Raw genomic sequence first — 110,220 nt, 5'->3', positions numbered from 1 at the left:
CAGAAACACGCCACTGCCCAGGGCAAGGTCAGACTGCCTACCATCCTGCTGCATTAAAGCTTCATCTCTCCTCCTAATAGAGGGAGGGGGCGCAGGGGTGACCACTGGTTATTTTTCATCAACCCCTCAGACAATATATTCCATCTCATCATACAGTTAAAAACGAAGGTGGAGCATGTGGAAGTAATCTGGAGCGGACGCCTGGCTCTGCTCTTACTGACCTGAAACTCACATCAGAGCAGAATTTGAGGCTTTCAAATTGTTCAGGTTACGATCCATGTCATCTACAAAAAAAAGGGGGACCAAGAGTCCATCCATTTCACTTCAAAGTGAAAGCCGTGATGGAGACCAATCAACCGAAATTCCTCTCGTCCTCCGAGACGTTTCTTTGGAGCTATCCGTGAAAGTGGTTTATATTTGATAAATAGTTGTTCATGGCTCGTTGCACTTCCGATCTGCAGAAGGAAGAGAGAAGCAGAAAGAAAATACCTCCGTGATTCACTGAAAGCTTTCTGCCCGAGAGTGTAATGGTTAAAATCGATGAGACGGGTCTGAGACAGCGATTGGCTGTCTTTAATGTATGAGTAACTATGACAACATGAATTTCAAGTATGCAAAATTTCTGGCTGAATGTGAAAGGACGAAAGAACAATCGATACAATGGAAGGAACCAAGGTCTTAGGAATGCTGGATGCCTGGCAACATGCTGGGGACTGCTGCAGCCAACAGCAAGAAGGTTTGAATGAAACTTGTTGGAGAAATGAACCTGTTTATTTGTGCTGATTCTGGCTTGTTTTCCACTGTGTGACTGCCCAGATTGATTAAGAGAAACTGTATACACAAGATGTGGCGACTCATTTTCGTTCATGTCTACAAAGATGATGTAGCTGTTTGTCATGAATAAAAATGCACTACCGTATTCATGGATGGGTATTTTTTGGTATTTTTCCGAAAAGTGGTGCTGAACCAGTACTTCTGAGCAGTGTTTTAAACAGTTGGGCTGAACTTGGACTCACACGCTCAATAAGCGCTACGCAAAACATCTATTCATATCGAGTGTGGAGTAGAGGTTGACGTGCGGCATTAATCTCAAACGCAAGATTGTTATTGCTTTTAAAGAGACATTTCCTCACAAAAACTTTAACACAGTTTAGATATGTTTCTTTTTAGTGCAACGACTTTCTTGGTGTTACAAAAGTCTTCTCTTCAGGGTTTTTGTTGTTGTTGCATAGCCTGACTTAATTTCTGTGTCAAATTTAATTCAACGTCTGCTAATAGTGTTTGTGTAGGAACTGACATTATGGACACTTTTATAACTTGTTTCCTACATGAACGATCCTGTTTACAGCAGTGTGGTAAAAATAGGATTGAATCCTATTTATGCGGCACCGATCTCACGGGAAATCAGTCTCCCTGCTCTTTGTATGATTCATCTTATAAGTTGCATTATTTTCTTTTATCCATTTATGATGAACCTAGGGGTCTGTAGCTCAAAAGGTAGACCTTTAAATCCAAAGTAAACAATGTTGTGACCAAAATAGAGTCATTCACATAAAACCTACCTGTCCTGTGACTTGTGGTCTCAGTGGATAGTAGAGTATCCTTTTATATTTCACTTAATGTCTCGAATCAATTAGATAGTCTAATAAGGAGTGTTGTCCAAGGTGGTAACATGTTTGTGAGTGGAAGAATCTTCTCCACGAGGCGGCTGCAGGCCCATGTTTGGGTTTCTCCTCCTCGCTCCCCTCACAGCCTTCAGTCAGCTGCGGTTGGCCACTTACTTCTCAGCGATCTTGTTTATGTACAGTTCTATTATGTCGCAGCAGATTAGCTCCTCTCGGGCTTCGGCACGATAATCCCTCTTTCTTTCCAGGAGAAGGCCAGTGGCCCCCTCTCTTCTGCGCTAGCCGGGCCAACCTCCTGTCACGGCGAAATCTTCACACACTACAGATTGTTCAGCTCTCAAGTGTGAACACCCCAAACAAAAGCTCCTCCAGCCTCTTTTTTGAGAAGTGTTGCTGGTCGTCCAAGTCTCCGAGGATGTGAGGGACAGGAGAACGACCAAATAATTAATCTAAAAAAATTGATTCATGACAAGACGGACACTTTTTAAATGTTTACAGACTGGACGATCTTATTTTTTAAATCTTTTTTCATATCAAGGGATAGACTGATGAGAGATGTCAGCTGCATGTTGAGGTTTAAAAGAAAAACTTGATAACCACAAAGAACATCCTGCTGCTTTTCTATGCGAGCTCGGATTTGATTTAATTTGTCGTTCCTCATGTTGAATGACAAGTTGGTCTGATGATGAACTACATCTCAACTCTTGGAACCCACAAAAATAGTTGCTAATCTTTGTAACAATCTTTTCAATACTTGAATGTTGCATAGAGGCCACATTGTCCTTTGCAGAGACGATACTGTGTAAAATAGTTTTTAACTTTGTATGAACTACTTTTCAAACCAGCAGACTTACCTGAGAGATGAAAGGAAGTTATTTTGTTGTTGTAACCCAACGACCATTTGAGTGAAAGTAGTGCAACAGTTTTCTCTAAATCGGCTTTGTGTGAACGCAACCTTAACAGTGAAACTCCTCAAGATACTCAGAGTAGAACGTCTTCTCCTCCATAGTTGAGGCAACTTAGGCATCTTCTAGTTAACTGGACCTCTTTATTTCAGCTGCTGCTCTTTCAGAGGAAAGTATTTTTTTGGAAATTTTCAGGCTGATCTTTTGGGAAACAAATATACAAACGGATAAATATTCTTTGCTAAGAAGAGAGGAGCTCGCATCCTGACCCGACTGTCAGTTCTGGCACCATGTGAGCACTTTCTTTTTACGATGGTGAAAGCTGCTCCGAGGGATTTAATGCAGCGAGGACCAGTAATGTTTGGAGTCTGCAGACCTCAGTGCTGGTAAATTCACAGAGCTAGTTGACCTGTTTATTTGGACTCTCATGTCCTGGACCCGTCAGCGAGGACGCTGTGCAGGGAGTCTTATGTGTTTCACAGCCAAAACAAGCAAAAGAAACTGCCAAGTATCAGAGCCGCAGCAGTTTACTGCTCACACACACTCCCATCACACAAACAGCAACAGTCTGGTTAAGGTTGTTTTATTACTTTAGCAGTTTGTACACTTTCTACCATGGAAAAATAACATGTAACATAAGACTGTATTTACAATTCCATTTTTACAAAACGTCTTTACAAGAATCTTTTATCGCTTCAGAAGAAAAACAAGACTAAAACACATCCACACACATTCAAACTGTAGTACACACATAAATAAATATAGACATTCACTGACTGTTGTACGACAAATATTTCTACAGCCAAGAGCATGTACAATTTTCACGCGTTATAATTTCATTAATACACAATTACATATGACTCCCAGTAGAGTTTTTGTTAATCTGTTAAGGAGCTAACATACCCAGAGGAGATCATGCCAACAGAATGCTAACGGCAGTCATGCAAAAACCATTACAGGCTCTCAATTTGAAGCACTTGTATTCATGTACATGTTTTAAAAAAAGGATCAAATGGACTACATGCAACATACTATGTGAAGAATTGGGGGGGGGGGTTAAGCGTCAATGAGGGTACGATCCGCGAGCCTCTTTAATAAATAGTTTTGATTCCCAACATCATCTCTGGCTTGGATTTATGGGAGAATTGTGTACTAACGATGGCAGAAAAAGAGCGGTAAAAAGTCAACTGTACAGGTCAGTCATGGTTGACGAGCAGGAGGAGGTCAGTTCATGGTGCAGAGACCGGAGGAGCAAAGTCGCTGGAGCGTCTCCGTGTGCATCAGTGTCTCTCTACAGACGGTTTCTGGTGATGAGACTGGTGCTGCCGGAGTCTGGGCCCTGGACACACAACAAAAGGTGTCATCACAACACTGACAAATTACATACAAACACTACATTCACTTTCTTGTGTTGATACAATAATGGCACCGGTTCTGACCTACAATAGTGACCAGAAGAAAGATGGATGTCAGTGCTTCATTTTGTTTTAATACTTACGATAAAAATTAACTTTTAAAAAAAGAGACATTCAACATCGATCTGAAAATAAATTCATATCAGATTCAGTGGTTCACAGCATCTGCTACAAAAAAAAAGTTTAAAAAAAATTGCATGAACTAAAATTAAATGCGTCTCGCAAGAGCTCTGGACCGGGTTACAACAAGATGTTTGTGTATTTGCATTCTCGTGCGTTTGATTATATGCTAATGATGGTGTTCTGTACTGTTACTGTAGCTTTTAGAGAGTATGAGCCAGTATGTGTGAGCGTGTTTTGTTTTAGAAACATAATTATGAAAACAGGAGTCTCCATCAAAATGTTGTCTGTGTTTCACTCATTTTCACTAGTTAACAGGTTTATTTTTTGAGTAAAAAAGTGTGTTAATGTGTTAAGAGTCACATGATAATGTTAAAATCGTGTCCTCTTTTTAAAATAAAACATTTCAGACAGTAATAATCAAGACAGAATTGATTTTGTTCCATCTGTGCTGCTGATGATCAAATGCCTCACTGACCGATATTGTTATAAATGATTGATCTGAACTGAAACTAAACAAATTCTCTTTCCCTGAGACTCAAACATGTGAAACCACACTAAACAAATAGTCTTCTAATTCAAATCTTTCAACTCAAAACACTCTACAACTCACTCCACACTCTCTTTGTCTCTCAGTCAACTCATCACTGCGTCTTAGCAAGTTGGGCAGAATTTTCCCTTATCAACATATAACAATCGATCCTAAAATCTTTTTCAATCTGACAAATCATACAGCAGTTATTATACTTAAAAGACTGTGTAACTCTGCTGGTCTTTCGATAGTTCTCCAACAGAAACACTACCGTAATGACTGGTTTATGAACACAAATCTGATTCAGTGCTTTCAGATGATGATGAAGATTCTAGATATAATGAACCAATGAGGATTTACAGTTATATAAGTATCAAATACTATCAATAAAAAGTTCCTGGGACTCTATACCAGCTGCTTAAACTGAAGGATTTGAACCAGCAGACTTTGTTGTTTAGCTGCAGCACTGATGTTAAGAACTAGAACCTGGTTTTGAACATGGTTTTTGGAAGTCTAAAAGTCGTACAATTTTGTGATGAACTTCATTTAGGTCTGAGACATTCAGACTAAACAAATCGGAGTCTTGAACACTCTCTAACATCACATGGTGATCTTGTTTGTAAATTAGCACCGATGTTTGTTTCCAAGCGATGCTCTTGAATCCAACAATGTGTCGGCGTGTTCGCCAAACTCCGGTGTTGATCCATTTAAAATTCCATTTTTTTTTGGGTGGCGTCTAAAAGACGAGCTGATGAGAGCCGAGACTGAACCGTATCAATACTTGGTCAAAGTCACGAGCCAACAAATGAATGATCAGCTGTCACATCTGCAGAACAGACTACTCTACACACGCACCGACTAAACTCTGTCTGCACAACTTCACATGTGTTTTTTCACTTAAATTAGTACTACATAAATGGATTTTGTGGTTTTGTGTTCTCATTGTGCACAAGACAACTTTTAGCATGTCTTAGGTGACAAGGGACATCTCGGAGAGGTGCTGAAACGTCAGGCAAGCATGTGACCAGAGGCTGGTTTTCTTTAGGAAACCATAGCTAGACATTATTTAGTCAATCTGAGTGGCTCAATATGACAACAGTGAGCACATAGTCACAGAATTCATTGTTGAGAATAATTCACTGGGAGAAAATCAAGAGAAAGTCAACTAAACAAAAACACTATTACAATATTTATTTACAGTAACGAAGTGGTAATGAGTTTATTTATTGTTAATATGTTCTTATAGAACAAAAAGGTTGAATTCACGATTTGATGATGTTGAATCTTTAAGTGTACTTTCTGCTTAAAGCAGCATTATTTCCTATTTGAACCCATTTTATCTATAGTTTTTGGGATATAAGTTACATTTTGAACAGTCAAAGCTTACATGATACAACTCTTTACTTCAGAACTTTGCCTTAATAACCTGACCAGTCACCCATTGACCACCAAACTGCTTTATGGCAGTGGGTCGAAGAATGCTGTTGCTTTTGGTAGCATTAATTTCATTCAGGACTAAAGTGACTAAACTTTCTAATGCTTCTGGGGAAAAAAACAATCTTGTGTAGTGCTGCTTTAAGGGCCTCAAATAAATCATTGGCTGCAAGACATTGAATTAAGAGCCATCACTGCAAACATCACTGCTTTACATGGTCAACACACATCTAGAACGGTACTTACGATGTTGAACGACTGGTAATGTGTTGGGGGTTTGGAAGGTCTTGACGGTGGCGGGACCCTCTCCTCCAGTCGTGATGACTTGAACCTCCAGTCTGTAGTAGGTGAGAGGCCGCAGGTTGGACACGACCAGTGAGTTATGATCCTGCAGCAGAGGAGAGTGGAGATACATCAGAGGACATGAGAAGGTGTTGAGGAGACACCTCGCACGCACACAAAGTCTGTATTCAGTGTCGATCATAAAGCAGCTCGCGATGTTATTTATAGTGGAGCTCCAGAGGCTGGGAGGTGCAGATCAGCCGAACGTGTTGTTGATGGAGCAGATTAGCTCAAAGAGCAGTCGCTGCAGAGCTCTCACCAAAGATGAAAGAGGAAGATGAGGAGATAAGGAGAACTTTCGACAGGCCCGCATGTCTGTCTGCACAGCAGAACTTATCGCAAGATGCATGACAAGAGGCCACAGCAGTGTTATTCACAAATCACCTGGACCGCCGAGACAGCTTAGCAGTCCTGAGATCATCATCTCATGTCACAGAAGGGAAACAAAAGCAGCTCCACAAACAAAATACTGGAGGAAACCATCGACCAGAGAAAATATAGATGTGAAGATGATCAAAGGGTGGAAGGAAATGGAACCAAATGGTCCAAAAATTTAAAAAAAACTTAACATAGGATGAATATAAAATACATTGTTATGTTTACATTCTACAAAACATTTGTGAAATAAAACATGATGGATAAAAATGGATGAATATGTCTTAAAAACAAAACTAAAAGAAAACACAATGAGGTGAATATGTAAAAATAAATATTAATGATCTTTTTTAGAATAATGTAGTTAATTATAGTGTTTCAAAAGGAAATAACAAGAATGAAAATGTGGAATAAAAATAATTAGAATATAAGAAGGCAGTTAACATTGGAGGTCAGTGATTTAGATTTAAAAAACAAATAAAGTAGGATTGGATTTTAAACAATTTTACATATTTCATTATTGAAATATTTGAAATATCATTTAAGCTTGCAAATGTGGGCAGGTTAACTAAGTATACAGTCATGGATGGTACAATAACAATAAAATAACACATTTATCAATAAAAATATGTATGTATAAGTTTAGGATATAAGATATTAAAAGATATCTAACGATGCAATTATGAAAAAATATTCACGTGGGAATTGGTCTTTAAGAAATATTTAATTGAAAACATTTAATATTTTTTATAGGTATAGACATTTTTAATTATTATAATAATAAATATAATAAGTATAATATTAAAACCTTAAAAGTACAAAAATATAAATATAATATAAACACAATCCAGTATAACTGACAGATATAAAGGTGGAGAAGAGAGTGCAGACAGGGCGGAGCAACTGTGACCTCAGAGAGTGAAAGACAGGAGTCACTGAACAGTCATGGTCACTGATGTAGGATCTGAGTCAGATTTGAAGATCCTGAGGTCATCGGTGACCAATACTGACAAGATAAGAAGTGGGTCTATCAGAGGAGAAGTCAGGGAGGAGATGTGACGACAGGTGAGGAGGACAACAATGAGAGTGACGGATGTGGTGACAGGACACTCACAGGTGGGAGGATCTGCGACTGAGAGATGATGCTGTTGGGTAAACTGTTCTGCCGGCTCTCTGTGGTGATTTCAGCCCATGTGACCTGGAAGCCCGTGATTCGCTGATGCGGAGCCACTCTTGACACTCGCCACAGGAAGCTGCCGGTGATGTTGCCCTCGCTGCTGGAGAAGGCGGCCGTCAGGTTCTCGGGTTTGGCCAGGACTTTTGGAAGGGCTGCAGCTGCGAAGAGAGAGGTGTTCTCAGTCAGGAGGGATGTGCAGGAGCAGGCTGACATTTGGCTGGAAAAAGTGGCGAGAAGCAGTTGAATGTCTTCTTCTGTTTCCAGCCTGTTTGCACACTTCTTCAGGGGTTTGCTCTTCGCCCCGCGGTCGTAACTTCACTGAACACACTCTCAGAGATAATGCGGAGAAATCCTGACCTGGAAAATGTTCTATTACACAAGAATGAAGAACCTTCTCCTGCATTTGCTACAATCAACAATCATCATGGAGTAGAGAACTTACATGACGATAAACCAGTACACCAACACCTGCTGCTAAACACATTGACCTGGTTATTGATTTAACCAACCAAACAACTTTTTGGTCTTCTTTAAATTGATCTTAAAATGAGTTGCATCTGCTTGGGGGTTTCAAAAGTGGAGAGTTAAATTGGTGGGTCAGAGAGTCTGAATTGTATTAGTGTGAAAAAGTTATTGGGCCATAACGTGCATCTAGACGGGGTACCCAGACATCTTAAAAAATAATAATAGGAACTATTGCATCAGGAGCTAACGTTTAAAAAGATGACATGAAAAAGTCTAATATTCACAATATTAACTTTTAAAAGCTATTGTTTAAGAAATGAACGTTAATGAAGCTAATGTAAAAGAAGATAAAATGAAAGGAGCTAACTTTCAAAATCTTACAACCTAAGATATTAACTTGAAAGAAGATATTGTTTAAAAAAAATAACGTTAAAGAAGATTACGTGAAAGCAGTTAGCGTGAAAGAAGCCAACATGCATGATATTGCTGGTAAAAAGCTATTCTATAGGGAGCTAACGTGTATAAAACTAATGTGTACAAAGTTAACGTGTAATAAACCTACCACTCTGCATACATCATCGTAACATCTATGCTCTGATTGGTGAACACATTGTGACTTGTTGCCTAATATCAGAATTGTAGACCTTGAGTGGTTGATACTACAGATGTCTCTGAAACCTGTACCTAAATACACATATAGCAGTTTGCAATTGAACCTAAACATTGAGTTAACATATAGATCATCGCGCTCTTGTAGCGTCATCATCACAGCCACACCACGATGACGCGTCAACTCTACTTTGAAAGTCGACCAATCGAACCTTCCAGAACTTCTAACGCTCACAAGTTCACACATCACGTCTGAGTAATCTTTACGAAAGAACACAAAGAGCCATTGTGGATTTTTTTATGACGTGCCAGAACATTTCTTGGCCGAGCCAAGGAACTTCCTCCAGTTGTCGGTGATGACGACCTGCAGAGACGCCAGCAGCGAACTGGTGCCCAGACATGAAACAGCGAGACGCGGAACTGGACGAGGAGCTGAACATGCAGTGTTTCCCTCTACATATTTGGAAGGAGGATTAAACAAACACGACGCACGGGAATAAAAGACCAGTTATCTTAGGACTTCACAAAGAAAATTTTCTTTGAAATGTTTCCAATAAATTTAATCTAGAGACTGAGAAACAACCGACTTTACTCTCTAATCTCCGCTGGTACCATTTCTTCTTCCAACCCACACCTTCCAGCACAGTTTGAGATCATGTTATTAGGTTCATCTTTTTGTCCTTTTTAATAAAACAAAAACAAGTTTAGTCCTTAAATGTGTTTTGTTTGTTCAATACACAAAGTAATTTATTTTAATTTTATTCATATCTTATTTATGATCACTTTTATTCAGTATAGTGTGATTCCTCTTGTTTATACCGAGCAGTCTTTTAAGGGCAATTTGATAAAAAGAGGGAAACAAAAAAATGTTTTATTAAAAAATAAATCTTATTGATCATTGATCTGTGTTGGTACTTTGTTTGCAATTTGTTCTTCGGTCGGCTGCAACCCTGATTTCTCAAAGGAATTTTCCAAAGAGATCAATAGAGTTTTTTATCAATTTAGAAGATCACAAAGAGGTTGTGAACTCTCACCTCCTTCTCCAGGACACGGGATGTGTTTGTGCGTCTTGCTCCGGATGGTTGCGCAGGACGGGGTGAGGAAGGTGACGCTCTCGTCTTTGGACCGTCTCTTGGACTTGAGCATGTGAACCGTGACTTTGTACTTGCAGGAGAACAGCAGGCCCGGGAGGTTGATGTAGTTCTCCTAAGCCAGGAAAAGAAAACAAAAACATACATTTCAGTCCTGATGACTTTGAGGTGTCGCCCAGGTCAGGTCCCGCAGAGCCGCGGAGATAATTAAATACACAGCAGCCGAGCGCATCGCAATCTTTTTCAGGGCCTCAGGAACATGGTCGCTTCGAAGAACCAATTTAAAGTTCACACAGAGGCTTGGAATCAATCAGATCATGTGGAGCTCCTGCCACAGCTCAGTGTTTACTACATAAAACTCCATCAATAAAAACATATTTTCTCATTTAAGACCCCTGAAAAACACTTTCTGCGCAAAGTAAACTTTCCAGATCATTCTACTGTACAGGGCACGTGACGGAAGGACCAAAAGCCAATCGGCATCGAGCAGCTCTCTGAATGGCTGAACCTTAGCATCAACTTGATGAGACACTGCAATGAGAAACTAACAACGTTAAAACTGAGCTAACGTCGATATTCCAGCATGGAAATTAATGTAGGTTGTGCAACAAATTATTTTGTGCGCTCAGTTGTGTAATGGTGCTTGAAATGTGTTTTCAAAGATTGATCTTTTTTAGCAACAACCCCATAACATTTGTCTCATCTCTGTTCTAGGCAAACAAGTGCTGACTCTGAGAATCACATCCTGAAAAAGCTTGTTGTCAACCCTTGGGTGTGTGTGTGTGTGCCAGTGTGTGTGATATGAACCTTGATTGAAAGTGGATGCGCTAACATGAAAGGCTGGATGGTTCCACTCATGTATGGAAATAGGATGTATATTTCCCAGCAACCGGAGTCCAGTCGCCCCAAGAATGTGCTGGAGTGCCAGGCCTCTGCTGTACTGTGTTGGCCAAACTATTAACCCCCTGTGCCCCCCTCACCCGGGCGTCTACACAAAAACCCCTGATGCACCACTCTCAAACAACGCCGTGCTGCTGGAGGTCTGTGATTCTCCGTTCCGGGAAACGTTGTTTCAACAAAAGCGCTATATTGTACGCCCCCGCCTTTGAGTCATAATACTCCAAACAACTGCCAGCGATCTGCCGAGTTCAAACCCGACACAACAGGACTTCAGGTTCACTCAAGCGCTTTTTCTAGAACCGTCCTCCCGGACAAAAGGCGAGCACGTGCTCTGCATAGCAGCGAGCCGCCTCCACGCACCGGACTGACTGATGGGATGTGAAACCGCTGCCGGGCACAAACCTGTGTGACGGATTTCTCGGGCCCTCGGGTCTCGTTGTGGCTGCAGTACTCTGGCATCCATTGGACATGGTAGCGAGTCACTCCGGGGTCTGAATCAGAGAAGAGGAGTTGATGGGTTAAGCAACATATGCATGTTTTTGGTTGGTTGGTTTTAATAACCGGAAAAGGAGGTTTTCTGGTTCATTTGATTTCTGTGAAACATTAAGACACACCGATGATAAAATGAAAGATTCTTATCAAATCAACATTAGCACCACATGAACTTTAGATGATGTCATCAGTTCTGGATTCACTGACCACAGTTCGACGCCATTATTTTAGTACAGAAATCCAGGATTTTACTAATATGAAAACAATCTTATGACCTGTTATTCAATCTTAATTCTATCCTGCTATCCGGGCCCTTACCTAAGATTTAGCAACACTTCCACAATCTTCCAGATCCTCTTAACCTCACTACCAGATATGGACATTTTATTCTTCACTGATCCCTGGCGACAGACCTTGTCTTCTGTCCCTAACAATGAGTCTCCTGCTGGTGGAGTTGTTTTCCTGAACCCCCGTCCATCTTCCTGTTTCCACGATCATGTTACTTAAGCCTGAACTGCAGTGAGCACATCATAATCCTCCAGTTCAACCCGCACCTCGCCCATTTTTATCGGTTAAATTCCGTGAGCGCAGACTTTCCCATCAGATTGTCTCCTGTCGTTTTGTGTTTTATTGATATGTTTTGTAATTGCTGAAAGTTAAAACTGAGGCTCACGAGAAGAAAAAGGTTAAAGGTTTAACTACTGTTTTCTGGCACCATAAAGACAGCGGAACAGTTTCAAAAGTACCAATTTGGGTTCAACACTCATCCCTAGTGTTAGCTGAACACACTGTACAGACAGCAAATCTAACGACGCGGGCAGACACTGGTGCGAGTGCACAATAGAGCTGTCACAACCAGAATGTACAAGTCAAAAGGCCCAAATCAAGCATAAATCTTCTTACGGTGTCCAGACTTTCTTGTTCTTTAGGCTTGCCGCCCAACAAAAACAAGATTCATGCGCTACTTTTTTGTTCAGCTGTCTGGCTGCTTCTTTACAGTTTCTGTTCTCTCCTGCTCAATTTAATGTGATGGCTTTACAGAAAAAGCCCTTAAATCCAGCCGTACGCTGGCTGCTCAACATCAAGCCAGGAAGGACCGGACTTTCTCCGGGGAACTCATATCGTGAGCAAAATTAACCACCAGAAAAGAAAAAGCTGACCGAACCAAGAGAATGAAAGGTTTTAGTGAATTGTGATACGACGTTGACCAGATTCCATATATATATAACCTCTTTGGGGTTCTTTTTCAGAATGTAATACATTTGAATTTTGCATTGCTATTTTTTTTTATCATTTTCTGCAGATTTTAAATTCAAAAGATAAAAGAAAATCAGAGAGTATCGAACCTTGTTTTGTCTAAATTAATAAATATTATCTCAAACTAAGTTCCTAACAGTCCAGCAAAAATGTTATACATTTTCTTTATATTTATTATTAGTTTTGCAAAAATCAAAACATTAAACGTCTCCTTATCATAAATGGTCTGATGTGGATATATTTTTATATACATTTCAATAAATATTTTGTGTTGAAAGTTTCAGGGGATTGTTCATTATTCACAGGTTCATTGAAACGTATCTGTCTGTCTGTAAATGAAAGGATAAAACTGGATTTTCTATGACACATACTTTTTTTTGCTCTGTTCTAAAGTGAAAATATGTGAAAGCCTGGTGAAGAAATTGTCCTTGTATTGTCCCTTTTAACACACACAACCCTGATGATGAGACTGGTATCCCTCTCAGTGTGATAGACCTAATACTCCGGCCCTCTGCGAGGACCTGCATGGTGGTGAAGATAAAAGGGTCTTTTACGCGTCATGGAGCTCTCTGGAGTTCAGAGGAGAAACAAACAAGATTCGTGTTGCGGAGGTTAGAGAGGAGAAGGAATGGGACGTGGAAATCAGGTGCTGATAAATCACGGCGCAGCTCAGAAGTGCTGCTGCCAGACCGCTGGCTTTCATCCCGGGAGCAGCTGCACAGAGAAAGATTATCTGTGTTGCTGTACACTGAGGTTCCGTTCTACTGGAGAGAACCCAGAGGGCCCGGCTGCTTTGGATCACACGGACAATGAAGCAGAGTTCAATCATTGTTCAGTTAACCCGGTGCTCTGTCCCACCAGACGTTCACATGGTTGTGTGTAAATAGTTTTAAATACACACACATATTAACATTTAGAATTCAGCCCCTGCTGTATATCTTGATTTTGGCAATCACAGTAATTAACGGAAGGACATTTTTTAAAGCAGAATGAAATGCAGTTTGTGTGTCAAGTTCTACAAGATGTGATTTACGAGGTGTACAAACTTTTTCATGATTCTTTCATTTTTTTAATACTTGCACCTGTTGTGCTTAACAGTCACTAGTGATGCATGATACAGTGTAATGATGATTGTTTAAAACTGGTGAGGTTTCACGAAGAAGCTTATAAAATTGAATTATACAGTGTCATGATGGAAATATATAGTTTAAAGCCTGGAACCAGTAATGATGGGTCATGAATATCATAAAGGTGTTAGACACTTCTTCCATTTCTCATTCTACCAGATGATGTGCCTTTGAACATACTCAAAAATCAACTATAAAGGAAAAGTGTTTTTTAGCACCTTTTTTTGTACTTTCACAGAAGATTTGATGTTTCGAGGTCATTAATCTAATGTAAAGCTGCAACAAAATCCATCATATATTGAATCACAGTAATCCGAAAAGTACTTGCAAAATCAGCACTGAAGTGATAACTTTCTGTTTTAAAAACTACATTTTTAAATCATGACGATATAAGTTTATTAGTTGTATCCTTCCTAAAGCAAAGGGAACTAATGGTCAGAATGTATTGGTGTTGTACTGTGGCCAAGACAGTACTTTCAAAATAATAATCTATGCATAATTATGCTTTGAATGTACAGTACATTGAATTTAACATACTTTGTCTGTTTTCTGTCAGTATCATTTTGGGGCTAAATTGTGGAGATCTTGCTGATTTGTAGATCAATATTTTTATTTAGAACCTGAAGACAAAATGAAGAACGGAAATCTGTGTTGCGTTTGGGTCCGGCTACCATTTTCCATCTATGGTACCAGCACATCATCCCTGGTTGAAGGTAATCTATCACTCAACACAGTCACCATCCTTCATCTTCCTGTATTGTTAAACTCTTGTTAATGCACACTTGTGTAACTGAAACTAACGTCGTTCCCCGCTCGTGCGTGATCGCTCTCTCTTTACACAACTCTGGTCTCCGGCCAACAGTCGCCCGGGCCAACCCTGTCTCCAACTGATCCAGTTGGTGTCTCACCAGGTCTTGTTTGCAGCCTTCGTTTCTGACTCCAAGACGAGGAGTCTGGCGTGGATGATGACATATATTAGCAGCGCAACATGGCGCAGTCAATGCGTCCTGACAGGTTGCCCTGAGAGTGTTGCTTTCAAGGTCCCATACTTTCCACTCTAACAGAAAGGAACCGGCGCTCTTTAACTCTTTGTGCTGCCTGACCACTTCTGCTCCACATGACATCAGATCTAGTAAAACCCAAATCCTTCAGAGTCCAGGATCTATTAAACACAGCTGTCAATAAAACCACACGGCCGTTCCAGCACTGTGTTTATTGTTCTTTACCAAACAGTGGCTGGACTTCACCAGCCTGCGTGCACAACTTTCCCCTCACGACCAACGGTCCGCTCGGATCATAAAGCAAATCTCCCATTGTTTTCGGGAACTGGGATCCAACCCTAACAGTTAATTACGGAGCACATGAGTCACCGTGATTGATGGGGTGCTAATTCAATTCCAGCTTGAAAAAGGGGTTTGCAGTTACCTCCTCGCTTCTTCCAGTAGACGCGGACCTGGAGCTGGCTGTCCTGGTAGAAGGGCGTGCCCACCTCCAGAGGTCCGGAGGGTCGTTTGTGCAGAGTCGAACCCAGAGGGGGGATCTCGTCCTTCTTGGGTTTAAGTGCGGGTTTAGCTGGGAAAAGAGAAGAAGAAACGTTTGCCGCTTGCAAACCGAGGAAGAGAAACAGTCGACTCTTTGTGGAGCCGCGGTCTTCACAGCGTGTTCTTTATGGATAAATGCATTCGACTCGCAACACAGCCAAGGTTGGAGGTTCAATTCCCTGGAGACATACTTAAATATACACTGCACTGAGCTGAGGCTCGACATGACGTGGACACTGCTGCTCAAAGAGCATGTATGATCGAAGAATCACTCATTTTATTTCTTACGTCAACAAAATACTCAATAATCCCAGATTGTATATCATTCTACATGTAGGGTAAAAACAATACCGGCTCTGTACATTATTATTATTCTGGATGTGTTATAAAGTTCTCTTTTTAAAGTTGACTTGGCATTTAAAATCTTGATCACGTCAAGTACATTTTGGCAAGCTTTTTGAATAATATTATTAATGATTTTGTGACTACAATTATCTACAGATCTTTTTTTTGTTTAAATTAAGAATTTTTTTAATGTACAATGATTGATTGGCTTAAAAACAATAAGGTACAATTTAAATATTCACAGGCTGACTGTGTACTTACTATTTGATAATATTATTAAATCATATTATTAATTTAATAATTATTAACTATTTAATTATATAAAACATGACTTTATATAACTATATAACATCCAAACACGGATGAATAATTCAATAAGGTTGATCAGTTTGATCTATTTGTCGGATTAACAATCAGAAACTTTTAACTCCTGGAAAAATGTTACATGGAAACATCCCTGAACTGAAAGTAAACTAATATTTATTCATGATGGTTTTGAGTTGGACTTAAAACATGTGAAACAAAACTGAACAAGTAATTCTTCCAACTTACTTTTTAAAACTTTATAACTCAATAAATACTCTACAACTCAATCCACACTTTGTGTCACGCCCTATCAGTGAACTCAATACACAGTTTATTGTATTTTTACTATAGTGCATCATTAATGGGAACCTCTTATTGCCAGCTAAGAGAAACATTATTCTTATTTACAGTATCAATATTTCGTTCAAGAGATACCTGTATGTATGAGAAGCAACTCTTTACTCAAGTGCAGGTGAAATCTGGTCTGTGTTTGGGTGGTTCTACTCTTGATATGCTGGATGCTAATGTAGTAACTTCTAAATGAGCACAAAGTTTGAGTATTCTGCTTCATTTGAAGGTATAAAACTTAGAACTATGGAATGTCAAATCCTGTCTTTAGCAACACAATCGTTAATTTTCCCTTTTTTACTTCTGAAAATCCTCTGATCCTCTCAAGTGTGTTTGTCTTTAAAGTTCAAAAAGTTTAAGCCCATGTGTTTTTGTGAACCCTGACTCTTACCTGGTCCATTATCCTTGCCCGTAAAGAAGTGGATGGTGGCCTTGGTGCTCTTCAGTCGCACCTGCCCCCAGTAAGTAACCGCCTGCACCTCCACGCTGTAGCTGCTGTTGGCCTGCAGACCCTCCAGGTCCACCCAGCTCTGAGCCTAAAGAGAACAAACTTTGTTAAAACTTCTTCTCAGAGCTGGCTGGGAGCTCGCCATCCGGGCTGGCGGGGATGTCCGGTTTATTAAGAGCACATGTGGAGCCGGAGCAAGGCGTCCTGGTGTGGATATGGCCTTCAGGGTCTTTTAAGAGAGCGTGTTATCAGAGCCTCCCGGGGCTTCCTCACTCTCTGCGCATTCCGACTCAGTGTTGATGAGTTCTTGTGATTGACAGAGCATGTTTTGACATTCTCGCGGCAGCAGGGAGCTTTCCAAAGCCCCCGAGGTGCCGAACTCATGTCTGTAGGTGTCTCTTTGTGTCACATCTGCTCCACGGTTCTAAAACTAACTCAGCGGAGGTGTCTAGACACTCCTGCTCATCTCTGATCAACTGATCGTTCCACACACACACCTACACACTCAGACACACACATCCCTGGAGATGTTCTCTAAATAAATGATTGAGACGGACATTTAATGATTGAATAGCAGCCTTGAACCGAGTGATATTTTTCACTTCTGCGAGTAAATCAATCGGAGATACATTTCACTTAATCTGGTCTTTTCCATGACCTTTCAAGGTTTTCTGACAGTAGAAAGTTAACTTATTATAAAGTCGTCAAATCTTTTCACATTAAGTTTCTACAATTTTCACCTGTGGGGGTTTCATTTATATTCAAATGTTGAATATTTCGGCTAAATTACGCAACACTATTTTTAAGTAGTACTGATGGAAAAGTAAAACCCATTTTCATGTCTTTAAAACACATCTGTTCTGTGGCTGGCTCTTGACGCTTAAGTATTGTGTCTGACTGTTGACGCTTTTGTTTTGTGGCTTGCTACTGATGCTTTGGTTCTCTAGCTGTATATGACGCTTTGGTTTTGTGGCTGGAAAATTACGATCTAGTACCGTTGTTTTCTATTGTGGTTTGGTTCTGTTGCTGGCTTTTAACACTCTGGTTCAGTTGCTGGTTATCAATGCTCTCGTTCTACAGCTGGCGGTGACACTCTGGTTCTGTGGCTGGTAATTGATACTTTTGTCTTGTTGGTGGTTAATGATGTTCTAGTTCTGTGGCTGGCTACTGACCATTTGGTTCTATGACCTGCTACTGGCTCTTTGGTTCTGTGGCTGGCAACTGATACTTTTGTCTTGTGGCTGGCTAATGACGTTCTGGTTCTGTCGCTGGCTACCGACGCTTTGGTTCTATGGCCTGCTACTGGCTCTCTGGTTATGTGGCTGGCAACTGATACTTTTGTCTTGTGGCTGGCTACTGAAGCTTTGGTTCTATGACCTGCTACTGCCGCTCTGGTTCCGTGGTTGGCTACTGACGCTCTGGTTCTGTGGCTGGCTACTGGCGCCCTGGTTCTGATGCTGGCTACTGACACACTGGTTCTGTGTCTGGCTACAGACGCACTGTTAACCGTGGTTGGTTACTGACGCTTTATTACCGTGGCTGGCTACTGACGGGCTGGTTCTGTGGCCAATGGTTGACGCTTTGGTTCTGTGGTTGTCTACTGAAACAGGTTCTGGGGCATGTTGCTTGCAATTTGACTCTAAGGGTTTCATTTACAACATGCTTTTGGAAAAATTAATCTTGCGCCGGGGTGGTCATTCAGCTGACGTTTTGACTGACAAATTGTGAAAGTGGACTTTAATAATCTGGTTTTAGTGAATCGACTTTTGTGTAGCAACAGTATGAGAGAAAAACACAACAAACGCTGACATGTGTTTTCAGAGTCTACAGATGAACTGGACTGTCGTTCGGAACTGTGTGTCGTATAAAAGTGTTTCAGTGGGCGACTACAATGTGTTCTGACACACACAAAGTGAACACAAAATCTACAAGGGACTCAGTTCAAACACAATCGAATATGAAGGTCTCTGTGACTCACTGATGAATCATTCTGCGGTCCTTGAGATGGTACTTTATTAAAACTTTGATTGACGCATGTCCGGCCTTGTTGTGGAGACCAACCGATTTTTTTTCCATGTCTGATGCGACGAGAAACGAGTCCAGATGGACAGAGAGCAAAGGTTTCAGAGAGCGAGTGGATTACCCCGTTGGTGGTCTTTCTTCTTTTCTTCTTGGACGGAACCAGAGACTTGCTGGGCACGGTCCAGCTCCAGAACACTTTGTAATGATGGATCGGGATGTCGGGTTCCTCTTGCAGAGTCCAGTTGAGACGGGCCGTCACCAGCGCGTCCTCTCCCTGCGTCATGTTGGTGACTCGCAGACCGACAGGGGTCGGAGGGGCGGCCGGATCTAAGGACCAGCAATCCACACTTAGTACACAAATAGACAGAAGAAGGAAGGACTCGGACCCGAGCAATCCCTCAAACTACTTTTCACCACCTGTGGATCAGAACCGAGGGGACCCGGTGTGACGTTGTGTAGAGTCATTAGTCCTGCATTGACAATCTGCCACGAGATGTTATGACAGGTGTCATGTCACCACAGAGTTGGACCCAAAAGTGGAGGTCAGAGGTCAACAAACACATGCTGCTCATTCGGGTGCCCCGACTAATGCGTGTGCCGCGACCCAGCCGGCTCCTGGTGTCAGCCCAACCCGGGCCACATGCCAGACCCCAGACCGCAGGGAATATTCCGTAATGAGAAAATGATTCACGCCACAAACCCAGTTGGCTCTCCCGCCCGACCCGCTCGCACCTGAAACACTTTCAAACTGGAGCAACAACACCACCGGACACATCGGATCCGTCCAGCGCCAACGAAAGATAAACAAGCAGTTGCTTCTGACAAATTGCTGCTTTGCAAAGAAAAGTCGGGTGAAATTGCAGTCAGATGATAAAAGAACACTGAGTCAATAAAGACGGTACCATCGGAACCATGACAGCTCCCGTCAAGCTATCAGCAGTCTGGTTCGGATTGGCCTGATTGGGGATCATTTTACTCCCTGCAGCAGAATCCTCTCCACCTATTGCCTCGTTCAAGTGGAGGGACATGAGCAAAACTCTGGGGTGGGATGACGACGGATTGACAGGTCAAGTACTTCTCAAAGTTTGGCAGGTAAATAAAACCTCTCGAAAACTTTGAGCTAGTTGACATTATCTATGAAAAACACATTTATTTATAAACATATTGGGATGTATTTCCATGTACCTTTCATAACTGCGTGAGACGTTTTTGCACATCACAAAAAAATCATTTGTTTATTTTCTTACTATTCGAGTTCTTGTTAAGCTAGATTGACAACGTTTTCCGTCACCGCATAGTATCGAAGTTTTAAATGTACTGGTATTGACAGAATATAATGTACCAAAGTTAAAAATTCCAGGTTTTACAAGACCAAGACGAGTGAATTGCTAGCACACTAGCTGCTTTTTTAAAACCAAATTGCTAATGTCGCTATTTATCAAAATCTTTTACTCAAAATGAAAAAATCTTTTTAACCTCTTCAATTAAATTTGTCATACTTGAGTATAAAAAATGGTTTCAAATGTAAAACTATGATGTGTAGAACATGACACAGTTGTAAATGCTAAATGCTAACCCATTTGATTAGTTATATTATGAGCTTAGCATTTTTTTCCCCCCAAAATTGTCTTGAGCAATAATAAAACCTTTTCTCTTTTTTTTTATCTGAATAACGTTTTTGGAATCTTATGATTGTTTTACTGACTGTGGTTTTGTGTTTGGTATTCATGCAATAGTTTTACAAAGCTCTTCTTTTTTTTCAATGCTACATTTTAGTTATTTACTAGCTCTGTTGAATGAAGTGTGCTCGCTGCACTGATGTGAATGGACTGAGAGTGAAACTACATCATTCATCAAATAAATAAGTCCTGAATGTAGTTTACAGTGAAAACTGTGGCTCCACCGCGTAAGTTAGCTAATCTGAAACAAAGATCTGAGACGTGTCAGCATGACATCACTCCCTCGACTGGCCCGACAACACAGGCATTCATTTGAAATCTGTTCTGACTAATTTCGACACATTACTCTGTTCGCGGCCGCTCAGTGGGGATGCCCCGGCTTTGAAGGTGCAACTTAATATCTGGTTACAGCCCAGAGAAGTGATGTTATGTTCACTCACTCACTTCTCATTAGTGGAAGTGACTCCGCCGTGAGTTTGCTTTAGGTTTGACAAGTTTGCTTTAGGAAAGAAAGTTAACATATTAATTAAAGGATTTGTGTGTTTTTGTCGTGATTAATGTGGATCATGATTTCATCGTTGTATACTTGATCGCACAGTTTTTTAGTTAATGTGTAAATTTGCTCTTCCTATAAGTTTATTTAGTGTTGAGTCATCAACAATCATTACAATTTAATTAATTAAGATGAACTATTTTATTTTCATTTTTTGAGTAATATCATGTTTCAATATACAAAATTAATTAATTAAGATTGACAAACACATGTGAATAGTAAATTACTAAAAATAAGAAGGCAAAATATATGTAGATTTAAAAAAAATCAGATATAATCTAAAAAAAAGATGATTTACTTTGATGAAAAACAAAGTAGTAAATAACATAAAACATTTTTGGATAAACATTAAATTGAGAGATGATAAATCATTTGAAAAAGGCCATATTATTAAATTTACAAAATGTTTTATAAAGCAATAAATTAATTAAATTAATATGTAATTGAAAGGAAAGAAATAAGTTTCAAAGGGAAACGGTTTCTTAAAATGGCTTTAAATCTGTATAATGTAAAGCAGTTGAACAAGAGGATGAAATATTTCTACTCAGTTTAACTTTGATTTCATGAAACTTTAGTCCAGGTATAGTTAGTATGAGCTCATAATGTTACAGTTATAGAGTTTTTAATAAGGTTTCTTAAGCATCAGAAAAAAGACAAATGTTGATTCAGCCTCAAACTACTTTCCAGAAACTCCACCTGCTTTAGTCCTGTACCAAATGGAGAAGGTGTGAAACAGGATTTAACACAGTGAGAGACCACACATGCACACACCCCCACACACACACACCCACACACACACACACACACACACACACACACACACCCCCACACACACACACACACACACACACACACACACACACATATAGACAGACCTCTGGAGGAGCGGAAGTGTTTGCTGGGTGCAGTGAAGCCGCGGGTCCCGTGCACGTTGACTGCAGCCACTCTGAACTGGTACCATCTGCTCGCTCTGATGTCGACCAGTTGGATCCGTTCCTCTGCGGTCTGACGGACAGATGGGAAGAGAGCAAACCATAGGGGTCAGGGGTCACGAGAGGTCAGGGCGGCGTGCGAGCTCACAGTCACATCAGTCATCCGTGTGTTTCTCTTCACTACGGTTTTAAATACACTGTGACAGCGAGGAATCCACGGGCGAGCTTTGGCGTGCCGCCCGTCCGACATATGGAACTCAAGTCTGACTATCCCAGCGGTCCCATCAAACCACTCAAGGAACAAAAAGCTGGCAGGATTTAAAAGCAGTCGCCTTGAAGACTCCCACCTGAGCCACAGTCTCCCAGTCGGTGGCGTCGTCCTCGCTCGGGTGGATGCCGTAGTTCCAGCGACGCTGCACCACGTACAGGACCGGCTCCACCGAGATGTTGAACTTGGACGACCAGCGGATCTCCAGCTGCCCGGACGACTGCTCCAAGAACACCAGCTCCTTCCTCGGCTTCAGAGGCACTCCTGGAGGAGACAGAAAAATGAGCAAATCTTAATCATAACAATTACTTCAGCAACAGATCTTTTATATCGGGGGTAAAATATCCAAAAGTTGCGTTTGGAACAGTTTTCCAGAGCAAAGGTCACAACTGTTCGCTTAACTCTTGTGCTACCTCAGGGTCAAGGTGACCCGAAGGCTCAAAAAACAATTGTATTTGTGGTATCCCTTGTGTTATCTCAGGGTCAAGGAGAGCGACCTACCTGGTTTCTATCAATACATATGTAGTTTAGTATGTAGTGAGACAACAAAAGTGTCAAACAACCTTTCAAATATTGAAAATTCCCTTTTAACAGGACAACAAAACACAGACACATCTAAACCCTTATAGTGAGTCAATTTAATTCACACCTTTTAAAAAAAATACTGTATTTTTTGGACTATAATGCACACTTTTAAAACCTTTAATTCTCAAAAATTGAGAGTGCGGCTTATATATTAATTCGAAACGACAGTAAAAATCTTAAAAATGTTTTGGTAGGACTTTGCTACGAGGCAACACCGCAATGCTCTGTAGTATTACTCTGTGAGGCTCCGCCACAATGCGAGGGTTTTCAAATAATACGTAGTATTAATAAGTTTCAACATCATATTATGATGTCTTGTGTTTAAAGACCCCAAGATTGCACCTGTTAAAGACATGCTTTTGACGTGATGTTTTAGACTCATGGCAGTAGAACAAAATGCGTCTAATACTTTGAGGCCATTAGCCCAAAAAATGTTGTTATTTAAATATCAAGTTGACTGCATGCTGAGGCATGCTAGTTCAGTGGATACATTTGGTTGAACAATAGAAAAAATGTTTAAAGATCTGGTCCTTCCATTCACTTAAACACGTTTTTCTGGGTCGACTGCCATGCTGGACACACCAGCGTGAATAAAGGAATATTTGTTTATCATTATGAATCATACAAATCTACCGTAATGACCATTGTTGCGCACAAAGTTACAGTGACAGCAAGCTACCAGAGAATCAAATTGGCGGCGTGATCTTCTATAGTTTTCTATACTTGAGTGAGGTTTCTATTTGGGATTAATCATGATAAATCACGGCCCAATGATTTTCAAATTGTGATTAATTTAATAAATAAATTGACAGCATTATATCATAAACTATTAGACAAACTGTCTTGCAAACACAGCTGGAAACTTGTGTTTTGATTTGTAGAGTTGGACAGACGCTGGCTCAACATTTGCATGTACTCTCTCTGTTCGGAGGGTCACTCGAGAAGATAAACGACCCCCTCAGAGTTGACCTCAGCGGGAGGGATCGAACAAACTGCATAGGTCAACAGCATCATCTTTCTCCTCCGACACGTTCTGATATTCCCCGGCCGCAGTCGCGTGCTGAAGTTCTCGCTAATGGCTCACACCACTTACAGTATTTGCATCCAGACAAAAGTTGATGCGTCAACTATATGTGCATTAACTGGAGATCTATGAAGTGCGGTTGGCCCCGCGGCAGATTTATGGTGGCGAGCGCTTGATTGAGTGCCGCCGCGGTGATAATGAGATGGAGATTGGAAAAGCAAGTTTGGACGTACAAGAGGAGGTTGAATACATCCAACGGCGGGCGATAAATCAAACAGCACTTCAGACCATTACGCGAGACCTCTGTCACTGCCGCGCTGCATTTCTAAACAGCCGAGAGAATAAACACAGTCAAGGCCGCCGCCGAGCGCGTCGGTTTTCAAGTCTCTAATTCCTCAACAGTAAAGGAAAAACATTTGATTGATTCATTCGAGTGCCGCGAGGCAGCGGAGAAGCCTTGAGACGCCTGCTTATGGAGTTTTGTCGCTTGATAACAGCTCTCTGCATCCCAGCTGGGGGTCACCGTCATGTGGTTTCACAGCTCCATCCGTCAGGCCGTGTGTGAACCAACGTGTCACGTTTCCTGCCTGATAATGCACGCCAGGATGACCGCAGCATTCCTCCTCTGTCTTAGCTCATCTTCCCACAAAGTCGCAGAAAACCGCACTCGCTAAAAGCACACAGTCGATTTCTTCCGCAACACGTTTATGGTAGGGGGGGGTATATCGCTTACTTTTTACTATACTCCATCCAAAGATAACTTCAGGTGTCAGGTTTCCTCCAGAGCTCAGCCACACAGTTTCTTCCTACGATGCCAGGACTGTGATGTAACGTGGAGGAGAGCGAAGCATCCAACAACTACACTGCATCAATAACATTTTAGAGACTCGTAAGAACTGCAGGGAATCTTCTCGTACCACAAGAATGCATCAGGTTGAGTGATGATCATCCGCTAAACAGCTCTTATCTCACGTGCCACTTTCCTTCCAAGAGAGTTCTGCAAAATACTGACGATGTAACCACCGTTTTTTAACTGCTGCTGAGGTCACCACCGAAGAAGCTGAATACCATCAGAGGATATAATCAGTTGTGATTTATTTTGAGGCTAAAAACACCAAATACGAATACTCCACTTTGTGAGGCGACAATCTCAATTATCCTTCTCATTAAGCACCGCAGAAGATTCCTGTTGACGCTTGAATATTTTCAGTGTGGGAGTACAAAAGTTCCACCAAAGAAATTGAACAAGCAGACACAAGCACTTGAATCTATGTTAACTAGGTAGTCTAAAACATAAATTCTTAAAGCAGCTAAATGATTAGTTTGTAAAATGTACATCAGGACATGCAATACATTTGTGACAACGAGTACCTTGTAAAAAAAAAAGGGAGGATGCATGAAATAGTCTTGCGAAATTACTTGACTAGAAACGCCAGACACGATGGAAATGGAACGTGGTTAACGAGAAAGTACAATATTTGTCTTGACCAACTAAGAGATCTGAAAAAACCATCGGAAAAAAAGACTTAATATGAAGTCAAGTTCATAAGTCTCAAGTTCCTAAGAGGTTTAAGAAAGAAAAAAAACAGGACGTCTTACATAAACAAGAAAAACCCAAGTGAAATAGGAAGTCAAATTAGGTCTTTGTGACATAATAATTTAGTTTAAATTAATCATTATTGACAAGGTCTACTTGAGTACACAATGACAAGGTCAGTAGAATGAGTAAAATAACAATTTGAACGTCTGAGAAAAACTTGCATTTTAATGGAACCAGAAAAGGGCTCGCTGAACTAATATAACACAAATATTAACTTGAACTACCATATCTGTCATTGACTCGCTGCACCGAGAATTTCACTGTAACACTGTAATCTTCTCAAAGCAGGACTAAACTTGGTGATCTCATAATAAAAATAACTAGGATCAAAACTAATAGAGAAAGTGTTAAGAAGACAATACATATACTAAAGAATCCCTGATGAAGAAGGAATTTAAAAGAAGAATCTGAAACGGTACTTTGTAAAATATGTGCTAGTCTTTGTTAATTAAAAAGCGGTCAAAGTCAAGTTAAGACGTGTATTCAGACAAGACTAAACTTGTTCTACTATGAATTAAATCTGGTCAATTCTGAAGGTCTTCTTATAAGTCAGATGTAAAAGGGTCAGTAGTCGCTCAAGAAAGTAGGACGTCTCGAGAAGGGATAGAATCTGATAAAAGACTTCACTTTCATGATCCATAAGAAAAGAAAAAAGTAAACAAGTTGCAGAGGATTTTGCTGAATGGGCTCCAGTCACGATCAGATTGATTGCTTCAACATGATCAAGCAACAAATGAGTTTGGGGTGCATCAGCGGGGGCATGAAGACACGCCGCGGCTACATCGAATAGTTTCTCTTCCACTAATTAACTCCCACAATGCACGCATTTCAACTCTGAGTGTTCACAACAAGAGCCTGAAGCCGCAGAGCCACGCCCACTTCCTGTTGCCAGCAGACCCGCCCTCCACGGGCTCAGGCACAGGTGATAATGTGACACATTTACCCCCAGATGTGTTGGTCCAGACGTCAGCTCCAAGGCCTCATCTGGACGGCGACAGTTTTATTTGTATGTGGCGAGACGGAGCGCGAGGATAAACACATGTCTACAAACACCTGCTCTGTCTGAAGCCGCCTACACCTGTGTTGCAAATGAACCCGTTTGATGTGGACGTTTGGGTGGAGGTCCATGTTCCGACACTCCTCCGCACAAACTTTTTTTTTTCCCTCTCAGTTAAGTTGAGCGGCGGCTCTACACAACATCTGATAGTGATCTCTGAGGGGGGAAATGCTCTATTTCACTTTGCTTGTGTTTGCTAATGGCTTCCAGCAACTCAGATCTCACATACACGCACACACACTCACAACTAACTAATTAAGACATGTATGATGAGCTCTTATGTTTTTTTGCTTTTACTACTGATTAGTTTTATGTTTAATACTGTCCTATCTGTTTACTACGATAGGGAGCCATGTTTTCTCTAAAGGTTAACGTGACCTTATCCTGTGGGTCTTAGTGGCTTTTAAATTGATACTTCGGAACATTGCAGTATGTTTTTTCACAACACTCTTACTTGTTTGTTAACTGCATTAAAATGCAGACAGATATCCAGAGAGTATGCAGCAGATGTGAGATGAGTGAAAATGTCTAAATGGTGTTAAAATAATGTTAAAAATAATTCATAGAGGCCCTTATTTTTCTTGTTCAACACTGTAGAAAACTGACCAGAAACTGTTTCCTTCAACTGAGAAAAATCTCTAAACTTGTGTTCTTGGAACATGATCTGGAGCTTGTAATCCATGTGTTTGTTTCTTCTCGTCTGGACTACTGCAACAGTTTATTTTCATGTCTTAACAAGAAGGAGCTGTCTCGCCTGCAGTTGATTCAGAACTCTGCAGCGAGAATTCTGACCCGCTCAAGTAGAAGAACTCACATTTCTCTGATCCTTAAAACTCTTCACTGGCTTCCAGGTTCTTTCAGGATTAACTTTTAAATTCTGGTTCTTACTTTCAGAGCTATTCATGGTCAGGCTCCTCCTTACATCACTGATCTGATCCAGCCTTACATCCCAGCTCGGGCTCTGACGTCTGTGGATCAGAATCTACTGATGGTTCCACGCACACGGTTCAGGACCAGAGGAGAGAAATCCTTCCAGGCTGTTGCTCCTAAGCTTTGGAACAATCTTCCTCTCTCTTTACGCTTGATGGATCTACTGACTCTTTTAAGAAAAATCTTAAGACGTTTTTATTTGTTCAGGCTTTTCCTTGATTTTCTGGAACTCCTGTGTTGTTCTGAGTGTTATCTTGACCTTTAAAGTATATACTTTATTGAGTATTGTTTTGATTGTTTAAGCGCTTTGTGACCCTGGTCTGGAAAAGCGCTATACAAATAAAAATTACTTACTTACTTACTTATCTCGTCTCTTTATACTTGCAGGGTATAAGCACTGTGGTTACGGTGTTTGTCTAAAAAAAGCTGCTCTTACGAAACAAATTCATGGTTTTCATTGACTGTTGGCAAATTTTTCGAGGCTGTGCAGCCATTCATCCCTTCAAATTAACATGCTGTTCACCTCTGGAGCGTGACATCCACCGTGAAGTCCCCGAGGAGATCCACCAAATCAAGTGCAGCGCCAGCGTCCGCCCGGCTGCCGTGGGGACCGAGCACTCGTGCGGCTGGTGACTCCGACACAAGCCGTTACAGCTGCGGTTCAAAGTTGATTTAGACTCATCCTCCGTCGTTTCCATTCCTCCATAACTTTGTTTTGGCCCCGGGCCGTGCCACTCTGAGCTGAGAGTGTTTTAATGTCGCTCCAGCAGCACACAACATTAGGCAGAGGATCGCTGGAGCTGGAGATACTGCTGGCGTTACCCATGTGGCTTCGAAAAATATCGCCTATAACGGCTATTGCTGACAAAACTCGGTTGAGGTTGATGCTTAGGTCGGCGACAATCCACTATGAGCTGAGTTTAAAACAGCGTGTGCGCGGAACCATCGGCAGGACAATAGACAACAAGATATTTTCATTCATGTTAATCATTTTCACAATGACGAGAAATACACCCAGTCAATGTGGTGAGTTCACTGAGAGGGAGTGAGACAAAGAATGTCTATTAGTTGATTATTTAAGTTTGTTGATTATTTATTTCATTTTGTTGGTAATTTATTTGTATTTATTTTCCTGAATGTTTTAATTAATGTCTGTTTAAGTCTTTAACTGTTAAGTCTTTCATTCTTTAATGTTTTGCATCGTGGGTCAGAGAGGACCACAATTTCATTTATGCTGTATGTCTCAATACATGCATATTTGACAACTTGACTTGACTGATTATGGAGTGTTTATTGAATTAGAAAGTGAGTGTGTAATGTATTTATTTTTAGTTAGAAAACTAGTTATCTAGTGTTGTTTCACATGTTTATGTGTCATAAATATAATAATAAAAAATAGAAAAGATGTCATAATCATATGTCATCATATGATTCAAAACCATCATAAATACATATTAGTTTAGTTTCAGGTCAGTTAAAGTTCTACCACAGCAGTTAAAAACAACTGGATGGACAATGACTTGCCAACAAGTGAATAATAAAAAGTCTAGGAGTGATAATGTGTTATTGTACATATGTCAAAAAGTTCTAACCGATCAACTCACCATGATTAATCATGTCTTAGATTTTTATTCATTCAGTTTTTTTTTGTTTTTAAAAAAAACTGTGCGCTCCACCATTATATCCAATGAAACACACCTGCATACACTGGTCGTAGTAAAAGGGTTATCCTTCTCCGCAATACTTTATTGGTTTTGCCCCTCAGCAGGTTGAAGAGCCAAAACCACAAATCATTTCAGTAACTTCTTACTTTCCTTCGGGAGGAACCAGCTGGCAGCAGCATTCCTCTTATTGAAGTGTGATGGTGGTGGATTGATAATTTGGTATGTAAAAACGTCTCCCGTGTGGATGTGGATTTGTTATTGGATTTCATTCTACAGAGGTTTCCAGGAAGAGCCAAAGGCAGTAGGATTCCTGACATAATGGCGCAGGTGTACCTTTGTAGAGGTTTTTGGGCAGCTGACAGGTGTGGCCGCAACCGTTGGAGCAGCACTTCTTGACAGTGGAACACTCGGCGTCCTCCTCGCAGCTCTCCACGCAGGCGGCGGCGAACCCGCTGGCCTTCTCCGGAGCGGGACAGTCGCCTTGCTTCACTCCTTCCACCGACTTCAGGAACTCGCAGCTCGTCAGACACTCGTAGTGCTTCTTCGGAAAGAGAGGCTGGAGGAGGGGAAAAAAAAACACATCAGGGTTCTTCTCATCCAAAACGCCTGGCAGCAAACAGCCGGCTCTCTCGGCTAACAAGGATTGTTCTGTTTACATTCTGGGCCACTACGTGGGCCCGGCGGATGAAACGACTCCAGTCCAAAGTGTCGTGAGTGTGCGAGTTATTTCACACTCCCCTCAAACTTTTCCTCTGATTGAATTTTACCACCAAGAATGCAAATAGTCTGTGGTAGTGACATACCTCGCATAAATCCTGGCATTGGTTTTCCTTCAGGTTCCAGGATTCCTTGCAAGGCTCCAGGCACTGTGGAAACAGAGAAGGGTGTCAGTGCTTCAAAGAGTCAGCCACATCAAACGCTCCAGAGATGCTTCTATGCTGGCTCCCTGTCAGGTACCTCACTCAGCCACTTCCCTTCGCCATCACAATAAGCGGGGCACACCCCTTTTTTGTTGCAGATGTCTCGCATACCTTCAAAGGAACGGCGAGGAAAAACAGGCACGGGCCAACAAGTTTGCCCATTAGCAGCAGACAGGCACGCCTCGCTCCCAGTCATCTGCCAACGCTTGGATTGCACCTGATGGGACAGATTTCCTCTTTGTGTCTTTATTGGACTCCTCTGTCGACGCCTACCGCTGGCGTACGTGTCTAGGCCTGAGCAGCCTTCGACCTCGTTGATAGAAAAGACTAATGAAGACACTCATGGTTTGATGTTTTTGGGAGCCCCGTTGTTTGAACACGTGCAACACATTTTAGGAAGGGTTTTGGCGTCTACGACGGGTAAAAGTGAAACCCTCAGTTAACCAATGGCACACTGGACTACAATGAAGGTTTGCCCAATCCAAACATGGCGGAACACACCAGATCCACGCGTGTCCAGCAGACGAACATGTGACGGGACAGAAGAAAAAGCCGAGGTCTCGTGTGTAACAGAAGATCCAGCTTAAGTCAAACACCCCGACCGCGGCCAGGCTGCTTCTGTGCGAGGCTTGGGTTCGCCCCAAAACCACACCGACCAGAGACCTGCCAGAGTCACTCATTCAGCCGGAGCTGGGGCTGCAACGCCACCTACAGCTGCACAACCAGGAAGAGTGGTACATTTGCAACACATCCACAGACATTCTTCAACTCTGACAGGCCAATACGTCGGTTAATGGTGGAAATATGAGGCTGGATATGTCAAGATGCCATCGACGGAGGAGCAGCAGCGAGGCTTCGTAGCCAGGGAATGTGTTTAAAAGAAACCTTCGACAAGGACAAAGCTGGAGTCTTTTGCTCCTGAACACGTTTGAAAGAAGATTAAACGTATATCCAGAAGCAGTTCGGTCTTCAAACATATCAGGACTGGAGTCAGCTGAGGTCGAAGTGCTGAATTTAAGCATAGATCAAAGCCAGATTAACCTTGATTGAAACTGGACAAACTGAATTTATACCTTAAAATATTCACCTATTCCAAATGCATTGTGGGACTTTTTAAAGCAGCTGCATAGAAGACATTCTGAATGAATTCCAAATCCAAATCAACTTGCTTTTCTTGGAGCTGCAGTGGTTTTACTTTGAGTCTCTCTCAGATAAGGGTTACTTATTTAACAACTTCCCGCTCATTTTCAAAAAAAGTTCTCTAAAAAGCAGATCTGGCAACACACTTTATTCATAATTTTGTTAAATTCTTGTTTTTCTTTTTGTGAGAACGTAATGATGACATCACAAGAACAAAGGGTGATTGCCAAGTGTTTGAGGAACCTTCAAATAATTACTTAAGTGTATATTGTACTGTATGGGCGCATGTGTTGAGTTTCTGGACTTTTTTATTCGACGTATAGTTTTTTATGTTGTTCAGTGTTTTCTGTTCATTATATTGAAATAATAGTCTACGTTTTTTCATTGTTATGCTGAGTTGTTATGCAAAACATTCAGGGAGACATAAATTATGTGGGCTATGGCATCATATGTGGGTTCATGGTCTCTGGTCATAATATTTAATTATATGAACCATTTTTCCACACAAAAATGTATCTGAAATTTTCTACATTTTGACACACTTATGTATTATAAGTCCTGATGGAAACAAATATTTTGGACATTTTGGAGTTTTTTTTTTGCTTTTTGCTTTTCCAGTGCTGCTGAGAGTTGAAATGAACCTGTAATTGTGGGTCTTTCTCTTTTCATTCCTCCAGACCAAAGATCCATCCTACCCCAGGATTCCATGACACTTGAGTCCTCACCTCGGTGAAGGATCTCATCAACACCAAACTGAGGACCATTTGGAGGAGCTGATCCTCATCCCAGCATCAGAAAGCAACAAAATCCACTTGTAGGTTTTTCACGAAGTTCGTTCTGTATGGCAGCCGATTCAAAAGTGCAGCGGTTGAAACTTTCACAAAACCGTAACATGATGTCATGGTTTTTTCTGTGGGCTGCGAACTTCAAAGCGGGTAAATACGTCCACCCTTACATGACGAACATCACCCTTGAAAGTTGGAGACGTGAAGGAGCTCTCTACAGAGACATCAGTCATCACGCTGGAGAAAAGTGTGAACTCATTGAAACGCTGGTTGACGCCGATGGGAAGAATATGTCATGTTATGTAAGCCGCCGTCCACTGTTTTAAACACAGGAGCCTCCTCGAAAAAATATAAAAATATTGACGTCACGAATTTTCAAATCTCACTCAGGGGCCAAAGCAGAATTTACGACTCTTTAATTAGCTCATTAGCGAGCGCCGTTGTTATTATGCCATTGCCAGCGAGAAGTTTTATTTGCTTTTTATGAAGTGCGGTGGACGGGTGCGTGATGAAACATAAACCTGCTTCTGGAGGCTGCAATCAGGGCCACGCGTCCGCCTGCCAGCGAGCTAATACACTCAACTCCTGTGTCAGCGGCGCGCAGCTCAAGGACCCGCGGACGCCGTCGCTCCGCAGCTGCTTCTTCCATACTGCCATGCTGGGAGAGGGTTGGGAACTTCTTTGGAGAACAGATAAGGTATCCCTTCTGTAATTACATGGAATAAAAAAAATGCCAGACGAGCACGAAGGAGAACGTTTGCCCAGAAAGGAAGAGCTCCAAAAGAAACTCTAGCGGTTTTTCTGTGGAGCTGATCAGGTGAAACCACTGCACTAAAACAAAAATTCAACTTTTAAGATGCCACATTGTGCGCACAGTGAGTCTTTTATTACAGTCCAAGGAGTCAATTGAGCTCTGTCCTTTAATAACACGGTGACCTCATATCATTAAGTCACTTCGAATGAACCCTCTAGGAGTCGAGCACACACAAACTCCGGCGTCCCCTGCGTTGCACAATCATGGACCAAGGTCTGTGTCGAGGCAGCAATGTTGTCTAAAGGACATTCTGCCAGACACACACGGTAATGCCTCCAAATCCCTTCTACAAATCACTGAACATACACTCGTAAGCCTCAGGATCAGGCTCGTTTTACTCATTGAAAGATCTCGTGTGCTCCGGACTGAATGCATTCCAGCGGCTTCTTTTTTTTAAGATGAATCTTTTACGGTTCAGTGCAATCACAGATACACCAAACAGAGTCACCGTTACCCCGGGATGGTCAGGCTCGCGTGCAAAGCAGTGTAACTCACACTGCTGCACACTTTCAATGATTTCATGGAGATAGCTTAATTTCTTAAAGCACTTTTGATTAAATAAGTTGAGTTTCTGTTGGGTTGGGATGGATTCTACATCATTCAAAATAGGTTAAAAACGTAGCCCATCATTTATAATCTTAATCAACGTTGAAATTTCGAAATACTCAATTCAATTATAATTGCCCGCCAATGGATAAAGATTAAGTCCTTGTCATTTAAGGATTAAGCAAAATTAGTTGGGTTAATTGTTTTGGACTAATGGATGTAATGGTCAACTAATTCGTTTTTTTGAGTTAGCGTATGTCTTATGTATTATTTTCAGTCACACCATAACTAAAAGTTTTTTCTTTGTGGTAGTCTCTAAGTAAATTTTACTTTCAAGTCATTAAGTCTACGAAGACCTTTCTTTTACACTGGTAAAGATGAGGCCCAACATGTTCCAAACTCAAGGCCGGCCAACTCATTTTATGCGGCCAGCAAGAACTTAAAATGATTTTTAAGTTTGCTAGCATTATAAAATATACTGTAGACACTGATTGAACATGTTACCAGTTTTATAGAAAGTAAAATAACGAATGTTAAAAAATGAATATGGAAAGTTCCGAACAATATGAAATATTTTAATATAAGAGTCAGTTGTGAACCTCATAGATGTTAGAATAATTATACTATTAATGGTACAATAAACCTGAAAAATGTTAAAAGGTCGACTTACAATTATAACTTATTTACTTACTTACTTATTAGGCCAGTTATAGAGGCAACAAATATACAGTACATTTTGTTTGGCCCCGGATGCAAATTGTCTCAAACATTTTGGCCCCCAGTGCCATCAAGTTTGACACCCCTGCGGTTGTCTTTTTAGACTTTCATAGACTAAATAATTGCCATATTACATGTGCACATTAATCTTTTATGGTAGATTTAACTTTTTCTGACCACTTTTTAAACCAAGTTCACTAAACGAGAGGAAAATGTGGTCAACAAATATTGCAAGACTGACCTGAATGTATGCCAGGTTACTGAAATTGTGGTTTGTCATGGCAGTTATCAATTCTTGGAGTCAAACATCCTGGTGTTTTGTGTGGAAATGAGTGGATACATGGAGATGAGCCCTCAGAAGAGGCTCCCGGCAGGTGTGCTGCGGACTGACAATCTGTCAGCGGATCTCTGCAAACACACCCTCAACTTGACATTCAAGCCGGCGAGGGGAGGATTGACGACAGATGCCTTGCCAAAGCAAACACAACAGCTGTATATAATTACAAAGGAGCGCTCATCAAACCAGAATCTTATTTACACGCCTTTGCGGCTTGATTTTTGGCGAAAGACGCCAACATGTTTTTCCACCTATAGAAAATGTCAAACTAAAACTACCTGCAAGTGACGAGTGTATGATTTAAGCATCATGCCGGAGTTCATTTATTTGCGTGTATTTGAGTGTATTTTAGGGAGAAACTGATGAAGCAGATCCACCAACTGTAATGAAGTCTTAACATAGGTTAAGTCAATGTCAAGATTCAATTACGCCATGTTAACCAATCAGATTGTTCCCTGATGAATGGAGAAAGAAATGTATTCAAGAACAAGCAGAATTGTTGGAGCCTCTTAATTATTTTTTTGGACTCAGACACTCCTTAATCTTTTACTGTTAAACATAAGTTAAAAGTTCAATTCTAAATCGCTTGATTCACCATTTTGACTCTCCAATAATTTTAAACCTTGCTGCAAATTGACCTACTTTTTAATGTAACTTGATGGATGAAGCAAAGTGTTTTTTTTCCAATAGAAACCAAAAATGCTGCAGAGAAAACATCTGATTTCATTCAGAAATTCAATGATCAAACAAGGGCTTAGTCCTCTGGCTCCGCTCTTCTTTTAATATGAGTCCTCGTGACTAAAAAGACATCCTTATTTAATTGTTATTATTATTTAAACTTTGAAGATACTGATCATTAATGCCAACATGGGACAATAAATTGGCATTTTTTCATTTAAAAATGTTAGGAGTCTAAGATCTCTTTCTTGTTCTTTCATGTTTTTACAGTACTTGTAGTCAAAATAAAAATGGACAGAATTTATGAATCTATTTTGGCTCAATAGCCGATTTCCCAACAAACATGAAACAGCCACGTCGCAGTGATGACATCATAGCAGCATGTAGTCATGACACTTTTCATCTTCATACAAACGCTTCTTTGACAGCCAAGGCCGATTCAAGCTGAGTTTACAGTTACCACGGTGACTTGTGGGACATTACACAAGACTTGGAAGCGTAAGTGTCTTTAAATTTGAGTAAAACTGACTTTATTTACACCATATGGACGTGACTGACCCGACATCTTTACAGGCAACTCATTTGAAAACACAACTCTCCTGACTCACTCACATGTTTCAAATGTGGAAGTCTTTCTACCAAGATGCAGTAAGTCTCTCATCATGACCATGTTTTGAAGTTATTACTAAGTTCTACGGGATTGATGATGCACAGTGACAAACATTAATGCTTCGCCAATGACAGCAGAGTGAGTGTGGTTATGGTAAACAAGATTTAATCTCCAGGGAAACTAAGTGTTTTCAGTGGGAAGAATTTTTCTAATGTAAATATTTCAATTAAAAGATAGTTTTTTACAAACAGATATTTTATTATTATTATTCAAATTGTAGATTTAAATATTGAACAGCCTTTTCTGACATGTTTGATCTGAGAATACAAACATGATTCAACAATCGCAAAGGGACAAGAGTAGCAAGCCATTTGGGCTTCAAGATCTCAAGAAGATGATAGTGACCAATTGTTAAAAAAAAAGAACAATTCTGCTTCACCGATCAGGCATTTTGACTTTCAAATAACATTAGACCTGCCTGCAGAAGACCTATTTTTTTTACACCAGAGACTTGTGCCAGAAGCCAATAATTACAATGGTGCCAGTATCACCAAACTGTGTATTTTGAGAAGGTGGAAAACTCTGCTGTTGCACTGCATTAGGAGAACCCCCGGGGCAAACCCAAGACACTCTGGTCTTTTGGAAAGAGGAACATCTGAGCCTCTTTGCTTGGTTGCTGCCTCATAAATCAACATAGAAATAGAAAGAATTGAAGGCTGGATGGAAGAAACACATTTCTAATAAGTAAGATGTTTGACTCCACAATACTCTTGACTGACAATTTAAAAGTATCAAAACTACGTCACTGGTTCCATAAAGGTTCCAGAAGCTGTTCGCATTGATTTGTACATCGGTTTGAGAATCCTGTGACGGCAGCAAGAGCCACATTATTAATAGTATTTTAACTTGTCACATGACTGTGAGAGAAGTGTTATATTTCTCAGGAAAAGTGTAAAAACTAAAACTGGACGTCCACCAACAGGACTATGTTTGGGTGCCAAACTCTGGATTCCCTTAAAGCAAATCTCAGTCTGGCAACAAAACAAGCGTCTGTTTGAATCGCCCAAGGAATGCATCTGATTATCCCCATTGATGTTAACATATTTCTGAACAAATTCCAGCTCAAAAGACACAAATTGTTTTGATTTGAGATCTAAATGAGAACTTTCCACGGACTTGCAGAGTTTTTTTTTCCCTGACAAAAGCAGTTTCGGAGCATCTGATTTCCCCTTTGTCCCCTTATCTCCCCACGCAACAGTGACACATCGTGCATGGTTAAGCAGGAACATCCATAGCGGCCTTTCACTCCCCATTTCACGCTGTAATAAAACGCAGTGGTTGTTACTCTGGGGGACCCTTAAAGGCATTCTGTGGGGCCGATGAGAGAGCCGGGCTGAAAGGCAGCCAATGCCCCGGCCCATCTTCACTTTGTCAGTGCTGGAACGAGGCAGCGAAGGGAGGCGAGGGTGAGAGCGGAGGGGGAGATTTGCTTGCTTTTATTCCTTGATGAAGGACCCTGGTTATCTCCACCCATCGTAAAAATAAATGTTCGACGGCCTGAGTGACTGCTACAACTTGAGCTATGAAAACATCCGCTTACAAAATGCCGTGTGAGTGTTTTGAGTAATGAGGCATGAAAGTCTGCGATACATCGCGTTGACAACATAAAACACGTCCGTAATTCATGCTGATGATGCACATGACATTTTCCCAGGATGTGAGACGTTCCTGAGATGAATATCATCCTGCTGCCTTTGTCTATTTGTGGAATCAATCTGTTGTCATGCTGAGACTGGCTACTAACAACCTAGAAAAACATCTTCAAATTAATGAACTTTGGTAAAGTTTTTGTACAAAAATCATTTGTTGTGAAAAATAATGTAGGCAGATGATAAAAGGAAGGTATTTTAAGACCTGTTTTTCCCCTGAAACATTTTTCAGCTTCAAGATATTCAAAATGCTCTTGGCTGTGAATTCGAGTCCTTCCTACCAGTGGGGCACAAAAATAACACCTCTAAAAGTGCACAAAAGGACCTCAATTGGTCTCTCTTGATGCAGATGCTACTAACGTTTTCAGGAAGAAGTCAAAGTAGAAATCTGACAGTCTTTGCTCAGCTTTTTCTTCACTGTGCTATACAGAGTCTTCAGGACTGATACATGCAAACCCTATCAGAAAAACATCTGCACACTGCAAGGTTGTTAGTTTCCTAAAGCAAAACAACTTCCCACCATCTCTTAGGTCTAAGAATGAATCTGCAAGAGGGTCTTAAGTTAGTGTAAAGGGAAAGATATTTAAAAGTGTACCTCAATCGAATGTGAAACCTAAATGCAATCATCAGATCTTTTCCATGATCAATCAACAAATGTATTAGGCTCCTTGGCAGAGGTAATTAATGTTTTGCTCTTAGCACACATTTAACCTATAAAGCTACCAATTAATCCTTTAATATATGTGCAGTTAAATAGCTTTACTGGGAGCAGCAACCTGATTAATTGAACAACCGTTGCTTGCCAGCAAACAGTAAACACTGAAAACATAATTTACTGATGAAAATAATAAATCATTTCCGTACTTCTGAACCATCCGCAAAGTGTGACTTTAAATCGAAAGTATTGAAGCAGGACGAACAAGAGAGAAAATGTGGGGAGTATGTAAAGACGTAAGCAGCTGCATTTGTCATCACATTGAAATTATATTTCAATTTAATGGGACCAACAATGAGAAATGACACAATAACAAGTTTAAACATGAGTAATGAGCGTGCTGATGGTTTCAAAAATGTGTCCCAGTGACAGACTTGGAGTTCTGTGTTGGGAAATACTTTAAAGTCGACTTGACAAATGCGGGCCCGGGGTAGGAGAGGTCGAGTGGGCAGCGGACCAGAACAAGATGAAGCAACAGAATATTGGTTCCTTAAGACGCTTTGAAGATGTCACGCTGTCTGTTCCTGCAATCCTATGATGTCAGAGACTTCGTCATCGATCGTCGACCTGACGGGTTGTCAGGGCTTTGCGGGTTTCGGAGTGACCCTGACTTCTCTGTGAGCTTCGCCTGGGTGTCGAACTACACAGCCTGTAAATCTAACCTCTAATCTCATTGAGTTAGCGCTTCTTTCTGCTGCCCGTGCGCTTTTCACACTTCCCGACACCGGACATAATTATTCCAGCAGGTCTCCGCTCATATCTATCGACCCATCCTGAAGCGTGTCTCCCAGCTTTCCCCTTCTTTTGATAGAAACCAGCGACGACAGCACACGCTCCCTCCACTCATTTCACTTTTATTTTTCTGTCGCCTCTCCTCAGCTTCCGTCCCACTTCCCTTAATTCGTTTTCACCCTCAATCTCAGATTCATTTAAAAACTCATATAGTTTTTGATTCTTCCCCCGGACGTTCCGCCGTCGGGCTCGCATATTGATGTTTTTTTTCAACGGTAGATTCATTTGACACGGCTGGGCTTACGTTGCATTGTCGGCGAAATGAGCTTTTTTATTACGTGATATATCTGTCCAAACCCTGGTAGAGTTACAGGAGCGTCTTTCTGTGGGCCGTAACCCTGAATGTATCGACTTGCTCTGATATGAGGAGGTTGGACAAGGGCTGTGAAGAACTAAGTACTTTTATATATCTAGTCTGTGTTTGAGGTAAAAGGTGTCCAGAACACATTGGACAGACTGCACCTACTGAAAACTTGAAGAAGTTTCTGGAAAGTCTGGACCTTTTCTTCCCCCTTTTATATCCCTGATACAAATTCAGATAATCTTCGAAAAATGTGTGGAAGATTAAAACGGTTCTGGACTACTTTTGCAAATGTTTTCTCTGAAAATAAAATTTGGTGTCCATCATTTCCATTTCAGATCCTCTTCTATTTTTCCATTTCCATGAGTCCTTTTATACATTTTCTGCATGCAATTGGGTCACAGACATGTCAACAGTCCAAGTCTCCAATTAACAGTCAGCCAAGTCTCCTTCCACAGACAATAAGTAATCTCTTCTAACTAGAATACCATTTCAGGCTCCCTTTAAGAAAAATAATGATATCAAAATCCAAGGTTTACATTTCAGGATCATTTTGTTTACCAATAGTATGATGTTAGATGTTTGTTCTCAAATGTAAGCAGATGTTTTCATAACTCAAGTTGAAGCAGTCACTCAGGCCGGCGAACATTTATTTTACGATGGGTGGAGATAACCAGGGTCCTTGACCCAGAGACAACACAAGGGATACCACAAACACTTTTGTTTTCGGCCCTTCGGATCTCCTTAACTCTAAGACAACACAAGGGTTAAAAATTTAAATTTTCCCATGGTTCCCTTTATGAAGTCAGAGATGTCAAATAGAACAGAAAATAATGAAGAGAATAACAAGTGTATGCCTCTGCATACTTGAAACAACAGATACCATTTAAACTTAACTATATATTTTTTTAAAGTTGTAAATTCTGTGACATTGTTTTACTCTAATTGGTCTGAAAATGTGTGCAATCCTTCCCTCTGATTGTTGGTTTCCTCCTCCCCAATAAATCACGACGGCGGCTCCACAGAAGTCAGTTATCTACTTTTTAAGTCAAGAAATAATTCGATAAATCAAACCTTTATAGCCGCCTCCGGGCCGATGTCCTTGGAGACCCTCATTAACCCGCCTGAAGCATATTTCATCGAGCATTTTCAGGTATGATCCCAGCGAGCGTAAAATGCTAGCAGGTCTTGAGGTACGCCTCAGAGGACTGTAAGAAAATAGCCTGTAAATCAGGGGGAAGATATCTCTGCTCCGACCCGCTCTGCAGTCTAGACGCACGACTTCCTCAGCCTTACGTGACCTTAAGTCTGTGAGATATCGCATATTCAATTTCAACAGCGCTGTAAATCAGCAGACAGAGGGGTGGATCAGGTGGATCAGAAGAAGATTAACAGTCTGTGACTTGCAACTGAACACTCAGCAAGCGCATGACGGAGGAAAAACAGATCTTCCAATGAGACGACTCCAATATATTCAGAAGAATGGACCAAAAATTAATTTAGGAAAAAAAGATATAGTCCGGTTTAACCCAAGAAGCAGCAGAAGAATGTTACAATTCAGGAACCAACGTTGGTGAAGATGTCCTTTGAAACAAACTTTACTGTTGAGATCATCCTAAACTAAACTTCTGTGCATCAGGATACATCACAGCCAAGAAAAACATTAGGATAAATGTGTTTAACAGTACGCTAGTGCTTAGAAAAATGCTATTATCCACAGGAATCCCTCACCAGATTGTGGCTAATGACATGTGTCCCCACTGCACCGCAGATATTTCCGAAGATTTTTGCTCTTTTGTTATTTTTTTTCTATTGCAATTTGTTTTCTCAGCTAAAGATAAAGAGAATGTAATTAGAATGTGGGTTGAAAGAAATGCTTTCACTTAAGCACCTGAAGGAAAAAAAAAAGAAGTTTTTCTGTTGTTGTCAGGTCTAAACAAATAGGTCTGGTTAAAAAATAGGAAATGAAATGTTGGTGTGTAGACAACTGTCTAGAGTTGTGTAAAATAAAGGTTTTATTACATTTAAAAAAGAGAACCCAACCTTTTTTCACAACTTTTTTTGATTAACTGGGCATCCCTAGAAATGTCTGACCTCATAATAGAATTCATAAATACATGATACATCAACGTTTTTACACTGTTATCCATCTTTGGCGGATCTCTGACATAACCGATGCAGCTCAAAAACTCCAGTGAAGTCCCAGACACGAGAAGTGGAAAATGCCTCTGGTGTTCGGTGTCTACGTGAATTTGCTCCCAGCAGTCTCACAGAGATTTGAATTCTTCTTTTACAAGTAGCAACATATTTTCCTAATTGCTCTATATTTTACATCCCACGCTGTGAACTCTGCCAGTGTCATAATTCCTTAATGCCAACAAGCAGCGACTCCAGCTCTGGTGGGGGAGACAGTTTTAAGACTTTCAATTTGGTGTTAAACTACCCGCCAGACTCGGCGAGCGGGCAGGTGGTGTTGTGGACTTCCTTGAAGCATCTTTAAATTATTGATCTAGACGGCGCAGACAACAAAGAGCCGAAGAAGAAGAGCTTAAGAGAAAGTGAGAAGAAAGAGAGGAGGTTCGGGGGGCAGCGCATGAATTATACATCAAGTCACCAATCTGCTTTATTTATGAGGAAAAAGACCACACAGCTCAGCGGCGATTGTGAAGAGCTGTTCACTTAATACTTAATGACTCTCAAGTTTTGAGACGAAAACCCCTCAACCCTTCTCTTCAGGATTTTGGCGTTAAGAGTAACCGGAGCCTCCGTTATCACCTGCCTCTGCTCTCAGTTTACATTTCAGGGCAATTCAACAGGATGTTTCCATCACGAGGGGTCAGATAAAGAGGCCAGAGGGATGACGCGGCACAGGAAAGTGAGACCCCCACCCCAAAAAAAAGTGGTTCATGCCCCTTCAGCGTATCAGCTCCAGACTTGCTATCATGTGTTCGATGATGAACATTCCACATGGAAGATGTCGTCATGGCAACGTCAGTCACCACAGATTGAGCGGATAGTAAACAAGGTGTAGGATTACAGCCCCCCAACACACACCCTCTTTTGACAGAGACCACTCGCGCCGTTAGAATCCCCTCCTCATCTCTGAAGTATGAATGCGGGATAATAACATGGAAAGCATGTTGTTGCAGCGCGAGTCATCCTAATCCCAGACAACCATCACACTGCAGCTCCGACTCTTGATCCAAAACACTTTTGATTCACAGATCCTGCATGTCAAGAGTCTGGAAATCACATTTTAAAGTCGATTCAGGTCTTTGGTCGAGGGGACAGATTGTGTCTTATAGACATGTTTGTTTTTGTATCGTGTACTTTTTTATATATAGAACTACTCCATCTTCAGTGTACGATGTATATATTTAAAAATAAGCTTCAACCTAGTCGTGTGTTTGCATTAAAAGGCTTTTCACGCTAATCACTAAGAACGATGTAGTACACATGTCAGACCTGTGAGTGGAGCTGTGATGCTCTAGCAAAAAAAAGAAAAACATCTAACGCAAGCACCAAAAAAGCGTGACCAAGAGGAAATTTGTGGCCCTTAAGCAGATTTCATCCCGTCCGCAGTCTTTATAATAATATTTTATTATTTGACCATAGAATGTTAAAGATTTTTAATCCTAAAATATCTATTTTTAAATGTTGCACAGTCTGTTATATGAGAATATCAAAGGGAAACGCCGCAAAATAAAGCTGATAAGTGTCAATGCAGATCCTTAACATTGCAAAAAAAAGGTTCTTCTCTGTGTGGACGAAGGTATAGAAGCTTTTATTTTGAATTTCTGAATAAGAAATCTCTTGGTTACTCCCTCTTCATTTGGCCCTCGCTTGTTGTCACATTGATTATGAAAGACTGGACACCTCTGATCTACAGACTCCTAAAAGTTCTGTAATCTGTCATTGAGTAGATCAGTGGGGCTCACAGTTTTCAGCATGAAAGCATATTACAAAAATGTAAAACAATATATTTAGAATTCTTAATATGTACAATATATGCTGCAATGCAATTTCACCTTGTATAAGCGCATGAGCCAATATTTTGCAACAAAATATGTACCTTAGTACATGTTTTATCATTACCTCACTTTGCTTTGGTGACTTTTACTGAATACAATCAGAGCTGCATCACAATGGACGGACCTTATGACAAAGAAAGCGGTCCATTGGTTCTATTTGTCTTCAAACACATCCTTTTCGGGAGCTGTGTTGTATCAAGATAGTTGTAAATGTACTTGTACTGTGACAGAAATGCAATATTTAGCAAGGATAAGGCGGTCGAGTGAACTGATCATGTGTGCAGCCTTTTCACTATTTGGTTTGCTTTGGGCATCAGTCAAGGGTTAGAAAAAGTAAGATGACATCTGTACATCAATTAAATGACGATTGTTACCAACACTACCTTTGCAATTGACTGGTATATTGGGAATCCTTATGTAAGGAAAGTAAAGTCTTCCAATAAGAATATAATGTTGCTACGGACACCAACTTATTTTATATGTTTGTTTTATTTTATTTAATTAATAGCAAACTATACGTAGGTAGGGATAAGGAGAGAGCTGACAAGTATTTATTGTTTTGTAATATTAAATATAGCACACTTAATTTACACACCAGATTAAGGACAATTGCATACTTTAGCATGTTGGTGTTATTGTGCTGTGGCCCCCCCAGGAGCCACTTTAGGGACCACTGACATAAAGTTTAAAAAATATATCAGGGTTAAAAGCGAAACTAAAAATGGTCTTCAGCTAACAACAGTATTGTTTGGTGGTGAGGGGGCGGAGTCCGTCCCAGCTGTTCCAGGGCGAGAGGTCTCACGACGGACATCCAATCGAACCTCGTCAACAACTTTTTCCCTGGTTGACACACATTCTCCGAGCAGCTGACACCCTCACAAACACAATCGCAGCAGGACGCAGCAGCTTTGGGATTAATCGATAAACCCTCATCTGCGAAGATTAAAGAATTAATAGCATTCTGATCTAGCTTTTCCTCGGCGCGACTCACAAACCCAGCATTAGTGTTTTAGTGCTTTAAACAGCGTGTGAGGTGTTGATGAGGTCCAGCCAGCTGCGGAGTAAACAAGCGGCGCAGACCGTCTCAGCGGTCTTTAGGAGGATTGTACAGCAGCTTTGATTACGATAATCCTTCAGCTGAAAATCCCCGGCGACACGGAGAACATTAGAAACGTGTCAGAGGTTGATCATCTCGAGGAAACGTCCGACCATTATGAGTTTAGGAGGACTAATAAAAACAACAAGTGCTATTTCAGACCTTCAGGACTTCATCTCTTTTCACCTCCTTTTCTCTTGTGTCTTGCCGTGGGGGGTTTTCGTTCCCCGCCACCCACCATGTGAATAATGAGCTCCACAGATAGCAGGCAATGAAGCGACCCCCCCTTTAACCAATGAAACTTAACAACCATGTCCAGATCAGGTCCTTCCTGCTGGGACTGACCGGCCCTGCTTCACACTCACCCGCCACCCACTCACAATCACACATCCCGACCCAAAAACTCCAAATGTCTCCTTACACAGGAGCAGCTCGACGTTCTCTGGCAGCTTCTCTGTTTGCCGGTCCAGGTCTGCTTTCAGGTGTCACCGCTAATGTGGGCAACACCGGGAGGTGAGACTGCTGTCTGGACTCAGCAAAAGGAGCTTTGAAGTCAGTAAGAAAAGCAGTAACCTTCCAGGCAGCACTCCCTTCATCAGATCTTTTCAGCCGGCCTCAGGATATACTGCCGAAGGAACGATGACCACACAAAAAGTCCCGTAAAACAAACCAGCACGCTCTTTTATCAGCGTGGAAACTGACCGCGACGCCTTTTTTTCCATCAAGATTTATGTTAATTGAACAATGCTTTTCGCTCCCTCACTTTTACTTCAACCTATTTAATTCGCCGTGAGAAAAAAACGTGGGGGTCGTCCCTGAAAGACGCCCCTGAATGAGACACAGTGACATTCCAGGGATTGTTGTTGTTCAGGCGAAGCGCTCCAAAGACATGTGAAAGCACATGTAACCTCAGAGTAAACATTTCGCCTTCCCGGGCTGGTATGTGCAGCTGAGGCTGTGAATGAAAGATGAAAAAAAAAAAAGGTGCTCAAAAAAGACACCTGGAAGATGTGAGGGTCCATGACGGTTGCGGAACATCACAGCTGCCGAATAAAAAGTTTGGAATCCTGCGGTTTGCACCTTTTTTAGTGCTGAATGGAACTTTTGAACAATACAGATGTTTTAGCAATTTTATTCTTGGTAGGACGATCAACCAATCTTATGCTCCTAGCCTAGACGCTTACTGAAGTTTCCTCAAAAAATAAACCTGTAAACTTGTGAAAATAAGTCAAAACTAACTCTTTATTATTCATTTTTAATGGATATATTCCCCAAAAAGTGTATCACTTTTAATTTTCAAACTCGTTGTGCATCATAGATGGTGTTTTTATAGACGACAAAAAGATCTAACAATGTAACAATGACATCAGAGGCTACTTCCTGTTTGTGTGACACTATGCTACTTCCTGTCCAGGAGATATTTGGTCATTTCTGGTTCAGGTATATTCGGTAATTGTCTGTCCAGGTGATATGCAGCTACTTCTTTTTCGCATGGGTGATTTAGCCAATAAGAGGAAATAGCAAAGCACAGCAGAAAGTCATCAACAAGTATTTATACATATAATATTCTGTACTTTTTTACTGCACAGCTATTCACCTTTTCTTATTCCAAATGTTATCATTTTTTATCCTTCAACATCTTGTACCTTTTACCAATGTCCACTGATTTATTTTCATAAACTGGCAGAATATTGGCGAGAAAAGAATGTCTTTGTCTATTTAATGACGAGAACATGCTATTCTCTATGTGACAGTCCAGGGCCGACCACTTAAACGATCAGCCTTCACCTTCTTATCAAAAAGTTTTTAAATGTCTTCTTGCTCTTACAAACTATTTCAAAGACTGTATTATAACCCACTTCTGACACCATTTGTCAGTAATAACAGGTCAACACCTCCTCCAGTCTGGTCCAGATAGAATATAAGCATAAAATATAATTGAGATCATCATGGCACTTTTTACCGGTGCCACCGCCTTCTAACGATGCAGCTTCTTTCTTTTTTTTAACCATGTGGGCGTTTTACTTGTGCGGAGGCTCGCACTGACCCAGAATGCATAATGGACACATTAAAGCAAGTGTATTCCTGGAGCACGGACCAGCCATCATCGTTGTCAGAGTTCCAGTCTGAATAACAAGCGAGATTCCTCTGATGTGAGCGTCACGTGTTTCGGATTTTGTTCCACTGACTTTTTGCCTTCTGGTGTGTGTAATGGTCGTCAGAGCTGCATGGAATCCTTTCGAGGGGTGAAGAATACGAGGAAATGTTTCGCACACAAGCCACTTTCCAGAAGCTTACACGGGTCCAACAGACCTGTGTGTTACGTTCAGAAAGCCAGGCTGGCGGCGGTGTGAGTAACGAAACAGTGTTGAGCAGCAGAGTGAAGCTGCCGTGAGCCAGTGTTTCATTCTGTACTCGTGGGTGATGCTTGTGTAAGAATGTGAAAAAGAAAAACAAAAAAAAAACCTCTTGGCTGTTATCGCACTTTCTCCCATGCACGGTTCCATTTTCTGTTAAGGAAACTTGTCGAGGGAACAGTCGTCGGAGCAGAGAAAGACAAAAGCCTGTTGTGTCTCTGCTGAATGCAGTTTGTCCCCGGCTCTGGTGTTACGGCATGATAATGACTCCACAAATGCCACCTCTCCGAGGTTAATTAGCATGACAAAGAGGACACGGAATGCCGGGTTGACTCCGGCCACCGCATGTGAGATGACCAGGGTGACTTTCTCATCCCAGCGGGCTTTGATCTTCCAAAAGAGGTGGACAGATGGACGGAGTCAGAGCATCTTTGTCTGAATTATTAGGCGGACCTTCCTCCCATTTTCTCTACAGGCCTCCTGACCTGACCGGAGCGGCGGGGGGCCGCCGTCCTTTTGTCTGGGCGTTTGACAGCGCTGCGTTCATGAAGTGAAGAGACTAATCAGGGGCTGTAGAGCTATTGACTGTACAGCATGGGACCTTTTAGCGCGATTGTTCCAGAGGCCACAATGTTTTGACACACGGACTGTCAGTGTGTGCGCAAGTTATTTACGCCCCCATGTGAAGAGCGACCAAAACATTGACTCCTGGCACTGAATCAAACTTCAGCACTCTGGGAAACCTTTTGTGAGTCACGAGCTCTAGAAAATGTATTTAAAAGGACAAAAACTGTTCACTGAGTATCAAGGTCATTTTAAATAAAATAAGTGTTATTTTTACAAGAAAGTCTTATGTAGAATCATCTGCTTTTCATTAAAATGAATCTTTTTTTAAAAACTATGTTTTCATAATTTTGTGATGTGTGTTTTTTTTAAGTAAAATATACTTTTTTCATATTAAAATAATGATTTATATACATACCATTTTATGTTATAAAGAGTTTTTAAGTAAGTGATATCACACAGGCCCCTGCAGGAGCCAAGGTCTCAAGCAAACAGTAATTATTGTTATTTTGAGTAGTTAGATCCTGGTTAACTTAAATGTGTTTTTTTGAGTTTCTCTAAAATTGATCATATTCATCAGTATGTGTCTGTTTGTTCAAAACTCTATTTTTAATTTAAATATTTACATTAGAAAATGCGCCCCTGCCATCACCTAACCTAACCTAATCCTGGAAGTCTCCACCTCCAAGGACTCGTTGTATAAACAAAGCAGGCGTGATTACAGCTGGCTGGAGGAAGACCTAAGACCATTATTACATAATAATGGACATTTTAAACTGAATAATATACTTGCTAGGTTAGCTGAAAGCTAACCGTGCTGGTGGTTAAGAATGTCAATCTACAGTGAAATAACAAAATATAGTTTTATAATATTAAAGCTCTGACATTTTAAGTTTATGTCTCAACTAGAGTCATTCTTGTTGCTTTATAAAGATGAATTTGACACAAGGTCACAGTAGAAAAATGTCTGAGGTGGAGAAACTGTTTTTCAGGTCAAATGTTCCTGAATTAGAAATTGAAAACAACACCAGTTTCAAAGAATGACCCCGAAAGAACCCAGGTGTCAACATTAATCAAACATGTGGCCAAAACATTAAACACAGTCTACAAGACTTACTGGCTAAATAGCGCGTTAGCGAAGTGCTAACATGCCTGTCAGGAGAGACAGAAAATAAATAAATTACAACTCCGTTTCAGTGATTTTAGTGGCTTGATTATGAAAACAGGGTTCCATGTTTGGACTCGCAGCCAACAAAAAAGCCCCTTCACACATAAAAACCACCGAGGGAATTGTGGCGAGTGCCAGGAGCCAAGGTTGGCCATCGGAGTGGAAAGGAGAGGAACGAGCTGCATAGCACAAAGGAGGTCTGCCTTCTTTTAAAGCCTTTACGTTAACATTAAACACGAGTGCCGGTCACAGCCGATTGAACGCTGAAAATGTACACATGTAGTCACAGCTCGAGTTTCAACCGGTGTTAAATCTTTAGGCACTCCATAATGTGACTTATTAAAAGTAATAGACTTTCACGCGGCTCTTTACACCATCGAGAAACCATAGTGTGTCACATTCAGGAGAAATGTTGAAACCTCTTTAGGAAAACTTGCTGGTGCACAGAGTAAACTGAATTATGGCGTATCCTTCCTGCTAAATCTTCAGTAAGCAGCTACTTTTAACACCATTAAAGAAACTTTACACAAGCAATTATAACCTTTGACTTTTAATAGCAAGTGACTAAGCTGTATTTCAGTTTGCATTTATGAGCTGTGCACTTTTTTCAACTTGTACTACAACCACCTTATGTTAGCACTCTGTTGGTACCTTTATGTTAGCAATCTGTTGGTATCTTGTCAAACAAGGTGAATCAAATGAAAAAAAAACAACAGCCATTATCATAGTTTAGAATACGATTAGAAAACCGCTATTATTATTCATTTAGCCTTTGACATCTAATCGTTATAGAGGCAAAAGTTAGACCCTTTATAAAGGTTTATAGGAGATTAAAATCATTCAAAACTGTGAATTGTGTTTCCTGACTGTTTCCTAACCATAGCTGGCAAGGGGTGAAATAAATAATTATCTGGATAATTTACTTTAAACAGCTAAACCCACGGGTGGAACTGGACTATATGGCAGGTTTGAATTGGTTTGGCTCTTGCTAGTCAACCGAAAGGGAAATTTTAAAGGTTATTTTTGATTATAATAAAAAAAAAAAAAAGTTTTTTTTTATCACTTTTGGAAATATGGAGCACAAAAATGCTAAGTAGTTACTTTTTAGAGTGCCTTTGATACATTGTTGTGATTCAGGAAAGTTTTATTTTGAGCTCTTTCAAAGTTTTTCTGACATTTAGTGTTTTCCTTTCATCAGTTAGATTGGTTTGTGATTATGTAGATTAGGTTTATTGCGACAATTTCCGATTACAACACAGCCAGTCAGGGTTTAGTTTGTAAACGTATTGAAAACAAGACCGACAGTCTGCAGTCCTGACTCCACCACCTAATTGGGAAAGAGAGACAAAGCCCCTGAATCTGGTGTCTTGACAACGACTTCATGAATTTTCTCTATTATTTAAAAAGTAAGTCAATCGGCTCGAGAAAAAAACATAAGAAATGTGGGCGTCGCTAGTCCTTCAAGGATCTATTGTTTGCTTCTTGATTTCTCTCTCTACATACATCAACATGAATGAACAATAATGAAAAAATATGATTAGTAAACACAAACAAAAAGTTCAGATTCTTTCATCTTTGATAGATGTCGCAGAAACCAGTAAACGATGTGACCTTTTTGTCCTGATTGCACCGCTTATCCAACCGTAATACTCTACCAAATTGTTACAAAAGCAATCATCATGCAAGACTTTTGATTCCAGATTCCGATAGTGACGAATGAAAACACCAACCCTGAGCCTCCTTACGAGCACATTTTTAATACACCATTTCTCACCAAATTTCTAATTACAACGACAGTATAAAACTCTCTGGCTGCAGTCCTGTGTGAGAAAAGCCTGTAAATATACTCCAGGATTAAAGGATCGTTTGTTCCTGCCAGCATTTTTGAATTCAGACGCGCTATTAGCCTGTGCTGCCGAGGTGTTGCTCACATCTTAATTTAGTTCCTTGAGGAACAAGCAGCATTGAATCCAGATTTAGCGGTCTGAGCGTGTTGACCACTCGCACCGAGAGCGTATCGCTGCTTTATTTCAGCTCAACAGTGGGCTCTTTCTCTGTCTGCAGTCTGCTGCACATCCCTGAGGGTCTTGTCAACAGGTCCGAGAGGGTTTGACGGAACACGTCAACGCAATCTTTTCAGATGAGCTGTCAACGCCGGCTCTGTAACGACCGTCTTCGGGAACGAAAAAAATACGAGACAAAACAGCATCCAGGAGAAATTAACGAAACTCAAAAGCAATCACGTTGTCTACTGCGATCAACCAGGATTAAGCATTTTCTTCTTATCTCATCAGAACTATTGAAGCGGGTCCAGGGAAGACAAGAAGAGAAATAGTTTGCATCTGAGATTGTCAGTGTCAACAAGTCTGAAGCTCCAGGCATGACACAACGAGCCCTGTCGTGACTCGTGCACTTTATGTAGCATTATCCTCCGATAATGAGGCGTGCATGTGTGGCATGCGTGTCATTCATGGTAGAAGTGAAACCACATTACCTTGGAGCACTGCTTGTGATTCTGGCACCAGACCAGCGATCCGTTGTTCTGCGAAGGATAAGAACAGACCCGATCAGTCAACAATCACCTTCAACCAGGACACTTGAAAACACAATTATAAACCCAATTGGAGGTAATTTGCTGATATCAGCGCGAAGGTGTGTTTGATGATAAGATCCGGAATGGTTTCGTTACCACGGCAACCGCTGAATTCCTGGTTCGACACCGACTCTCGCTGGAAGGCTCTCGTGAGAACATTGTGTTTGTGTTAAGCTGCCATGTCACGCAGAAACAACACAAACTGTTTTGTAAATAAAGCCGTGTCACTTCTGGATGTCTGAGGTGAGCACAGGGGAGCGTGTGGTCATGACTGACAGCTTGTTTCATCAGTCGAAATATTTTATCAAGACAGTTTGCAAAGCTGGACATGCTACTATTGCAAAAGAAAGTCTTTTAGTGTCAGCGCTGCATTTGAGTCGAGACAAGGATCAACCTGATGTTTTTTTAAAACACCAGTAAAAGTCTTAATAAAAAAACATTAACCAACCAATATTCTGTTGCTTAGTGAGCAAACTATAATTTATGGTTCAATATAAGTTAGAAAAAAAGGAAATTAAGATCATGATATTTGCCATTAAATTGGTAGTCCTGTTTGCTGCTAAAACAATTTAAAATCTCTGTTTACTACATGAAAAAATTCTTGTTTTTTTTTCATTTCCATAATTTCAAAAGAAAAAATCCAGTGAATAAAATATTAGTGCAAACATTTGTTTACAGATAATACATTGTACATGGTTAAATGTTTCATAAACATTAAATAAAGTATCTTAGTTTTATTGATGTCCACTCGCTAACGTCCAGCTAACTTGGCTCCCGGCATCTCACAAGTATTGCTAGCACTTGGATATTGTACTGGGTTGGATCGTTTATTTTCGGGCCTTTTTTAGCAGTTGGAACGTCCTTTCAAGGGTAACTACCTATGCATTTTTTTCCAGTAAAGTCACTAAATAAATGTTATGTAAAATGGCCCCTTAGAACCTACAAGTCCAATCTAATACCAGGATTCTGATAGGAGAAAGATTGATAAAAACAATCTCAGCAACATGTGTAAGCAACCATTAGAGCTCTTCTAGTAAAATCACACAACCATTCGAGCAGCGAGGGGCTTGACTGAGTGCAGCTCGGGGGCCATACTGGTCAGCTCCAGCCAGCACGGTGACCTCAGCTCTTCTGAAGACCTGTTTGATCTTGCAACAGACGTCCCCGAGGTCACCGAGGCGGGAACTGATGTCAGCACTTCTCTGAGGAGCGCCTGTACCTCCAATTTCCTCTAATTGCCGTGGAAGTGGCACCTCCCGCACCGCAACAAGGCAAACATTTGGTCCTAATAGTGCCCGTATTTATACAAAAACACGGTCCGTGGAGGGGGGGTGGGCTTCGTACAAGTGGTCATTTCCTGAATTCTATCAGGGAGACGAAGTACGTCGTCTTCCTCTGTGCATGTAATTGGGCTGAGAGAACAGCTGACTCGTCTATGTGCACCGGAAAAACGACTTTTTAAGCTGAATTCTCTCGACAGCCTTTTATATTTTATAAATCTCCCCGGCAGGAGCTGGAGGTGTTCAGTGTTGTGCAGAAGCAGAGAACGTTCTCGCTGGATTTAATTAATCCTTCGTTGATACCGAGGCGTGTACAATGGATATAATTAGTCGAGGTGTTTTGTTTTAATTATTTCCAACGGTGAGACTCGTGGTCGCTTACGTTCACATACCTTCTGTGCTTATTAACACAGTTTAAGGGTTGAATAATTTTCTGTAGGTAATTGGAAGCTGTTTTCATCTGACACGCTTTCTATGATAAACACTGATGAGACTTTCAGCTCTTTAATCAAACTGAATCTTTTTCTTCTCAAATCTTTGGGAAATCATCTTACATTGGAAAGGAATGTTGTACTTTTATTGAAAATTAATTTGATACGGATTTATATAAAGTCTTTACGGCATGATTAAAATGTTATATAAATATTTGTTGGTTGATTCAATTCTTTAAAAGCTCATAGACTGGACTTGGTTATTCTGGTAACAAATGTCCATACGATCCAAAAAGTAATGTTAGTCTCTTTGTTGTTTGTGGAGCTTGATAATAAGGTCTTTTAATTTTTACTTCCATTTTTTAAATCACTGCTCAAAAAAATTTAAAATATATAAATAGACATTACAATGCATACATTATGTAAAATAACCCGAAAACGTGTCACTATAATTGAATTTGGTCTTAAATTAACAACAAAAAGAAGGAAAGGGAAGTTCAATAATTCGAAAAGCACTCGGGGTGCAGAAGTCTGCAAAGCAGCTCACGTCCACCCACACCATTTTGCCCTACATTTACTTTATCCATTTAATTCTACATCTTCTTTAGCATTTGTCAGAAGTTGAAAGTAAAGTTCTGGAACTAAACAGCATGCAATCTTGCAGCTTTCGTGACTAACTCAAGTAAAGAACAATCTTGGATATCATCAAGAATCGAAGTCGAACGACGCCCCAGTACAATATATCCGGGATTCCTGTCTGGTGAGGTGTATAATTGGTAGTAGTCCTAGTTTTCTCTCGCTCTCATAGAAAGATGGATGAAAGGAAGGATCTACATTTTTCACTCTACAATCTTATTTCTAGATTAAACTTGTATCCTCTGAGGAATAAAAGTTACTCTCTCTTATTGAAAAAGTGAATTTTGTGTTTTCATGAACATTTTGTTTTATCTAAACCATGAAGGCAATAAAAAGAGCGGCAAACATGCTGCGATAGAAGACATGATGGGAACTTTGATTCGCCCTCTTTTCTCTGTATTTGCACCTTTGAGTTATTGGCTCATAAAAAAATCAAATGAAAAATTCCCAGTCAAAGCTGTGAGTAACATTAATGGAATTCATTATCCTCAATATCCTGGATCTGAGCTGGACTCTTTGGATCTTCTGAAGGTTTTGAAGCCAAACTTTAGGGGTCTGTAGGCGCGGAAAAGTCTGTTTAAGTTCAATGTCAAGTTCAAAGCCTTTTCCCACAATGTAATCCAGAAAAAATTTCCCACGAGACCTTTGTGGAGAACTTATCATTAAAGGGTTTAATTTGACATCCAGTACCAGCGAGTGCTGCGCTTTTAGTGTCAAGGATAATGGCCAAGTGCCTTCAAAGGAGCTCATGATCGTTTGGTCATGTCTGCAGAGACTCTTGAACCGAGGAGTGATAAGGATGATAAATACGCCGGCTCATTGTTTCATTTTTCCTACCAAAGAAAGTGAATTGAGCTCGTCAGTAGCCAGCAGGGAGTTTATCTTTTTGTGTGAAGTTTTAAATGCATCATAAAGAAGCTTAATTAACGTCACTGTGAGTGTGTAAGAATTCTCCCTCTGACGTCGTCTCGAAAAGGTCCTCTACACTCTTAAACTAGACACAGCTGATGTTGGTGCTTTCACCTCTAGTCAACCTTTTAACTAATAAATTAATCTGTAGATTATTTGATCATCTGCATAAAAAAAACATTGATTTCAAATCTCATTTGGGGAATGGCTGACATCTCATGCATAATAAATAAATGTACATTCTTAGTTAGATTCCCCGCTTTGTGTGACAAAATAGTCTTTGAGAAATCATTTACTTCAGGTCCAGTGTGTCAAACTCAATCACACAAGGGTTCAAAAATGTTTTGCACTTTTGTTTACGTGACAAAATGTTTTTGTACTTTTACAAACTGAACAAACAGGGAGAATGAGGCTGACTGTAAAACTATCTATTCATTTTCCCATCAAATTGATTTACTGGAACTCACTATATGATTGTTGACATTTATTATCTTTCTTATTTTAACTGACATCTTTATAGGTCACCATATCAACATAACCATTAATCTACTTTTGAGCCAAACACCCAGCAGGCCACATAAAACGACTTGGCACAGAAGTCTTCATCATTCTGAGCAGTTTCTAAAGTTCTCGCTTGATCACGCAGGAATTGTGCTGCAGGTGTGAACGTGAGGAAGCAGCCAAGTAGAGTCTCAGCCAGATCATGAGTATCATTAAACATCAGATGTTTTAAAACATCCTGAAACATTTTTTTTTAAAGCTTGTTAGCTGAAAACTTTTAAGACATTGAAAATGCCTCCCAAAAAACGATGTAGTACACATGAGCGGCCTGTATGTGGTGTAACAACATTCTAACTTCAACAGAAGCACACGGTTACATGACTGTTACATGACCTCAGATACGTTTGATTGAAATATAAATTATTGAGCACGAGCGCATCATTTGACTCCCTGATTGAATCCAGAGGTCACCGACTCGTACTCACGACAACGACCCGGCATCAACACCTGCTGAATGAAACCTTGACATGTACACCGCTGACCAGCCTCTGGATAGTTTACACACACCGTCGCGTCTCTAGACCGAAAACATCAATCCTGTTCTGACGCCGCTCCACGCCGTCCATCAAGGTCGACGGACCTACAAAGGAGCTAATTTTGTTTGGTGACAGCATCCCTGTGGCAGAGACGCTCAGCAGGATGTTGCCCCAGCTGTCCAGGCCTGACCCCTCCATGTCAGTGGAATAATTATAGGTCAGGACTTCATCCCTCTGACATTCCTCTGCCGTCTGAACACTGCGCTGCCATGTCAAGGACTTTGGTGTCTGAATGCTTCCAGAAATCCTCCTGTGTGAGGGCGGCGGAGAGGTAAGGAGGGGCGGCGGTCACCTGCACCCACACATTCATCACAACATGTCAGCTGAGGAAGAGGAGCAGGTGGGCAGCGAAGGAGACGGAATCAAAGCTTTCATCTTCACCTGGCCTGGATTAAACAAATCCAGCTCAACAAATCTGAAGACACACGTCTTCACTTGGTCGTGAACAGGAAGTAGGACTTCAAAAGAAGCCATTGTCCCGCGTGACGCTCAGCAGACGACCTCGAGCGGTACCAAAATAACCGGACCCGCAGGGCACAAATGCTGACTTAAAATAAAGAGTCTTGAAGTGTGCGTGAAGGGTCAACGTGATGATTTACCGTCACTGATTCACAAGATCCATGTTTAATTCCAGCTTTAGGCAACTCTTGGAATTATTATTATGGACCTGGTCTGCCATCCTGCTTCAATAGTTAATTTTTCTAATAACATAAGTCTTTTGTATTTCAAGCAGACCCTCTATTTTTTCTCCAAATGTACTGTATACAATTGGTGTTTTTTAAAACAAAGTATTTTACCGCATCAGTTTTTTTACTTTTCAAGTTCTTCAAGTATTTTCTAGTTCACCAAATGTAGCACTTTATAGTCAACAAAAACTTTTTGAACGCCTTAGGGTACCGAGCTACTTTCAGACGCGTCTAGTTTACAGAGTCCATTTCCTGTATGTAGTAGGCCCTAGTTTATCATGACATATTTCGGACTCTTTTGATGTTTAACTTATCTTTTTCAACTAGTCTATTTATGATACCTAGTTGACCAGGTAAATCTTTGGATTTAAAGATTATCCAGACTATTCAAATTATGAAAGATGGAAGAATTTGGATTGGAGCTGATCCAGATAACCTCTTTTTCTTTAGCAATTTTTTTGGTACCAAGTATATTTTTTTTCATAGTTTACCTTTAACATATTCGTGCATTTCAAGATTACCAAGTAAACTTTGAATGTGCTGGTTTATTTTGTTCCAATTTCTAGTCTATGAAGTCAGACATCGAGTTATGGTTCATAGTTTACCATGTCATATTTCAGACTCATCTTGTTTACCAAGTGGACTTTGGATTGAATCAACAAGTCTATTTCCAATTACTATTTGACCAGCTAGGTCTTAATGAATTTACTGAGACTATTCAACGGTTACAGATCAATAGATTTGGAGTAGAGCCATCAAGAGAACCTAACATTCTATTCAAACTATTTATCATTATTAACAAAGTTGGAACCCGTCGAAGAGCATATGACGAACTTAAGACCTTGGTCTACTTACGATACTTAAATATGAAACATAGTACAAATTCAATTTTTGTCGGATAACCAAACTTGTTGGTTACTACTACTACTATTCATTATTCGAGTTAAAAATTGTGGATCAGAGATTCAGTATTGTAATGTTATATGAATGTCTCCTCTGGTCTGAGCGAAATTCTTCTTAAAATTCTCGATTCATTTTCTATCATCATAAAATATGGTGAGATTGCTGTGTTTGGAAAACATGCCACAACATGAAGCTTAAGTTTCAGTTTTTAATCTTGAGTGTTTGATATGACAGCTGTCGGCTAACACCTTTTTCCACACAAATTAAAATGATTCCATCAAATAACTCGTATATTTTCGGATTTCTACTTTCAAACTCTTTATGAATGGAAACAGCCTTGGATCACTGTCTTTCTGATTTTTGATTTTTTAATAGAAGATATTTAAATCTACTTTTGTGTTTGAGCATCTTCTTCAATGGTGCTCTCTGCTGACACCTGCAGGCACCTTCACACACTGCCAGGTGTTCTTAGAAACCTTAAAACACTATTTGGACTCTTCCAGTTGAAGCAAGAGAACCGGATCACCGTTCACACAGTTGCAACACAAGGATGAGCTCTGGAAAATGATCGCTCAGAGATGGAAGCCTGACGTCTTACGCAGCTCCTGGACCGTCAATGATTACACAACGGCAGATAAACAATGACGCAGTTCAGTATTCCCTTCTGATTGCCGCACAAACAAACAAGTGGCATCAGCTGTGACACGTTTATTTGCTCCTATTTTAAATATTTGGATCAATTTCACTCTTTCCATGCTCAGATGTACACTAAGAATACGTTGATGAATAGTTCTTTATTGGGTTACTGGAATTACGTTACGCTCTAATCACTGTGAACTCTGCTGCTGGTTGTGTATAAAGTCAGTGTCACTACACTGGCACACAGACTCAACAAAACTGGAAAAGTAAGAAGTGCATTTGTGTTGCAGTGTTGCTTTAAAGAGGAGATGATAGACAGAAGAGTTGGGCTGAATGAAAAGATAAATGTTTGTGACCACTAAATTATATTTATTTTGTCTATTTGAATTCAAATTTACCAAGTCAGCTTTTACCCAGTGTTCCAATCTCATTTGTCATTTCTTTGTGTACCGGGTTTATTTTAGATTCCTCGAATTTACTATGTCTATTTTTAATTCTGAGTTTACCGTGTCATTTTCATACTTGACTAGAGCATCAACTCAACTTTGAACTAATCTGATAAACCATGTATATTTCAGAGTGCTAGTATTTTAGCAACTTATCAAGTCAGTTTTGAATTTCTTGGTGTACCAAGTCAACTCTCCACTCACTAATGTACCAAGTCTAGTCATAGTTTACCAAGTAAGTTTGGGCTTATCTAGATCTAGACCTGAGTCAACTTTGAATTTCCTGGTTTACCAAGTGAGTTCTGGACTCATTTACCAACTCTATATCTGATTTTTAGTTAACCAAGTCATTTTTTGACTCATCGAATAATAAAAGTTGATTTCAAATTCCTAGTTTACCAAGTCATTTTCATACCTATCTAGATTACCAAGTCAACTTTTAACTTCCTGGTTTACCAAGACGGTTTTGGACTTATTTAGCAATTCTATTTCCGATTTTCTTTTTAGTTCACAAACTAATTTTCTTACATATCTTGATTACCCATTATGTACCGTGTGTATTACTTGATTACCAACAAGCCATTTTTAAAACTCCTGGTTTGGTTTCATCTAATTTACCAATACTTATGAAGTTTGCCAAGTTATCTTCTCACTGCTCTATCCACCTCCGCACTGTTGCAACAAACACAAAGACATAGAGAGCAGACTTAACACTTGTTAACATCAAGTCATTTCCAAGACCTGTCCCTTCTAGCTGAATAAAAACACCACGAACCAAACGCTTTCTGTCGTTTTGTGTCTGTCATTGCTGCACCTCCGACTCGCATCGATCTCACAACACGATTCATCTTTTTAGATCAAAGAAGGCTGCAGTTAGGACTTCTCTCAATTTGAACTTCATTTCAACCTTTGGCTCCTGAACTGAATCTATTTTGCTCGGCTGCCCACGCCAGCATGAAAAGGTGTTGGAGGAAAATCGAAACAAGTCATATCCAGCGGAAAACGGAGGCTCTTTGTTTGCAGCAGCAGAGATTTACCGACACAACTGTCATGCTTTAGAAGCATTTTCAGAGAGGTGAGGTCGCGCTACAGAGACCCCTATTCATGCGCTGTCCTCGCTAATGAAAAAGTCCACACATGAGACGAGCGCTGGCTGAGCTCTGATTCCAACTCTTTCGTTTCAAAGGCACAAAAAAACGAGACGCGGAAAAACTGCTGCGATGTTTTTTCTTCCCCAGAAACACAAATCTCCCGGCGAGATGCTCCGGGCTTTACTGCCCGACACGTATAGAGATGAACGAGCGAGTTTAAAATGTTTTTTATTGCCGCGAGTGTAATAACAAGACGGCGTGGACACACCTTGTTTTTGGCTTCACGGGTCTCCACATAAATAATCCACTACAAGGCCGATGTTTTCGGAGCACGTTATTGCACAGGGCTCCCAGTGCACTCTTAATATTTTAGAGTGTCCGGGGCTGATATTTACGGTTGGGTGTTCCCCTCTCTGTCCATTGTGCCGGGGTGACAAGTTCCCGAAATGAAGAGAAAAATGTCAATAAAAGTGTATTTGGAAATTCTATTAGGACTATAAATCTTCAGCTGCTGTAAACCTGACAGCCTGCAGTTGATCTCAGGGGCTGTTTCTGTTTCACGCCGCTGCAACAATTAAATCAAGTATGCTGATTTGTCCTACTTCGGAGAGGAAAGACACCATCACCCGCTTGTTTGGCTCATAGAGGGAGAAACCTACAGCTGTAAAACATGTCACAATGACAGATTGTTTCTTTAACCGCCGCCAAAATAAGTAGCAGACCTTATAGATTACGAGATATTGAGATGAAATATTAATGAAAAGCAGCCAAAAGTTACCACTTCACACACACACCGGGTTTTTAATTTCAAATTAAATGGAAAGTGTCGGTTCTGCTGTTGGGTATTAAATGACCCCTGAAGGATGCAGCGTTGAATTAAGAGGTCTGCGGTCTCAATCATCGCAGAGCAGCTCCGAGCCTGTCAGGCCCGGCGCTGTAATAAGATCTGGCAGAGGAAGCAGATCCACCTGTAGGTGCTGCTGACTGAGCATGCTCCGCTGTTGTGGCGACGCCACATTAGAGCTTATCACGTTTAGCGCCGGCGTTTAGCAGGAAGGTGACCTTGGTTCGCGAGAAGCGTCGGCGTGTACCCTTCAAGTCCCCCCTCGACTGTGAGACCGCAGAGAATTTGTTTACTCGGGCTCTTCGGACGAAGTCTCGGGTAAAGTTTTCTGTGATTAAACGTGATTCAGTTTCAGCCTCATGATGTCGTCAAGACGATAGAAGTGTATTTGAACATGACACATGTGCCGATGTCAGCACCGCAGGGGGCAGGGGTCGGTACTGGGGCTGAATAAATCTAGACATTTGATATAATCAACATGTGAAAAATTCTTCTCTGTTACCCATATTTTGATTAAATGGTAGAAGTGATCCTTAAATAATCTTTGTTTAACAATTAAAATAGTCAAATTAAAGACCTTAAATCCCGACTATCGGCTTCAAGGATCAGTCCAGGTATGAAAAATAAAGTCTTTTACAGGAATCTCACAGATTAGTACAGCAATATAAAGTACATCTGTGGATTGCAGGATAATTTTGCAGGGACGTTCAAACACGACTGTCAGGGATGTCAGCTGGTAATCTTGACTCATGGTGGTTGTCGTTGCTATGTTAGCGAAGCAGCGTCAGGACGATGCCTTACTCAACACCGCATCTCCAAATTAGGTCCAAGATATGTTTTTCTTTGGCACCAAAGACGGTAATGTGTGTCTTCCCTTTGGTTCTGCCGAAACCACTTCCAACGGCGTCCACAACCAGAAAAAAAACATTGCTAAAACTGAAGTTCTCCTTCACGCCCACCCAGCGTGTTCTTTTTTAGTTGGCGCGTTGCAATCGTGACTTTTAGTGGAACATACCACCATCTTCTCTACTGTCAGCGTTTCGTTTTTATCTTTTTATTAAATCGCAGCTATTGCAACAGTCATGCCCCACTCTTAGGTAGTGTCAGAAGTGGGATAGCCATACAAACGAGTTTGATTCGCTTCTGTATTATGAAGATGTGTGCAAAGGAGTTTATTTGTGTTATTTTTTCTTCTTTGATGGCAATAACTGCTGTTAAACCAGGGTGAATTCAACAGTAAAAAAAAATGAGTCAGCAGGGTTGTACATGCCTCTAAAAATAAGGGAATTATCATTTATATAATAATACTTTCCGATAAATTTATGTTTTTTTTGTGGAGAACAATTTTGCTTAGATTTTACTACTGACTTCTACGAATTATATTTGATCTTTACATTAAAATTAGGAGTTAGGCCTGGTCTTCTGCATCTCCCTAACAAAACCTTTTTATATCACCTGCTTTACACCTCAAAAGCAGGTAATGTCGTTCCAAAGAGTAAGAGTAAAACCAGTGGGAGGATATCCTACGACACTTGTGCCACCGTTAATTTTTACCCCTAAAATTCGGAAAAGTTCTAACTTAAATCTGGGTACAGTTGACACAGACTAGCCGACGTGGGTTCTCCACATGAGGTGTTGTGCTGGCATTTATTGGCAGGGCCTGGGGGGGGTCGAGGGCGAAGGGGCAGGAGCCATGTGTTGTTGCAGCTGACCAGACCCCCCAATTTCACATGAAAGCAGCTCCGCGAGCATTAGACAGTCCTTGCTGATTATCAACAATTGCCTTCTATTCCTGGACGTGGCAGCTTTCAGACCTCGCTTATCTCCGACCACAAAAATGCTCCTCTCTTTAAGCAAACACCTCTCACTCTTTTTTTTTTTTCTCCCTCTCTGGGGCCCGACCTGGCTCCAGCTCCCGACTCCAGGGGCCTGCACTTAATTATATAGACTATTAGTTGATCATTAAGAGTGATACTTCATAAGTTATGTGACTTTTTTGGTCGGCGAGTGGCAGATTTAACACACTCCTGCATGCTCGCTTGCCAAGTTTCACTTTAATAACTGTTTCCATTCGGTGTAATTGAACTCTTTTTTGGTGACATGCAGAGTGCTAATTTAGCATTGCTGCTGAGAGGTGACTACAAGCTGCCGTGGCAATCCCAGAATCCAGTGCACGGGTTGACTCGCTCGATAACGCTCAGGGCCACTGGAGTATTAGTTAACGCGCTGAGAGAGGGAAGTCTTGGAAATGCAAATGGTAGTAGGGAGATGAAGGATCGGAGATCTCCGCGGAGCCCGGGAGAGAACAGTGCGATCGGTGGAGGGTGAAAAACAACCTCTGACACCACAGATCCTGCAGCTCATTTCCAACAAACACTGCACCCCGGCATGCACAGTGGGGGCGCGCTGAGGAACTAAACAGCCGGAGAAAAGTTTCTGATTAAACCCCTTTAACATTCACTTGAATAGACTTTTGTTTTGGTAGGACTACCCTCGGTCTCCGCACCATCACTCATGCATACAGTGCTCGGACCTAACATGTCTTGGTAGTAAATTATAGTATCAACCCGATACCACGAGAACCACAAGGATTGTGAAGATCTTTGAACTTTAGGGTCATTAAAATGGTTCACTCTGTACCTTACTTAAATAAATTAACAAATAAAGTGTTGTGAACTAGACAGGCATTGATGGTGAAATACCTCTGTGAAACACAGCGTCAAAAAACATTTAAAAACTATATCCATTGTTTAAACATTGACATTGTAAAGGTAAATACTGTGATCAAGAAGTGATTAAGGGACTCTTTAGAACTATTTTAGCTAGTGCACCAGTACCATTAGCATGGCAGCATTCCCGAATCCAGCAATGTAGGAAACCTAAAACAATGTCAAGTACAGAATCTTTCCTACTCTTTGGTCGTATGCTTTGTCTAAGGAAAGTCACTTTTCACTTTCATTTCTTGCTTTTTGTTAGCAGCAGCAGTTAGAAACCTACATAAATCTAAATGCAGAACAGCATCAACTGTCACTCATCATAAACATTTTTCAGAAATGTACATCCATGCACAACTTTTTGAATTATTTTCAGATCGATAGGCGCCACAGAATGGCTGCCTTGATGCTTGGTTCTGTTTTTCTATTGCTAATTCTGTGTTTTTTATCTTATTTTATTATTACTGCCACTACAAAAAAATCCAATGTTAGCCATGAAAAGTTTCCAATTCTGATCTGAGAAAACCTTATTGTCGGAGGTCATGAATCTCTTGAAACTGCATTTATGAGAGCAGGAAAGAAGACTACTTTATCTTTTATGAGGTTGGCTGGAAAGTGCAGATGTTTTTGTATAACAAAATGGGGGTCTCCATTTTTTTTTTTTTTTAAATATGCAGCTTTTAAATGTTTAAAAAACATGTGGTTTTTCCACAGATATATACTTATGTCCCGCAGTTAAAGTGGTTCCAAACATGACATGGGAATGATGTGCTGGACTTTCTGTAACATTAGACCAAACATCAATCTCATCGCGCCACTATCAAACCCGATACTTCACTTCAAATCCCATTGATATTTGGGGTCGATCTGAAGACGCTCCAGGGGGATGGAGCTGAAGACCTTTGTGTCAAGTGCTCTCTCTCCCTCCATGACGACAAGTGTAGTTACATAGTCACAACTTAAACATGAGCAGATCTGCTGAGATGTCTTCAGCACCATGAGTGGTCTCGCCTAACGAGAGAGGAACAGGTTGGACCTCTGAGAGCAGATGGTCTCTGAAGCTCACATGCAGGATAGTGGAGGACGCACGGATGGAGAAGTTGTACCTGCGAGTGCTTGAAGAAGGCGGAGATGCGCGTGATGTGCAGACTCAGGCATCTGGAGGCGCATCTCGCTCGGTAAACGCTGCCGGTGGAGAAGGACTCGTCCTGCTTCCTCGCGCGCACGCTTCCCGAGCTCAGCAGCGCCGTAATCCACAAGCACACGCCCGCGCACGCCATCAGCCTCCTGGAGAACATGTTGTGTGTGTAAATCCCAGCACGGTTCGGACGACACTGAGCGCCGGAGAAACTACAGAAGTTCAATTATACGGAGGGGCGGGGCCAGGGAGGAGAGAGCGCCCTGATTGGACAAGCGGGAGGTGAGTGGCAGGCGAGGGGAGTGGTCAGCAGGTAGAGACTGGCGCAGTGACACTCACTCACAGGTGGAAAACGTACATGAGATTTAAGCCTTTTCTGCCCAAATCTCTTGAAAAATGTATAGTCTAACCGAAGTTTCCAAACACCAACGATCTCAAATCCATTAGCTACTTAAAATAATAATAATAATAATATTACATAATAGTATCTGAAAATGTTTGAAACCACAATTAGAAATATTTATTTCCAGTTTGTGTTTGTAAACACAACGTAGGATTTTTTTTTTGTGGTGTCAGTACATAATAAAAGAATGAAATAAGATACACAACAAGCAATAGAAAAAACAAAATTATTATGTTTAGAATAGAAGAGAATCATTTTAATAACGATTATTATTTTTATATGATTAATTTTTTCTTTAAAAAGAAAGCATGTGTTCACTGGTAATTCAATGTTGGTCTTTCTTGTCTTAATTGTCGATTTTGTTGTGAAAATGACAAAAAATAATAATTCTATTTTCCAATAAAATTATAATTTTTAAGTCAAACTTGATTTTTTATTTCATCAACACTGTTTTGATCATATTAGATACATTTTGAAACATTTTTATATTTTTGGAAACCTCTCACTCTAACGTACTCAGTGGCCCTGACCAGCGGTGGTGTCAGACTACAGACTGGGACTTTCAAGGCTGTGTGGGCTGGTCTGGCTTGCAATGTGTGGACCTGCACATACTGATGTTGCTCAGCAGAGACCAGACTTGATGATAGTGAACCAGATTTTAAATGATTAAAATATTTAAAAATAATAATGGTTTGTAAATACAAGCTTCGTGGACTTCTAGCTGATGTTAACACCTGCAACACAGCATACAGAAGCTGAACTGCTGGAGGGTTTAGATCCTGAGGGTAAACAAACTTGCATCATCATTGAGTGAAATTTCAGCACTTACTGGATCTTTATTTGAAGTGTCTAAATTAGAGCGTGTTGAAAAAAAAATCATTGTCTTAAAGGCCATAAACAATTTACTGTGAAGGTTCTGGGGAGCCAAATGAAAGACAGGGCTTCATTGAATAACAAATGTTTGAAATCTTTTCTTGACACATAAGAAATACACAGAAAAACAAAGAAAATACAACCGTTACGGTGATTTCACAAATGTTAGTTCAGAAACTTTATTCACAACTTGGTATTGTTTATTATTAAGTTTTCTTTTTTCTTATTATAAGCACATCCTGTCAGCCATCACTTCATTTCCTGTGTCCCTCTCTTTTGCCAAAGTTCAACCAATTTTCTGAACATGAAAATGTTTATGTGTCATCTCCTATCTTCACTGATAGCTCCTATTTTAAGTTAACAAGTTAAATTAATTCATTTGTGTTTTTACCTCCTTTAAGATTAGGCTTAGATTCTTCCACCATTTTGCCTTACCACGACTTCTGACTCCCCCAAAAGATTGAGTTTCTGTTTAAATTAATTTCTGAGATGACAGAAAGTTGCTTTGTCGCCAGGAACCAACAACCAAATCACATTTGGTGTGAAGTTATTAACAATATAATCTTTGAGGGACGTAATATTGTGATGTGGTTAAGTATTTATAGATTCAATTTTATTTGAAGTTAATGCTGTAATAAAGCTCACGAGGACCACATGAAATAACACAGATGGCGGGATTTGGCCCCTGAGCCTTGAGTTTGGCAATTGTGATTTATATCATTTGCTGGGCCAAATGAAAAAACCTGAAACAGAACCCCCTGTTGAGGAGCTCTGCTATAAAGTTCCTTGAAGACTCCTGAATGAACTGAAACACACCAGTAGGTGTCACTGTATCTTTTCTAAAAGAGCAGCTTACGATTATCGTCATAGACCAACGATTTAACTCATTATCCACAACTTTGTTCCTATTAGATGAGAGGAAGTGTCCACACACACACCTGCTGGTTTAATATCGTTTCCATCCCATACTCCCCAGTAATACCCAGCCGCGGCAGCGTGCCGGCACATATGTCCTCGGAGGAGCCTGCCAACATCCAGGGAAGCCCTCCGCTCTCTTTAACAGTAGCTGGAAAAACAATCCTACATGGAAAACTATTAAAACAATCTCGAGTAAATTCCTCAAGAAGGACTTCTGGCAGCGGTTCCTCGCCGGAGGCATGGAGAGAAGATGACATATAGGAAACACTGGAAATCCGAAAGTGTTTATTTAGAAAGTTCCCTAAAGTGTTTACAAGACAATCCCAGTTCCTGGAGAACTTCCCTGAACCCCATTACAGCAGCAGCCTCATCAACTTTTATAGGTGTTGCTTTTAAATTGTACACAGAGCGGGAGTAAAGCAGACTCCTTCATTAGATCTGGCTGCAGCTCGCTGTGAGTCATTAATGCAGCTAAACACTTTGACCCCTGACTCTCCGGTGGCATCGCTGCGTAGCGGCTGAGTCGCGATAAATCCATGAAAACCATTCATAAAAAAAGTCTCGGGAAGGAGCCGGGAGAGGAATCCTGTCGTTTCCCTGGTGGTCTCAGACACTCATGGAACTCGGTGGAGAGCTCCCCTGCCACTCTTAAAAGGTTTAAACACGGATGTCTGTGTACCTTAAAAACACTGTAATGGCTTAATTTGTTGGCTTATTACAGCCGCGTGTGGTGAGGACTTTTATGGCGAAGGTCTGTGTGCGGTCCTGAGGTCTCCTGCAGCCTGTGGGACGCGTTGGAGTCGAGAACCAGGGAAAAGCTCGACCGGTGACTGAACAAACATGTTTTATATGTGTTAACTTGCTCGACAGTATGTCGTCTAAAAATAACAGCCCAGATAAGCCAGTGACAGTAAATCATTCGAGGATGTAAAAGTTTATTTTTAGGCTGCACAGGAGGGTCTTACAAAGCTTCTTGACAACATGAATCTATCACTGAAGTTCTTTCTCTAAAAGAGATGTGGTTGAATCTTTTATCTAAAATGATCCGTACCTGGAAGAAACATGAGACGTTACTGAGATCATCCACTAACAGAAAAATTCAGCTGAATTGAAACAGTTTTTAACCAAACAATCAGTGTTAAAGTTAATTATTGTAAATTTAAATTGTTACTAACATCCAAGACACCTGTATTAAATGTGAGGAAGGTTCTTTCTATGATTGTCAAGATACTGGGGGAGATGAAAATCTTCATACTGGAGATCTACCAAAATGACTTTCCCCAGGAAATCCATGAAAATAGATTTTGGACTCTTAAAGACCAGGTGGTTGATCGGCATATACTGGAAAAACTGGATGTACCTTCAATAAATCTAAAGATACATAAAATGATAAGATGTGTTGGGAAAAATGTTATCAGAGAGAGGTCAGAAGGGTTTAAATAACTGTTGAAACTAAAACCACTCATACTGCACATGTACAAAATACTTTCTTAACACCCACATACTTATATAAAAACACAAATATACCATTATTTTGTCAGATAAACGAATGTGCTACATGGTAAATTAAATGGATAAATAAATTAGATTAAACACACATATGAAATGCACTTGTCATTTAAGAATAAATAAATATACATAACTTAAAAGGAACATAATGGATACCCACAAATACATGTAAAAAAGGCGAAAACTACATTCATATTACACAAAAGTTCAATTTTTACAAAAGATATACACATGAAATGCAACAATGTGATAATGTACACATAACTTAAAATGTCAAATTGGAAGTAATTTGTATTAGAACTCAATTCACACATTCAAAACCAAATACTTATTTATGAAAAAACACCAAGTATGTTTATGTAAAAAGAGAAATGCATTATGTCTACCATTAACAAAAATATATCAATAAAAAAGAGGAACTTAAATAAAAATTAAAACACACAAGACACGCAGTAGCGGCCTCCCACCACTAGAGTGCATTGTTGCTAGCTCCTATTTTTTGTCAAGAAAGTAGAGCTTGAGTAAATATATAGAGAAGAGATTTGCATTTTAATAAAAACATTTTGAGTGGAGGTGAAGTAGCAGCCGCTACATGTTCTAAAACCAAACCCCGCTAAAATTAGCCTCCAAGAATCAAAAACTTCTGTTTCAATATGTCAAGCGTCTAAATTCATAGTTCCTTGTACTCCGTGTGAGTGAGTTGTCTTGTGGCCTCACTGATGTTCGTCAAGTGTGGGACTTTGTCACATGATAGTCTTCTTGATGAATACACGGCGGCATCAGCTTTCCGTCACCGCGCTCCGAGGCGATCAAACGCTGGAGCGTCTCTTGAACCTCGACGAGGAGCTTGGAGTTCACAGGTTTGACGAGGAGCCTCTCAGGTGTGTGTGTTCAAGGCAAACACAGCTAAATCCACCTCTGGGAAGTTTTGATGTTGAAGTAGGTGATCTAGAAAGGATGTTCTACTTGCTTTGGCTAAGGAGATGAATCGAGCGACACTTTTTGTTATTGCTTGTGACTGAATATGTGTTTGGTTTCTGGCTGAAAAAAGTCTAAAGAATGAGGATGATTTGTCATTTCTGTCAGTACATGATCTACACTAGACATTGGCAGTGTGGCCAGGGGGCCACATGCAGCCCTTTGTCTTTATTTATGTGGTAATGGGTTCAAAAATCACGTAGAAACTACTAATTGTACCTTGTTTTAATTTGTATTAACATTACTAGTCTTTAAATATTACTGTAAGGTTTTTGTTTTAGAACTTTTGGAATTTTCGTGAGTATATATTGCTCCTCAAAAAGATTAAGGGAATATATATATATATTTGGAATAAAAAGTGCTTTTATAAGGTTTAAAAAGATATAATATATACAAAAATTCCATATTTATCTTGGTTTTGTACTTTACCTCCTTATATTTTGGCCTGTTGGCCCCTCACAACAGTCTCTGTATCAAATGTGGCCCCATGAGCCCCTGATCGACCCCTGAGCAACAATGCAAAAGCAATCAATTCATGATACATTGATCTCCTAAACATGGTCAAATTAAAACTAGTACATCTCGATCTACTACCAACTAATGATAAAACATAACAGAATCAACCTCTTTATTGCATGTTCATCCATCTCTTCACATCCAGTACCCATGCTGACTTTAACCAGGACTTTTAATAAATAATATTTTACAGTAAAATACAATGCAGATGTCTAGGTATGTACATTAAACTTATTAAACTTAGATATAGTGAAATAAAATCATTATTTTGAATCCACTGTGTTTGTTTTATAGTTGCATAGCTTTTCAATGAATTTAAATTAAAAATAACAGGTTAATAATGTATATTTTGTACATCATCAATGTGCTAATTTAGTAAATGACAAATAGATTTAATGAATCAATTCATTTAAAACTTACAGATAGCCAAAGGCCCCACTTGGAACCTATTCTCTGTCCAACGAAACATTAATTTGAGATTAATCATGATGTCTTTTTATGTTTAAAGTCACCGTTACTGATTTCTTTGAGTTTTTCCTTCTTCTTTTTATATGGACATGCAGCATTCCTTCCATATGACCAGACCAGAAAGTGTACGCTGTCCATGTTGTGTGTGACAGGGTCTAAAGTGAGTGGAGAGTCACAATGGCCGGAGTCAGAATTGTACTTCTATGTAACATGAAAGGAAGAAAAACTTTTCTTGTTGTAAGTAAGTAAGTAATTTTTATTTGTATAGCGCTTTTCCAGACCAGGGTCACAAAGCGCTTAAACAATCAAAACAATATTCAATAAAGTTGTAAATCAGTCGCGTTCCTCACGTTTGGAGCATAGATGTAGAGTGTAGTACCATCCTGTCCAGTAGAGGGCAGACCCGGCCTAACCTGTGACCATCCAAGCGCCCGTTTGTGAGCACAAGATGGACGGATCTAAAGCGTTCTATCTTCTCCAGATATCTTTGCTGGCAACGAGGGCGAAGTGGAAAAGAAAGCGCTGCCAACAGCAGCTCGTATTGCACAGGTTGGTTCATGGGAGGAAATTAGAGTTGTCGGAGGAAACCCAAAGAGCCATATAATCTACCCTGTGCTAATCTCCTTCTGTAGTTCTGAACCCGACAACATCTGAGGTGAAAATGACTGACTTGACTCGGTTCCAAACACGAAACTCGACCAACAAACTCTCCAACGTCAGTAACCAGAAAGAAAAATAATGGCTCCGTCGCTCACAGTGTTTGATCCGCTGACACCAGCCATTAATAACACGACAGCTCATGTATAAGCGGCACGTCTCCCTTCCAGTGTTTCCACCCTCCAGACATTATCGCTGTTAAATCTGCTCCCGCCATCGCTCCAAAATAAATCACCCACCAAAAAAAAAAAAACGCTCCGGGCTTGAAGAGAAGAGCAGCCAACTTTAAATTAAAATCATGAGGCCTCCATATCTGAGGGGTCGGTGACATCATGGCGGAGATAAGATCTACAGTGCGCTCGAGATTGGACAGCTTTCGTCACACGTCTAGCGGAGAACAGGCCATATTTGATCAACCAATGATCATGTTTGAGGTGATGCATGTCTGTGGTGCTTTCATCACGTGTGAAAGAACTGGAGCAAGTTTATCATCTGCGTTCGGAGAGCGTTAATAATTCCTTTAGAAATCAGAATAGCTGCCACGGGGACGTGTGATGGTGAGCAGAACCTGCAGATAAAAGAGTTTTTTCCGAATCAATTCAGTCTCAGGATTCACGATACCTTTTCCTCTGGGACTGTCGACACCTTCACGTGTTAGGTCCACGAGTCTGAAACTAGTCTTGAAGATTTCTGTTCTCACGGTAGTTCTATATCCTCTGAGACAGTTGTTCTCAACCCCTGGTCCAAGAGGCATGTGGTCCTGGTTAATTTCATCTCTTTTGTATTGATTATTACTTGTTTTGTTTTTTTCAAAAATATCATATTTTCTCCTGTGACTCTTGTCACCGTCGCCCCTAGTTTCAGTCAAGTTTACTCACAAAATAAACCTGTAAACGAGGGGGTGACATAGCCGATTGGTAAAGTCAACATTATTCTCGTCAACAAGCAGTAAAATAAAGTGTGACGAGTGTTTACGATCAACTTTTCCCTGATTTCTTCTGCACTTGGTGTGTGCGCAAGAATTCCCCCGTAAAAATATTTGTCTTTTTTATGAGACTGGTGGGAAATTCCTCTTAAAATAGACGCTTGAAATATTTTTCCCAGAACAATGTCGTTTTTATTGAATAGCTGGGATTACAATAAATTCTACGGAGAGAATGTTTGGACACACGGGCCAACGACGCCTGGAAGGGAAGCAGCGATGGAGACGTTAAAGATAAGCAATGCTCTTGACTGTTAAGACTTCGGCTGTTAGTCTTGGACCGTGTTTCAAGGCACGAGGGCCAAATACATCTTGCACACTAGTGATGGGATGATGAAGCTTCATGAAGCAGTGTCATGTAGTTTAGAGGTCAGTAGGTGGCGCCTAAGTTGAAATATATGAGGTTTCATTAGAACAGTTGTTCAAAACAAAGGAAAGTAGTGCAGAGACCGCCCTCTAGTGGACTCTAAAAACAATGAATAATTTTGTTTGCCTTTTTTGTATTTCAATGATAAATAGATCTAAAAGAGTAGACTATTTATGTAAATATGAACAATATTTTATTTGTAACAAACATTCTTAAGTCTATTTTTGTTTTTAATTTGTTAAAAAATCTTTAAAATTATTTCATTATTGTGCATCACTCACAATCAAATACTTGTATTTTAGTACTTTGGGGGGTTTTAATGATCATAAATAGGACATTTAAGTGTCAAATAGATGTCATTGTATTCGTTTGTTTTCAGATTTTGAATTAAACATCCAGCTATAAGATGAAATATATCAAATCCCATCAAGAGTTCTCCGGGAGGATGTGGATAGGGAAATTTTGAATTATTTAATTAAAAACTAGACGTCATTTATTGAATTAATGGAATGAAAGTACATTTTATATCAGGCACATGATATACTGTGTCCATAACTTCACCTCCACAATATGTTTTTATAGTCAACATTTGTTCTGTTACAATGCCTGGATTTTGTTTAACAAACTGCAGTTCAGAGTTACAACACCAGGTAGCAGCATTGCCTTCAAACCTGCAGACATCTTCATCTGTCTCTTACAAACTATTGACTATTAACCGTCAAGTTTATAACGCGACCACGTGACTGCTTCTTTGCTGGGGTGGAGGGGGTCCCATATCATCTGTCCCGAATTCAAGTCAATTCCTGAGGAAGGACTGACATCGACAACAGCACCTCTCTGTTTATAATGATGTAACACGATCAAGTCTCTCATTTGAAATGTTGAAACCATCCAACATGTGTCGTTACACAACTGGGCCACATGCGCGCCCCCTCTCGGTGAGCTCAGCTCCGAGCTGGAGTGACGGCTGTGGACGGAGAGAGTGATGGAGGACGGCGGGTGTGTGTGTGTGTGTGTGTGAGTGTGTGTGTGTGTCTGGCGGCCCGCAGGCCCATTACACAGCATTATGTTGCCATGACAAAGCATGAGGCTGAAATGAGGCTTCACTGCAGACAGGCCCATCCCCCACCAGCACCCCCCACCCTCACCCGCACCCTCACACACCTCCCCCCGGCCATAAATCATACAGTTAGAAATGCTGTTCAGACAGCGAGCAGAGAATTACACAACACAATGAGGAGACTAACGTCTATTAAATAAAGGTATAAATAGGTAACATGACATTATTTTCTCTTAACATATATAATATATATATACCTCTATAGATACACACATATATAGATATATAGATATATATAGATACATATATATCCTCTAAATCAGACAATGCATGTAAATAACTTTAATTGGTACATTCACTGAAATATAAAATACAAAATAATAACATATTTTAATGTAGAGGTGTGGTATTAAATCACAAATCATATTTTTTTCTTTATGCATAGACATATTTGGCAGCTGAGAAAATCTAAAATGTAATTGACGTTAATAACAAAAACAATATTAAACGAAAACAATAATAATAATGTGTCAAAATACTGGATAGGAAAAAAATACACAAATGTGAATAACTAATCATAACTTTAAACATAAACATACATCTTATTAATAAACTAATATGGAATTAAAGTGCTCGGTCGAAAACAATCTGCTATTCAGAATCTTTTAGAAATGTTTGAATGAAAACCTGATTAATAAAACATAAAATCCAATTTAAGTCGTGTGAAAATATGCATGAGAAAATGTATATATTGTGTTGGAAATTGTGACTGACCCACAAAGACAATTATTTATTTATTATTTTTACTTCTAATATTATTATTGTGAAAAATAACTAGCATATTGCATTTATTATATCTAGCATGTGTTTTTCATTTTTTGTAAATACATTTAATTAAGTTTAAGTCATTGATTATCTCTCATGTTTACAGGTCTCAGGTCCAACACATAAAGACATAAAGCCAATACTCGATTAACCTTGTCATCTATGGTTTTATGGGAGGAAACCGGAGTGCCAAGAGGAGAGTCACGCAAATCAAACAGGAACCATATTAAATTGACCAAAGTGTGTGTTTGATTTGCACATCTTCTGGGTCCACGGGAAAAAAAGAAATAGGACAAACTGATTTAGTTTCAGGTTCCCATGGAAACAGCATTTGAGTCATGAACTGCCCAGAAATGATGATCAAACTCGCTGCGTCTGTTACTCTCACTTCCATATTTGAGAAAGTGTCGACATGTTGAGAAATAGATGGTGACGGTCGGCGCGATAATGACCGGGATTTAACGGAGTGTTCTTGAAAGCCCGGGCTGGCGTGTGGTTCTGGTGACAACATGTGGAAAGACTTCTCCGCTCCTCGGAAGCTTCACGCCAGAGTGAAGACGACACTGGAAGATGAACACGTCGTGAAGAAGTGACGTGGAACTCTCGGAGGGGGGGGGGAGTGGACGGGCAGGTCGCCGACCCTTGACCCCCGTCCTCGACCCTTGAGTCTCTGACATCTGCCGGCGTTTTCCCGCCTTCCCCTCCCCCTCCACTGTCGGTCAGGAATTCGATTATAGCAGAGGAAGGAATGTTGCTCCCTGAGCTCAGCAGAGGAGCAACACTGAGCTCCTCCTCGGCTGCTGGGTTTCATTGCTTTTCCTTCGCCGTTTGTTTTGGCACAACTGGTTAATTGTGAATTTTTAGATGTTATTAGTACACGTCTGACTATGTGTACATTATGAATTAATCTATCTATCCATCAATCTATCTATCTACCCAACTGTTCATCCATCCATCTTGATCTTTTTTCAATCATTTAATCAGTGGCTCTGGTTCTCTTGAGGATTCTGCCACCATAGCTAAGTATTTATTGACATTGACATACATGTGAAACATTTTCTCATCATTCAAGATTCAAAGATTCAAAACGTTTATTGTCATAGGTACTACCTACCATGAAATTCTTACTTTGTACCCCCAACAAAAGTGCACTGTAAAAATAAACATATATATATATCTATATATATACATACATATATAAATAACTATATATACATTTGAAAGAATAAAAATCTAAAAAAAAAACGTCAAAACATTATGTTAAATAAGAAATAAGTATTTGAAATGGTTACAATTGGGTACTGTTTTAATATCATAGAAATTAAAATTTTGAATTTATTGAATTTTGTATTTGGACTTGACAAACCTTTCTGTCTCTAAAATCCAATCTAGTTTGTTTGGATTATTAAATGACACTGTATGATTAGCTATCAACAATAATCTGGTGTTGAATATCACTTTCAATTTCTACATTTCAGTCACTGAACTGAGTCATTTTCAAAAAATGTCACCTTTTTCACCTGAAAAGTCGTTGCGTACCGACAACCCGAACATAGTTTGAATTTTGTCTCGCTACCTTATAGTCGCTGAGTTTACACGCACAACCTTCTTTATCTTTGCGATAAGATTACAGCATGTACAGGGCTAGCATGTGTGCTACGTTTTAAGTTTACGGACTAAAAGCTCAAAGCTGAGAGTACGTTTCTACTTCTATTAACCAGGAATCGCAGTGGTCTCGACAGCACCATCGGAGCAGGAATATTCTTAAGCTTCGCCCTCGGAGACATTTGCGGTTAAACGGCAGTTACAACTGCTAACTTGCTTTAGGATTGCGGTCTGTCGTGTTCCAGACTCGCGCGATGGGATCCAACTAGACGACTAGTTTCCTGCGAGCGGCAGAAGCTGGGCTTTGTCTGCTCACTGTGTCTGTAGGCTATGACATAACCACCTCAGACCGTTCCACATGTCTCGCCAGTGTTGCATGGCTGCAGAGGGGGAGGGGAAGCGTTGCATGGCGAGCACACAAAGCTCGCTCTTCCTCTCACATGCTTGGATTTTCTACACAAGCGAAGCCTCGTCTCTCAGGCCCCCCCTGTGCTCTCATTACACTTTAAATAAAGCAGCGGGGCTTATGGGAGTTGAAGCGACGGACGCCGCCGTACAAAGAGGCACAGGTTGGACGAGGGTTTGGTCCTCGACTACCCGCGCTTTTTCCGGGCCCCGATATCCACCCGACGCCATATACGAGTCGAGTCGCCCTTCCCCCACGCCGGCATATTACCATCGCCGCTCAGTGCTGTCTAGAGAGGTCATGTGACCCTCATCAGCTTCCCCGGCGTGGGGGGAAGGGAGGCACATTGAACCTGTTCTTTGTTAAGGGGTCAGCCCGAATCTCCATGGCAGGAAGTGCTGCTACCATAGGACACGCAATAGACGTGCAGGAGCAGGGGCCCGAAATTTGTTGGAAGGAAATGAGAAACCACAAGGTGTGTGACGAAACGCTTTATCCAATTTTACAACAAGCCTTCTGATGTGCTGTAAGTAGGTCAAGTTAACTGGTGTTGTGCAAACCCCGGGTTCGAGTCAAACCCTCGATACAAATAAAACAAGTCATTTGTTGGATGAATGAAATGAGCAAGAATACATACATTTAACCATCGGTGGGTTACCAAAAAACAGGAAACAATAGTAACGCAAACCATGTGCTCACAATGAGCTAATTGCTTACATTTTATTTAATTTCCAAATTGTATATTTGGTCAAAAAGTGTTCTACCTTTGCTGGAAAAAAAGTGATATTTTTGAAAATTGGTCTATACTTCTATAACTGCAGGACATTTTCAGGGAACAGCTCATTTAAAACCTTTCCAAAATAATTGTGTTCCTGCCATTTGGTGCGTTAGTCATGCTGCAGTTCCTGGAATGACTTATAATCTTAAGTCCCTCAATTGTTCTGGTTGCTACGAGTGAGTTTTGTTTGTGGAAAAATATTCCTCACATGAATGCCATTCTTTCTGGTCTGCAGATGGAGGATAAAGTAGTGAAGTATTGGGGGGGGGGGGGGGGGGGGGTGATGGAGGTTTTGTGATCATTTATCTGCCTTGTAATCAAGTCAAGTTATTTTATGGTCAAATATGCATGTATCAAGACATACAGCATAAATGAAATAATGAAAGAAATCTCAAAAACATGTACATACTGTAATCTAATGGATGTGTCAATAATTGAACAAGAAACCTGAGGTTACATTTGGGTGGTTTATGGATTACTATGTTGATCACCGAACACCTAACTATAATGGGGATTAGGGGGATAAAGGTAGAATAAACCTCTTATAAAATCAAGCAAAACATGGCCAAATACTTTTATTGTATTATATTTTTAAAAATAAACCTTTTCTCATAACTACACACACATGAAAAAAAGGCCTTAAATAAAAAACATTTTATATTAAGAGTTGAACAAGTAATAAAAGAAACAAATTCAAAATATATGTATTTTCTACATGATCGCTCTGATGAGATTTCCTCTGACCTAATGGGGGCCACATAAATACAGTAAAAGGGCCACGTATGGCCCCCGAGCCGAAGAATATCATATATAATTTTAACTGATCCATATACTAGTTCGACCTCAATGCATGTCCATGTCATGACCTGCAGAATATACAGAATATAAACTGGCATTTACAAATAAAATAATAAAACACTGAAAAACTGATGTAGTTTCTTTGTTTATAGGAAACGTGTTACTGTTTATTCCAATGTGTTTGGTGGTAGCAAGTAGCTGGGAAGACACTGCGGTAGATAACCGCAGGAGAAACGAGATCTCACGGAGGAACACATTCTTTTGTCTTTGTAAACAGCCATGTCAGGGACGAATCATCCGTGCGCGCGTAGTGCAACACTTACGGTAACGAGAGGACTGTGTCACGGCCGTAATGATGTCAACTTGTTTACTCTCCAAATGTGAATGACTGAGCAAGGCGCAAGGAGAATTCATCAGCCGCGGTTGACCAGGCAGGCGAAAAAGAGAGCGGCAGTGGGGGAGGGGACGAGCTCAGACAGTCATCTCCACACTGTCGCCTTTAAAACTCCACAAAACTGATCATATTGTTGTCATCAAACGTCAGAGTTTCGCACCCACGACCGATTTTTTGTTTTTTAATGCTTTTTGACAACATGCTAACGGGTGAGCTAGCAGGGCAGCCTGGCGAGGAGCGTCCGTAAATACACGAGTTTAAACTGGTGTCTTTAACATCCAGGTTTAAGGTCAGTCAGCATCCGCCGCCCCCAGCTTTCTCTCTCTCTCTCCCCCATTCTTGCGAGCCTCCTCCCGCCGCCGTCACTCCTCGGTTCGCGGTGAAAAAAAAACAAAAACTCCCGCGAGCAGCGACTCCCAACTCGGGTCCCCGTCGTGTGGTGCGCCGGTGCTCCCGTCAGCGAACAGCCGCGCGGCGCTCGGAACTTGGAAAACGGCGGAACATGGGAGGAAAGTGTTCGCACTGAAGTTGGAAAAAAAAGGAAGAAGGTGGCGGCGGACACTTCGCTCTCGCAGGCAAAGGTAAGAACACTTTAGAGGGTTTTATTCTGGCTTATTTTTTGTCATTCTCAAGACGCGGAAACGCGTCGTTAGTGTTGCCGGCTTCGGTCTCGGTGACTCCACACGTGTGTCCTCTCCAGCGTTCCAATGTCTTCAGGACTTTGCCTGGAGTTTAATTCAATATGAGACAAGTTTTGGAGGTTAAAGGTGGGCTATAGTGCATAATTAACACTTTATTTATTCTCAATAATGGTCGTACATCTTAAATGTTCCACTTAAGGCCACTTTATTGGGACTTTTTGTCTCGGGTGAAGCAATATAATGCATATTTATATTGCCATGCAGACTTGGGGAAGCACATGAGTGGGGGAGGGGAGTACATTCAACTGTACTATACATTATTCTCTTTGATTCTAAAAACACTGAGGTTTCTGTTGTGTTTTCAACACATAATGTTTTAACAAGTGAAGCACAAATACAGCTGTTAAAACACCACTCTCATTTGACTTCTCACACCAATTGTTTCATGGCTACCTCCATTGTGAGTTTATATGTGAACTGTTTTCTCTCAGGGTCATTCAAAATAAAAGCCATTCTCTCCCAAGCTTTAAAGAAACCATGTCTCCATTATTATACAACATATATTCGGTTTCCTCTCCCACTATTGTTCCAAATTGATCCACTTATATAATTGCATCAATATAACGAAATCTAGGCTAATGCATTGAATTAATTCACACATCTGTTGTTCTTCATACTCAATGTATGCTTTTGTGTGCTACAACAGGATCAGTGGCGATTGAAGTCCATGAGCCCCAAAATTGGATTGACAGAACTAATGGCTACTTTTACTTTAGAACACATGTCTCAAACAGAAGGCCAGGGAGCCAAATCAGTCCCATAAATACATTTTATTTGGACTGCAGTAGCTTCATATACTTATTTAAAGCCCACACAGAGCTTACTCACTGGTGCCCACGATGGCCTGGGCTGTTTTCTAGGAAGCAGAGGTTATTACTCTCGTAATTTATTTGGAAAATATCCAGAAAAATAAACATTGTCGAGGAGTATTGTCTATGACACACATAACATGGCGATTAGGTGAAATGTGTACTGAAATGAGTCTTGAATACATATTGCTTATTGCCTTAATAGGCAGACTTATTTTTATGCTTTTATTTCCCTTTTGAATCAATCCAACTAACGTAGGTGTGGGGCCAAGTGAGTAAATATTAGCACTTTGTACTGCGAAACATCTGTTGTACCATTGGTCTGGTACACCGGGGCGAAATATTAAACACAGTCCAAGAACACATTTTTGTTTATTGGGTAATCTAACTGGCACTTTGACAAGAAATGAGAAGTATTTTCGTTTTTTCATTTTGGAGCAAAATTAGTCACATTTCCTGCAATTTGCATTGATTTAATTTTATTTTTTTCAGAAGAAATTTAGGGATTCTTTCCTGACATTATTTAAGTCTTACTTCTATCACTGATCATCACACTGATGGCGCTTAAATCAATGTTAGTGTTTTTTGTTCTATTTAACGTTACCACCTTTAGGTGTTATATTGGCCACATCCAAGTACTTGGCGGACCGTTTTAGCCCCCCGGTCTTGACTTGGAAAAAATGGAATCTTGTATTTTATTTTTCGCTGAATTGTGTTCATGTTTCCGCTCTTTCTTAGCTTCCTTGCGAAACACTCGTGTTAAAGTGTGCTATTGGCGTCTTCTTTTGGACACTTCTAATCATTTTTATGCACAAGCTTGATATGTTAGACTGCTAAGGGCACCAGGTGAAAGGGAATTTGAATATTTTCCCTCCTCTGAAATTTACATTTCAAAACTTGAACTCGAGCTTTGATCCTGTCGTCATTCTCAAAATCCCAGAAAAGCCTTGCATAACCAGGCTGTTGACATCAACTAGAAGCGAGTATTTGCTGTGACCTTTAATTACAGTCATTAGATGGATGACTTTAGTGCCACCTATTAGTGCAACAATGGAACTTGATTATGTCCTAATAGCCAGTTTCGGGCCACTTTAGCTTTACTGTTTATTGATCTCTAAAAATGTTTGTGTCTTAAGTGGTTTCCAAAATGAGGACCATTAACTATGGTCTCTATACGCTTCAAATTCCGAGAGGACATTTTAAGGAGTTTTAGTTGGCATTTCATTAGCAGTATTTGAACTGCGTCATTAGAGCTATACTGAGGATCAAGGCTGTTGTCACGTGCTTCCTTTAAATTCAACTTGAATTCCTGCCGTAGTGAGGAAATCATTACCCGTTCAACTGATGGCCTTGCAATCAGTTTTCATTTCGCTTGTAATTGATTTTAGGTAAGCCATTGAAAGCTCACTGTGAGCTCTGAAAGCAAGGGCGAAGAAGAAACAAGAACAAATCTACGATACATTTTCAAGGACTTTCCGTTCACAAGGATGTTTCAGCTTGTAAGTAGCGCATGGAGGTCCTTGAGAAAGCCCGCGATGGCCTTCATCCACTGCTGTAAAGCTCTGCATCGAGCTGTCCAAATATTTCTATAGCACTATTTATTTATGATAGTCCATGGGGGAGGTGCAGGTTCTCCCCTTCTAGCAGAGCGGAGAGGCGTGCATTGGAAATTCGCCAACTGTGGCGGGTGAGTCGTTACTCTGAAATGTTTTCTGTAAGAGTACTTGGTAGCTCGCCGCTATCGATATTTATTTGGAGTGACTAATTTTAAGGGTGGTCTCGCTTATCAATGCAAGCGGTCGACTGTGGAGCCTGTGTGTGTTTTAAGATGAAGCCATTTAGCTATACAGGCATGTATAACTAGTAAGAAGTTGAACCTGTTGACCTTTGGTTCGTTTGCCTCCCCCAACAATGTACCTCATCACATTGGTAATATTTAACAAGCTTTATGTAACGTGGAGGGTGTTGTGATAGTGGGAAATACATATTGTTATATTCGAGCCTCAGGGGCCAAATCAGGCTCGCCAACTTGTTTTTTTTATGAGTTGTTAATGGATCAAAATTAAATGTGACACTAATTCAAAGTGATCCATATTCTAGATCGACCTCAATGCATTTCCGTGTGATGACCTGAAGAGAACAGTGCTCTTTGTATCTTTGATGATACAGTTTGTGTTTATAAAAAAAATACCCATATGAAAGAATTATGCTAATCTTCATTGCCATACCTTAAGTTTTTTTTTTATGCCTGTGTCTGTTTGCCTCATTGCATAATTGAGTTTCATACCCTTAAGGAGACAAATTAAATGATTCCCTGATGGCTATCAATATATATTTTTTCGTAATTTAGCCTAAACCTTTTGCAAATTGACGCAGGAAGGAAGCGTTTCCACCGTTGTGTCCATTAAAGTAGCTTTTGAACAGCCAGTGTTGCGTGTCATGCATCCATTCCACCGTTGATTTGTTGCTCATTGTCATCTCATAAAGGCGACACCTATTGTTATATGCTACACATGTTTTTGCATTTTAAACATTTTATTTTGGCAACCAAAATGTAATGATCCTAAAACGATGTACCTGGCTTTGAAACCATCTGCCCCATCTCCGCTGTGTGTTGAACCTCTGTTGTCATAGTGATGTTCCTGCTTATGATGTGAAGGCTTAAATCCGTCTGTGTGATTGCGTTTTGGATCTTTGTCAGTTTTTTTTTTTTCTCAAATTGTCCAAATGGGAAGCAATACATCAGTACAAAAAAAACAAAAAACAACCTAAACTAATCAACCTTCTATCCTAGTTTGTGTTTTAATTTTTTTTAAAATTATTATTATATAATTCATAAATTATCTGCTGTAAATTCATTCAAGCACATGTTGATCTAGCTGCGTATCATCCCTAATCAAAGTCCCGCTTGTAATTATACTGTGATGTGTATTTATTCTTCTATTCATTATGATTTACTACCACTCTGACAGATCATTAGAATTAGAGAGTTCCTGCATTTTTTTCTTTTGGCATTTTTACTGCAAGAGAGGGCACAGCACGAGAGATCAGTGGGGAGCTTAAGCATTCTTATCTGTAGCATGGTGGCCGCTTGTTCCTTTTTGCTGCAATGTGATTGATTTGGAACTTATTTAAGTGCTTCTTGAAAACACAGTTGTGAAATCCATCAGTTCGATTGTAGAATCTTCATTTATTGGTGACTTTTTCGTTCATAAAGAACATCAATGATTGTTATTGCTACTTTTCTTTTTACTCTGTCCTTTATAACATTGAAATCTGTTCTGTTATTTAGAGCCAAAAATGTTATGCCTCAAACATAAGTGCATCAAATTAGAGTTGCATCCTTATGTTCATGGTCCTGCCCATACAAATGTATCATTCGGCTGCTGGAGTTGACCTGTGTTGATGCCTTACTGTTTTATTTGGATGCACCGACCAAACCCAAATATCAGAATTATGACACGCTGTTATTCATGTCTCTTGTATGTTGACAAAAATATATTGAAATGAAAAACGGCGAACACAATTGGAAAATAGTCAATCATTGTTTTGGTTGGCAGTATTTCTTGTGGCCAATCCCGTCATACAAGTTGTAGCCTTTTATAGCATCATACTTTGAAGACCTTGATGGTCACCAACACGTCCATGTTCTTCCGTGGAATGTCTGGAATCGTGCCTCAAACAACCTTTAATGGTAACATGGTCGTTTTAAAATTCAGACCAAGAACGGTTTCATTGGTCATCTTTACAACGTAATAAGACGTTTAACCTTTCTACAGTGTTAAAACTAGCTTGTCTGTGTATTTACTGGAAACAAATTTTACATGTACTAAAAGCCTCAATCCGGGTAAGCGGTGTTGACGGAAGGAATACTAATTCCTGCTTAAACATGTGTTTGTGAAAAAATTCTTCAGATGTAAAATGATCTTTTAGCTGAAAATAATTCTTAATAGCTATTTAAATGTCTCCCATGACAATGGACTCAGGTATTCAAGGATTTGAATTAATTGTCCTGTTTAAAAACGTCACCTTCAGCTTCTAGGCGTGAAGGCTTCAGGGAGCACAAAAGGTTAAAACAGTAAAGGGTTAATGAGAATGGAAATCAGTATTTGGGCTCAATTGTTTGTTTGACCCTCAAGTCAGATGGAAGGAAAGCTTGAGGAGTGTGGGGGCTGTTAAGGGTGGCATGAGCAGCTGTTGACAGAGTACTGAGATCTTCTGGTCACCATGGCAACAATTACTGCCCACACTGGTGTGTTGCTGTGGCTTATTTGTGCAATCCTCATGATGCTGAGAAATTGCTTGGCTGAAGCTTTTGACTATTAAAATCTCGAGGACACTGTTTTTTTTCTGCTAGAATATAAACATGCTTTGATGTAATTATTTAAGCTATTTTTTTCTGAAAGTTATATCTGATTGAACCAAATGGAATTATCCAACGACGACCTGGATTAGAGACCATTTATCAATGTAGCTGCACATCTTCCTCTGAGATCCAGGTTGGAATTGCAATTGTATGGAAGCCCATTAGGGCTTTTTCTCGCCTGGCACTGGTTCAAGACTGTATTTCTCCAGCTGCTTCTGCGGCTTTGTTCGCCAGCTAGGAGCAGCAGATTATATAGTGAATGTATGTGAGCTGCACTCTGAATCATCCATGGCCCACAATCCACGCGGTATTCTTGCCACCCACCCCCACATAATCACATGCGCACGCAACGCCCTACAGCGTCTGAGTTCTTTGTTTGCCTGCATCTATATCATAACATCCATGTCAGGGTGTTATGTGAAGCACGATTCAAGCGGGCTATAGTAAGACATGCACCAGTTTAGACTGCTCGTTGTCTCTCTTTTTTTTAAAATACAGGCACATAAAAGCCCAATTTCTATTAATACAGCCCTGCAATGATTAATGGGTGTTATGCAGGTACTTGACATTCTAAAAAAAAAATGCTGGTACCACTACTAAATACTCTGACTACAGTATAAATCTATATAATTGCAGCTATTGTCTCTTCCGACACCCAATTTGCGGTGGCAAACATTCTAGAGTGATATCTATCTCATGCCAGATTACTTGCTGCAGGGTATATTCCTCAGTTGTATTTTCTTGTTTGGTTCTTCTCAAAATATGAATATGAAAATTACATTGCAGACTTTTTTATTCTATATGTTGACCTATTTACCTATAGAATGTGTTGCTTGATGTTGTTGGTTAGCTCAGACACTGGGGCCAGTTATTGTTTCATCCAAAGTGAGGGCCAGGGGCTGTATGGAGCAATATGAATCAATGTATTGTTGTCTGCATACTCGTCCATTTAATGTGAAATCTCCGTCTCTTCGGGCTTGTCAATTAGAGTGTGAAAAATAAAACTTGTAAAAATTCCAATTCTTAATAAATTGTTGAAACGTCATGTTTTTGACAATATTTCGCTACTCAAACGAAAATACCATAAACTTGTGATACAAAGGTGAAACGATGATGGCAAAATACTGAAACCTGTTACTGTGTTTCAAGAGTCTGCCATCTTGTGTTGAAGAACCTGTTTAGTCATTCCTGTTTGTTCACACAAACTTTCAGCTATGATTCTATGTGATCATGTCCGCTTGATACTCTGAACCCCTCAATCATACATCCATAGTAAATTCTGGTCTATCAAATGTTTCTCTTATTGTAGCTTGTGGGTTGTGAAGTGGTTGAAGCAGGTCAACTGTGTGGCAATATCCTGTTGAACCATTATTAATTCAGTAAAGAATTAATTCAAGCGTAGCGTGCTGATGGGTCATGTCTCACATTTATGACCCACAACTGTGAGACATGACCCATGACTTGCTTTCCTAACCTGCTCTGACCGATGGGTCTAAGGTGTTCTTTAGCCAGTCTACAGATGTGAATCTATAGGTGTAAAAGATTAGATACTATTGTTAGTACACGGCTTGCGATTATCTCAACATTTGCTCCTCCAAAGATAAAATGCATTTGTTTTTAAGAAAGCATTCTTGTTGACTACACTCCTATGATGTTTTTTCAGCGATTAATCTTCATAATTATCAATTGATTACTAAAATAATTGGTTTGACAGTGGATATTGCCCAAATATGGGGAATCCCCCTGAACCTGTTAACAAACACTGCTCCTCCGCCCGATAAAATCGAAACCACCAAGAGTTTCTGCAATGAACTGAAGTAGACCTGAGTTTTCTTTCTTTGTCTTGAAATGTCCTTCTTTAAATGCAATCCATTGATAGCACTTGACAAATCGGCAATGCCGCATTCACACAGAGGACTGTTTCTTTATCTTTCTAAGAGGATCTGTAATCCAGAATTCTTGGAATGACACATGCTTTGTGTTAACTTTATGATGCCATCTTCTCTTGTGTAGTCTGGTTCAGTGCTTTGTGAACTTAGAAGAACTCTAAATGACTTCTTTTTTTGGCAAGCGACTGTCAAATGAGTGCTTCTTTATACTCTTGCTTGTTTATCTGTTTTTACAGCAGAAGAAAACATTTCCCGTAATGCTAGTAATTCAAGCTTTGTGCTTAAGTTTATAACCATTCCTATGTAATTTTAACATTTTAGTGGTTTTTTTGGTACTGCTCAAGCTATTCTTCACAATTTAATGTTGTCACCACCATGTGTTTTCAAATGTGCCACAGATTGTGTAAAACGGTTATACAACAACGCTGCACATGGACAAAAACAAACCTCTTCATTTTCCAGGAGGACGGATTGCTTTCACAAGTGTAGCCATGGTAACGACAATAATATGATACGACCTGCAACCTCAAGCTGCTGACAAAAGGTTCGCTATATGCGTCCAAATGTAAAGTTTCACGCATCATTGAATCATTACATAAAGAAGCTGTCGTGCAAGCGTCTGATATGTTCTTTCTATTTTTAGTTTAGCTCTGCTCGCACACCAAAGGCTGGAGTTATGACCATTACTGCTGCTATGCACCCTGGTAATTCCTCGTCTTTATATTAAACTGATGCTGACTTCTAAATGACTCTTGCAGGTCAGCTGATGAACAATAGATACAGCAAACATCTGGGCGGGGTAGACATAAATCCGGGGTGAATAAAGAAGTGGTTACATCTGTATTTGATGTTTAAAATGAGCAGATAAGTGATGCTCATGGTTGGTGATCAATCTGTTGTTCCTTCTCTCTGCACACAAGGAAACCTTTATTTTTTTTAACAAAAGCGTGACATGATCTTAGACCGATCTATGACTAGCAAGGGGGTGTTTTCATTTTTATTTGATGTTAATAGGTTCAGTGTGTGGGTAGATCTTTGGCCGAGAGGGTGCAGAGTAGACGCTTTCATGATGAATCCTTTAGTGCTCCCGTCTGTCTGTCACCACCCCCTGTTTATTCCCCACAGAACATAAAACCCTTCCATTTTCTTGGGCTTCCGCAGCCATGTATTAACTGGAGAAAAAAATGTATGTCGACGCTATTCTAGAAGTGAGAATAGCGCCTTGTTTACCCGAGTAGAAAACAGACTCTGAAAAAGATTTCTGAAAACCTGTTGTATAAACTCTGCAAGGGGAAGTCAAGGTGGACAAAACTGCATTGTGCTTCTAATGGAATAATGATTTGATGCGGATTAGTCATGATGTGATTTATTAAACAAAATTATTGTGTTGGTTCTTCACTGTCCATGTTTGTTTGTTTTTTGGTGGGGGGAGGGGTAGTTTACAATCCTCCTATCACAACTCTCTAAAACAGGGGTGCCTTTGATTCTGACTTTGCCTCTGACCTAACATCCGTTTTTGTGCTCATTGATAGTATTTTTGTCAGTTCCGATGCTCCTTCACGTAAAAATTTCTAAGAAGATTATTTCCATCTACCACTACGAAAACCATTGTCGTCATATAGCAACAGGCTTTAAAGAAATGGACAAACCTTTTTTTCTTCAAACTAAGGTGATTGCAACTTCCTTTTAGTATTATTTTTAGTTGTATATAATATCTGGAATACACTTGGCTTTTAAGTTTAGTAAAATTTGTCCTCTGCTGAGTCATTGTATGTGGACTTTTAAATACCTACAGGTGGTTCTTATCTAATTTAAAATGCACCACCATTTCAAATAAGCTGATGTATAGAAAGCTACATTTTTAGGATTTATAATGACTGTAGTTTAAACCCTATTTTTTTAGACGCAATGTGCCAACATGGGGTTTAATGGGAGATGGCAGCAATGGGAATGGCAAATTATAAAAATAATGCATAATTTGGTTTAAAATTGACAGTGTTTTGAGAAGAGACCCTTGTATACTGATGTTGAACTTGTTTATGTACGTGTTCAAATCATATACATGGTTAATACTGAATCCTACGCATAGTTCATACTTGAAAGTTTGTTGCTACAAGCTGCTGTTTGACTAGGTGTTGCAGTCAAGTGCAGAGTGGTTTGTTGTACTGCTGTAGGCATTAGAGGTTGTTTTGGTTTCAGTGATGTTTGAGTCTCTCTCTGAGGTCGAGTGAACAAACTACGATGAGTGTTTACGTTGTTGCTGTGCGGTCGGCGAAGAAACGGGGCGGAAGTGAGAGGTGAATAATCAACGTCAGGGTGAATAACGTGATGATGGCTGAATCCAGTGGCTTCACCTCAGTGACCCGGTGGCGTGAGTGATTCACCGGCTCCACTGTCACACCGGAACAAGAACACGGCGCTCATTAGCCTTTTCTTCTTCTGCTCCCTCCGACCAGATCCAGTCAAAATGTCTGCTGTGAGGGTCTGCGACGCATGAATGGTTGCTGTGATTACCTGGCTGAGGAATCTTTATTTATCACCCCCGCTCTTCTTCTCCCATCCCCCACTCCGCTCCCATCCCCCACTCTCCCGCTCCCCTCCCCCACTCAAGACTGCAGCCCAACCAGAAGCTTCAAAGGCGGGTTTTACTCAGCAGAGCAGTTCAAGAGAAAATGGCTGCTGTTTCCAGGTCTTGTTTGCACATCTGTCAGGCGCTGACTGTGCAGGAGAAAAAGAGCTCGCTGGTATGCTGATTCTCAACAGCATTCTTTCTTACGACACTGTGCCTGCGCCTCTTATAGCACCATTGGGTTTTCGCAATTTCATTTTGTGTAACTTCCTGTACTGCGGTTTTAACAGTGTTTCATCACGAGTAACCAAAAGGTAAATAAATCAAGCTGGTGCTTGTTGAAATATAGAGAAGGAATGGAAACTTTATCTGAGCAGCCGTCCGGATGTGTTGATGGATGAGATAAGAGTAATGGGGGGGGGGGAAACAAATGAGATGCAGGACCACGATGGAGTGACATTTTCTTTGACCTACATTCAGGAGTCGACCGTCAGTCAACCAGCATTCTGTTGTCATGAGACTTCTGGATGTGTTGACCACATGTTTTCCAACAACTGGTAACCATAGTTGGCAGAAATGGTTGAAACACTTTGTTTATTTATTCCTACAGTTATAAAAAGGTAAAATTTGTGAACAGTAGAAATGTTACACTTGCCTTTACAAGGGCTGTAATGGGTTTTCAGTTTAGCAGATTAGCTTGATCATTGAGAATACTTGGCTCCTATGCTTAAGTTACAGTTGTTTAATTTTGATCCCACTATACGTACTAGCTTGGCAGGCCGGATATGGTCCCTGAGCCATGAGTTTAATACACGTGTATGTGTGGGAAGGGATGGACTGATGAGGCCTCATGATTTGGCATTAGTTGTATCATGATCCAGTATTTTTTTTCAATACTCTACTTTCAATACTGATGGCACTCTCTGCTTTATGATCATGGTCTCTGATCCATTCATTCAATTAAACCTGGAATAATTTTCACTAATTATGAAGAAGTCTGTTCATCCACAGCCTACCTCTACCCCGAGAATGAGATTACTGCTTCAAGAACATTATGACCCTTTAAACAAAATACTAGACAACAACAAAAGCTTCTCTGAATTAAAATAAGTTCAGGATGTCCTCCTTGGACGGGTGTTTTATTTTTTAATTACAGTAATTTCATTAATAAATCACAGATGTCTCTCCCTGAAAGCTTTAAAATGTACTTAGTGATGTGAATTATTGAAACTATATTTACACAACCACTACTGTAAAGCAGACGGATGGTGGCCGTTTGGATTTTAAAGTGAAGAGCACATTATTATGACATGAGAACCATAAGCTGAGTCATGACTGTTGAAAAGGGAAACAGTCGATGCAGGAAAATTAAAAATAAATAAATATATCAATAGTTCATAAAGTGCTGCTTTAACTGGATGTTTTTATGCAAAGATGATGCACTTTCACTTTAGCCAATTGCATTTCCTCTGTATATACCTTTTTATTCTTGGCCAGGCTTGAGGAAATACCGCAAGACATCATCCGTTATTAGTCTTGACTCCTAAATATTACCTAGATTAGAAATGGGAACAAACCCTCAGGCCAACAACTCTGAATGGATGTCAGAGTGGCTATATTTAATTGTTTTGTGACAGGAGGATTTTGTCCTGCAGCTGCTGAAGCGAGTGTCATATACTTCCTCTTAGTACATTGTCAGTAATTATTGCAGCAGATGTCTCTGTTACCCTTCAGCCCAAGTATTGTTGATCACACTTTTTGTAAAGGTTAGAAAGACATGGAATGCGCTCAGACCTGTGAATGCCACGCTTCACTTCACCTCATTCATTTACGAGAAGGATTGATCTTCTCCCGGATGTTCACGCCTGCTGAAATATAAGTTGTAAAACAGATGTACAACTGTAGTTTCGACCGACTCCCAATAAGGTTCTGTCTCAGAAATGTAGTTCAAAGAAAGTTTGCTACTCAAAGGTCAGTAATTGAACAGCTTGAAGGAGTTTTTATGATTGCATTAATGTAATCTAAACTTGTAAAACACAAAGACTCTACATACCTCCATGACATTTTAAGACCTCATAAAAACACTGCATGAACTTGAATCAATAAAAAGATCTGGATTGTGTTCTCACAGTAAAACTGTATCTATAATGAACCACTACCAACTGTTGATGGTGGCTCCTTTGCGTTCCTGTGTTTTAGAAGCTCTCATCTGTCAACCTTAAATCAATGTTGAATGAAAAATATTGCATTATGGTTATCGCTGATTTTTAGAATGAGGTAATTTTGCGAGCTAAATTAATTCATCTGGATCAACATTTCTTGTGCGACTTTCATTGTGATTTGTTAAATCCTTTGGATTTATTTTGCTGGCTAAAGGATAAGATGTCCAATGTCTTTATTTTTTTTATTCTTTATTCATCCACATTAGTCTCATTGAGATTTAAAATCTCTTTTATAAGCAACGGATTGATCACCAACCAACTGCTCATTTCAAACATCAATAAAGATGTAACCACTTCTTTATTCACTCTGGATTTATGTCTACCCTGCCAGATGTTTGCTGTATCTATTGTTCATCAGCTGCCCTACAAGAGACCTGGCCAGTCTTGTTTGGACCAGTAAACCACATGTATTTTGGTAACATGGAATGGTTTGAGGTTTCTTGTTGAGAACTTGGTGAGCAGCTGTTAGCCTTCAGGTCGCTCACAGTTCACTTCACACATTAAGTATGTAACACAGCAAGTGTATGGTTGCAGACTACGTCAAAAGGGTGCAGTGCTTGAACTGTGATCTTGAGACGGTCACCTTTGTAGCGCATAGTTGATCTGCACAGATGTCTGGTCTAGGTTTTGTTTTAAAAGAAACCTTGGAACTGTATTTTATATATATTTTTAGGCCACCTGGTTGCGTAATAAATGGCTGCATCACACGCCCTTCTGATAAAGCGATTACTGCCGCGGCCTGTCCCCAGTGGGACTTGAGCCCCTCCAGGCTGCTTGTCAATTATGCTTTCTGTTGTTTGCTTCATAGTCAGGATCAGCGGCCTCTTGCGCTAATGTGGCTCGCTTCTTCAAGTCCTATTTGTAAGCTAATTTGCTTGAGAAGCGTGGCGGTGGTCAAATTAGGGAGGGTGTGCTTAAGGACTGTTGACTTTTCAGATTGTAAATTTTTTCTTTTTTTTTTTTTTACTGATTATGGGAATACTTTGATCAGAATTAAACTTAAAGTTTAGTCATGTCATTCAGATCTTCATTTTAATCCATTTTTTTTAAAGCAAAATTTAAGTTTGGGAATCTAATGTTGAACTCAAATGGTGACCTTGCCCTGGCCAAAAGCATTAGACATCTAAATTGTATGTTCCCATGATTAAGGTTTATCCTAGAAAAGACTAGCTGAATTAAGCGATCTGAGGAGTTATAATGGTTGTAATCGTGCAATTCTGCCCATACACAGACCAGATTCACCTGAACGTGTGGGAGACTCGCTCAAAATATTAGTTGAATTTCAGTCCTCAGAAGCTTAAAACACCTGGACGCAGACATGTCAACAATTTAATAATTAAAGTCTAGGAGTGAACGTTTATTATTGTTAATATGGTTAAAACCCACCATCCATTCTGATTATTCATGTGCGTTGAAAGGGTTAAAAACCTGGATCATCTTTATCCAAGGAGTAAATTCAACGCCACGCTCCGCCTGACGGTCTTCATAATCTATCCTGTTATGACATTGGTTGCTTGGCAACAGCTACAACACTGACAGAATATCTTGCACAATTCTGTGCACCATCAAAACCATTTAAGGTGTTCAAGGTCTTCCAGGCAAGATTTTGTTGCGGATGGTAAAATGGTGTCAAATGTAACTCCATGCAGAGGTTAGAATTCCAGCCCAGAGCTTGTTTGAAAGAATACCAAGGTGAACGAGTGAATAATTCATATTGAGTAACAGTTTCAGCTCCTCTGGCTGAATGCCCACCGGTAATTAGGGCAGCACTATTCTCTGTGTATTTTGTTCGATCTCTCTTGTTGCTACGTTACGGAAAGAGAACTTGAGTGGAGTGTTTGGAATGAACGCATTCGAACCCAACCAACAATTTTTTTTTTTTTAAATCCACTCTTGGTTAACCTGTTTCTCACTTACCACTAATCAATCAAAGCATGAGTCGGTGATCACCTCATGACTGAGTAATTTACGATTCATTTGTTTTCTCATTGATTAGAAAAGATGATCAGTAAAGCTTTGCAATGTTAGTTTCATAACAAATGATCAGCATATGGCCTACACCACCGGTCTCTGCCAGCTTCTTTAATCACAGTTTTCAAAACTGTTCGCTTGAATGCTTTAATCGAAACCTCTGGCTAGGAGCCTAACACAAATGTTTAGCTTTTTTTATTTGTTATATCTCCATTAATTTTAATAAAACTACATATCACCAAAAACTGCACTGTTGCTACGTGTTCCTAACAAACTGGTACATACGCCTGTGTTTGTGTTTATTAAATGATTATTCACTTGGCTAGAAAGTTACCAAGACCATGCATACCTCTGCCAAGGAGCATGTTTGCATGCAAGGTAACTCATATTAAAATACAACTATGATTTAATTGTTTAAAAAGCTCACTTCCCAGACTATCAGCACGTTGGAATCTCTACTAACCCATGATTTGATTAGACTCCGATTTTTGGGGCCACAATTTAATTATAATGGATCCTGTTTATATTGATTTCTGTATGATGATCAACTCCCATCTGCTCTACAGGACAGAATGACAAATGGAGACATTCAAGTATAATGTATCTATGCTTAGATGAAATTGTTCCAACTTTTGCATAATGGCGATATAAAAAAAAAGCTTAAAAATAGTGCAGTTAAACATGCTGTATTTTAAAATCTGAGGAAAGTGGCTTTCTAAAAATGCTGTGTGGTTTTCAGCTGCTACTGGAAGGAGCTACAGTAGCTATAAAATAAGTTGGAACAAGAACAAAGTGCTTCTGTATAATAAAAATGGAGTTTGGGAAAATGAGCATTTTCACCCGCCTGCAGCTGACCCTGCTCTGTGTGATTCCTTGCAATATGGGCCTTAGTTTCGCAAATGTCTGTACATTTTAAATCGATTTTGGGACATTTATTGTAGATTCTAAATCGGAGCAAATCAGAATGGCGATTCTGGTGTGAATAGATTTTTGGGTAATTTGCACACTAATGCAGAATGAAAGCACAGTGTGGTGGTAACCATCAGTGAAGTTTGCTTTGCTGCATTCAGAAGGGTGTTATCATCTTCCAACCCTACATGTTCCCTGTATCAAATGAACACCAAATCTTCACCGGAAACCGGAATTTGGTTTAGCAAAGTGTGGGTGAGGTTTACTAAGATAAATAAATAGCTTCACTCCACAAAGCCATTTACTTGATAGACGGAATCCTGAATTTAATACCACTGCCGCTTTATCAAGTCTGCCTCCATTTGGATGCTCGGCTGGGTCACTAATGGGAAGCACTAGTCGCTTCTTTGTGGAAACTAATGACTGTAGACGGAGGAGAGCATCGGGAAATACTTATACTCAACATGGATAGTCATTGGTGTTGTTTCGGGAAGCGATCTCAGAGCGAACAAGCGTCCACGGAAGCAACAAGTTTAGACTGCTGTGTGCGATTAACACCAACACAAGACAGATCTGTTGAACGGAGGGAAGCTTGTCTTTGTGATGGAGACCTAAATTTAAAACTGACTTTATGTTTCTGTGCTCTTTTGCAGGACTGAGCAGAGCCTTCCCACAGATCTCCCCTGTCTCTCTGGGCTAAAATGAGTATTACCAGCGACGAAGTGAACTTCTTGGTCTACAGATACCTCCAGGAGTCAGGTTGGTGCACCTCACGTTGATTTATATCCTCAGGCCATCTTCCAGTGTGTATCACAAGCTGCTTTAAACAAGGAAAGAAAACTACAGATTGAGATAGTGTAAGCACATGAGACAAAGGTAAAACATTACTAGTGTAGAGATGTTTGACAGCATAAGAACCATACTTTTAAGAATGTTCGTATTTACTTGGTTCTTCCTTTTATATACACTAATCATTTTCATAATTAAGGAGTGTTTGTATAATACAACCTACTGGCTATTCGCTGACATAGCTCCTCAATTATTGAACTTCCTGTATACATATATTATGACAAATAATCATATTCAGTTTTGATTGAGGTCTTGTCTTCACCCTGACTACTCCCATGTATGCAAACACCGTCAAAGAGGTTGTAACTTGGATCAAACAAATCAACAAAACTGGTTTTGTTTGAAGTTTGATCCTCATTTAAACTTAATTTTAAACTACATCTGAAGCTCAATTATAGTATTACAACAGACCAGGGCAAAGAGAATGACGAATGACATGAAGCTTGTCTTTGCTAGTTAAATTCTAAAAAGTTGTTTATCTTGTAAGTGCTTTAGATACAATTTGCATGTTTCATAATGATTTTAATGGAAATAAAGTAAATGTAAAATGAAATTATGTACCATAAAGGATTGCTCATTTGTATAATGTTGTGGCAAAATACACTTAATATCTTAACACAAAGAAAATTGTTAGTCATTCCTCCTATATAATATTAAAGCCATTTTATCACCTTCTTTCTTTTGTATTGATGGCACATATATGATGTGGCTAAGGAAATGTCATTCCCCCTGCAATTGTATATTTTGTGTTTCTTCATCAGATTCTGTGATTTTCATGTTGTTACTTGTACTGACCGGCTTGTACTCCATGCGTGACTCAGTGTGTGGCCTTTATTTAATATATATTGTTGAATTGCAGCCGACTTTCCCTTCATAGTCGAGCATTCCTGTCATCGCATGTGATCTTTGTCATTAGACCTCTTTTGTTTGTGTCTGCACACACCTTGTTCCTCCCTCATGACTGAAGGGCATTATGTTTTCAGGTTTCTCTCACTCAGCATTCACCTTTGGCATCGAAAGCCACATCAGCCAGTCCAACATAAATGGAACACTAGTGCCCCCTGCTGCTCTCATCTCCATCCTGCAGAAAGGTCTTCAGTATGTGGAGGCAGAAATCAGCATCAACGAGGTCAGCGTCACGAATCACGCGTCACGAATCACGCGTGCTTGTGTTAAACCTGTCGTTCCTTCCAGGACGGTACGGTGTTCGACGGCCGGCCGATCGAGTCGCTGTCGCTCATCGACGCGGTGATGCCTGACGTGGTGCAGACGCGACAACAGGCCTTCCGTGACAAGCTCGCCCAGCAGCAGGCCGCCAATGCCTTGCCCGTTTCAACGGCTGGAAACCAATCCAACGCACCAAAGAACGGTGACGCCACAGTCAACGGAGACGAGAATGGCACCCACAACTTGAGTGAGTCGCACCACCATTTTGACATTTCTAATCAGCGCACAAATTACTTGTTCAGGTGGTTCGCTATTGACTTTGAAATGAGTTCAAAAGGTTTCTTCTGACAGCCCTCAGACAGATGGTGTTGTGGCCATTAGACGATCGATGCAGTCGATCTCTCTTCTCTGTGGTTATCATCAGACAGAGACTGAGTCGACTCAGGTGCTGCACTTTAAGCTGCACGTCTGACTCTGCTCTGTTTTCCAAGTTTGTTTTTGTTCACGCACCGTTAAATCTGAGTAAAGTTTTTAAAAATGATCACATTTTAAGTCGTTGGAAATCAATATATTCATGTATTAACATGGTTAAAAGCAGAACAAAAGGTTATAAAACAATAGAGCAGGACAAAACTCGGAACATCTATTGCCAACCTCATGTAGAAACCCCGTTGATACATTTTGAACTGATATTTGTTAAATGTTGATTAAGGTCTCTTGCAATTTGACCACTTCATTCTGTAAAAATCGAGGACAGAATAACCCAATTGTCGAATAAATTGTCACAATTGCCAATTGTTGAATAGAATAATAATTGGCTGTTAAGTTTTTTTTTTTTTTTTTTTTTTTTTCAATTTACTAAAATAACTAGTAATGGTGTGATGAAGCTTCATGAAGCAGTGTCATTATTTTCAGAGTCCACTAGACCTATTTTTCCCTGTTTTGAACAACTGTTCTAATGAAACATCACCTCGTTTTGAAACTGATGGCTCACCTACTGACACTGCTTCATGAAGCTTCACCAGCCCAACATTAAAATAAATAAATCAGACAAATACTCTTGGTGAAGGTTAAGTCACTTGAGTGCCAGAGATCACTTTTCATTACCGAGTGATAAAAGTTGTAAAACTCTCTGATTCTAGTTCCTTCGTCAGTTTTAGTTGCAAAAGCCTGAAGCTGAAATGCTTCCAGATCACCGCAGCAGTTTGAGTTAATGTTGTGTCGTCGCTCTCCCTCAGACAATCACTGTGAGGCCATGGAGGTGGACATGGACGTGGAGATTCCAGCCAGCAAAGCGACGGTGCTACGAGGACACGAGTCTGAAGTCTTCATCTGCGCCTGGAACCCTGTCAGCGATCTGCTGGCCTCAGGGTGAGTCCCACACGACGGATCCGACCCGTAACTTTGGCTCTCTGCGGCTTACGTCCCAATTTCCTGTCCTCCCTCCCGCTGCGCCGCTCAGCTCCGGAGACTCGACCGCCAGGATCTGGAACCTGAACGAGAACAACAACTCCAACTCCACCCAGCTGGTGCTGCGACACTGCATACGAGAAGGAGGCCAGGACGTCCCCAGCAACAAAGATGTCACCTCGCTGGATTGGAATGTAGGTCGCAGAGCACATCAGCGCTTTCACCTCCCAACAAAAACTGATGACTCATCCTTTTTTCCACCCACCAGAGTGACGGCACGCTGCTGGCGACCGGATCGTACGACGGCTTCGCCAGAATATGGACAAAAGACGGTGAGTTTTGTTATCATCTGAGTGTTGCTGCTGCTCCTTTATCACACTGACTCACGGTTCTGGGTTACAGGGAACCTGGCCAGCACCTTGGGGCAGCACAAAGGACCCATATTTGCACTCAAGTGGAACAAGAAGGGGAACTCCATTCTCAGTGCGGGAGTTGATAAGGTGCCTGTCATGTTCACTGAAGGAAACATTCAATCATTGTTTAGCTGGTAGAGAACACTAGAACAGAAAATGAACCTTGTTGGGCTTGTATTTGGCTTAATATCCAACACATGGACATGAAGGTTTAGGTCCACATTGTATTTTGATGAGTAACATTTTCTTTATCTCCACTCAATAGATTTTCCACAATTTAAACACTTTTGCACATTTCCAAATTGAATGCAATAACAAGCCCCTCTTGTCTTGACACCTTCAACAGACATCCAGTATATTTGTCATGTTTCTGATGTTATTTACTGAAAATAAGCCTTTGTTGCTTCAAATTTAGAAACCACAATCTTTCCTACCGGAACCCTTATCTGACTTTTACCAATGTGAAAGAAAGGATTTATATGAATAATTCCACTGAACTGATATATTTGCTTAAACTAAACAGAACCACACACGTGAGACTCATTTCCAGAGCTTGTGTCTGGGCGCCACATCTGGCCCACCAAGTCTTTATGTGGACCATAATGTCAACGATTAGCCGATTCTTTCACAAAAGAGAAGAGTTAAACTTGTTTAATTTTCCAGACGACAATCATCTGGGACGCTCACACAGGCGAGGCCAAGCAGCAGTTTCCCTTCCACTCCGGTAAGATGCGTTGTCGAGACGAGTCGAAGTCACTTCCTGTCCCAGTCTCCAACCTCTTTGACCCCTGACCTCTCAGCTCCGGCTCTGGACGTGGACTGGCAGAACAACACCACCTTCGCCTCCTGCAGCACAGACATGTGCATCCACGTGTGTCGCCTCGGCAGCGACCGACCGCTCAAGACCTTCCAGGGCCACACGGTAACTTTCACCTTCACTGCGACCATGTTGACCAGTCAAGCTTCATCGTCCCCTCTGTTGTGACAGTTCACCTTCTTCCTTCCTTCTCTTTGTCCATCTCCTGATGATCTTCATCTTCTTCCTCCTCTCATCATCTTGTCATAGTTGTGTGTAACTGTGTGTTGTGTTGCAGAACGAGGTGAACGCCATCAAGTGGGATCCGTCAGGGATGCTGCTGGCCTCCTGCTCAGATGACATGACTCTGAAGGTGAGCCTTGTTCTCTGGTGTGTGTGGACGGTGTCTGACTGTGCGTCTGCAGATCTGGAGCATGAAGCAAGAGTCCTGCGTGCACGACCTGCAGGCTCACAGCAAAGAGATCTACACCATCAAGTGGAGCCCCACCGGGCCCGGAACCAGCAACCCCAACTCCAACATCATGCTGGCCAGGTGAGAAACCACGTTCTGGTCGTGAAAACGCCTCCGGTTCCGGACGTGTCCTAAACCGGACTCTTCGTCTCCTGCAGCGCGTCCTTCGACTCGACGGTGCGTCTGTGGGACGTGGAGCGCGGCGTCTGCATCCACACGCTGACCAAACACCAGGAGCCCGTCTACAGCGTGGCCTTCAGCCCTGATGGGAAACATCTGGCCAGCGGCTCCTTCGACAAGTGTGTGCACATCTGGAACACCACGGTGAGTGACAGGAGATTCTTTGCCCACTACTTCCTGTTTAACCTTCAAAATTAAAGCATCTTGTAATATTAACTCCGATTATATTTGGAACAACATATTTTTAATCCTTCGTCTCTTTCCTTCTGGTCCCTGCTCTTTGCCTTCCTGACTTTTCTTTCTCTTCTTCCTTCTCCACTTTTTTCCCCCCTTTTCCTCTCTTGACTTCTTCTACCGCCTCTTAATATTTTTTATTTCCCCACATTCGTTCCCCATCCTCCTCTTTCCTTCTTCTTCTCACTTGTCTTTCTGCTTCCTTTTCCCCTTTCTCCTCTAATCTTCTTCTCCCTCCCCTTTGTTACAACTTTTCTTCATCATCCCTTTTGTTCCAATTTACTTCCTTCTTCCTCCTCTTAACTTTACCAATTCAATCCTCCTCCTTCCTCTTCCCACTTTCTCTTCATTATTTTCCTCCTCCAATAATTGAAGTGCAATAAACGCTGATGTTGCATCATGACCCATCACTTGTATGTTACTATCTAAATCTTTCTTGCCACTAGAGGGCATTGTTTGAATAAAGAAAGGAACTAGAGAGGCTGAAGTGTTGTTGGTTCTCTCCCTCCAGACCGGCGCTCTGGTCCACAGCTACAGAGGCACCGGTGGAATCTTCGAGGTGTGCTGGAACAGTACCGGAGACAAAGTCGGTGCCAGCGCATCAGACGGATCTGTAAGTCGTCACATGATCATTTTTTTAAAGACTGTCTGGTGACGTTTCCTTCCCCCATCACAGGTCTGTGTCCTGGATCTCCGAAAATAGTGACGACGTGAGTAAAAATGCCTTTTTCCGACACGGACAAGAACTTGCTGACGAGCTGCAGAGAAACGGACCTTCACCGGGCGGAACCAGGCAGCTGCAGCAGATCCGGACCATCTTGAATCGTTGCACCGGACACTCGCGTGTTTGAGACGAGAACGGATAAGATCCCAGAGACTGGACCGGGACTGACGCCCCCGACGAGGGTTCTTGACGAGGACGCCGTTCAGACTCGCGCCGAGAGGAAGTGTTGTGGCGTCACCGGCTGCGCCCGAGGTGCGGACCGGGCCACAGGGCCCGTTCTCACCGGTGACCTCGTCCAAATCCAGCCTCTCACCTTCACTTCAGGCGACGAGATTAGAAGATGTCATTTGTGGAGAGAAGACTTGCCTCTCTTGGATGTAAATTTAAAGAATGTAAAGTTATGTAAATTAGATTAATGCACAGACTTATATACTGTGTATATATGTTTATAAACACCTGAGCGGGTCGTGGAGAGGCTGGCGGCCATTTTTAAATAGTTTTTTTTAAAAGACATGCGAGTGCGTTGACGTCACCAGACGGACCAGGACCCGACAGGAACTCTAACAGCGGGTCTCTGAGCAGCAGCGGCTCGTTTCACAGCGAACACTTCATAACTTTTGCCTTTTGAGTTCTCCCTCGGTCTGACCAGCGTGAAGTGCACTTTGTCGCGACGGCTGCAGAGAGTGACGGGCCGACGTTTATCTCTTTTTTTTTTGTTTTTACGTCACGGTTGGATGTCGACGGGTGGTTGGCTGTTCTGTTCCCGGAGCCATTATTGTCTGTGTCAGACGGAGATTTGGGCTGTTGGTCGGTGAGAGGATCACGGGCGGCGACCGCTGGTCCAGAGTCAGGTCCTGTTTCAAGACAAACCTTCAAGTCATCCAGTGTCTCAAATAAATCACTCTATTTTGATATTGGTAAACGTGAGTCCGTCTGTCTGTCACCTAACGTGTTTGCCTAAACATTATGACCACCTGCACTTATGGAGGTTCTAGGAGAGGAAGTGGATCACAAAATAAATTATTGATACAAAACTTAATCTAACAAAGGCTTAAAACAAGTTACAAAACCTTTACATGCTTACATGTGATTTTGATGCGTAACACAGTACTGAGGCAACAAAGCTTTGCTGTAGCAGAATTTACATTCACATGACTTTTACAAAGTCATCACTGCTTTAATTTGATTTGAAACCAGACATAAACTTTAAAATCTGCTGGAGTCAACTGTATCCTCTTGTCCTTAGGCATTACTGAGATTTGTAGGATTACGCTTTCTTTTCTTTTTTAAGCAAAGTAATTTCTGCTGCCATCTAGCCGTAAGGAAGTTTAATTGAAACACCAACAAGAGCAAATGCAATATGTCTATTGTAAAAATAAAAAATAAATCATTAAAAATATCTATCAAATGGTTTGATATTAAAGTATATTGATATTTTCTAACTTTTCTAAATGGCTCAATTGGTGTTAGATGGGATTTTAAAGCCACAAAAATATCTTTGCAAGCCATATTTGGCTCCTGGGCCTGAGTTTGCATCAAAAATGAACTACAATATGTATCAATTGTTTTTCTTTTAATCTATCATGTTATTTGAGATCAAAGCAACCACTAAAAGCTGCACTTGAATTGACGAAAAGAATAAAAGAACACGGTCGTAATGAGGCGCTAAGTCTATCTGTGATCCAGTGTTGAGGAAAGATCACCAACAAAACATGTGGTAAATATTTTAATAATTTTTGGACAGCAAAAATAAAATCTAAGCGCTACAGTGAGACGGCGGGCTCGACGAGGACGTCTAGTGCCTCTCTGAGTTCTCCAGGGATTCTCCGTCAGCATCTACATCGTCAAAGTCCCGCAGATTGCTGGAAATGTGGATTTCAATTGTACTAGATTCTGAACCTAGCAAGACAAGAGAGGAGGGAGATTACTGGCAGAACCATCATCTCGACATCGTCCTCGGCTACCAACGCAATCCAAGATGGCGCTCTATCTAGATGAGCTTTTAAACTCTACTGTAAAATAACTCTAACATGGTAAGAAGTATAAACATACATGAACAATCAAGGTGAGATTGTGAGTTTTAACTATTTGAACTTAATTTTTAATAAGAAACTAAAATTTGGAGTGAGATATAAATATTGGAAAAAAGTAACTTAAATAAAATCAACACTCCTGCCTCACTCCCTCTCAGTGAACTGTGTGTATTAAGTGTATTTTTACAATGATATTGTACTGAGAAGCCTGTGTAACTCTGGACTCGTGTGCAGATGAATCTGGTCTATGTTTGGGTTCCACTCCAGAAGTTCTGGATGCTACCACGATTGACCCACTTCTGTCAGGTTTTTCTCAATCAAGGGACCTCGCAGACTATAGGGGGCGCTGTTCGTCTCTTAAAGGTGTTACAGTTTGAGAGGAGGAGCAGAAAAGAGACAAACGTTCACATGCATCTTAACTTTAATATCAACATTCAGTCTTGGTAGAAAATCACTGCCGATGGTGGGAGAAGTAGAATAAAAATAACGGTCATGTATTCCTCCAGAGTCCGTTAAAGGTGTTGCAGGCACGGGCGTCACCAGCCCTGATAAATGGGGGCGACGTCATCGTCGCCCCGTCCAGGCCAATTACCTTCTGACAGCACGCTGATGGCGTCCGATTGGCGCTGAGCGTTTCCGTTCATGCTCTTCTTCTCCTGCACGTGGGTCTGGTAGATCAGGGACGCCCCCATCAGGTGTTCGTGGCCGCCGCCGCCGTTGGGGGCGGAGGTGGAGGCCGAGTCCCAGCCCAGGTCTCTCCGGCGCTGAGGGTTGAAGTCCACGTCCAGGCCGGTCCACCCGTGGAAGGCCAGAGTGTTGAGGAACGCCTGCATCGGGTTCAGGATCCCCTGAAGGAACACAACGGGGTCAGAGGAGTTGAGAAGAAATTAAAATAAAATAAAATGATTATTATTATAAATCAATTAAAGTAATAAAGATGGAATAAGTAGATCAAAGACAAGGATTATAAAGCATATATACTGTATATATATATATATATATTCCTTATTATATAATATTATGTTGTATGTTATATTTAATTATGTTATGTTATATTCCTTGATTTTCTGGAACTCCTTGTGTTATCAGTTTTATCTTGACCTTTAAAGTATATACTTAATTGAATATTGTTTTGATTGTTTAAGCGCTTTGTGACCCTGGTCTGGAAAAGCGCTATACAAATAAAAATTACTTACTTACTTACTTACTTATATTAAGAATAGAAAAGGAGAGATTTCCTCCTGATTTAAAATACTTAAAAGTTTTTTAATACATGAATAACTGTATCTGTATTTAAGTAGTGTATCTTTACGTATTAATTAATTGTTATCCTACATATAAATGTATTTTCTACCAAGTTTCTCTTCATCGTCGCAGGATCACCACTAGAGGGCAGTAGCGCTCACCATGATGAACCAGGTGATGAGGGCGGCGTTCCTCGGGTTCCTCAGGCTGCTGTCGCTGACGTCCACCTGCACCTCCAGGTAGAAGAGCAGAGTCTCGTTGATGATGTTGGGAATCCAGCTGGAACCAGAAAGGAAGGAGCGCGTCACAAAGGTGTCTCAGGCTCCTCAGGCTGAGGGAAGGTCTCACCAGATGAAGAACACCAGCATGATCTTGAAGAAGCGGATCTTGATCTCGTTGGCGAGCCGCCGCTCGTTCTCCGTGTAGATTCCCTGCCGGCCCTTCAGCAGTGACGTCACTGTGTGAGAGAGAGAGAGGGTGACGGGTCAGAACCGGGGGCGAGCAACGCACACCTGAGGGCTCACCTGCTGAGATGGTGCGGCTGAAGAAGACGGGGTTCGCCAGCAGCACCAGCAGCATGGGCGCGTACGTGGTGACGTAGTGCGGGACGGCGTGCTGCAACCCCTGCTCACACCTGCACACACACATTCACACCGGCGTTGAAGGGACACCCTGGAAAGGCTCACAATCTGAGTGAAAGCAAGAAACACATGGATCTTAACACTCATTCTAGAGGAAATCACTTACTTTAAAGTTTTTTCTTGGTGTCAAACTCACTCACTTGTATGTATTTTTTTACACGTAGAGTTTGATATTGTAATTCCAAAAAATAGTTTTATAAATTCAATATTTTTTAAATTCGTAACCTTTTAAATTCAATTAAAGAAAATGTTGGTATTATAGTTTTACTAGACAACACCAAAGGAGCTTTAAGCTAGTTGACTTTCAGAGAGTCATGTGACTCCCAGTTGGTCACATGATCACATAGAAGCCAACAATCAAGTAGTTCTGTACTCTCTTGGTATGTTCTAGTATTGTCTATTACACCAACATTTTGCATTGAATTTAACCGGCTATGAAAATATTTTAATTTCGAAAATTGATTTTTGGATAATTGGAATTACAATATTAAACTCTGTGTAAAAATGCTTTTTTTGGGAAACATTTATATTTTACTTATTTAAAACAAACTAAAAAATCAACCTTTTAATATAGAAACTATTGAAATCAATTACTGAAATTATTGCAATGCTTACAATATAATATTTCAGTTAAAAAAAATTAATTAATTTTTAATTTAATGAATTAAGCTAATTTAAAAATTTGAACAGGCCTTAAACTTGACACACATTTAGTAAAAGTCAATTGAGTTAAAGAATGTTAAAACTTGTTGTTCATTTCATTCAACAAGTGATTTCTTGTTTTGATGGATCAAAAACACGTGATTATCTGTGTCGTAAAAAGACTGTGGAAAAATCTCATCATCATCCGCCTCTTTGTTCCGGTGGTTCTGGGTCACAGGGTGCTGGTGACAGTTAGACAGGAGACACCCTCGGGGGTCACCCTGGGGACACCCTACAATCTCCACATATGAGGAGGTTGAAGGTTTGAATCCGGCACGACAAGAATGAATTAAAGGAAGCTTCGTCCTCAGAGTGATGTTGATGTTGAGAGTCGGTCGAGAGTTTCTCTTCAACTTCTGCTACACAAGGCCATGTTTAACAGCTACACACATGTCATTTGACACACAACAGACACACTATTGAATTATTATTCTTTCTTAAACACACACCACCTATTTGATGTTTTATTTAGAAGATAATTACATTTAAATGTTTCTCACAGTGATATTATCTAGTATCTGTATCTAGTATTAAAAAGACTTATGATTGATGATGAAATAAACATTAAAATAGAAGATTATTTATTAATCTAATAATTATCAGTTTTATGAATTTTTTCATTCTATATTTCTGTGTTCCTCAGATTTAAACTACAAAACTAAGGGTGTAGAATTATTTTTGACATAAAACAAACCACCTGTAGATCAATGATACTATTTAAAAAATTTAAATTTCGGAAAAAAAACTTTTTTTTTCTTCCATTTTAGCACTACATCTTTAGATTGAGCATCTTAAAATAAATATGATGAAGTGTACATCTTCTAATCACAATATGTGACTTTCTGTCAACCTGTCATGGGTAGTTCTGGGAAAGAAACCCGGGTTATCTAAGGTAACCAGGGTTCTATGAATGAATGCAAGGCCCTCCACCCTGGCTTTTCTTATGGTTTATTTTTTGAATGCTAAAGCTTTTTTGCTAACCCTCATCACTTCCTGACCCCAGACCAGGTATAGAAAAGACTCACGTGGAGATGGACGGGTAGTAGAGCATGGCGGCGCCCTCCACACACAGCAGGAGAGCCAGACCCCACGTGATCATGTGATACAGGATGATAGTGCTGGAGGGAATAGTACGGGTTGTTGTTAACGCTCTGACCTCCGGGTGACCGATCAGGGAACAAACAAAGATCAAATCACCTGATTCCAGCTGACGTCTTCACCACCAGGAAGACGTCGATGGCGTAGCAGAAGGTCCACCAGTAGGAGGCGCTGTAGAAGAACTGGATCCACATCTGGCATGGAGACAAGTAGTGATGGGTTGATGAGGCTTCATGATACAGCATCGGTTGTATCATCTACATTTTGAAAGGCCTATAGATGCCACTCTATTTGTAAGAAATATGGTTTAAATGTCATCAAAATTCAAAATAGTTCATTTTTCATGGAAGTAGATCCAGAATTGTGTAGGTATGTCAATGTTAATGAGCTTAACTGGACAGCAGGTGGCAGTACTTCCATGTTCAACACAAAATAGCAGCGAGCAAGAACAGAAGCTCCAGCTTTAAGTACTGACAGTGATACATCTTCAAGTGATTGGTGGATCCTGATGGTGTTTTTCAAATCACCATTATTGAATCATCTGTTCGTCCCATTACCATCGTTTCCTGAACATTTTTTTAAAATACTATTTCAGCTGAGTTGCCAACAGTAGAAGAAGAAAAGAAGTCACGCACGGAGCTGCCGACGCAGAAGACTTCGGGGAGGATGTCGGTCCGGTTGGCCACCGAGAGGCTCTCCACAGTCTGTGGAAGACTGATCCACAAGGACGAGCGGAGGAGGATCCCTGGAAGAGAACCACTGGATGAGTCACCGGTGAACATAGAGTCATGGGTTCCTTGAGTCCAGCTGTGAGTGTGTGAGGCTCAAAGGCACTGCAGCAGCAGCAGCAGCTGAGATGTCTCTCAGTTGCATTCATGTGCCTCCTCGTGCTGCTGCTGTGACCCAGAACTGTTCATTTTTACCACTCACATGATTCATCCTCCCTCATGCAGAAACAATCACAACTTTCGAACAATCGTATGTCAGATCGTATGTTTCGTCGTGTTCTTTCTGTCATCTTCACACATGTGCTCCTGATTAATACTGCAGTCCTCCACCCACATCAATCCTTCTGTTGTTCATGTGTCATTTCTATCGTTCCCTTTAAATGATGAATCTTCCCTCTGTTTCATGTGATCCTTCGGATTCTTCATTCATGTCATGTCAACTTTGACCTTTTTTTATTCAATTCATGTTCATGTCCCTCTTTCATCTTTTCTTTTATCTTTCCATGTATCTCCTTCATCCCCCTCTCTTCTAATCACCTCCTTTTTTATCTGCTTTCATTTATATTTCCTTTCAAATTATTTCATTTCCTCCCCTTTAGCTTTCCTTCCGTCAATTTTGTTCACCTATTTACTTTTCCAGTTTTTGCCTTTGTTTTCCTTACTATATATATATATTAGGGTCACAGTAGTATCACAGCAATATATCTAATAATCACACTCAGAAACGTGTATCTATGATGCGGATCCACAATCTTTTGGCAGCTGTTGATGTGGTAAAGTAAAAATAAATAAATAAAAATCTAAAATATAATTGATCTAGCCTCTCTCAGCATTACTTACAATTATTTTATTTTGAGGGGAAGAATACATCATGATAATGATTATCTAATTTCCATAACTACTACTATTATTAAATAACAGTCACATTTTTCTTTATCTCCCATCTCGATCTGCATCATTGTCTAGTGCAGGGGCCGGCGACCTTAATTGTATAATATAATATATATAATATATAAGAGCAATTTAGTACTGTTAAATGCACTATTGAAATTCACTAAAATCTGTTTGACAAGTGAAAAAAACACATAAAATATATTATATGATAAACAAAAAAACTAAACACTACATTGAAAATATATATTTTTTTTAAATGTCGTATATGTCTATCTTTGAATTGTTGATTCTTCTGAAAGTTGATCTCTTTAATGTCAAAAAGACAAATATTAAGTATCATGTTTCATTAAAATATCCGTCAAAACTGAATATACTTGGAAACAATCAATTACTAATTCGAAAAGTTAAATAAATAAATAAATGAAATGGTTAATATAGGTTCACAGTATTGGTTTATTCTCTCCAAATGTTCCTCACTAAACTTCAGAAGGTCCATCAAACGTGTGAAGTAGTGTAGTTACTCTTTTATGTCCTTCATCATCGTCATCATCATCACTATTGTTATCTTCCTCTCCTTAATCTCCAACATTCTTGGTCCAACACTGTCTCTTCTCTCCACATGTCCAAACATCTGACCTTTTAACTTCGTCTCCAAACATCTCCACGTGTTCATTCATTCATTTCAAGTTTTTACGACTTCCAAGTCTGACAATCAAATATCCAGTTGCATTAGGGGTCGTCAAAGAAATCATCAAAATAAGAGAAAGTATCATAAAACTGTCCTTTAGGATGTACTTTTTGTTATTATTGTACAATAACAGCAAATGGGAATATATATATTTTATTTGAATAAGGGAAAAGTAAATGAAAATGCTGATATTATTTATGGTATAATAATTTTCTTACTACAGGTAAAAAAAAAAAAATAGCAGAAAAGCACACATATATTTAAATAATAAAATATGAAACATTAAAAAGCATGATTAATAACTATAATGTATTGTTTAAAAAGATAATGTGATGAAAATAAATCTACTAAAAAACAGTTTCGTTATCATACACGGTTATCAAAACGTAAAATAAAAGGTAAAAGATAAACAATAAATCTGTTTTTAAGTTCTCGTCAACTTGGTAGAAAAGTTTACCTGCACATCCCAGAATGTCACACACGCTGATGATCAGCAGGATCCGGAAGGAAGACGCGGATCTGGGCAGCGGATACTGTCCCAGCCGTCGGTAGCCCTTGTGTTTGGGCAGGACCTGCAGGACCGCGAGGATGAGGCTGATGGACGCGCTGGACACGCTCAGGGCTCCGAACAGAAGCGGCTGGAACGACACGACCAGCTCCGTGGCTGCGTCCCTGTTGGGGCAGCAGAAGGTCTCCAGGCGCGGGGAAGCCATGGGTGGAGAGCAGGAGAGACCACCGCAGACCTCCGCCGCTCAGGAGGACAGGCGAGAGAAGAAAGGAGCGAGGACTGAGGAGGGATCACGGGGTCCATCATGTGCTTCTATTTAATCCCTCCAGCTGAGCTCTGACTCAAGGCTGGCTGGAAGAGACTCTGACCTCAACTTCATCTCCTCCAGCCTCAAGTTAACAGACATGAAGAGGTTCCTTCAGAACAATAGAAGTCACATGACTTCCCATGACTACAATCCATTGTCTTACACAGTCATTTCACTCTTTTGAGATGTTGTTTGGAGGTATAAACCCCACAGGGAAGATGAATAAAGCTCAGAAGCAAGTGGATACAACACGTGGCTGAGTCGATTAAAAAACATCAACCTACCATTAATGTTAAAAATATATATATATATATATATTATATATTATATATATTATATATATTACAATAATAACACCTGTGCTTCTTATTTAGCTATGTTAAGGTAAGAAGCTATCATAATAGTAACACCTGTGCTAACTATTTATCTGTGTCAAGCTAAGAAACTATCACAATAGTAACACCTGTGCTAACTATTTAGCTATGCTAAGCTAAGAAGCTATCATAATAGTAACACCAGAGCTATTTTTTTTAGCTGTGTCAAGCTAAGAAGCTATCATAACAGTAACACCTGAGCTAACTATTTAGCTATGTTAAGCTAAGAAGCTATAATAATAGTAACACTTGAGATAATTATTTAGCTGTGTCAAGCTAAGAAGCTATCATAACAGTAACACCTGAGCTAACTATTTAGCTATGTTAAGCTAAGAAGCTATAATAATAGTAACACCAGAGATAATTATTTAGCTGTGTCAAGCTAAGAAGCTATCATAACAGTAACACCTGAGCTAACTATTTAGCTATGTTAAGCTAAGAAGCTATAATAATAGTAACACCAGAGATAATTATTTAGCTGTGTCAAGCTAAGAAGCTATCATGATAGTAACACCTGAGCTAACTATTTAGCTGTCAAGCTAAGAAGCTATCATAATGGTAACACGTGAGCTGGTGGATCAAATTGGATTAAATTGATGATCATATAAAAATGTCTTTGACCTTCCTCAGACATTCTTATCACTAAGTGAAATGCTGCATAAAAATCATGGACATCTGACCTTGTTTACAACACTGTGATTTCTCCAATTCTTCAAATGAGCCGGTCAGGAGTCGATTGGACACGATATAAAAAAGGGAAAACAACTCAATAGTGTTTGTAGAGTCTTGACTCCTCTCACATGCATGTTTGTAGTTCAAAAACTTAACGGCTGTAAAGTACACATTGTCCAAGTATAACAACCATACAACCATGAAATAATCTGATGGCTTTGATGATATAGGGGTGTGAGAAACAAATCAATACACATGACATATATAAATATTTCTTTCACCATACTATATTGATATTCAACAGCACTTAAAAAAAATCAAATGTATATTTTTATTATTTTATTTTGGCCTTCAAATCATATATTCTTTTTTTTATTGTATATCTTCTTTGGTTTATTTACATTGAATTAAGTAAAATAGAATGCTTCTTCATTTTTGTGTTGTAATTGAACTTCTGGCCGCTAGATGGCCACAGTCATTGCTTCCTCTGCAGCTATAGAAACAGGGAAATCTCACGAGCGATGACTGAGGACAAGAGGTTAGTAGACACCCAGCTACTTTTAAAGCTGATGCATGGACATATTTTGGCTTTTAGTTTTATTATTTCAACCATAAAAAACCATCACAAGATTAAAAATTCATTTTTACACTTGTGCAAGTGTCATATATCGTATGCAAATGTATTGTAAGTGCATTACATGGTGATTGGTATACATTGTATTGTGAGCAGAATATATCCTAGCAAATAATATTGTGAGTGTAGTATATTGTAATGTGATTGGAATATATTGCGTTGTAGCGTGATCAGGATATATCATATCATATTATATTATAAACGTATGGTGAGTAGATTATTGTATCAAATTATATTGTGAGTGGAATATATCATATCGAAACATATTGTGAGTGGAATATATCGTATCGAAACGTATTGTGAGTCGATTATATCGTATCGAAACATATTGTGAGTGGAATATATCGTATCAAAACGTATTGTGAGTCGATTATATCGTATCGCAACATACTGTGAGTCGATTATATCGTATCGCAACATATTGTGAGTCGATTATATCGTATCGCAACATATTGTGAGTGGAATATATCGTATCGAAACGTATTGTGAGTCGATTATATCGTATCGCAACGTATTGTGAGTGGAATATATCGTATCGAAACGTATTGTGAGTCGATTATATCGTATCGCAACATATTGTGAGTGGAATATATCGTATCGAAACGTATTGTGAGTCGATTATA

The 110,220-nt window shown here is 40.3% G+C and overlaps 3 protein-coding genes across 4 annotated transcripts; 1 reads left to right on the top strand and 2 right to left on the bottom strand.

Moving 5' to 3' along the window:
• Positions 1-3,097: 3,097 nt before the first annotated feature.
• On the bottom strand, positions 3,098-64,027 carry LOC148068756 (anosmin-1). The gene is made up of 14 exons (XM_087804436.1): positions 63,824-64,027; positions 50,943-50,990; positions 29,972-30,034; positions 29,502-29,724; positions 22,388-22,572; positions 21,984-22,113; positions 18,998-19,203; positions 16,798-16,942; positions 15,292-15,438; positions 11,393-11,481; positions 10,034-10,205; positions 7,863-8,083; positions 6,278-6,419; positions 3,098-3,869 (listed from the first exon to the last, which is right to left on the bottom strand). The coding sequence occupies exons 1-14, from the start codon at positions 64,013-64,015 to the stop codon at positions 3,811-3,813; spliced, it is 2,022 nt and encodes a 673-aa protein (XP_087660562.1). The 5' UTR covers positions 64,016-64,027; the 3' UTR covers positions 3,098-3,810.
• A 13,421-nt stretch (positions 64,028-77,448) lies between these two features.
• On the top strand, positions 77,449-99,995 carry tbl1x (transducin beta like 1 X-linked). Of its 2 annotated transcripts, none has more exons than XM_087803655.1 (15): positions 77,449-77,973; positions 93,482-93,587; positions 94,661-94,806; positions 94,872-95,091; positions 96,083-96,215; positions 96,307-96,448; positions 96,523-96,586; positions 96,657-96,754; positions 97,331-97,391; positions 97,468-97,589; positions 97,762-97,836; positions 97,889-98,016; positions 98,094-98,259; positions 98,861-98,962; positions 99,026-99,995. In XM_087803655.1, exons 2-15 carry the CDS (start codon positions 93,530-93,532, stop codon positions 99,050-99,052), a joined length of 1,542 nt encoding a protein of 513 aa, XP_087659781.1. In that variant the 5' UTR covers positions 77,449-77,973; positions 93,482-93,529; the 3' UTR covers positions 99,053-99,995. The 2 variants fall into 2 exon arrangements, with proteins under 2 accessions (XP_087659781.1, XP_087659782.1); XM_087803656.1 differs by lacking the exon at positions 77,449-77,973 and adding an exon at positions 86,719-86,826.
• An 838-nt stretch (positions 99,996-100,833) lies between these two features.
• gpr143 (G protein-coupled receptor 143) lies at positions 100,834-107,972 on the bottom strand. The gene is made up of 9 exons (XM_087804149.1): positions 107,560-107,972; positions 105,428-105,537; positions 104,892-104,986; positions 104,720-104,812; positions 102,876-102,985; positions 102,700-102,808; positions 102,513-102,630; positions 101,699-101,954; positions 100,834-100,972 (listed from the first exon to the last, which is right to left on the bottom strand). Exons 1-9 carry the CDS (start codon positions 107,813-107,815, stop codon positions 100,869-100,871), a joined length of 1,251 nt encoding a protein of 416 aa, XP_087660275.1. The 5' UTR covers positions 107,816-107,972; the 3' UTR covers positions 100,834-100,868.
• Between the last annotated feature and the right edge of the window lie 2,248 nt (positions 107,973-110,220).

This window comes from Callionymus lyra, chromosome 12 (genome assembly GCF_982586985.1).
Source record: "Callionymus lyra chromosome 12, fCalLyr1.hap1.1, whole genome shotgun sequence".
NCBI lineage: Eukaryota > Metazoa > Chordata > Actinopteri > Syngnathiformes > Callionymidae > Callionymus > Callionymus lyra.
Note: the sequence above shows the minus strand (reverse complement) of the source record. Positions and strands in the feature narration are given on the sequence as shown.

Coding starts and splice junctions, on each gene's coding strand:
- LOC148068756 (XM_087804436.1), bottom strand. CDS start 64,015: ATGTTCTCCAGGAGGCTGATGGCGTGCGCGGGCGTGTGCTTGTGGATT. Junction 8,084..10,033: donor CCCGTGTCCTGGAGAAGGAG/GTGAGAGTTCAC, acceptor CTCTCTTCGCAG/CTGCAGCCCTTCCAAAAGTC. Junction 6,420..7,862: donor AGTCGCAGATCCTCCCACCT/GTGAGTGTCCTG, acceptor CCTCTGCTGCAG/GATCATAACTCACTGGTCGT.
- tbl1x (XM_087803655.1), top strand. CDS start 93,530: ATGAGTATTACCAGCGACGAAGTGAACTTCTTGGTCTACAGATACCTC. Junction 95,092..96,082: donor GAATGGCACCCACAACTTGA/GTGAGTCGCACC, acceptor GCTCTCCCTCAG/ACAATCACTGTGAGGCCATG. Junction 98,963..99,025: donor CCAGCGCATCAGACGGATCT/GTAAGTCGTCAC, acceptor CCCCCATCACAG/GTCTGTGTCCTGGATCTCCG.
- gpr143 (XM_087804149.1), bottom strand. CDS start 107,815: ATGGCTTCCCCGCGCCTGGAGACCTTCTGCTGCCCCAACAGGGACGCA. Junction 102,986..104,719: donor TACTACCCGTCCATCTCCAC/GTGAGTCTTTTC, acceptor GTGTGTGTGCAG/GTGTGAGCAGGGGTTGCAGC. Junction 102,631..102,699: donor ATGCTGGTGTTCTTCATCTG/GTGAGACCTTCC, acceptor TTCTGGTTCCAG/CTGGATTCCCAACATCATCA.